Source organism: Nicotiana tabacum, chromosome 16 (genome assembly GCF_000715075.1).
Source record: "Nicotiana tabacum cultivar K326 chromosome 16, ASM71507v2, whole genome shotgun sequence".
Taxonomy (NCBI): Eukaryota; Viridiplantae; Streptophyta; class Magnoliopsida; order Solanales; family Solanaceae; genus Nicotiana; species Nicotiana tabacum.
The window spans coordinates 153,494,941-153,639,119 of record NC_134095.1 but is presented as its reverse complement, the minus strand read 5'-3'; the positions used below and the strand labels follow the sequence as shown (position 1 = coordinate 153,639,119).

Here is a 144,179-nt window from a genome sequence, read left to right as displayed (position 1 = left end):
CTCAAAATCTCACTTTTCCCTCTTCTGATCTCTCTTTTCTTTCTGTCTGAAAGCTCTCTCTTTTTCTTTTTTTTCCTTTTCTCTTTTCTCCAATCTGTCCTTAAAATCTGATGGCTTCCTGTATTTATACAGGTCTGTCCCTTTCTTTTTTAAGTGCTGGCTGGACCCTTTTCTTCTTTTAAAATCAGAAAGTTCCATTAAAAACTGCTTTTGAATAATTTAAATGATCCTATCCTGATTTTAAGCAGCCCCATTACCCTTTGTTTCCCATTATCACTTTAAATAATAGCCAATAACTTTCCACTTTCAGCCCATTATGCTATCATATTACCCTCACTATTCTGTCCAGAAATACCCTCAGAAATCCTACTGTGATTACTATTATTACTGCTGTCAAACTTAAAATCTAACAATACAGATTTTTAAAATCTGTTCAAACCTGATTATTAATATGATTTAAGACAGCTACAACCAATCCTAAAGTTTTGGACTGAATCCTAACTAAGAATGTAACCTTCTAACACAATTACATCTAATCAACATTTGTAAGATCACACTGAATTCAACATAACAATTTAAACAGAACTTCAACATTGAGTTAGGATCAAACAGATACAGGAGCATTGTCAATATACTGACAATGCCCTGAAACTTAATGCTCAGAAATCAACACACATACAACATCCATTTGATGGATTTTATTGAACTATAAACAAAGATGACTTAATTAACGAGTATTAATTAAACTGATTATCAAATAAGAAACAACTGATTACAACAAAATAATCCATCCGAAACAGGTTGCTTCAGTCAACATTTTCAGAAACAAGATTCACAATACAACTAATCGACGAACTTAATCGAGTCGATTACACACATTGTAACTAATCACAACCAACAGAAACAATTCACATTTAGAATCAAGTAGACGGGTAGGAGATAGTATGACAATAAAAGATGGGAAAATTACACAGACTAATGAAACAAACACAAAAATACACGTAGAATACACAAAATAAATAGAAAAAATACCTTTGAATCTTCAATTTTATTCCGACTCGAACTCAACTTGGATTCGGACTTTGTTTGAAATCAAACAGACCTTAGTCGAAGTATTTTCCACTGAAAATACTTCGACTAAGGTCGATTAAACCTCAATCTTTATTTAATTTGGGCAGAATCCAAAAGCCTGGTATTTCTAGGGTTCTTGAAGGTCCGATTTGGGACTTAACCATTTCTGGTCAGATTCGAGGGGGACCAAATACGACACAAGGGTGAGGGTAGCCTAGGGGTCATTTGGTGTCAGTTTAGAACAGATCTGAGTTTGTTCTTGTTTGGCTCGAATCTTCAAAAGAAAATTCGAGAAGCTCTGAAATGATTCGAGCCAAACAAACACCAGATCCATAACGAGGCATGCTAGGGGGTACTATGGTGTTAACTAGGGGTTGTTTGGTTTAGATCTAAGCTCGGCTCGAATCTTCAAATGAAGATTCGAGAACCTTCAGGAAGATTCGAGTCAAGTGGCTAGCATATCTGGATAGAGGATGTTCAGGGGGTTCTAGGGTGTTATTTTGGTGACCGGCGGTGTTGTTGCCGCCGGGTTTCAGGCGATGGAATCCTAGGGCGGCTAGGGTTAGGGGTGGGTTTCGGAAGATGATGATAAACAGTGGAGAGGGGGTGTTAAGTTAGGGGGCCGGGGTAGGGGTTTGGGCTTATATAGGGACGGGGTGGGTTGATGCTGACCGTTAGATCTAGTAGAATGAAAGGTCAGGATTTATCCACTTAACCAAACGATGTCGTTTGGTTAAGCTGGGGGGACGGGTTGAACCGGGTATCGGATCGGGTAATGATTACGGGTTAGGTTCGTGGGATCTCAGCCGTTGGTTGGCTTTGATCCAACGGTCACTGATAAGCTACGACCAAACGCTGTCGTTTTGACTCGTTTGAATAAGACCGGATCTGGGCTGCCTGGATTGGGCTGAGGGGGGGTAACTTGGTTTTGGGCCTGGATTTTAATCCAGGTCCGATATTTTTCTTATTTTTCAATTTATTTTTCATTTTTCTAATTTTAATTATAAAACAATTTTAACTTCTAAACAATATTAATCACTTCATAACAACTATTCAACATACAGATAAAACATTAATCACACAGTGGAATATTAAAAATAGAACAAAATGCATATTTTTTGTGATTTTATTTTGAATCAATGCATAATTAAATCCTAGATATGCATGCAACATGTATTTTATTTTATTTTTTCATTTTATTATGGCAACGTAAATATTTACGGATATAAGACAAATATTTAACAAACATCACGGAAATTCAAAAATTGCACAGTAAAAGAAATTTATTTTATTTTTGATTTATTTTGGAGGAGTTGTTTTCGTGAGGCAAAAATCACGTGCTCACAGCTGCCCCTCTTTGCGCGGAAACTCGAAGAGTTTTCGTGCAAAGATAAAGTGAGCGGATACGAGCGATTTTTGCCCGTTCAAATACTCCGTGGGAAGCATTTTTTGAAAGATTTGACCGAACCTCTACTTCAAAGGTTTCCTACATATCCTTGGCTATAAAGGAATCAGGTCAATGTAGTTCGGGAAGTTTTGGGTAGCTGGGACTACCGTGGGACTGTGATGTTACTGCTGCTTCGTGCTATTTTTACTGCTTGCTGACCTCCTTATTACACCTTACTTCAAAGGTAATACAAAAAGCTAAACTAGACTATGGTACATGAATTATAAAATCTTATCTAGATCATGCCCTTGCGTTTCTTGTTGTCTTGATATCTTGGTGACTCTTGGGCATTTGGCTTATTCCGTTTTCCTTTTCATTGTGTCCCGTATTTTCTTCATCTGTTTGGGACTCTTGTTGTTTCTTGCTGGGGATTTTGTTGGACTCCTCTACTTTATTGACTCTAAATGTGCTCCTTTATCATATGAGCGGGCTTTTGATTTCAACACTTCAATTGCATTCCCTTGTTCTCCAGGTGGGTGCCTGACTGCGGATTCATCCTCATTCTCCAGGTGGACGCCTGATTTCTTCTTAAATTCTTCATCCTCATTCTCCAGGTGGACGCCTGATTTCTTCAATTCTCATCCTCATTCTCCAGGTGGACGCCTGATTTCTTCAATTCTTCATCCTCGTTCTCCAGGTAGACGCCCGATTTCATTAATTCTCATCCTCATTCTCCAGGTGGACGCCTGATTTTTTCAATTCTTTATCCTCGTTCTCCAGGAGGACGCCTGACTTCTTCAATTCTTATCCTCATTCTCTAGGTGGACGCCTGATTTCTTCAATTCTCATCCTCATTCTCCAGGTGGACGCCTGACTTCTTCAATTCTCATCCTCATTCTCCAGGTGGACGCCTGACTTCTTTAATTCTCATCCTCATTCTCCAGGTGGACGCCTGACTTCTTCTTTTCTCATCCTCATTCTCCAGGTGGACGCCTGACTTCTTCAATTCTCATCCTCATTCTCCAGGTGGACGTCTGACTTCTTCTTTTCTCATCCTCATTCTCCAGGTGGACGCCTGACTTCTTCTTTTCTCATCCTCATTCTCCAGGTGGACGCCTGATTTCTTTAATTCTCATCCTCATTCTCCAGGTGGACGCCTGACTTCTTCTTTTCTTCATCCTCATTCTCCAGGTGGACGCCTGACTTCTTCTTTTCTTCATCCTCATTCTCCAGGTGGACGCCTGATTTCTTTAATTCTCATCCTCATTCTCCAGGTGGACGCCTGACTTCTTCTTTTCTCATCCTCATTCTCCAGGTGGACGCCTGATTTCTTCTTTTCTCATCCTTATTCTCCAGGTGGACGCCTGATTTCTTCTTTTTCTTTATCCTCGTTCTCCAGGTGGACGCCTGACTTTTTCAATTCTTCATCCTCATTCTCCAGGTGGACGCCTGATTTCTTCAATTCTTCATTCTCGTTCTCCAGGTGGACGCCTGACTTCTTCAATTCTTATCCTCATTCTCCAGGTGGACGCCTAATTTCTTCAATTCTCATCCTCATTCTCCAGATGGACGCCTGACTTCTTCTTTTCTTCATCCTCATTCTCCAGGTGGACGCCTGATTTCTTTAATTCTCATCCTCATTCTCCAGGTGGACGCCTGATTTCTTCAATTCTTCATCCTCGTTCTCCAGGTGGACGCCTGACTTCTTCAATTCTTATCCTCATTCTCCAGGTGGACGCCTGATTTCTTCAATTCTCATCCTCATTCTCCAGGTGGACGCCTGACTTCTTCTTTTCTTCATCCTCATTCTCCAGGTGGACGCCTGATTTCTTTAATTCTCATCGTCATTCTCCAGGTGGACGCCTGACTTCTTCTTTTCTCATCCTCATTCTCCAGGTGGACGCCTGATTTCTTCAATTCTTCATCCTCGTTCTCCAGGTGGACGCCTGACTTCTTCAATTCTTATCCTCATTCTCCAGGTGGACGCCTGATTTCTTCAATTCTCATCCTCATTCTCCAGGTGGACGCCTGACTTCTTCAATTCTTCACTAAGTGTCTCCTGACACAAATGTTGTTTTTGCCCCTGTTTTAAATCAAAGAACTTCGTTAGTTTAAAGCAGGGTGGTTAACTGGGGTATTCTTGCCGATGGTGGGGCTTCTTCTTCGTCTTGTTTTATTGCCTTAGAATGGTTGAAAAAGCCTGTTTTGTCCTTGTAATTGATCCTTGACTATAGGATTCTCCTCTGTATGTTTTCCTTCAAACCTTTTTAACCGTAATCATATGTTTCTCCTGACATTGTTGATCCATTTTTGATTTCACTTTTCTTCCTTCGTATCTTATTATTTTTATCTCCCGCCTTTCATGGCTGTTTTTTGCATCATGTAATCCTGAATCTTGGTAGTATACCCTGACATTCCTTCTTATTTGTTCGGAATAAAACTTATCTCAAAGCTTTAGAAAAGTAAGATTATTAGTGACGAAACGCGCTAATTTCGACAATTATAGAATGAAAAGAAAAATCCAAATTTGGATGACTGTTGGAGAAGGAATAAAAACTTATCTGATTGGAGTCACTGGCGCCAATGATCAGGGTATGCATTTGGGATTAATCGACCCAGTCTTTTTAATCAATCTCCTTTTAATTGTCTCATTTTTGTTTTCCCCAAAATTTCCGTAATCCAACTTCATTTTTCATTTCACAAACCTGTTGGACTTGCAATATCTCATAGAGTTTTCACCGACAAACCTTCCTCATTTGTTCATTTCTCACTTCTTTTTCGCCTTATGGTGCCTACGAAGGTTTTCACCAATAAGACTCTCTCATTTTACTTTCTCTCAACTTCCATCGCCTTATGGTGCCCGGGTGGGTTTTCACCTATAAGACTCTCTCATTTTTACTTTCTTTTCTTGTTTGTACCAGAGCTTTATGAACCATCTTCATTTGTTTGACTCAGCATTTTTCTAAGATTGGTCGAAATGTCTTTTTGGTATGTGGTGGGAAATGGAAAAGGTATTAAAAGCTAAATAGCTTTGGTATGGGTTTAAAATTACAACTCTTGGAATCTTTTTCTTATTTCCAATACAACTCCTGCCCCAGTTTTCTTGATTGGGGACTCTTGATGTTTCTTTTCGTGCACATTATGTATATTGTGCACCCTATGACCGAGCCATAAGGCGCCTACGTATCCTTCTTTGAGGAATCAGGTCAAACGTAGTTCACTTAATGATAGTGATTTTCTTTTCTCTTCTTTTTTTTTTATTATTATTATTTCATATTTGATTTTCATTGATTCCAAGAGAGGGTAAGAAAGAAACAAATATGGCTCAAAAGGGGAAGCAAAAGGGTATAGTGTTTGGATAGCCGAATAAATTGCCTTTGTCATTCCAATCTTCGAAATAATGCTAAATACAAACATTCAAAAGTTATGCATAATATCTTTTTACCGCGTCAGAATTGATCGCCATATCTATGCATTTGCCTTCAATATCTGTTAAGCATAGTGCACTATTCGATAATACTCTGGTCACAATGAATGGTCCTTGCCAATTCGGGGCAAATTTGCCTTTTGCCTTAACCTGATGTGGAAGAATACGTTTCAGCACATGTTGACCCACTTCGAACTTCCGCGGACGCACCTTTTTGTTGTATGCTCTTGCTATTCTTCTCTGATATAATTGACCATGACATACTGCGGTCAATCGTTTTTCATCAATCAAGTTTAACTGTTCCAGACGGGTTTTGACCCACTCATCATCATCAATCTTTGCTTCGGCGATGATCCGAAGGGAAGGGATCTCAACTTCTGCAGGAATTACTGCTTCAGTGCCATATACCAACAAATAAGGAGTTGCTCCTACTGAAGTGCGAACAGTAGTGCGATATCCCAATAATGCAAATGGTAATTTTTCATGCCATTGTCTTGAACCTTCTACCATTTTCCGAAGTATCTTCTTTATGTTTTTGTTGGCTGCCTCGACTGCTCCATTCGCCTTGGGCCGATATGGGGTAGAGTTACGATGTGTAATCTTAAACTGTTGACATACTTCCTTCATTAAGTTGTTGTTAAGATTAGCACCGTTATCTGTGATGATCACCTTTGGGATTCCGAATCGACATATGATATTTGAGTGGACAAAATCGACCACAACTTTCTTGGTCACTGATTTGAATGTCTTGGCCTCAACCCATTTGGTAAAATAATCAATGGTTACCAGAATGAACTTGTGCCCATTGGAAGATGCCAGCTCAATTGGTCCAATCACATCCATGCCCCAGGCAACGAAAGGCCATGGTGCCGACATTGTGTGCAACTCGGATGGTGGAGAATGAATCAAATCTCCGTGAATCTGGCATTGATGACACTTGCGCACAAAACTGATACAATCTCGCTCCATGGTAAGCCAATAGTAACCAGCTCGGAGGATTTTCTTTGCCAACACATATCCGCTCATGTGGGGTCCGCAAACTCCCGAATGTACTTCAGACATGACAGCTGTAGCTTGTCTGGCATCTATGCATCTTAATAATCCAAGATCTGGTGTTCTTTTATACAAAACTCCTCCGCTTAAGAAGAATCCATTTGCCAATCGCCTAATGGTCCTCTTTTGATCTCTTGTGGCTTGTGCGGGATATATCCCCATCCTGATATACTCCTTGATGTCGTGGAACATGGTTCACCATCAAATTCTTCTTCAACCATATTGCAATAAGCGTGCTGATCGTGGACTCGAATATGTAGGGGATCCACATAAGCTTTATCTGGATAGTGCAACATTGATGCCAAAGTAGCCAATGCATCGGCAACCTCATTACGAATTCTTGGAATATGCCGGAATTCCACTGATTGAAACCGCTGACAAAGATCATGTAAACATTGTCGGTATGGTATGAGCTTTAAGTCTCGGGTTTCCCATTCTCCTTGAATTTGATGTACCAGAAGATCCGAATCTCCCATGACTAAGATTTCTCGGATACCCATGTCTGCGGCTAGCCTTAACCCCAAAATGCAAGCTTCATATTCAGCCATATTATTGGTGCAATAAAATCACAGTTGGGCCGTAACAGGATAGTGATGCCCTGTTTCAGAGATGATTACAGCTCCTATCCCGACTCCTTTCATGTTAGCAGCCCCATTGAAGAAAAGTTTCCAACCAGATTTTTCAATCTGCTCCATCTCATCAATATGCATTATTTCTTCATCAGGAAAATAGGTTTTCAACGGCTCGTATTCCTCATCGACCGGGTTTTCGGCTAAATGATCGGCCAGTGCTTGGGCTTTCATTGCAGTCCGAGTCACATAGATGATGTCAAATTCTGTGAGCAATATCTGCCACTTTGCAAGTCTTCCCGTTGGCATAGGCTTTTGAAAAATATATTTCAATGGATCCAGACGAGAAATGAGGTAAGTAGTGTAGGATGACAAGTAGTGTTTCAATTTTTGAGCTACCCAAGTCAGGGCGCAACATGTCTTCTCCAGATGAGTATACTTAACCTCATAAGCTGTGAATTTCTTGCTAAGGTAGTAGATGGCCTGTTCTTTTCTGCCAGTGAGGCCATGTTGCCCCAATACACAACCAAATGAATTTTCCAAAACCGTCAAGTAAAGAATCAGAGGTCTTCCTGGCTCTGGCGGGACCAATACGGGTGGGCTTGACAGGTATCTTTTTATTTTGTCAAACGCCTCCTGACACTCGTCAGTCCATTCGACCGCAGCATCCTTTTTCAACAATTTGAAAATTGGCTCACAAGTTGTTGTGAGCTGAGCAATAAACTTGCTGATGTAATTTAACCTTCCCAGCAAACTCATTACTTCAGTTTTGTTCTTTGGAGGTGGCAATTCTTGGATGGCTTTGATTTTTGATGGGTCCAGTTCGATACCTCGTCGACTGACTATGAATCCCAGTAACTTTCCAGATGGAACTCCAAATGCGCATTTGGCAGGGTTAAGCTTGAGGTTGTACCTTCGAAGTCTTAAGAAGAATTTCCTCAAATCCCCAACGTGGTCGGTCTGATGCTTTGATTTTATGATTACATCGTCCACGTATACCTCAATCTCCTTGTGTATCATATCATGAAACACTGTGGTCATTGCTCTCATATAGGTTGCTCCGGCGTTCTTTAAACCGAATGGCATTACCCGGTAGCAATAAGTTCCCCATGGTGTGATGAATGCCGTCTTTTCTGCATCTTCTTCATCCATTAGAATTTGATGATACCCGGCATAACAATCCATGAAAGACCCTATATCATGCTTGGCACAATTGTCGATCAAAATATGGATATTGGGTAATGGGAAATTATCCTTCGGACTTGCTTTGTTGAGATTGCGGTAGTCGATGCATACTCTAATTTTGCCGTCTTTCTTTGGTACAGGAACGATATTAGCTAACCAAACAGGATATCGAGTGACTCGAATGACCTTTGCTTCCAACTGTTTGGTGATTTCTTCCTTAATTCTCACACTCATATCAGGCTTGAATTTTCTCAGCCTTTGTTTGACAGGAGGCACCGTTGGATCGGTGGGCAATTTGTGAACCACTAAATCAGTGCTCAGGCCCGGCATGTCGTCATATGACCATGCAAAAACATCTTTGAATTCTATGAGTGCTTTAATTAACTCTTCTTGGATCTTTGGTTCGAGATGAACACTTATTTTAGTTTCCCGGACATTACTCGTGTCCCCTATATTGATGTCCTCGGTATCACTCAAGTTAGGTTTGTTTTTTTCCTCAAAGTGAATTAACTCTTTACTAATTTCTTCAAAAACCTCATCTTCATCATATTCTGATTCATAATCACAATATATTTCTTGAATTATTACTTCGGAACCAGATTGATTTTTAAGACTGGGCTGAGGATTCCTCATGCATGCCATATCACTAGAGCCAGCGTAAAAAGAACTGTACAGGAAAGAAGAAAAAGAAAAGAAAACTATTAGGAATGATAATAAAAAAGGAAACTGCTTTTTATTGGATGATGAAAGATAACAAGGTTTTGCACACTTCAAACAAACTGTAAGATAAGCTTTGGGATTACAACCCTGAAGCAACCCAAACAAACTTGAAAGAAAATCAAAATAAACTACCAAGACTCCTTTCGAATTGGGAGAGGAGTGGCTTTCCAATTATTAAGCTTTGTTTCTGGCCCAACGAATTGAACTTCTGCGTTGCTACACCCTTCTCCGCTTTCCAACATATTCACATCATCAAACAATTTCTCGAATCTTTCAATCAATTCCTCCTCAGGATTGACCCGGGATTTAGGAATTGTTATTATCGGGCGATTTTTAGCACCGGTCTTGACAAAAGACTTTGATAGAGGTGGGACTGGTTTTGGAAGATTCCATGCCTTATGTTTCAGCTTTCTGGCCTTTTTCACATCGGTGATAGTGGGTATAAATCCCAAACCAAATGTTCCCCAGTTCTCGGGGAGAGATACTGGTTGTATAATTCCTTGCAAAGATGAGCCCAGACCTTTGCCGGGTATAAAACCGTTTTTTAACATTTCATAGGCTACCATGACTGATGCAGAGGATATCTTTGGATTCGGAAAGTATTTCCCCTCTGGAATTTTCTCTACCGACACTGTGTCGGACACTTGGTATACCCATGGTCCCTGGTCATTTTCTATTCCCTCGACCGGTACAATGGCACTGCTGCGAGCATTTAAACTTTCTTCCCCATGTACAACTATTTCTTGATGATCCCATTCAAACTTGACAGCCTGATGTAGTGTTGACGGGACTGCTTTAGCAGCATGGATCCATGGTCGACCCAACAACAAGTTGTAAGAAACAGTTATGTCCAACACTTGAAATTCCATTGTGAATTCAACTGGCCCTATTGTTAGTTCCAACACTATGTCGCCAAATGAATCTCTGCTTCCACCGTCAAACCCCCGTACGCAGATACTATTCTTCTGGATCCTTTCCTCTTTAATTTTTAATTTGCTTAAAGTGGAGAGAGGGCAGACGTTTGCTTTTGACCCATTGTCAACCAATACCTGGGTTACTACAGAGTTTTCACATTTCACGGTGAGGTAAAGAGCTCTGTTGTGCTCGGTACCTTCCACAGGCAATTCATCATCAGCAAATGTAATTCTGTTTGTCTCAAAGATTCTGTTGGCTATTCTTCCTAAATGATTTACAGAGATTTTTTCAGGAACATGAGCCTCATTCAATATTTTCATCAAAGCCAGACGGTGCTCCTCTGAATGGATCAGTAATGACAACAATGAAATTTGAGTGGGCGTCTTCTTCAATTGATCCACAACAGAATAATCATGGAGTTTCATTTTTCTTAAAAACTCTTCCGCCTCTTCTTTCGTCACAGCTCTCTTTATTGGTGTTGGATTATTTTTAGTTTTTCTTAACTCTTCGGGTGTAAAACATCTTCCCGAACGAGTCAAGCCTTGCACCTCACACACTTCTTCCTTGACTTCTTTTCCCTTGTATATTACAGTCACCCGTTCATAGTTCCATGGGATGGCTTTGTTGTTGATGACTGCCAGTTGGGTTATAGGTGTGATAATAACCCGATCTGTACGGGCTCCTTCCACGAATACAATGGGTTTGTTAGCAACCCCTGGTACTATCACTTTCGGCCTTTCTTGTTTTGCGGCAACTTTGCTCGATGATCCCTCCTCGACTATCATAGATGGTTCATCACCATTTCTGTTCTGCTTAGGTACCGGCTCCTTCTCTGTTAACTGCTTATCTGGCTTGGCTTCATGAGACTTGATCATCATGACAGTTTGTGACGGCTTCTTTGTCTCCCCATCAGCTTGTATGATTTCTATCATATTGGCCTCTTGATGGGCTGGCATTGGATTTCTATTGATATTTGGGGCTTCGGGGGTTTGAACCTCGATTTTATTAGTATCAATCAACTCTTGTATTGCATTTTTCAAATGCCAGCATTTCTCTGTATCATGGCCTGGTGCACCGGAGCAATATTCACAGTTAATGGTGTAATCCAGATTCTTTGGCGGAGGATTGGGTAGCTTGGATTGTATTGGTCTTAGCATGTCTAGTTGTCTCAGCCTGTGGAACAGACTAGTGTAAGACTCTCCCAATGGAGTATAAGTTTTCTTTTTCTGTTCCCTTTCTCCCCTGAATGCTGGCCTAGGCCTGAAAACTGGTCCGGGATAGGCTCGTGGGTAAGTACTTGGTATGGCAGGAGCACGCCAATTGGTGTGAACAGGTGGCTGATTGTATGCTTGAGCATGGTTGATGGAAAAATGAGGCTCTGAAGGGTGATAGTAGTGTTGGGATGAATCGTGGTGGTAAGCTGATTGGTGAGGTCGTTGTTGATTATAGTAAAGCAGTGAACCTCTGGGTCCCGACCAAATTCCTGAATCAACTACCACTGCTTCCTCCCTCTTCTTTCTTTCGATTCCTCCTACCCCGCCTTGAATAGCTTGAGTAGTTGCCTTAATTGCTGAATAGCTCATAATTTTATTTGTTTTGAGGCCTTCTTCCACCATACCTCCCATCTTCACCACTTCGTTGAATGATTTCCCAACAGCTGAAACCAAATGGGCATAGTAAGTCGGTTCCAAGGCTTGGAGGAAGTAGTCTACCATTTCACTCTCCTTCATAGGAGGATTCACTCTTGCTGCCTGTTCTCTCCACCGGAAACCATACTCTCTGAAACTTTCATTGTGTTTCTTCTCAAATTTTGTCAAAGATAGTCGATCTGGGATGATTTCCAGATTGTATTGGAAATGGTATGCGAATGCCTGTGCTAGGTCATCCCAGGTGTACCATCTCCCATGGTCCTGGCGTGTATACCACTCCAAAGCTGATCCGCTTAAACTTTGACTGAAGTAAGCCATCAATAATTCATCCTTTCCCCCAGCTCCTCGCATCTTGCTGCAGAAACCCCTTAAGTGGGCTACTGGGTCGCCGTGCCCGTTGTATAGGTCAAATTTGGGCATCTTGAAGCCGACTGGTAATTGTACATTGGGGAATAAGCACAAATCTTTGTATGCTACACTGACTTGCCCACCTAATCCTCGCATGTCTTTGAACGATTGTTCTAGACTCTTGACCTTCCTGAACATCTCTTCTTGTTCAGCATTTTTGGCTGGTTTGTCAATTTCGGTTGGGAGATCAAAACGAGGAGCAGTTGAATGAATTTCGGAGGCTTTGAGGGTGGGCTCCGGGGGGTAATATTGGTTGTCTTGGGCCTGGAATGTAGGCTCACTAGGAGATTTGTGGAATGTAGCAGGGGGAGGTGCTACGAAAACAGGAGTCATAGGTGGAGGAAAATATGGAACTGGTTTCGGAGGTGGAGACTGCGGTGTCTGAGAGGTGGTGCCTCGGTAGTGCTGGTAAATGGGGAAATTTGGGGATAATTCAGTGGTAATATTATCCTGAGTTTGGGTCATTGATGGAGCAGGGTTAGTTGAGTAAGACGGGGGTAACTGTCCTGTAGACCAGGCTTGGTACATCTCAGCCATTTGCTGCTTGAGTTTAAACATCTCTTCTTTCATTTTCCCGACATCCATATCCTCTAGCTCCATACCTGTGTCAACATCTGGGATAGACATACTTTCGGGTAGTGGTCCTTTTGATCTCGTGTGATAATGATAATATGCCAGTATACACTTTAGAGAAACTAACTGCTTGAATTCTAGAAATGAACAAACTTGTTAGTTTTGAGAGTTTAACACATATATAATTACACGTTGAGATGTAATGCTCCTAGACAAATATCCCCTTTCTATTATGCATTTGCTCGGCCGCTTGTGTCGTCCCAGCTTTCTTGAAATTTTTATTGTTATTTACTTTTATTTTATTTATTATATTCCTTTTATTGTGGTGGTCGAATCTTATAGAGATTGCCTACGTATCATGCCCCCGCATGAATCAGACCTTGCGTAATTCGGACATGAGGCAAACACTTTTATTCATTATACAAAGATGAAATTACATTTGAAAACTTTAAGAAAATGATTGGAAATACACACACTGAAATAAAGATACAATTCTTAACATCTCACAACATGCCCCACTTTCCACTTTTGTTGTTAATTATTGGATTATCTGCTCAATGTGGGGCTTGACCTGGATGACCTCCCAGCGTACGATACATCCTTTCCAACTCCATTGCTAGATGACGGGCAAAAATGGGTGCATGCTCTGTGAACCTTTCATAATCCATTCCTTGGCAGTTTACGTAACTTTGAGATGTGTAGACCGCCAGGTCGTGGATTTGTGCCCTGAAATCTTGGAGACGTTGGTCTTGGTCCTGCAATTGCTGCTGGCGAGTGGTGGCTATATCTCTGACACGGTTTTCACGATCTAGAGCTGACTCTAATAGAGCTCAGAGTCTGGCCTGCTCTAATCTTGCATGCGCTCTTTCCCTGTCGATGTCTGCTTGTTGATGTTCTCTGTTGCATCTTCTTGCCTCTTCTAGTTGTGCACGAAGCTGATCTTCTGATCGTATCCAATGGTCTTTTTCCTTCTTGAATTGTGCCATGTCTTCTTCGGATTGCCTTACTTGGCGTTCCTTATTAGATCTGGCCTCTTCATTTAATTGTTGGATCCTTTCTTTTACTTTGCTCAACGCCCTTTCGTTTTCCGCAAGGATGGAATCATAATCTTGCATTCTTTCAAAAAGATTGGCGATGGTTTTTTGATCCTTCCAGCTCCTCTTTGGTGTCTCAGAAACTCTTTTCATTTTTTGGAATCGAGCATGAAGATTTTCATTCTCACAAGCTAGACTCTTCTTCTCGCCTTCGGCTTCTTGTGCTTGCAAATCTTTCTCCAAACTGAGGCTTCTCAGATTTTCTTTTAGGGCATGGATAGTTGCTTTGTACCCTTTTTCCTTTTTTCCCCAGATCAACCGCTCTTGGATTTTATCATTGAAGTTTTGAACATGGGGTCTTTTTCTTGGCCTTCTTAGCTCAGGCTTTGGTACATCATCCACGCGAGATCGTTTTTCAAACCACCTTGCATATCCAGGATTTATCTCACCCTTTGTAGTGTCTGGGACCTGAGTATCACTTTTCAAGTATCGACATCCATTCCACATCTGCTGAAGTAGAGCCTCGGGAATAGTGGCTTCTGGGTGTCATTCGATTACTTGCATACTCAAATCTTCATCATCAGGAACTATTTGATATCTCCCTAGTTGTCTTAGGACTCTTAGTGGCACATACGGCTGGATGTTTCTCAATCCCAATAGTAGCAGATAACTATTTGAGGTTGACATGTGTATTACTTCCCTCATCGGGAGCCATCCCAAAGTCCATTCAATTTGATTTGCCGTTAAAGCTTTTAGTTGAGATACCCATGCTTCTATCCCTTCTGGAGCCTGATAATTTTTTATTCTTTCCTCATAACTCTCAATGTAATTATCATTGTTTGGCCCATACTGTATGATCTTGGGCTGTTGTTGGAGATGTTCAATCACCCACATTTGCAACAAAATTTTGCATCCTTCGAAGACTTTTGCTCCTGATTTACATAAAGTCAAAGCCCGATAAATGTCTGATAGAATGATGGGGATAAGGGTGTGATTTTCTTTGGTGGTGAGGATTTGCACAACTTTCGCGGTGCGAATATCAATTGTTCGCTCTTTGTTTGGGAAGGCCATGACTCCTAGAAAAGCCACCATGAAGGCAAAGCGACGGTGAATCTGCCAAGTGTCTTTGTTTTGCTTGTTAGTAAGGCCTTTCTCATGAATTTCGAACCCATCTGACTTTCCGAACCTTGAATACAAAAAGTTGAAGGAACAAACATCCATTGATGACATTGTTTTTCCTGATTTGACTGCTGATGTTCAGAAGACCGAAGAATCAATGTACCGAATGAGCCTTTGTGAATATCAGGCTTTGATTTCTTAGACTTCCGTCAAAACCAGCATAGCCAGTTATCTCCTCTAATGTAGGAGTAAGCTCGAAGTCAGAGAAACGAAAGACATTGTGAACAGGGTCCCAAAAAGTTACTAACGCCGCAATCAGATCATCACGGGATTTAACTTTCATAATGTCCGTGAGATTTCCCAAATGCTTGACGACCCATTTTTGACCATTTTCGCCTAAATCATACCACCACATTTGAAGCTGAAATAGAAATTCTTCTGTATTCGTGGATGGGGGGTTTTGTGTGGTGCTCATTTTGTATCTGAAATTTAATTTAATAAAGTCAAGACTCATTTTGAAAATATACACTAAAAAAATCATTTTATTTATTAAATATCTTTATTTCAAGATTTAAAACTATTTTTTTTTGAAATTTTTAAAAACAACCCATTTTATTCCTCTCTTCTCACCATGATTTCATTTAAGCTGGTCAACAAGCATGTTCGAGGCAAATGAATGCACAAGTAGCAAGTAGGATGCATCATGATGGTCTTTTTGTTTCGGGTTCACCTGTCCTAGACAGACCCAACCCCTGTGTTGAGTCTCCAAGGCCAAATGCATATGATGCAAATATTCGTTCCTACTAGGGATCCGGTACATGGCTGAGTTATTCTAAGTGAAAAACCTGAGGTTGATTGTTCTAAACCTGGCTTACCCAAACGGACAGTTTGAGCCGAAGCGGGGGCAACGTACCGGGAGAACGAAAGTCTATCCGGCCTAGTTACTTGTCCCAACTTCGTCTTATTTGGTATGACCTTTAACAGAAAGGTGGGCCACGCGCATGTGTGCACCATAAATTTAGAAGACTCAGAAATAAGGGGGTTTCGTAGCAGTTGTATATATTCACAATTCAAATAATATTAAAGCGGTAAAAAAAACATTTAGCATGTTAATCATATAAACAGTTGAAAATCATATAGTAAATAAAGCCAATTATCGCAGTTATTTTAAGCTCGAATTCTTTAAACCCTGAACCAGTGGTTCTGGGTTACAGTACTGAAATATTCCCCAGCAGAGTCGCCAGAGCTGTCGCACCTCCTTTTTACCGCGCCCGCGGGGCGCGTGGGGAGTTTTCTCCAATTTAAGGACAGTCGAAACGGGATTTGTTTGTTTGTTTTAGAGTCGCCACTTGGGAATTTTAAGGCGTCCCAAATCACCAATTTTAATCCCTGAATCTAGGAGAATATGACTCTGTTTATTATTCTACGAACCAGAAATCCTGAGTAAGGAATTCTGTTAATCCGGAAGAAGGTGTTAGGCATTTCCGAATTCCGTGGTTCTAGCACGGTCGCTCAACTGTTTTTATTATTGGCTTAATTATCTTGACTTTTACTAAATGCGTCCTTATTGCATGATTTTTACCACCGCTTTTATTTGTACTGCTTGTGATTAAGGGCCCTTCTTTGAATCGAATCACGCGTACGTATATTCGTGTTATAAATTTAAAAATGCGGAATTGTGTCACGCACACGTGTACACGATGATCTTGATAATATATTTATTAAAAAAAAATTATTTTTCGAAATTGTGTCGAATCAAGAATATTCGTCTTTCTTAAATAGTGAACCGCACATCTCGGGTTTTATGAAATTAATTTAACATCCTTGGAAAAATCCTTTTCTTAAATATTCGCTCGAAATTGCGCGTACGCATAATCCGAATTTGCTTTTAAAAATATAGTCAGGGTACGCGAACGCATCCCTAATTGCGCAGAATTTTTGTAATAATATTATGGATTTTCCAAAAAACTGTTTATTATATCTACATATTTTTATATGAAATTCCTAAAAAATTCACATTTTAGGGGATGCCTTTAAATTCTTTTAAAAGAATTCACAATTTATTAAATATTGCCCGTCGACTATAATTTCCGAGTATAAATTATATTCATCCACACAATTCAAATTCGAAGAAAAAATAAAATATGATTTTTAGCAAATACAACATATATATATATATATATATATGCCAAAGAATGAATTGTATATGAAACTAACAAAAATGATTTATGAAGGGAAGAAGTATTTTTTTTTTTAACAATTTTTCATTATTTATTTAGTGCAAATTCTATTTCTAATTGACATTGATATAAAGTGTTGCAATTTGTGCTTATACATATCATCTCATTCTCACATGCTTGTTTTTAATCCAAAATTATAATTGCTTAGTTTATTTATAACGATAAATAATCAAATTGATGAGAAAGGAGTTATTATTCGAATTGATTCAATTCGAATTGTATTACATACAACATAGTTGTGCGCCTAAACATTCATAATATTCTTAACATCATGACGAGCTATACCAACTCACCTTACTCATATGATTATAAATATACCTGTCATCATGCCATATAATAACTTATATCGATCTAAACAAAATCATATTTTTTACAAGATATACTACTAATGTAACTTCTTAATACTTCCATTCTACTTTACATTTAGCTAAAGGTATTATGGGATGTAATCAATGGCCCATTTTTATGCCATACTCCCTGTTTTGACAACTCACATATAACTATACTAATAATACTATTACAGCACTTATATGAGTTTTAAAAAAAAAGAATGATCAACTATTAATTCATGTCAAACATACTACTATATTAACCAAAACACAAAACAAGACTGAACTTTTAAAATAATGAACTTAGACAAAAAAAAATAGAATTGCAATTCAAGCTTCATTGATTTGTCATGCTGAATCTCTTTCCAACATAGAATTTAAAAGATAAGTACCTGGAAATGAAGGTAGAAGAAGTAGATTTCAGCAGTAGCAACAGTAATCAAATCAGCAGAATAGCAGTATACAGCAAGTCTGACCAAGACCCGTTAACCCAGATGAACAGTGACAGAAACTTGAGGAAAAATTTCAGATTCAAACTGAACAATATCCACAAACAAACAACGGACAGATTCTAGAACAACATTTTTCAGATTTCAGTTTCTTTCCTATTTCAAATTCAGCTTCCTGATTTTCTGTTTCTGCATTTGTATCTGTGTCAGATTGTGTGCGTGTGTGAGTGTTCTATTTTCTGTATCTTTTGCTATTTTTCTTTCTTCTTCTCAGATTTCTGTTTCTCTCAAATGTATATGTATTTCTGTGTGTATTTTCTATGCTTTAGAAATCAGCCTCTCTTAAAATTCTCTGAAAAATGACCTCTAAAATCTCTGTCTGAAAACTGATTTCTCTCTCTCAAATTCCTTCTTAAAAATCTGCTCAAAATCTCACTTTTCCCTCTTCTGATCTCTCTTTTCTTTCTGTCTGAAAGCTCTCTACTTTTTCTTTTTTTTTTCCTTTTCTCTTTTCTCCAATCTGTCCTCAAAATCTGATGGCTTCCTGTATTTATACAGGTCTGTCCCTTTCTTTTTTAAGTGTTGGCTGGACCCTTTTCTTCTTTTAAAATCAGAAAGTTCCATTAAAAACTGCTTTTGAATAATTTAAATGATCCTATCCTGATTTTAAGCAGCCCCATTACCCTTTGTTTCCCATTATCACTTTAAATAATAGCCAATAACTTTCCACTTTCAGCCCATTATGCTATCATATTACCCTCACTATTCTGTCCCAGAAATACCCTCAGAAATCCTACTGTGATTACTATTATTACTGCTGTCAAACTTAAAATCTAACAATACAGATTTTTAAAATCTGTTCAAACCTGATTATTAATCTGATTTAAGATAGCTACAACCAATCCTAAAGTTTTGGACTGAATCCTAACTAAGAATGTAACCTTTTAACACAATTACATCTAATCAACATTTGTAAGATCACACTGAATTCAACATAACAATTTAAACAGAACTTCAACATTGAGTTAGGATCAAACAGATACAGGAGCATTGTCAATATACTGACAATGCCCTGAAACTTAATGCTCAGAAATCAACACACATACAACATCCATTTGATGGATTTTATTGAACTATAAACAAAGATGACTTAATTAACGAGTATTAATTAAACTGATTATCAAATAAGAAACAACTGATTACAACAAAATAATCCATCCGAAACAGGTTGCTTCAGTCAACATTTTCAGAAACAAGATTCACAATACAACTAATCGACGAACTTAATCGAGTCGATTACACACATTGTAACTAATCACAACCAACAGAAACAATTCACATTTAGAATCAAGTAGACGGGTAGGAGACAGTATGACAATAAAAGATGGGAAAATTACACAGACTAATGAAACAAACACAAAAATACACGTAGAATACACAAAATAAATAGAAAAAATACCTTTGAATCTTCAATTTTATTCCGACTCGAACTCAACTTGGATTCGGACTTTGTTTGAAATCAAACAGACCTTAGTCGAAGTATTTTCCACTGAAAATACTTCGACTAAGGTCGATTAAACCTCAATCTTTATTTAATTTGGGCAGAATCCAAAAGCCTGGTATTTCTATGGTTCTTGAAGGTCCGATTTGGGACTTAACCATTTCTGGTCAGATTCGAGGGGGACCAAATACGACACAAGGGTGAGGGTAGCCTAGGGGTCATTTGGTGTCAGTTTAGAACAGATCTGAGTTTGTTCTTGTTTGGCTCGAATCTTCAAAAGAAAATTCGAGAAGCTCTGAAATGATTCGAGCCAAACAAACACCAGATCCATAACGAGGCATGCTAGGGGGTACTATGGTGTTAACTAGGGGTTGTTTGGTTTAGATCTAAGCTCGGCTCGAATCTTCAAATGAAGATTCGAGAACCTTCAGGAAGATTCGAGTCAAGTGGCTAGCATATCTGGATAGAGGATGTTCAGGGGGTTCTAGGGTGTTATTTTGGTAACCGGCGGCGTTGTTGCCGCCGGGTTTCAGGCGATGGAATCCTAGGGCGGCTAGGGTTAGGGGTGGGTTTCGGAAGATGATGATAAACAGTGGAGAGGGGGGTGTTAAGTTAAGGGGCCGGGGTAGGGGTTTGGGCTTATATAGGGACGGGGTGGGTTGATGCTGACCGTTAGATCTAGTAGAATGAAAGGTCAGGATTTATCCACTTAACCAAACGATGTCGTTTGGTTTAAGCTGGGAGGACGGGTTGAACCGGGTATCGGATCGGGTAATGATTACGGGTTAGGTTCGTGGGATCTCAGCCGTTGGTTGGCTTTGATCTAACGGTCACTGATAAGCTACGACCAAACGCTGTCGTTTTGACTCGTTTGAATAAGACCGGATCCGGGCTGCCTGGATTGGGCTGAGGGGGGTAACTTGGTTTTGGGCCTGGATTTTAATCCAGGTCCGATATTTTTCTTATTTTTCAATTTATTTTTCATTTTTCTAATTTTAATTATAAAACAATTTTAACTTCTAAACAATATTAATCACTTCATAACAACTATTCAACATACAGATAAAACATTAATCACACAGTGGAATATTAAAAATAGAAAAAATGCATATTTTTTGTGATTTTATTTTGAATCAATGCATAATTAAATCCTAGATATGCATGCAACATGTATTTTATTTTATTTTTTCATTTTATTATGGCAACGTAAATATTTACGGATATAAGAAAAATATTTAACAAACATCACGCAAATTCAAAAATTGCACAGTAAAAGAAATTTATTTTATTTTTGATTTATTTTGGAGTAGTTTTTTTTTCGTGAGGCAAAAATCACGTGCTCACAATCATTCAAGCTGGGAAAAAACTCCTTTGCACTACCCTTCCGGGGTGTAGGAAAATGGAGGTGTGACAGCTCTGGCGACTCTGCTGGGGAAAAGAACCCAGAATCTCTGGTTCAGGGTTCAGAATTCGAGCTTAGAATAACTGTTATACTTGGCTTTTATCTATTATCTGATTTTTTGCGTGTTTGAGCCTAATGTGCTAAATGTCGCTTTTTACCGCTTTAATATTGCTTGAACTGTATATAAACTGTTATGAAAACCCTCTTCTCTCTGAGTCTTCTAAATCATCTAGAAAGTGTGCACTTCGTGTGATTTCTTTTCTGTTAGAGTCATATCCCAATTTTAGGACGAGGTTCGGACAAGTTGCAAAGCCGGTGAAGCTTCTGTATTTCCGGTACGCTACCCCCCCCCCCCCCCCCCGCTCGAGCTGTCCACTCGGGTAAGCCAGGTTTAGAACAATACACCCAGGTTCTAAACCTAGAATAACATAGTCCCATACCGGATCCCTAGTAGGAACGCTTGTTTGCATCACGTGCATTTGACTTTGGGGACTCAACACAGGGATTGGATCCGTCTAAGACAGGTGTACCCAAATTAAAAGACCATCCTGATGCATCTTGCGTGCTACTTGTGTATCTGTCTGTTTCGGTTTGCATGTTGACTGGCTTCTAGAATAGGGAAAGAAAATGAAAAAAAAAGGAAAAAAGAATCAAAAAAAAAGAGAAAGAAGAAAAAAAGAGAAAATCAAAGAGAAAAAAATCAAGAGTGAGAAGTAGGTATTTGAATTATCTTGAAACTCTGCCGAAATTTTGAAAAAAGAGGAAAAGTCATTTCAAAATAAGTCAATTTCTGTTCCATCAAAACAGGGCGAACTACGCGGGTCTGATTTTCACCGGATCTGAGATACGTAGGCAAACATCATCGGTTCCGGCCCATAATTTTCAAAAAAATCCAAAAATATTTTCCTTTACTTCCTCTCTAGAAATGTCTTTTTTTTAGACCCCAATTTTCAAAAATCCAAAAAAATATTTTCCATTACTTGCTTCTTTAGAAAACCTTTCTTTTAGACCCTAATTGTTTTGTTTTTTTAAAACATACAAAAATATTTTCTTTTAATTTCTTCCAAAAATCCAAAAAAATATTTTCATTCTTCTTTCAAAATTGAAAAGAAAATTCAAAATTCAAAAATATTTTCTTTGTTTTAGAAGCATTTCTTTCATAAATTCAAAATAAAATTCTTAAAATATTTTCTTTCTTCTTTAAAAGTTTTTCTTTCGAAATTCCAGAAAAAAATCCAAAAAAAATCTTTCTTCTTTAGAAGTCTTTCTTTGCAAAAATGCTAAAGAAAAATCAAAATCAAAATATTCCCTTTCTTCTTTATAAGTCTTTCTTTCAAAAAATAAAAGAAAAAGTCAAAAAAAAAGTTAGTTTATTTACTTTATTCATGATCTTTCCGAACTACGCAAGATCTGATTCATGTTCCCACATAATACGTAGACAACCCCCATCAGGTTCGATCACCATTAAAAAGAAATGAAAAAATGAAGAAATGAAAAAGTACTGATAATTATAAGGACCGACTGAGTCCATTCTAACATGTTTTGTTTTGAATTGTGAAGAAAGTTGAGGTGGTCGGTTTGTGGTAAGATGGAAACACAAGATCCAAAGAAAAAAGATACTGACATCGAAGATGTTACAAGTGCTCAAGAGACTCAGGGTCAGAGGGTTCAACCAGAGTCTACTGTGTTTGAGAAAAATAGAATACTGAAACAACAAATGACCGAAATGTGTCAAGCATGGGCCAGTGGTCAAGGACAACCTCGTCATGAGTCACAATTTTCTACACAGCAAGGGAAATACCACTCTCCTGATTACCACTCATACTCGTTTGATCTTCCTGCAAACATTAAGAAGCCTACCCGAAAGATGGTATAGGAAGAAATGACCCAAAGAGTGAAAAACTTAGAACAACGGTTGAAAACATGCAAGGGTTGGCAGGTCAAAAGAGTGTTGCCTTCAAAGATTTATGCATGTTCCCCGATGTCCACTTGCCGTCTGGTTTTAAGACTCCCAAATTTGAAAAGTATGAGGGACATGGAGACCTCATAGCTCACCTAAAAAGGTATTGCAATCAACTGAGAGGTGCGGGAAGAAACGAAGAATTGTTGATGCCTTATTTTGGGGAAAGCCTTATTGGAGTAGTATCCGAAGGGTTTTTGGATTAAGACACATCTCGCTGGTACGTTTGAAATGACATGGCACAGGCCTTTGTCAATCAGTTCCAATACAACATCGACATTTCCCCATACCGCATTTCCCTTTCAAACCTGAAGAAGAAACAAAGTAAAAGTTTCAGGGAATATGCCATTAAATAGAGAGAGCAAGCAGCTCGAGTTAAGCCACCCATGGATGACCACGAGCTAATCATTGTCTTCCTTCAAGTGCAAGAGCCAGATTACTTTCAAAACATGATGTCCGCAGTTGGCAAATCCTTCTCGGAAACAATCAAAATGGAAGAAATGGTAGAGTCTTAAGACAGGCAAAATTATAAGTCAAGCAGTTTTTAGAGCTGCATCTCAGGCTGTCCGGGTTGAGTCTGATAATTTTAGCGACACAAATGAGAAGGTTGAAGAAATTATGATGACATCAGGGTCGAGAAGAGGTCCTAGGAGAACATCTCGAATGTATGAGAAGCCTCCTCAAATTTTCCATGACTCCCCTGAGCAGTATTATCCACCTCAGAATGCTCAATACACTGTCGCTCCACCTCAGTATGTTGTCCAGCCACCAAAACATCCCAGTAGACGAGCACGAGCATCACAAAATCTCCAAAATCCTCCACAAAATTTTCAGGTGCCCTATAACCCACATCCAAGCCAGAGGTATAAAGGGGAACAAATATTGAAAGATAATTTTACACCAATAGGAGAGTCCTATGCAAGCTTATTTGAGAAGTTAAAGCACTATGACATGATTGCACCTATTCCTCCAAATCATGTGGACCCGCGTGCGAGAAGCTTTGACCCTTCTAAAAGGTGTAAATACCATTCCAATGCCCAGGGGCACAATGTTGAAAGCTATCGAAATTTGAAAAGAGAAATAGAAAGGATGATCCAGGAAAACCTGATTGTGATCCAAGGCAGTGACATCCAGAATATCGCACAGAATCCTTTACCTGCACATCATGATGCACACTTTGTAGGGATGATTCCTGGTGACATGGAGTATGAGAATCCTCTCGAATACTTGCTAACTGAAGGTAATAATGTTGAAATTGTAGAAGGATCTGCTGATTCTGATGAGCAAATTTGTGGCTAAATGCCGAGCCTAGCAATTGAAAAGTCATTCTCTCCTCACTAGGAAGGAATCTTGGTAGCTTGTTTTGATGTTTTTTCTATTATATGGGTTATTTCAGGGTTGTGATCCAGATTTTATTTGTTTTATTGAGTCAAACCCTTCTATCCCTCCATTCTGTTTGTGTGAGTCTTGTTTGTCTGTTTTGTTGCTACTTTCATTATTCGGGTTATTTTAGGGTTGTAACTCGTATTTTAGGTTGCTTGTTTAGTTGTAAAACCCTTTCATCCTTTACTCAATAAAATACAGTTTGCCCTTTTGTGTCATTCTGTTCCTAGTTCTTTTCTCACTAGTTCTAATGACATGACATGCATGCAGAAATTTTGGCCAGATCTTAGGAACTGATTTAATCTGGAATTCGATAACTAAAAAAAATACTTTTGAGGATGAATAAAGAGTTGGAATACTTTGGAACTAAGGCCGAGTAAAATTCACCTTCAAATCATTGTGAATATCGGGTTTAAGGATGTTTAATCAATTGAAGTTTGTTGGAAAGTTTGTTACTAAGGGATGAAAAAATATCTTGTGACCATGGCACACCAAGAAGACATACATGTTCGTCAATGCTGTGATCGCAAAAAGATACCATGTTTGATGTTCTTGAGGTTGGGAGACCCTTTTTCTGCTACCCAAACACTTTATATCATTTGCTACCCCTTTTGAGCCTGTGTTGTTTTTTTTTTGACTACTCTCTTTTAGAATCAAGTTTAGAGTAAAAAAAATCATGTCCTAAGAGTACAAACTGGGGCAATTCTTAGAAAGTTCAGAGAAAAAAAAAAGAATTATCCAAGGTCCATGCCCTCAAAAATAGAAGTTGGGGCAAACAAAAAAAAATAAAAAGAAAAATAAAAAAAGAAAAGAAAAAAAAAGAAAAGAGAAAAAAAAGAAAAAAGGAAAAGAGAAACAGAAAGAAAGATGAAAAATAGTTTAGGTCAGATGTTTGAACTACGTTAGACCTGATTCCTTTAAAAAAAGGATACGTAGACAGCCTCACGGTTCGGTCCAACCAAATAATAATTCAGAAAAGAGAAAAAAAAATCCAAAAAAATCCCCTGTATCTGAAACTGGGGCAAAGATTTTATTTTACTTTTGAAAGAGTCGATTCCAAGAGTTGTAAGTCTACACCCCCTTTATTTTGAGTCTACATTGAGCCTTCATGCCAACCCTTCTACCCAACCCTATCCAAAAACTTCCAAATAAAGACCTCCCAATATGCCATCAAGAATGCCAAGAGAAGCATGCAATGAGCAACAGTTGTCACATGACATAGAACACCATCAAAATTCTCACAAAAAAGGAAAGAAAAAGAAAAGAAAAATGAGAGAGTCTTATTAGTGAAAACCCTCAGGGCACTGCAAGACGACGGTAAGCAGAGATAATGAGAGAGACTTGTTGGTGAAAACCCCTCGGGGCACCACTAGTCAAAAGTGAGTCGCGAAGCTGATGCAAAGAATTGGCACGAACAATACCGACTTTAAAGCTCATAAGAATGGCAAAAGGGAAGATTGGATTAGCTTGATAGATCAGGTCGTTGAGTCCAAAATGCATGTCATAACCATTAAGGCTAGTTATTGAAAAAAAAAAGAAGAAAATTGTTCCTTCTGTCCTTCCGACAGGGGGCATTTCTTGTTAATATTGTTTCTTTATAGCATTGTGTCCTTCCCTCTGAGTCAGTCCTTGTCAAAACAAGCAAGAAAAGATTTCAAAATCTGCTACCAGCTTTTCAGTTGCACAAAGTAAATTTGGCCAGTACACTCGGTTGTTACTGTCAACGTGCCTTGAGGATTCATGCAAAGGCTCCCCCAAAAGACTCTTGTCAGCCTATTTGGCGTAAGCAAAAATAACTTGTGATTCTCTCTGACAGACAAATTGCTCAAAAGCAGGAAGTCATTCAAGATATCAGAAAAGGTCATCTAAGAAAAGACCTCCAATTGGGATAAGGTTGTTTGAGCTAGGATCAAAATCTTAGTCTGATGAACTTTCTCCTAGGATCAAAATCTTAGTCTGATGAATTTTTCTCCTAAGATAGAAGACCTAGTCTGATGAACTTTCTCCTAGGATAGATGTCTTAGTCTGATGAATCATTCTCCTAAGATACCAAAAAAAAAAAGGACCTAGTCTGATGAATTTTCTCCTAGGATTAACGTCTTAGTCTGATGAATCTTTCTCCTAAGATAGAAGACCTAGTCTGATGAACTTTCTCCTAGGATAGAAATCTTAGTCAGATGAATCTTTCTCCTAAGATACCAAAAAAAAAAGAAAAAGGACATAGTCTGATGAATTTTCTCCTAGGATTAACGTCTTAGTCTGATGAATCTTTCTCCTAAGATAGAAAACCTAGTCTGACGAATTTTCTCTTAGGATATTTTGGGGAAAAAAGGAAGTCTGGATTTGAAAAAAAAGGGTCAATTTTTAGTTTTCTTAAGTTATCAATGTTTAGTTTTCTTGAAATTAGGGGTCTCGCCTGGAGAATAGGGTCAGTCTTTACTTTAGTCAAGCTTAGTTTATAGTTTTCCACAAGCTCAATCACTTTTAGGAGACGTACATCCTAGTCTAGTGTTTAGTTTACTCATCATTGCATCAATAGTATAAGTGGTTTACAATATTGCTAACAACTCACAAATCTTCCTAGTGCAAATTGGGGCAAAAAATTTCATTTATTTTGTTGGTTTTGATTGCAGGCACCCATATGGAAAACAAGGGAACACAGAAAGTTTCAGCAATCAGGGGCCCACCTGGAGAACAAGGGAAAACGGTTCCAGTTTCGAAGGAAGACAGGTCAAGTTCAGCAATCAGGCGCCCACCTGGAGAACAAGGGAAGATAGTTCAAGTTTCAAGGAAAAGCAGTTTTGAAGGAAGACAGTTCAAGTTTCAAGGGAAACCAGTTCGAGTTTCAAGGGAAAACAGTTCAAGTTTCAAAGGAAGTCAGTTCAAGTTCAGCAATCAAGCGCCCACCTGGAAAAAAGGGAATTCAATTCAGAATGCAATTCAGGTCAGCAACAAAAAAAGCTCGCGTCAAGAATGAGAGTCAGCAATCCGAGATGATCAACAGAAGTTTGTCACAATCCAGAATAAAAAGAAAAAAAACAACAACAAAAAGAAAGACAAGAAGTGAATCCAAATGCAGAATAATGATGCTCAAGACATGGCTGAGGTCACAAGCTCTGCATGTCCCGTCTTGATTTGAAAAAGCTGAAGAAGATTGAACCAACACCTGCGGCTAACAAGCATCAAGATTCAGATCAGGGTCCGCATGAAGAACCAACCAAGACTCAAGATCAAGCTTCAGAAGACTCATAGATAGGAATCTTGTAACTCGTAGCTGATAGGCTTAGTTAGTCTTTTTCATTTTTGATTTTGATGTAATAATAGGACCACGGACCGGAACCTCGGCAGAATGGAACCACGACTAGCTCTCCACCTCGGCATACTCCATCATCTCACTCGCCTCTGAACTACACGTGGCCTGATTCCTTTATAGCCAAGGATATGTAGGCAGCTCAGATACCAGGGCTCGGTCACATTCCTCTTTTCTCAGTTTTAGTCTCTCCCAAATAAGGGTCGGGTCAAAAAACCTGTCTAGTCGTTCTTTGTCTGAAAACTCTTCGCGTTTCCAGTCAAAGAGGGGCAGCTGTAGACATGTGATTTTTGACCCCACCCCAAGATTTTTCATATTTTAGCACGTAAATATTTAATTTAGGCCTAATATAGCTATTTCAACTCATTTTTATTCTTTTACTTTTATTTTATTACAAGAAAATGAAAATTACACAAAAATAGGCTTATTAATGTTTTGTAGTCATTTTTTTAATCTTGAAAAAATACCAAAAAAAATAGTTTTATTTTAATGGTCCGTCTTATTTTAATAATTATTTTTACTTAAGTAGAGCTAATTAATATTTTTAGTTAATTAAGCTAATTTTAAACATAACTAGTCATAAGGGCCCAAGTTTCTAGCTCATTCCTTAAGCTCAATATCCAAATACCCATTAAGCTAATCCTAGGGACCCTTCTAGACTCTTCTTGGGAACAAAAGATAAATAAAAAAAACCTAGGGACTAATTAGCAAAAATACAAGAAATAACCTAAACCTAGACATATACAATAGGGTAACGCCTAAAATAAAAGGGGATTGAATGGAGAAAAATCTGATCGGCCACAAGATACTTTAGGAAAATCAGTTAGAAAATTACAGAAAAAAAGGAAATGACCTTAGACCTAGGGACTTGAAGATCATCTTCTTCAATACCACCCCAAAATGACCCTCTCGATCCATCTTCTTCTTCGTTCCAACAACGGCTTTTAGCAGCCTAATACCGGACACACGCACACACGCACCAATAGGTCATCGTTCTTCTACCCAAGCCCATCGGAACGGACTCCATCTCCACCCAAAACAGACCTCAAGATCAAGCCTTCAACGTCAAACAGCATTTCTGGGTTATAGACAACGCAGCCTATATTCAGACATTGAGTACCAGCTCTAGGCTGCAGGCATCTGTCATAGTCAATTTCGTCGGCGAGATTTGAGTTTCTTCAGCGAGGTTCGTCCAATCCATCGTCTATCGAGTTCTGCTCGTTGTCCTATTCATGCCATCATCCTTTTGAGGTTGTCCGGTCAAGTTCAGATCCGGGAAATAGTTTGGTGCCCGAGGTTACCGTTCGAGTTTATTTCCGGTCGTGTGTTCAACTGCTCGTTCAAAGATTTGATGATGTTTCGTCGTAGGGTGTTCTTTTGTTAATTTGGATTTGAAAGATTTCGACAGAGAGGTTCATTCTTTCTCCTTCTTTGTTTTAGTTTTGATAACACTATCTATTGGTATCCGATTGTTATCATGTTTCTGGTGTTTAATGGGACAAATATACTTGAATTTCTTTTATTAGCTTAATACACTCATGCGCCAACAGTAGAGTACAAGATTATTTTTGAATTACTTTAAAGGTACTCAATCTGTTGGATTTCTCAATCTGTTGGCTTAAAAGTGTAAATTGGATAACTAGGCTAATTGTGCAGTTTTATCCTTGGGTTAGGGAGGACGTCATTTACACAATTCCTTTTCGTTAACTCTTTTAATCTTTGTTTTTTTGTTTTGATACAGCTCATCCATGTAAATAAAAGAGATTTAAGTATTATCAACTAGCTAAGGAATTCTTAAATGGTTTATTTATTCCACAACACTATACATAACTCATGGCCCTTAATTAATTTTAACTCTTTAGAAATCGAGGTGTGTCATTAGGTGAATTTTCCATGGCCCTCGCAAACCTTGTTATTAACTTGAAAGTGCGTAGTTGCTTTAGGCGCGTAATTTAAATTAACTTCCTTAAACTCGGGTGTGCATTTCATGTGACCCAAATCCAAATACTGACAACGTTAAATAAAATATGTCGCAGATCGCGGGTGCATTTCATGTGGCGTGATCCAAAGATGTGTTTTGTATAACGTTGAAATCTTCCTAAAAAACGAATAAAAGCGGTTTTAAATTTAAAAATGCACATAGGTTCAAAAGTGTTTTAAAATCAGATAATTAGGCCAATAATAATAGTTGAGCGACCGTGGTAGAGCCACGGAACTCGGGAATGCCAAACACCTTCTCCCGGGTTAACAAAATTCCTTACCCGAATTTTTGTGTTCGCGGACTGTAATACAGAGTCAATCTTTTCCTCGATTCGGGATTTGAACAGGTGACTTGGGACACCAATAAACTATCCCAAGTGGCGACTCTGAATTTTAATTGAAATAAATTCCGTTTTGATTGTCACTTTAAGTTGAAAAAAATTCCCTTGCACTACCCTTCCGGGGTGTAGGAAAATGGAGGTGTGACATCCTCCGAACTCTAACACATTGGGGCTGGTCTTCCAATCTTTTATGAATTGTTTCTTTAAGTGCGGTCCTGGTGTGAGCATTGCCCAGAGTCCCTGAGGCCCATGGGAACTTTGACACACTAGGAACCTAATCCTTTGTGCCACGGATAGATCCTCCTTTATGCTTCAGAGTTGTTATGTTTGAAGGCCTAGTTCCCAGGTTTATATTGGGCCTGCTAAGGCTCCCTATAGTATAATGGATACTATTATGTAATTTATTCATTCTGGGCTATAATAAACAGATTTGGGGCTTACTAGTAAAATCGGGGGGAGGGGGTTCCTTATATCTTTGATAAATTTGGGTAGAAATCGTGCCTATAAGTTTATTGAGTTGATTATGTGAATACTCGTTTAGAGATCCTACCTATAGGATATTTTATGATTGTTTGTGACTCTGTATTTTCACATTTTTGGCATACTAGAGACATTGCCTATAGGTCTTTTGTTAATTTTGCAGTAGAAATCCCTGTTCATAAGATCCACATATATTTCCAATCTCAACGTGCATTAGTGATCATGTATATAGGATCTTATTTGTATGAATCAATAAACTTTCCCGACAATTTGCTTAAAATTCTGTCCACGTATGATTAATAAATACCATGCCTATATGAAATTAAAAAATCAATCTTCAACTTAGATACCATGCCTGTAGGCATAAAAGGAATCAGTTTCAAAACCTAGAAATCATGTCTATAGGATTTAAACTAATAGATGTCATGCCTATAGGGTGAAATCAGTTTGTGAACTTAGAAACTATGTTTATAGGAGTTTAAGTCAAGTTAACACTTAGAAATTATGTCTGTAGGAGTTTTATTAATTATGCAAATTAGAAAGAATGCATATAGGATCTAAAGAGATAAAACCTGTCTTTACAAGTTAAACAGTAATTCGCTTAGAAACCATATTATAGGTCTATAATTAACAGTTGTAGATATCATGCCTATAAGATTCTGTTAATCACTTAGGCAAGTCTGTAGGGATTGCCAATGATTCTGGGCCTAAAAAATGTGATATCTTACTGCCTGAAAATGCTCAGATTCAAAGCTTCATTAAATCAGTAGGCAAACCAGTAGGTTCGATGCTCGCCTTAATAAATTGCTTCTTTATATTTTGTTCTGCTCATCTAGATATCCTGCCTATAGGACCCTAAATTAACAAAGTTTGCTGATTTAATTGCGTGCATTTGTTGTCTACTTGTGGAGGTTAATATGAGCCCTTATTTGCGCCTTACATGATAGTCCTATTTGAATTTTATTTGTCGCATAGCTTTTTCTCATTTTAAGCAACATAGGTCAGTCTAGAACCACCCTGAATAGAGGTTCTAAATACCTCCAGGACCATAGGTAAGGGACAGGTAGTGCACGCACAAGGCGCGAATTAGACTATTAGAACGCTTAGGTAACAACTGAAAGATAGTAATTGGGTAGTAAAGGAGATGATGACCCGTGCATTAATACTACGAGTAGCACCCTAACATGGGGAGGTTACAAAGTATTGCATGGAATGATCTGATAGGCTAAAAAATCTAGGACCCCTTTAATCTTGTTTTAAAGTAATTTGTATTTGTCTAAATTGTTTTTACTTCCATCAAAGACTAATTTGCTTAATTTAAGTTCGGTCGGGACCCACTGTTTTGGACCTCGAGGGGTACCTAACACATTTCCCTCAAGGTAATTTCGAGCCCTTACCCGATCTCCGGTGATGTAAACTGGTTATATGAGTTAATTGCTCTAGGTGCCCTAACGCACCTTAATCCGTCAGGTAACGTCTCTTTCAAATCTAATTCCCTACCCCCACGGAAAGGAGTTGTCCGAGAAAATGTCGAAATCTGATTTCATGAGAAAAATAGGGCACGAAAATATGATTTTGTCCTTTGCCATTGGTATTTGGGGAATCAATTGTTTGGGTGTTAGATTCACTTGTTTCTTTAGAAGGAGACACGTGTAGGACACTTGTAGTCATATTGTAATCCAAATTTGAAGCACATTGTTTTGGATTTCGATAGTAGTATTTTTTCCAGTGGTATTCTCTAAAATCGTGTGCTCATTATCAAGTAGTAAGAAATTATTTTTTGTTTGAAAGGAATTAGTCGTCGGAGGAATTACAGTGTCACGAGCTTTGTGAGTTTCCTTTTTCTACATGTCAATAACATTGAGAGAGTCTTTGTGTTTATATTTAAGTATCTGAGTATTCAAATACTTACCTGTAGTAGCTTCAAAAATCTTGACATTAATACTTTTTGCCGGAGAAGCTTCCATTGGCTCAGACTTTGAATGTAGACTTCTTCTTCTTTTTTTCACAAAAGACATTGTTTACCATTCTTCTCCATCTGTATACTGAATAATTTGCTATGTGGTTTGCCTGCTAATACCTTCTTATGATGGAGTTGAAATTGAGTAGGGACAATGTAGGTTCAGACGTCCTAATCTGCCACATATTTTACAGAGGAAATGTTCTCCTTCATATAAGATATGCTACTTGTGGAATTCAATGAAGATGTATGATTTAACCAAACACATAGTCTGGCATAGCGTCCTCTTAGCATAGCTTATGTGCAGGCATCAACTTTTAACAAACGACCTATTGTGTTCCTAATTTTTTTTTAAAATTAATCCATCATAAAACTCAGTTGATAGTTAAGGTAGTCAGACACAGATAGCTGGAAATAATTGCTTGGCTTGAGAGGCTACAAAATTTGGTTCCCATTTTTGTACCGAGAGGAAATGACCATTAACAAACTAAGGACCATTTTGCAAGGCTTTAATCATATTTTCTTCTTTGCTAAATTTAACTATGTAATACTCTGCTACAAGGTCAATCAATAGAAAATTTTCTGTAGGCCTTCATAACTCTTGGATCTTTTTCTTTAGGTATTGATGGAGGATTCTCTTATCTAACAACTTGATTATTACTGAATATCTCCATTGTTGGTAAATCCGACGCATATCTTCAGCTGATAGGTGCACTTGAAACTTATCTTTTGTGGCTTCTTCTCCGGTTGTGTTTGAACATTCTGGTATATCCGCTTCCATTATATTTTCTGTTGATTGCATAGCAATATCATTGATTAGGACGTCGGCTAGAAGCTTATCTTTGAACGAGGGATTATTATTCATGGTAGATAGGTTCATGGGTTTGGTAGTAATATCAGGTGGTGTTGGGGGATGGAGTTAAGCTGATCGTTAGTGGGTGATGAATTAGACATGGCAGGGAATGATAAAGTTTTAATGTGAATATCCTAAAAGTTTCAGAGAGAGGTCAGAGCATCTCTCTCTAGATCTTCATATAAACTTCCTCTTTGAAAATGAAATGGGACTTCTTCAACGTGCTATAACCCATAACTTTTAGAATTCTTTGTCGAAAAAATAACATTGTATGTAAAGCTTTAATGTGAATATCCTAAAAGTTTTAGAGAGAGGTCAGAGCATCTATATATATATATATATATATATATATATATATATATATATATATATATTCGGCTATTATTTTGAGAGCGGTTATACAGTGTCATTTTCCCTTTAATTTTCTTCTCCAAATAGAAATTGTTTCGAAGAAAATTTTGTGAAAATAGCACGGGCTAGCCAATTCTCGGACTTGTAATTGAAAAATAGTCAGTGTTTGCAAAGTCATTAATAAATAGCCACTATTTTGCTTCAACACGGGAAGTGCAAGCATAATATACTGGAGATTGGTGCACCTGTGTATGAACTTCAAGTATATTATGCTGGAACTCCAGCACACGGAAAGTTCCAGCATAATAAATTGGAGAATGGAGCACATGTGTATTGTGATGGAAGTTCACATGTAAAAAATTCGAACTCTAGTATATTATGCTGGAATATTTTCCGGACTTTGAATAGTGTTTTCCTTCAGATTTATTTTTACATGAAAAGTGACTAAATTTCGACTACTTTTAAAAATGTGGCTATTTTTTTTATTACCACTTGTAAATCTGACTATTTTTGAATTTGGGCTGAAAATTTCTAACCAAACCCAATCGGATTCTTTATCAACTTGCAAATTGGTGTTTAATTGTTGAACATAAATTGAAGTGAACTTGAAAATGATTCATTTAAGACGAAGTTAATAATTTGAACGTACATATTTAATATCTATTTATAGGTTACATTTGTAGATAATAGTGTTTTAATTTTCATTTGGCGTATTTTATGAAATTGAGAACTAATTAAATTACAGCTTAAACTTGAAAAAAAAAATTCAAACTAAAATTGGTTTAAAAGTGGATCTCAGTGAAGTTTATTATTTTCCACATTCACAAACTTTTCTTTTCTAACAAAGAATACAACTATCAAAATCATTTTTATGAACTTTTTTCCAACAATATTAACTTCAAATATATGTCCAATCTCTCCCAAGTATAAATTTCGCCGCATGTCCTTTTTGTGAGCCGGTGTTTAAATTTTGCCCGTTTTAAACAAAATTACGTGGATTGCTTATATTGTTAAAGATAGTACCAAGTCTTGTCAATCCGGCAAAACTTACAAATAATTAAACAATATATACAAGATTTGTCAGTAAGGCAAGACTCATGAGCAATTTAAAAAAATAAGCAGAATGATGATTGTGCCAAAGTTAAACGGGTGAAATTCAAAAAACGTAATGGCTTTTGGGCCACTTAAACTTGCATCAGGTTTTAAAGTCGATATATGAACTTTTGATTTTCCCATTTTAGCATCCCAACTCGATAAAAATACTTACAATAAATCCCTCCCTTAAAGCGTGTATCTCAATTGACTGACATGAATACCACGTCACATACTAAGACCATTTATTATGTGACATTTGTAATATTTGAGTCTCATCCTTTTTAAAACCAATTTATCAAATTTTAAATTTTTGTCCTCTTTCCTTTCTTCTCCACCATAGCTCCACCAAAATCTTCCCTAGCCCAGCCATTATTTTCAATAGTAAAAATTCAAATATGATCACTTCATATCCTAGTACATACCTTACCCAAACCTCAATCTAGAAATTAATCCAAACAAGCCATCGCATCTTCCCAAAAAATATCAAAATCATACCGACAAGATTTTCATCGGAAAAAATAGCATCTCGGCTACACTCGTCAAAATCAAAACTAACAAACCTCCTTGAGAACCTATTACTTCTCACCCTTGAAAGTTTTCAGTAATTTCGTAATCTCAACTGGCCAAAGAAGATCACCGAAAACACTGTTACCACCATACCTTTGGGGGAACGGAAAGAAATTGGGGTGGGTGGGGGGGTTCAGTTGTGCTACTGCCACATAAGTATAGTCAATAGTCAGAGGTGTTTACTTATAAGTAATCGGTTGAGTTGAGATGTTAAAATGGAAAAATCGGAAGTTCATATATCGGCTTAAAATCCTATGTAAGTTTAAGTGGCCCAGAAGCCATTACGCCAATTCAAAAATAGTCAGATTTACAAGTAGTAATTGAAAAATAATCACAATTCTAAAAGTAATCGAATTTTAGCCACTTTTCATGTAAAGATAAATCTGAACGAAAATAATTTTCAAAATCCAAAAAATATTCTAGCATAATATACCGAAGTTCAAATTTTTTACATGTGGGCTTCCATAATATATTGGAGTTCGAATTTTTTTTCATGTGAACTTCCAGCATAATATACTAGAGTTCCAACATAATATACTCGAGTTCCAGCATAATATACTGGTCTAGCATAATATGCTTGAAATTCATACACACCTGCTCCAATCTCTAGTATATTATGTTAGAACTTTTCGTGTGTTAGAGTTCCAGCATAATATGTTGGAAGTTCATAAACATGTTCACCAATCTCGAGTATATTATGCTGGAACTTTTCTTGTTGCAATAAAATAACACTAGCTATTTTTCAATAACTTTACAAATACTGACTATTTTTCAATTAGCAGTTCAAAAACTGGCTAGCCCATACTATTTTCACAAGTTAAATACGCCCAACATAACCTGTAGACAAGGTAATATTTTTCAATTCGACAAGAATACTGAACAAAATTAACATAATAACTAGAATAAAGATTGTAATAAATTATGCCCATCCGATATAATGCATGAACAGAACAAGATTTGCCGGTCCAGCCAGACCTGTGAACAATTTAACAAGTTAGCTCCAAAGCTACGTCATATAAAAATTGCATGGGGCGTCTTATTTGGTCGCTCCCATTTAATCTATACTCATTTTTTTAAAAAGTTTTAACTTGTACCCACTTTTTAAACAATTTCAGTCTCTTTCTCCTTCTCCTCCTTCGTTTTCTGCCCTTTTCTTTGTAAACTTTATATAAAGCCAACTACAATTAACAAACTATGAATTGACGAGTGAAACAGAAGACAAATACTAACATGCTATTACACTGAAAATATAAAAGTATCACTAGTAGATATTTTTGATGCTTTTTGACGAAGAAAGTAGCAAATTATATGGAAATCTCTGTCAAAAATCCTTACATTTTGATGAAAAAGCTGAATATCATTGGGAATCCTTGGAAATCCTCTTAAACTCGGCACAAACTTATAACTCCTCAGTTGATAAGAAGTTGGAATTTGATTTTACTAACAAGACAAATCTTGATGACGTTAAGAAAAAAGGCGTTGACGTATCAAAAACTTTTTCAAATACTTCAGCTTATATAGTGCTGAAATTTTTACAAATGAACTAAATAACTTCAGCATCTTCTGCTGAAGTTTTTGAAAAAGCTTATCCAGGACAAAAAAACTTCAGTTTATTTAGTGTTGAAGTTTTTATAAATGAACTAAATAATTTCAGCATCTTCTGCTGAAGTTTTTGAAAAGGCTTAATGGCAAAACTAATGAATCGGGACAAAAAAACTTTAGCTTATTTAGTGCAATTACAAACAAAAACATCATGCAAATAGAGAAAAACTTCAGCTACTATACTTAAGTTCAGCAATTACAAACAAAAACTTCAGCAAATAGAGAACAAAACTTCAGCTACTATACTTAAGTTCAGCAAATAGAGAACAAAACTTCAGCTACTATGCTTAAGTTCAACAATTACAAACAAAAACTTCAGCACACTTGCTACTTCAGGCCCGTCTACTAGAATGCTAAAGTTTTGTGTGATTGCCTTTACTACTTCATCCCCGTATGCTGAAATTACGCGAAAAAATGGGTACGTTTATAATTTTCTTTTTGACAAAACGGGTATAGATACAAATGCCCAACGTCACGCCCAACATAACTTGGGAAGCGTAACTTTTCATTCTTCCAGGTTTGTAGCGCGAGTCTATTTTGGTACAAATTTCTTAAACGGGGACAAAAATTAAATAGCAGCCTCAAATGATCCTATTTGTGCAAATCTCCGTCATTATTTCAATCTTGGATCTTAGCGGTTGGGCCAACCTTCGGCTTATGTGTGGAAATGATGCCATGTAGCCGTACACCGGCTATTTTTAATTTAAGCGATTAAGTGAGAGGCTAATTGGTTAATTCTTCTAAAATATATTCATATTTTACAATATATTTAAAGATTAACCAATTCGCTCAAATTTCAGGACATGACGTCCTGAAATTTAAACTTAAAGCTTTAAACTTCAAGACATCGTATCCTAAAATTTGAAAATTACAACAACAACAACAACAACAACGATCTAGTAAAATACTACTAGTGGGATCTGGGGAGAGTAGTGTGTACGCATACCTTACCTCTACACCTACCCCTACCCCAAGGGAATAGAGAGGCTATTTCCGAAAGACCCTCGGCTTAAGGAGACGAAAAGAGACAATATCAGTACCACCAATAGAAACCATATGAAAAATAACATCATGAAAATGAGAAAGTAGATGTAAAGGAAAAGCGATAGACAGTACATAGACCCGACACTATGAAAAACGAAAGAGTAGTAAGACATAACATTGTCACTAGCTGACTTCGACAAAACCCCAACCAGACTAGCCTCACAAATGTACGAAGTAAGGAAAGACTCAACTACCTCCTAATCTACAACCCTAATACTCGACCTCCACAACTTCCTATCAAGGGCCATGTCCTCGAAAATCTAAAGTCTCGCCATGTCCCGCCTAATCACCTCTCCCCGATACTTTTCATGTCGTCCTCTACCTCTTCTCGTGCCCTCCAAATCCAGCCGCTTACACTTCCTTACCGGAGCATTTGAGCTTCTCCTTTGTACGTGTCCGAACTATCTAAGTTTCGTTTCCCGCATCTTGTCATCAATGGGAGCCACGCCCACCTTCTCCCGAATATCTTCATTCCTAATCTTATCAATCCTAGTGTGCCTGCACATCCACCTCAACATCCTCATTTCTGCTACTTTCATCTTCTGGATATGTGAGTTCTTAATAGGCTAACACTCAGCCCCATACATCATGGTCGGTCTAACCACCGCTTTGTAAAACTTACATTTGAATATCGATGACATTCTCTTGTCACCCAGGACTCCAGATGCTAACCTCTACTTCATCCACCCAACCTCAATACGGTGTGTCCTGAATTTCAAATATTATGTCCTGAATTTCAAATTAGCAGTTTAGAATTTCAAGAGACTTAGTCTTAAATTTCAAATTAGCAGCTCAAAAATTTAGAACATTAAAACATGAATTCCAAATTAGTAGCTCACAAATTTAGGATAATTAGTCCTGAAATTTGGACGAATTAACTAATCATTAAATATATTGTAAATTATGAATATATTTTAAATAATTGGCTTAAAAATGGCTATTGCTGCACTTCGCCCGGTTCAAGTTGGGTGTCCATAACACTAATGTAAGGATTGATAAGATTATGGGCCACTAACTTCGATCCATCTGATTAGGGTCCATTTAGAAAGACAGTGACGAATAACGACCACGTGGAAGATTCCCATTGGACAGAATTCTTGGATTGACGTATTTTCATCAACTTAATAACCCAGACATTAGATTAGTGTCCATTAAAAACATAAACACGAATTACGACTACTTGGATCAATCCAATTGGACAAACTTGTTGGATTTACGGCGAAACAATTATAAATATTTTCTTTTTTAAAACATTTATAGATATCAATTTAAAAACCTAGAATTTGTACATTTAATTAAAAAAAAATTGTTCTGGAGAGTATACAGAGCTGAGGAGTAAGCAATGGGGCGGTTGATTTTTATAGCAGTTTTGTTGGCCGTAATTGCAGAAATTGCAAGTGCACAACTTGTTGAAGTGCCTGCAGCTAAGGAGGAGGGAGATGAATTGGGTGCCATGGGGTTGAATTTCAAAGAAGAGGAAATTGATGGTGGTTTCTCTTCTTTAGATGGAATGTTACAATGGGCTATAGGTAAGTACTTTTCCTTTCTCCTTTTTGTTCTTTTGCTTTTAAGTTTTAACTGTGAAGCTCAAATTTGCTTATTTTTTTGGATGAAATGTCAATCAGTAAACTAATTACTAGTACTTATTATCAGTTTCGGCACTTTTATATAAACTTGCATATTTATTAAATCAGTTTCAGGACTTAATGCTTATCAACTACTTTCAATCAGCTAAGCCAAACGGGCTCTTAGTTGGGTTGGATATCTTTTCAAAGTCGTTCAGTATTCAAATGATTCATTCGTATTACAACAAGTATAACTCAATCCTAAGCTAGTTGGAGTCAATATCCATTTGACATGAGGGAAATACGGTAGAAGATAGAAGAGTGTAGAATAAAAAGGGAACTATAGCTTGCCTTTCGTGGGGCAATATAAAAAGTTGCAATCCCCATAGAAAGATTATATGTCCAAAAACAAAAATTGATAACCCGAACAAGTCCCCCCCTGAACAAGTAAGGCCCCGTTAGCCTGGGCGAAGATGGGGATAAAGAGTAAGGATTGAAGCCCCCTTAGCTCTGCCAGGCACTTGACAGCAGCAAAAATGCTCAATATCAATTTCACCCATTTAGATCTATTGCATTCTAATACTAATAACTGTCATTTAACATAATTGAGTTGTAAAAATCTTGTGTTTACTATATTGACACATACGACATTCTGATCAAATAGAATGGAAAGATCAATTTACTTATGTAAGTTGCTTTTATGTTTTCCGTGCTAAGAATTCGGTTTATTGTTTAAAATTACACGACACAGGACATTCGGATCCTGGAGTACTAAAAGAAAGATCAAAAGTTTTTCAACGCATGTCTCCCGAGGAGCTAAAAGAGCGCCAGACTGAAATAAAGGTGTGGTTAATACACTTGTGATTCTTCCCCGGTGCCTTAGTGTTCTTGATACCTCTTCGTTTTGAAGTAATGTGTCTGCTATGAGCTTTTTCTTTTGTTCTCTTCATATGTGCATTATGCATGATCTATGTGAGCCTAGGACCACACAATTTTATATGAGCCTCGCAATGGTGACCACTGCTTATGTAAATGATGAAATAAAAGCCAGTTTGATGGAAGAAAATGCATATAAATGTGGAAAACATTCAAGCTCATATTGTTCTACTCGGAACCCAATTAAGGGACTCTAGCATCTAACTTAAGCGCGGTTTCTCATACTATTTGTTTGAACTCATTACCATTTATTCTTGCATTGCCATTTTGCGTTGGAATAATAAATGATGAAATAAAAGCCAATTTGATGGAAGAAAATGCTTATAAATGTGGAAAACATTCAAGCTCATAATGATCTACTTGGAACCTAATTAAGGGTCTCTAGCATCTAACTTAAGCACAGTTTCTCATACTATTTGTTTGAACTCATTACCATTTATTCTTGCATTGCCATTTTGTGTTGGAATAAAGGAGGGGATTATATTAAGTAGTATGGGAAATTATCTTGTTTGTTCCCTGATTCCCTCAGTATAAGCTAATTACAACCAGGTTTTGAGGTTTTAGAATAGAAAAAAAGCAAAAGGTAGTTTTGTGCTATTGGCTCTAATATGGTATATATAGTTGACAAAGACTGATAATGTACCCTCCAGCCACCCTCCAATTTGCTTGCCACCTCTTGCAATTGTATTGAACACCAAAAGGTCCTTCATGTTAATATGCTTATGTTTTTCATTTGGTCTTATTTTGTTTTGTTTTAGGAACTGGTGGAGAAGCTAAAAATGCCCTCAGATGCGCAGTTGATGCAGATTGCAGTTAATGATTTAGATAATTCATCACTGCCTCTGGAGCATCATCAGCGTGCTTTAGAGGAGCTGTTGGTACTTGTTGAGCATATTGATAATGCAATCGGTATGTTTAGTTCTCAGCACTTCTTTTATTACAGATGTTTAGTTTGCCTCTTTCAATCTTGGTTTTGTGCTGCTTCTTCCGACTAATATCAACTGCAGTATTTGATTAGCATCTATTTTTACATAAAAACAGTATTCCAAAGATAATTACGAGACCTTATAAGACTGTAATCAAGTCTTTGGAGGCTCGAACTAGCAGCTGCGTAATTAAGCACGCAGCTGACTCTTAGGGAATGAACTAGCAGCCTCTCTTGACCTTGGTTTTATGAACTTCTAAATGATGTTTTATGTGTAATGTGTGATCATTTTAGTGCTATGAGGATTCATCAATAGTATTCCTTTATACTGGCATCAACAGATTTCTCACCATTCTTCCCATTCATAGAAACCTTGGATGCACATGTATATTTTTCTTGATGCTTACATGATTTTGTTTCCAGATCTGCATAAACTTGGAGGCTTCAGTGTACTTTTAAGAAAGCTTGATCATTTTGAACCAGAAATTAGGACTGCTGCTGCATGGGTTCTTGGCAAAGCCAGTCAAAATAACCCAGTTGTTCAGAAGCAGGTATTGCGATAGACATGTGTTTTTACAAGTTCACAATATACAAAGTCGGTCTTTGGTGCATCAATTTCTTCGTGGCTGCCATCTGTGCATTTTCTGTATTTATATTCGAAATTTATTGGCTATTGGATTAATACCATGTCATAACTTTTGCATTCAGGTCCTGGAGCTTGGGGCATTGCCAATGCTGATGAAGATGATGAAATCTCACTCCACTGAAGAAGCAATAAAAGCCCTTTTTGCTGTTTCAGCACTAATCAGAAATAATTTGATTGGCCAAGATATGTTTTATCAGGAAGCTGGACATGCAATGCTTCAGGTGATCCAAGTGAAGATTGTGTCAAGCCATCATGCAAAACTAGTCTAGTGCTGGCAGCCCATAATTATCTTTCTCTTTGTATGCAGGAGGTTCTTAGCAATTCAAAGCTGGATATCAGGTTGCATAAGAAATCACTGTTTCTTATTGCTGATTTGGCCGATGGTCAACTGGAGAATGAGAATACCGCGGCGGTACCCTTTTTCAGCAACCGGTTGTTACTGAAAGCCGTGGTTGATTCAATGGCGTCGAGTGATCTTGATCTCCAGGAAAAGGTTTGTGTAGTCTTTGATGTGAATGAGCATTAACTTCAAAAAGACCATATTTGTATAAACTTCAAAACACCCCTTAGGTTTCATATATTAGAGATGATCCTCACCCTCAACAATTTTGGCCTGACCTTTGTGAAGAGCAAGTGTTCTTGGTCTTTTTTTTTTTGTAATCCAAGGTTGCATCCATCATCACTACGTGGGACCTTATGCTTTATCTGAACTAAATCACCTACCTTCAATTTTGGCAAATGGCTATATCAGACTGTTGTACTACGGTTTGATGGTGGAGTGTTGGTTAGATGGGAGAAGTAATCAGTATAGTGATTCCATCTCTAGGGTTGTTTTCATCGGAATCATTCTTTTGGTTTTAATTCTTCTTTCGGTCGGTTCAGGTTTGATTTTGGGTCAAAGTCTAGTGGGATGATAGCGGGGTCACTTCCGAAGAGGAAATTCACTGAGAGAAATTTTTTGAGAAGGAAGTCATTGTGATAGAAATTCAACTGCAATTTTTTTCGTAGGAAAAGTTTGGGTGGGTTATGCAGAGACTTACCTGAGGTAAACTGTAGTTGAAACAATGACTTGTCCAATGGGGCTCCTCATTTTCATCTTTACAAACAACAACAACAATCCAGTATAATCCCATTAGTGGGGTCTGGGGAGGGTAGTATGTACGCAGACCTTACCCCTACCCTGGGGTAGAGAGGCTGTTTCCAAATAGACCCTCGGCATTCTTACCTCCAAGAACTCCCCACCTTGCTCTTGGGGTGACTCGAACTCACAACCTCTTGGTTGGAAGTGGAGGCTGCTTACCATCATTTTCATCTTTAATGGTGGAAATATACTTGTATTTTGCTGAAGGGTTCGGAGTAGAATAGACAGAAATCATCTGTTCATGTTTTGACTTGGTTAGGCAGGTCTTTCAAACAACATATCTTTATGTAGATATACAACCTAATTGGGTGTTCGTGCATATAAAAACTTGTTTTTATTTAAACCATTCTGCTTTCATTTCATTTTCATCCTTGATACCTTATATATGGTCTCTGTGACACAAAATAGAGCCAAGAGTGTTGGGTGACATCTTTACGAAGTATGCAAGACGTTTGACATATAATCTATGTCTGGCTGCAGGCCCTTTATGCAATTAAAAACATACTACTACTTAGATCGACTGAAATTCAAGTTTTCAAGGACTTCTGTAAATTGAATGAGGCACTTGAAAGGACGAGGCAACAGTTGCAGCAGTTTATGGTAGAAGATGACCTTAGAGAATATGCAACGGATTTGGAAGGTCTTCGCAAAGAAGTTGAGCTAACTTTCCTTCAAAAGCTGGATAAGGTGAGCAAAAATAAATTTACACTTATTTTCATTTGTACTTTGAATCATTGCTAAAATGAGAATTGGCAGGTTACACAAGCTGCGAGATGATGATGGGTTCTCATGGCAGTTTCTGGCTTGATCTGGGTTTTGAATTGTATGTTATTGTGTTCTGGCTCGGTATGACATCTTCATGACACACCATTGGTTTAGCAGGACAGGAAATTCTCACATGCAATTTTAGTATTACATAGGACTAACTGTTGAGTACATAGATCTGGATTTCGTTAATGGCGCATTATATTGAATTTAAGTGTTATGAAAGCAGTTTTGGCGTATCATGAAACGCGGAGCAACTGAGAGTAACAATTCTACAGTTAACTGACACAATTGGTTGTTTCATTTGTCTGATGTAATTAACAAGAGTTTCTGATTGATATGAACTATCGGAAATGGTCTCTCTACCTTCCCAGGGTCTACGTTCCCTAGACTCGACTTGTGGAATTTCACCAGTTGTTATTGTTCTTGCTGATGATGATGAACTAGTATTGGAATGAAATGGATCCGAATACTGAAATTACTAGATACTTGACCCTGCTATCTAGCACCCACCTACCACCCTTTTTAATAATTTAGCTAAAGCTTCTTTTTCCTATTTTTCTCCCTTGTATTTCCTATTTGCTTATGCATTTTCTTCTCAACTTGGGAGGGCACCATGCATATTGGATTAGATTTGAGATTTGTTTATCCCATGTTTGATTGGGATAAAATAGCGGTATAACTAATCTTGGGATTAGTTATCCCAGTGTTATTTTTATCCTTATGGGAGGATGGGATAATAATCCCAAAATTCCGGGATAACTTGTTTCCAACCAAACGACCACTAAGGAATTGTTGTATTTCAATAGACAATAGTACCATAATCCAATATGTATGGTGCCCTCCAAAAAAAACTTGCTCCTTATGCAAGGAACAAATGCACATTGAGTTCTCAATATAGTATGATAACTACTAGTACAATTTAATTTTAAATAAGTTAGGATCAACTATATGAATTTTTGCTGATACTATTTTCTATTTATATTCATCTCAAACCAACATTATACAAGCTCGAGTAAAGGTGGATAGTTATAGCTTATTGACGACCAACATAAAGCTAGTCAATTGTTAATGAATCTCCAAAATAATGTTAAAAAAATATAAAAGTTCACTATCTTTCCAGGAATTAATTGTTAAACATGATTCCTTTATGTACAATTATAAATAATATGTCAATTTCTAGATATTCAATGGAACAATAGCTAGAAATAACTACTACTACCCAAACAGGAAAATTGAGTGTTCACTCCAATAAGGACCATGGTCCCCTCACCATTAACAATGCCTCCAAAAGGTCTTTAATTTTTGTATATGTGTCTATAAATTAAAACACGTGAACCTTTAAATGTTGATTTTATTTAAATATTTATAATGGCTCCACCCTTTACCATTCACGTGGTAGGTTCGAACTTCCATTGCTTTCTTCCTTTCCCTCACCTACTCTTATGCCTCGTTCCCAAAGGTTTTTAAAGAAAATAAAATTAATATAAATTGTAGTGAATTTTTTTGTTAATACTCAAAAAATAGTTTAAGTTATATAGATCAGATCGTCAATATAAGTTTCTTTACACTATTAGATCATTTCTACTGTATGTAACACGTCATCATCGAAAAATCCTCCAGGACTAGTGCACAAGTTTAAACTTAATAAATAATAGATCCGTTCCTTTAACATTTTTCACTTAAATACTTGTTTTTTATTTTTATATTTGTAATATTGTTCAAACATGTAATGTGCGTCTAACCTACAAATCATGTGCTTTGCGCATAAATGGTCGTGATTATTATGATTATATATATTTTTATGATAACCAAACACAACAACAATAATAATATAAAAAGTAATTTAAAGTTATATATGCTTATATTGTAAAAGTAATATTAATAACTATAAATAGTTTAAGTTATATACTCTGCAGTGTTATATAATAATAATATAAAAAATAATTTAAGTTATATAGACGACAACAACAACAACAATAATAAACTCATTATAATTCTAAAGTGGAGTTTGAAAAGGATAATGTGTAAGTAGTCATACCCCTACCTTGTAAAAGTATAGTATAGAGGCTATTTCTGAAAGATCCTGCCTGTGTAAGTAGTTCACATAGATCGATCGTAGGCCTGCCTGTGCCTTCAGGTAAGAAAGGTCTGTGTCAACAAGCAATGACTTTTTTAGAACAGGTCCGAGTCAAATAACAATGATATATTACCAACAATAGCTGGATAACAAGAAAATTAAAGCAAAAGAAACAACTGGTAATAATATAGGTCTAGGTGTATAAAAATATGAGAATAATATTGATCCTACGGGTAATAGAAAGATACACTCGCGACAACCTACTAGCCTTCTACCATAATTCTCGATCTCCACACATTCCTATCAAAGGTCATGTTATCAGTAAGATGAAGGTGTGTCATATCTTGCCTTATCACTTCTCTCCCACCATAGCCAACCTCTCACTCACTCCTCAAACTCACCATGGCCAATCTCTCACGCATTCTCACTGGAGCATCTATGCATCTCCTTTTTACATGTCCGAACCATCTCAGTCTCGCTTCAAAACTACTTCAAAAATTATTTTTTAAGTTTTAATCAAATTTATGTCCAAACGCTAGCTTAAAACAAGTGAAGCATGAGAATTAACTAATTAAGATCCAAACACGACTTTAAGAAGTCTTCGAAATCCCACATACTCATCGACTCACACAACTTTGAACACGTTTACTTTTCCTCGACGGAAAAAAAGGAACTCAAAATGCTCGCGCATTGCACAAAGTCCACCTTCCCGCCGGCGGAATCTTACCTAACAACTCCGCGGTTCTCAAATCCACGGCGGAGACCGGCGTCGGAACTTCATTTTGGCTCGCTCAATAATTTTCCTACTAGAGTGTCGAAAGTGCAAGTCAAGGCTTTGGACCGTAACAACAACAACAACACCGGTGACGGCGGCGCTAGTAAGAACGCCGTTTCATCGTCTTCGAATACGAACTACGTTGTGCCGTTAGACAAGTCGTCATCCTCTTGCATTACTCGTCCTTTAGCTGAGATCTTACGTGACCTCAACAAGAGAATCGCTGATAATATCATTAAAGCTAATGATGGTGATGATAATTCCACCTTTATCCCCTGGTAGTAATCACATTTCTCTCTATTTTATGAGTATTTTTTTTTAGTTTTGATTGCTGATTTTTGCGAACACGTTTTTAGATATGTTTTTGGTTTAAGAAATTGTGATTTACCGGATGTTTATATACAGTAGTTTTTAAAATGGGTTTTAAGTTATGTACACCAGTAAGAAATTTTTACTGCATCAGATCACATTTTTTATAACCGTGGGCCAGCTTGCACGTAGCTCGCGTAGTGACGTAAAATTTAAAAGAAGTGAAAAATATTCGCTGACAAAGGATGTTCAATATGTTATATACCTCTAGAACCTAATATTTTACCTAAATACAGAGTGTAATTTTTGATCAAGGGTGGTCAATTTAAGACATGTAGCTTCGCCCCTGAGCTCCAGGTACCTGCTACCTCCCACTAGTATAGGTACCTGCTACCTCCCACTAGTATAGGTACCGGATAACTCTATCCTCGACAGACAGAAAGAAATCACCTTATGATTTTGGTTCTCTATCCACTTCATTTAAAAAATACTTTACATAGAGAGTATATATAACTTACATTCTTTTTAAATATGTACTCCATCCATCCCAATTTATGGGGATTGTTTGATTAAACTCGAAGGTTAAGAAACACACTTCTGAAACTTGTAGTTTTAAACAAGCCAGAGACATTTGTGTGTCTATAAATCAATGTCATTGAGGATAATTGAAAGCTTAAAGTTAAATTATTTCTAAATATAAAAAGGTGTCATTCTACTAATTGAAAATGAATGTCATGTAAATTGGGACAGAGGGAGTAATTGCTTAAAGATTAAGAATTGACACGAATCTTGTCAGTCTTTTCTGAACGGAGGAAAGGAGTATTTAGTTTAAGCCTGTGTTAGTGATTAGTCAGCTGCCATGATTTCGTTTGTTTATCTGATAATGATGAACATGTTATTCTTTAGGTACCACGCGAACCGGATGTTGAGCTTCTATGCTCCAGGTGCGGTAGCATTTTTATTTAATTCTTTTATTGTTATATTGTTGTTGTTGTTATTTTTGTTATTGCATATAATTTATGGTTGTCTTATTAGTTGTATCATCATCAGTGAAATAGGATGGAGAAAGTGTGTAATTTGGTCATGCAGATGACATTTGCAATATTTGTTTTGATATCCGAGAAATCCCCAAGGGTTAGTGGCACAAGGTTGGGAAGTTGGCGGATAATGTGCTGGTTCTTTACCCTTCTTCACTTAAAACCAGGCTTTTGTCTGCCGCAGGGTTCCAACCCATGATGTTGTCTAACCCACACATTACAAGCTGAGCTCTTACCACCACACATACTCCTTTGGAGCAAGATTTGCAATATTTTTCTTTTGCCAATATTAGTGGAAAAGTTTTGACATGAAATTTGGTGGGAAGGCCCAAATATTATTATTTTTTTCCATTTTTTTTTTGTGTATGTAGTTTGCAAATAAATAGATTCTGTAGTAAAGGAATTGAGATATTCTGAAGATGGTGGTTAAGGACCAGAAGTAGCAATTCTTTAAGCCTAGAACAGAGAAGAGGATTTAGTAGAGAAAGGGTTTCTGTCATGTCTAAGATGCTCACATGTTGCATTTGTTCATGTTAACTCCTCTCCTGGATTGGCAGCATTTTAAAACTTGAATTGGAACATTTGAAGAAATTGCACTTCTCAATCTTAGAGACCTCTTCTCTTCTTTTCTTATTCTCTTTGTTGAAAGATTGCCTTCAGAAATTTCATTCACTTAAATTCTTCCACAATAGCTCCTTGTTTTTCTATATCTCTGTAAGAAGATAATATAAAAATAAAATAAAACTAATTCATTGTGCATTATCATACCTGCAATAGGAGTAGCTTCCAAAGCTTTGACATTTATTACAATCCAACTTAATGAGCTTCCTAGTATTCAAGTTTCATGGTTCCTTCTCCAGTTCCGTATTCTTTTCCACAGCATGAGATGATTCCTTCAGTTTTGCCAAGCCTTTGGCGAATTTAGGATCTGGGGCTTAGATGTTATCGCGCTTGAACTTATTCCTTCGATCTATGACAGTAGCTTCCTCTGAACAGCTTGTTTTGTCAAGGGTTGTTGTTAACTGTTGATTATAAGTAGGAAATGTCTTTGTCTGGAGTACTTTAAAGCTAAAACTACTGGTTCTAAGTAACAAAAAATCACAAAGATCATATTGTTATATCTTGGTTCGCACTTCTGATTGCACTCCTATTCCTTATGTTCTTTTAATAGTTTAAGTTTCTGCAGATTTTCTTCAGGCAAAACAGCTTTTGGCTAAAATGAACATATCCTGTATCTTGCAATCTTTTATGCTTTTCAAAATTTTGATGCAGAAGTGTGGCTATCTTCATTTCATTTTAAACTCTAATATTGAGAACAAGTTTCGTATCTCTCTGGGCACATGAGCTTGGACTAGATATAAAATTGTAGCTCTAATCTCCACACACCCCTCCCTCCCCTCTTAAAAAAGAAGAAGATAGAGAACATTTATTTGATGCAAAATACAAAGCCGAGAAGGTTCTGAGAGTATTACTGGTTGGAAGGGCATCCAAATTCGCAGCTAAACTAGCATCTATCTTGATTTTCTTACCTACCAATATTTCATTAGAAACACCTAGAGTTGCACCCAAGGGCCAAGGGTGTGGCCAAGTGGTCAATGAAGTGGGATGAGAACCATGAGGTCTCATGTTCCAATTCCAGTGGATTCCCGTTTGCATAAGCCTTGGTGGGGGAGTTACCTGGTATTTGTGCGAGTGGAAGGTAGCAAGTACCTGATCGAATAGTCGGGGTGCACACAAGCTAGCCCTCGTAACTACTGTGACACATTTTCCCTTTTTCTTATAACATATATTCAGCAGAATGGTTTATTTGTTTTGTTGTTAGCTTATTTTCAGTGAATTTTACTGGAGAGGCCTTATTTTTATGTACAATTGACCTCAATGTGGCATATCTGGCAACTGGTGTATACACTGGGAAATTGATTTTGATATTAATATATGTGACGGTTAGATTTCTTTTAACAGGCTGGTGTGGAGAAGTGAGAGATGTTATTTTCTCAGATAATGGAAGTGTAACAGTTGTTTATCGTGTCACTATACGAGGATCAGATGGAGAGGTATGATAATTCTTCCAAACAAGTGCTCCTCTTTTTATCCTTTTCCTCTTTTCCTTTTTTTCCAACTTTACCATCTCTGAATATGCTGCTATGCTTGAATATCACCAGCTAAGAGGCTTGATATGAATTGATTACAAGTCTTACAAATCATATAAAGGAAATAAGTGTGTAGCCAATACGGCCTTGCTTACTTCTGTTGCTCCTACCTGAATGTCCATTCTTTATCTTTCCTTTATCGCAATTCATTTTTATTGCCAATTGACAGAGTGGTATAGTATTTGGGCACAAAGATATTCACTTAATGCCCCCCCCCCCCCTCAAACTAAAAAATAAAGTACAAAATCATTCCCATGAGGATTTGTAAAACTATCAAATGGAGTAATATAATTAAACAACGGGAGTTGAGATGTATTAGATCAAAGCTAAATAAAAGGAAAAGTATTATGCTATTAACGACCTTAAAAGGTCCTTTGATATACTAAATGAGGGGATGGACTTCACCTACATTTTATAGTCACTATATCTATCAGAACTAGTTTGAATTAGTAACCTCCAGGGGATAGTATCGTAATGTCCTTCAGGTAGACTTGCGTCAATTGACTGTGTTGAATAGAATTTTTAACGTAATTTTGATTAGTTCACTTCAAGTTGCATATGTATCTGTGGAATTCGTGTCAGTTAGTCCTCTTTTGGTTGAGATTTTAACTGATCATGTGAATATCCTTCAGCCCCTTTTGATTGGCTAATTCAATTTATGGGAGGGCCTTATACTTTATAGTTTATAGTTAGCTTCAGTGTTGGGGTCACATTCAAGAACCAATTTATTCAAAAGTTTTTAAATATCAAAACCTCACTTTGCTAAACACATAAAAAGCATTAAAGTCAATAAGAGACACTCTTCTTGAAAAATAAATGCTCGAAACTTATCAAAACTAAAACTCAAGTCGTAGGTATCAAGTCCATTTATCCCTAACATGAAAAGAAAAGATTCTTCCATACTAGCATTTAACAAACTAAAGAGAAAATAAAAAGATGTCTCAATATTAAATACAAGAAAAGAACTAGAAGGAAGAATTCGTGTTCTTTGTTAACTCAGCTATTCTTCTCTTTGCCATCTTCTCCTTCTCTTGGTATTGTTCCTCAAGTGTTTCTCTCTTGTCTTTGAATCTCTGTAGGTTTCAGTGGCCTTCCGTATTTCATTGATTTGTTAACCCTTTCGTGCTCTGTTGATTGCATAAAGAATTGAGATCCTTCCAAAATTATAGACCTTTACGAGGCAGACATAGGTTTCCAGAGCCACAGTGCTAGCTCTTTCCAAACTGCCTTACCACCTTCTTCGTTTGGGCGTGGCAGTGCCCACTATCTGCCAGGGTGCTCTGAATTCAGCTTGTTACTTATCCTGTCTTAATTTTTTGTCTGAAAGATATATAGAAGATAAAGCTCTATATTATGGTAATTGGTTATTAAGTCGTACACAAACAATTGATCTTGCTAATTCTTTGGAAAAATGTGCAAGTTTGGTCTATGTTTGTGTGCTCTCCATTTTCTTTTGTATGCTGTTCAATTTAGCACCTAAAGCTTCAAGTTGTAATAAACATTTATTCTGTTGAATTCGTGTTGCAGTAGTCGCATTGGTTCCTCCTTTTTTTCTGTACTTTTTATACTAATGTGATAAATTATTATAGGCACACCGCGAATCAACAGGGACAGTATCACCAGGCAATGGCCCTAGCACAGATCTGGTTGCTGCTGCTGAGGAGATAGCATTTTGCAGAGCATGTGCTCGTTTTGGGCTTGGCTTGTATCTGTATCATTAAAAGTAGTCGAATAGATGCTACAAACTGGACAGTTTTGAAAATGCTATTGAAGGTCCTTGTACACAGAGCAAGAAACATGTAATATCTATTCCGCTGATGATGTAAAAATATTATTCATGAGGATGGTTATATGCACTGTGAAAGTATGAAAATATGGTCATGGACAATGAGGCGTCAAAAAATATTTAAAAAAATAGTGAATATACAAAAGAGATATCAGATACCATCTGCTGCTTTATGTTTAACGTGTTCTTTCCTGTTGTTCTACAGGACTATATTGTGTATTTGTTAGATGGTAAGGCCTCAGTAAATGGTACAACAACATGTTATGTCTTAAATGTTATAAAACTTATGATGAGGCAAAAATGTGAAAGGAGCTTTCTAATTGAGTGGTTTAAGGTGTATCGGATCACTAATTGTTTTGATGGGAAAGATCTGAATTCTAAGTAATAGTGGTTCCTGATTAATTAAACCTATATTTCGATCACTAGATTGTGATAATTCATCATATCACAATCTTTTTTGGGTATGTTCAATCTACTTTAGAGTTCTTGTTGAGGTTATTCCATAGAGATGTATTCTCAAGCAGCCAGCTGAGTAGAACACTATCTATTAGTTTTGCTTTAATCTGAGTAGAACACTGTTGACTGATTTTGCTATAATTGTAGAAGATATTAGACTTCCTATAAAAATATTTAGAGAAATTTTCATAAAGCACTATCTTTTAGTAGTAATTAGCCATCTATAGATACCATTTGCTATATTACGGATTATAGATACATTTTCTGTGGTTATAAGATGTATTTGATGTATTTAAGCTACATGAATACAGTAGCAAAAATAGGCGTTAATCAGGGAAGTCCAACTAATCAGTTGTTGTATTCGAGTGTATTTGACTGTATTCATGGAGTGAAACATGGGATTACAGCTGGACAGATTATTGTATTCTTATTGTATTCGACTGTATTCGCGGCGTGAAATAGGGGATTACACTGCTTTTAAAACGGAAAGTGAATCAATTAACATAATAGACTTCTAATATAACTCAACAAACTCAATTATAATATACAAATTTTGTATTTTCAGTTATAAAAAAAACTCTCAACCGAAAAATACCCTAAAACATAGCAATCTTCAGAGAAATTATATATACATCTGAATACATAAATTATATTAATTAAAAAAACATATGAATACATTCATGACATATAGCGAGACAGTGAATACAATGAAATACATAGAATACAGCGGGATATATTGAAATACAATGAAAAAAAAGACACTGAATACAATGAAATACATGGAATACAACGAGATACATTGAATTACAATGAAAAAAAAAGACAATGAAATACATGAAAATACATTGAAATATATTAACAGAAAATAAGTTGCTTAGCCCCAAACTCCGTCGTCTTTGTTCAAGAACAAACCTTAATTTCCGGCGAATCCGCCGTAGCAACGTTTGAAGATACAACACGCGACACCTTTGAGATTTGAAGGTACAACACACGTCTTCTTATTTTCATTACCTGCTTTTAGTGATTTGGTTAGAGATTTAATTTGATTTTAGTGACCTTAACAGAGAAATCTCCTTTCTTGATCTCCTAAAATAACTCATAGCTACCAAATCCACCATCATTGTCCCAATTGCCGCAACCATTGCTATAAAACCTTGCAAAGGGAAATCACCCCATGGTTTTTCAGGAAGGCAAGGGCTAAACAAGCTCTCGAATGCATCGGGCAATATGTGAACGAAACCCGTGGCGAGAACTGATGACAGAGAAATCGCAATTCAAATATTCGGTGCAAGAATTGATCGGAATGAAAAGAAAATAGTGTGGGTGAGAGGAATTTTGAGATTGAGCATCATGATTTCAGAAAATGAGATGTATCAGAGTAGAGAGAGAGAGAAAATAGTGTAATTGAATAGCGTATTTAGTGGCTTAGGGCTAGGAGGTAACCAAAATTAAATATTTTGCTATAAACCTTAAAAGGTATCTATAGAATATAATTTTTTAAATGATATTTATTTAAAATAAATAAGGTGTTAACCTTTACTATAGGAGGTAAAAATTCCAAATATTTATGATTCAAAATTTATGACCAAATGGTCGGAGTCGGTAGCATAAATTTTCCATTCTTCTGATTGTGAAGCACATGAGTTATGTTTGCAAAACTTTTTAAAATAGGGACGAATTAGTTACCTCCTATAGAAAAGGTTGATACCTTATTTATTTTAAATAAATATCCTTTTAAAAAATTATATCCATAGCTACCTTTTGATTTTTTATAGTCAAATATCTATTTATGGTCACCTCCTACTCTTAAGCCATAAAATAAGCTTTGTATTATTTCTCTCTCTCCTCTCAAATTTCTCTTATCCCCTCAAATTTCTCGTATCCCCTGCCCCTTATCTATTTTCCCTCTCTCTCTCATCTTCCACCTTCATCTTACTACTAGAACTCTCTGACAAAACATCAAATCCATCCAATTGTAGGAAGAGATACGTTTAATGTATTCTCCCTTTATTCTCCATCCAGTTGAAGGAAGAGATACGTTCAAATCCATCCCCCACCCCATATCTATTCCCTCCCCTCTCTCTCATCTCCCACCTTCATCTTACTACCAGAACTCTCCGGCAAAGCATCAGAATTAGAGTTTTTCGGCGAAGACTTTTGGGCGGCCGAGCAATCATCTGATATAGAAATTTTCTTCGGCATAACAACGGCAACCGTAGGCAACAGTGACAGCGAGACGACATTAGGGTTATTGTTGAACAAAGACGACGGAGTTTGGGGCTGAACAATTTGAATTTTCTGTTAATATATTTCAATGTATCTAGTTGTATTTTCATGTATTTTATTGTATTTATTGTCTTTTTTTTCATTGTATTTCAACGTAACTCGTTGTATTCCGTATATTTCATTGTATTCATTGTCTCGTTATATTCCATGAATGTATTCATATATTTTTTTAATTAGTATAATTTATGTATTCTAATGTATATATGTATTCAAATTGCTCTGTTTTTGTTGTATTTATCGGCTGGGAAAAATATTCAGCATATTTTCTCTGAAGATTGCTATGTTTTTGGGGTGTTTTGCGGTTGATAAGCTTTTTTATAACTGAAAATACAAATTTTGTGTGTTATAATTGAGTTTGTTAAGTTATATTAGCAGTCTATTATGTTAATTGATTCACTTTCCGTTTAAAAACAACTGAATAGATCATGAATTGCGCTATTTACGTTACTGTATTCACAAATAGATATCGTGAATACAGTAGAATATAATAATCAGTCTAGCTGTAATCCGTTGTTTCACACCGTGAATACAGTCGAATCTGTCTAGCTGTAATCTCTTGTTTCACGCCTAGAAATGCTACTGTATTTATGAATACAGTAGCTTAACTATATCGAATACGCTCTAAAAATCTGAAAACATAGCTATAAGAAGTAATATAGTAAATGATAGCTACAACTAGCTAATAACCCATAAACAATAGTGGTTTATAAAAATTCTATTTGAGAAAATCAGCACTAGGCCCAAGTGGATTTTGAATTTAAGGTCCAAGTTCCTCTAACGGGTCAAATGGACCAATCCAAAACCTATTGATTTCTGCCCCCCAACCTCACATTACGGCATTAAGCCAATTCTACGGCTAAATTGACATCATTCTCCCTCGGCGGCGAAATTGTTCCTCGCAATCTCTATATCCGCTGAACTCCGGTGGATCTCTCTCCGGCGAAATCGAGCTGTAAGTTTCTCTAGACTCCTTCATTAATATCTCTCATGAAACCAAAACCCTAATCTCATTTTCAAATGATTTACGACGCTTTGTGTATACTTTCAATGCATAACAAACCCTAGGCTCCGATTTGTATAGTTCTTTGCGATTTGTTCTGGAATGTGTATATGATTTTGCTAATTGCCTTTCCATATTGCTAAATGAACTTGCAAATAGCTGTTACTACGCTAAATGAAAAAGAGAAGAAATCCTTAAAGATCATATTTTTTCCATTGTACTGTTGATGTTCAGCTCTTGGCATATGTTGTTTTGATGAACTGTACCAAGAGGCACTGAACTGTAAAAGAGATCATGGAGCAAATGGCCTACTCCATTTAATTCAGCTCTTGGAATGTTTCAACTCTTTTGGACAATATTTGATTGAAGTTGAAAGAAAAGTTTGTGGAAGTTGACAGTTAACATGTTTGCGGAAGTTGGATATCTATCAAATAGTGCTCAAAATTATTGGTTAACATGTTGGGGAAAAGTTTCGTATCTAAGCATTGGTCTCTCTTCTTGGTTTATCAATTATCTACTAAAATGGGCTCCATTTGCGGATAGTTGTAGGAGGCCAGCTTTATTTTGTTGTAGAACTACAGGGGTGACCTTTTGTGTGACTCAACCTGGTTCTGTAAGCAATATTTTTTAAGCTATAAATTGGTGTTCATAACTCCTCTATCTGAATTTCGTAAAGTATAGCCTGTCCCAAGTTAAAATGAAGGGTTGCGATACATTGACTGCTCCCATAAATAGTTTTACTTTTTCTATCGTCTGAATACTGAATTCATGGTGGCATAGGTGATCGATATAGAACCGGAGCCTTGGAGCAACGGTCAAGTTGTCTCCATGTGACTTATGGGTCACGGGTTCGAGCAGTGGAATCAGCCACTGATGCTTGCATCATGGTAGGCTGCCTACATCACACCCCTTGGGTGCGACCCTTCCTCGGACCTGCCTGAATGTGGGATGCTTTGTGCACCGGGCTGCCCTTTTTTTTATAGGTGATCGATGTAGAGTGGAATAGATATAGAGGATCATATAGACAATACCAATTAGTTTGGGATGGAGACTTAGTTTGTTGATTGATTGATAGATCAGAGTTCTTGATAAATTTCTCAACATGTGCTGTAAAGAAATTAATGGCTGCTGTATGTGAAGATCCCTGGCAGTATTCCCAAATTGTGTGTCCCGAGAAAGTACTGTACACAGAACACGAGATTTTAGCCCATTGACCTAGAATCCTGTACTCATAAAGGACCATAACCACTTAGCTCTTTTCTAATTTTAATACAGGATTACAGTACGAAAACATTAGCTAGCAGCCTTTTGGCAAATTTTCCACCAAGTGGCATTTGTTTTCTTCGTCCAACCCCCCCAAAAAAGTGCTTCGTCCCGCCCCACACCCTACCTTATATCAATTTTCTTCCTTTGTTGTCCCTTGAGTTGTGCTGGTTTGGTCCTTTGACGTACACATACTCTGGTGCTTTTCTCACTTGTTTATTATTGCCTGTGGTTTCTTTTAGGGACAGGGAAACTGTAGCAGGACTAATACTAGGTTGTTGCCTGATGCAGGTCTTGTGGTTTCTGTTGTTTCTTTGAATTTCATGAAAGTGGAGCATAAATGGCAAACTATTCAGGGAAAGGATCTCCACTAAATGGTTCTGTGTATGTCTGTAACTTGCCCCTTGGTACAGATGAAGATATGCTAGCTGAATATTTTGGCACGATAGGGGTGCTAAAGGTATGGTTGTGATCAGGTACTTAAAATTATGTTTGAGAATTTTTCTTATAAGCTTTCCCCCCTTTCCCCTTCTCTTCTTGTGCAAGCTTTCTTTGTCTGCTTTTTTCTAAGGAATTTTTTTGTTTCATGCTGTAGAAAGACAAACGAAGTGGTAGGCCTAAGATATGGTTATACCGTGATAAAGTTACAAATGAGCCCAAAGGAGATGCTACAGTCACATATGAAGACCCTCATGCTGCATTGGCTGCTGTTGAATGGTTCAATAACAAGGACTTTCATGGGTCGATAATTGGGGTATTTATTGCAGAGTCTAAGAACAAAGACGAGGCTTCCTATGTTACAGGGAATCAAATTAGTGACCCCAATCTGAGTAGTGGTCTCGATGTGCTGGAAGAAGGTTCCAAGGATATAGATGGAGGTGGTGGAAGAGGTAGGGGCAGGGGAGATGCTTCTGCAAAGGCATGGCAACAAGATGGTGACTGGATGTGTCCGAATACAAGGTCTGTGATGCGATTATTGGTGAGCAACTCTTTCTTGCTCTACTCTATCTTTTTTTGATTGTCTGTTTGTACCTCGAATAGTCCAGTATTTTCCTATGCTTACAGTTTTTCATAATTTATTTTGATAACAGTTGCTCTAATGTAAACTTCGCATTTCGTGGAGTTTGCAACCGTTGTGGAACTGCTCGACCTGCTGGTGCTGGTGGCGGTGGGGCTGGAGCTGCTGGTCGTGGTAGAGGACGTGGTAGCCAGAACCAGGGAGCCCCTACTCGTGCAGTAGGTGGTCCTCCAGGCCTATTTGGTCCAAATGATTGGTCTTGTCCGATGTAAGAATCTTCATTTGCATTTGCAACTTATTTTATTAAAAAATAATGTAACTTCTCAAAAATAAGCTGTCAGCTCATAATCAGACTTGGAATCCCCTCTATTGCTCTCATCTTGAAATTAGTAAGTCTTCAGGTGTTTTCTAGTCTTTTTATTTTCATTATGTATTCTCCCATAAAGCCGTGCTAGCTCTACTTTCCTTTTTGGACAAGTTTCTTACCTGTACTTTCAACTGCTACATTCGCTTTACGTGGGCATTGAATTCCTAGCCTGGATTATGATTTGTCATACAAAGAGCTACCGAGTCGAAGATGACTCGAATTAAAGTTATAGCTGGAGTTTTGAGACGGGCTTGATTTTGATGTCATTCTTTCTTATTTAAGGGTGCATGGGTTGGTGCAGTTCTTTCCCCAAATTTATAACCAAATCCTTGCTATTTTAGAATAAAAATGAAATTCCATCCGATAAACTTAGGGACTGTTAATTCTGTGTTCAGATTTTGGTTCGGTTTATTTGTTTCTGGTGAATTTTAATCTCTGAGTATTTCACTGTTCTTGAAAGATATTTCCAAGGTATAATTTTAACTCTTTATATGTGGGAATCATTGCTTTGGTTTTGGCGGTTTAGCACCTTATAGCCTTAGGACTGGGACAGGGAAAGGCATCACAAAGCATCCAAGTTGTGACCTAGCAATTGATGGAGTGGGCTAAAATAATGAGAGACAAGGGTTCAAATTCTAGCCGATACAAAAAATGCTTGGTGCTTTCTTCCCATATGTCTAGCCTTTGATGGACAGAGTTACTTGGTACCTGTGCTGGTGGGAGGCAGTAGGTACCTGATAAAATAGTAGAGGTGCGCGGAAGCTTGTTCGGACACCACCATTGTGAAAAAAAGAGAGGGGAAAACATCCCTGTGCGATCATTTCCTGGTTTTATTGATGTAGTAACTTAGATTTGTATAGGAACATTAACATAGTCATACAGAGAAGAGTAGATTTTTTTTGTTTTTGGCAGATGTCATTGTCAAATGCTAAGCCAGATGGCATCATTTATTTTGGCGTCTCCATCTTAGCCAAAACCAATCATTATATTATCAAATTATTATCCGGACACCTTTTTTTCAGTTCCAAAAAATGGGGTTTGCCGTGTGACAGTTTATCTATGGTTAATTTCTCTTTGTTGTTTCAAGGAATGGGTAAGAGAAAAGTTATGTGAACCTTTTCTGTGAGTGGAGGAGATAGAAGTGGTGATCCCTGTTCTTTTGTACCTTTCTCTTTTAGGCTTGCCTCTTCTCTTTTGGGGCTTTAGAGAAAGGATGTATCCTACAAGAGCAGCAGGGTCTACTCATGGTAGAATTTCATCAAGAGAATGACCATTAGAATCATACTTGTCATTCTGAATTGAGGATCAGTGTCCTCCATCATTTTAACTAGCTTGGAACGAATTGCTTTATTGCTATTGATTTGCATTTATTATGTTGCCCTTTTTTTGATAGGTTGAAATTTACTATATTGTGTTTGCCCTATTGTTCAGGTGTGGTAACATAAATTGGGCTAAGAGGAACAAGTGTAACATCTGCAACACCAACAAACCTGGGACCAATGAGGGTGGTGTGAGGTATGCATAAGAGGATGCAACATTGAATGTTTATTAAGATTTCTAAGAACTGTTATTTTCTCTAACCGCAGTCTGATTGGGTCAATTAATTTGGTTGTGTATGGTTTTCGCTATAGATGTCTTGCTTATTTTTATTGCAATTGCATATTTCTTGAAACTAGGTCTTGAGGCCCTCCCTTCCCCCCTCTCCTTATTGCTGCATTGCTAGCAGCTGGAAAAGGAACAGAGGTGCACAAGACATTATGTTAGGTGGCCTTAACTTAATGTTGATGATTGGCGGTATTGGAGCTACTGGTGCCTTAGACTAATGTGCTACATGAACGAAATGTTCTTTACTTGGGATCTTATATATGGGATGTTCTTATCAAGATAATCAGTATAGCTGCGTTATAGGCCTGTCGTTACAATTGATATGTTTTCTTTATTTTGAAATGGTAAGTATTATTTATATAGCACAAAGATTGTCCTGAATACATCTCCAACAACCCCAAAAAGGAAAACCTTGACCTGACCTATCTATATAAGGTTCCTATACATTTTTTTTGAGAATAGTAACAGTAATATAAGCTTTCTAGTTTCTATATATTGTAACAAGGTTTCCACCAAATGCATGCTTATATTGTATTCATATGATCTTAAAAGAACTTTTCACTTCTTTCCTACTCCAGCAACTTAAGAAGTCTAAAGTTGATCTTGGCATCACCTAGCTCATGCCCAGAATACTATAAAACAGCTGCTACACCTGTTTGCACTTTGTAACAAGACTTCACAGTGAATTATCCATCTCCATTTCCCTCCCATATCAGTCTGTCTACATTGCTATTGAGTTCCTGTCAATTGGATGACACTCTGAATATGTGATATCTTCTAACTCCCAGTCCTTCAGATTTCTCCTAAAAATGATATTCCATGAGTTATTGTTTCTGTTCTGAGCTACAGTCCTTTCACTGCCCGGTGCAAGCCGAAAAAGTGAGGGAAATTGGTCTCTTAAAGGGGAATGACCAAGCCAATTGTCATGCCAAAGGATAGTAGCTTTCTACCATTACATTACAATTTATTGTTTATGTCAATGTTTTAGTCTTGTATTTGAAAACAGGAAAATACGTCCCTTTTTGTGCGCCCCCCCCCCCCCCACCCCCCAAAAAAAAAAATAAAAAAATAAAAAATATCAACATATTTTCTTAGACAATTTTGGGATTGCTTTTTTATGTGTTAGTAAGCATATAAAATATAACTCTTAAACTACTGTTCTGAGATGAAAATAAATATATTGTGGAAGTGATTGAATACAGTTTAATTTGATGCCATATTTATAGTTTGTGCCTATAATCTTATGGCTATGGCAGCTTCGATTTTGAGGAAAGTGTTTGGTGATTTAGCATAGACTATCCAATAAATCCTATTCTTTTAGCAACTCGTTCTTATAATTTCGCCTTCTAGGTGTTAGCTTTGATCTGTTTTTATTGTAATCGACAGAGGAGGGCGTGCTGGAGGTTATAAAGAACTCGATGAAGAAGAAATAGAGGAAACTAGACGTCGGAGGAGAGAGGCTGAAGAAGTAAGATAAGAATAGCAGAAGTATATGAGTTATATTGCTTTATCCCTGGTGTCATTCTGCCTCTGACTTTCTGGTAAAATTTTCATCTCAATTACAGGATGATGGTGAGATGTATGATGAGTTTGGAAATCTGAAAAAGAAGTTTCGTGCTAAAATGCAGCGAGCAGAATCAGCCCAGAGCCTTCCCCCTGGAGTAGGACGCGCCGGATGGGAAGCTGAGGAATTAGGTAGGGGCAATAGTTTTGTTGTATGTGTTGTCCATAATGAAGGATTTAAGGTTCTTCATTTTCTCTGTCTATGTTTTCCCCCCAGCTTCTACAGTATCAACCAGACTCCATAGTATTCCTAGGTGTTTCAGCGAGCAGTATTTGCTGGAGTTTAAAAGTTCTATGCATCTTGTATAATTTGTCTTAAATGCATTGTCTAGTGGATCAGACTGGTTCATTTAGTAGACGGATTTCAGCTAGTGTCCACAAGATTGGTTGGCTTGATCCTATCCACCCAGTTTTGGGATTGAGGGTAGTCGACTAGTAGTAGTATTCTTGTTAGGCAGATTATTAAAGGAGGTTTTGCCTCTAACAATTGCTAAATACCTTCACTAAAAGCTACAAAACTTAACCAAGAATCTGTCCCTCACATGCCATTGGAAGAATGTTAGTGTGGTCAGCTGAGGAACCATTGCTTGAGAGGAGGGTAATAGGAAATCCCTACAATGGAGTTTGAAATGGCGCCCGCTAGTGCTGGAGCTGTCTCTTACTGGCTTCTGGTGTTATAATCGGGGCCTTTGGCTGGCGAAGGTTATGTTGATTCTCTTGCCTATGTGTAATCTTTGTCGAAATAAAATTCTTTGTTAAAATCTTATTTCAATTTCTTTTATTTTCCTTAATTTGCTTGGCACGAATTTGTATTTCCCTCGTTCTGGTTCAATGCTCAATTGTAGGAAGTTTAGTTACTTTGCTTTAACTGATTTAGATGAGTTTGGATCTTGGAGCGTCTTAGAAGATGATACGATGACATAGCAGTGGATTCAAATAATATATAGCTGTTATTTATTGATATGACTAGAAAATGGAATTATTGATGTCTTGAGCCACCACAGTAGGTCATTATGATGGATAGAGACTGCATATTACAATTCACCCTTGGTTGTGTTGGATATAAATAAAGATGCAAAGCTTTGACATAACTCAATTGTTTTCTTATCCCCTCGCATGCTTATTTCTAATGTTAGATTAGATGAGCACACATTGTTGCCTAAATAGGTTAAAAAAGAGAGTGGTAGAATTACCTTTCTGCCCTCACATAGCCAGCATTTAACCTTCCAATAGCCTGTGAGGAAGCATTATGCAATTCTTCGTTCTGTGTTTTAGCATGGGCAATAACAGTTGGAAGGGAATAGCCGGAGAAAGTTGTGTGAGTTTTATGTGCCAAGTTCAATGAAAGAGGGGCATAAGTAGGAGTTTCATACAAGTGGGGCACTAAAACCTTACTAAAATCTTCTTTATCTGATTAAAAGATGCCCAGTTCTTTTGGGTGTTGGTCCTCACTAGCTGCCAACTTCATTTGGCTTGATGAGCCCTTTACACCTGAGCCTCAAGAGATTCCATATGAAGACCAAAGTGTTCCTGATGATTACTCTTTAATTTGGCAGGTGTGGCTGACCGAGATAGAAAGGAGAGAAGCAGAGAAAGATCAAGAGATTATGATGAGAGATCTAGGCACCGGAGCAGAAGCAGAGAGAGGGATAGGGGAAGAGACAGAGACCGCTCCTACGACTATGATCGAGACAGAGAATATGGCCGTGACCGAGACCGTGAGCGGAGCAGGCATCGTTATTGAAGGTTGTGTTGGTGCTTCCATGAAAATGTTGTCCAGTTTTGGTATTAGTCAAACTTCATTTGTCTCATGTTTACATGGGCTGTTAGTATGTCACCTTCTTGAGGTTGCTTCACCTTTGTCAAATTCATATGTTTGACTATTCGACTTTATCTTGGTTATCTTTGTCAAACTCATATGTTGGATATTCGTTTTGGTACAGATCTTGTTTCTAAGGAGGCAATCAACTTTCTTCCCTTTTTGTTTATCTTCTGATTTCTTTCCATGATTGAACTGTTCAGAGAGTCTAGGGAAGTAGTGTAAGACAATTGGTTGGTTTGCCTGTCTGAGAACAAGCTCCTGTGAATTTTAAAGCTTCCAACTTGATATCATTGTATGTGCTAGCAGTGATTGCACGTCTCTTCTTTATAGTTTATCAACCTATGATCTATGGCTCATTTGGTTTGGGAATTGATAGATTTTCCCCTCAAGTCCTTTAAGAAAGTGCAATTTTGACTTTCTTTTACTGAAACATGCAATTGGACTGTAGAGGGGTTAAAATTGTGTACCACGGCTGAAAGTTCCCGTTAACGATTCATATAGTCGATCACAACCAGCTAAGGGTTGAGTTGATGGTGGTGTCGGCTCTCTGAAATCCAAATCTTATGTGCTACTACTCCAATTGGGGAAGCCCTCTGTGTTACAGGGATTATGCAATTTTCTTACAAAATGCCTTTTTAGGACTCAATTTGACTCTCTACTTCATGAAACTGTAAGTGGAGTTAAATGGACCATGTTCCTTGTATTATATATCGTTTCCTCTCTGCTTTTATCGAATATCGACTAATAGGGTACAATTAGTATGATAAAAGAGTCTCTACGTATGTAAAAATCAGTAAAACAATGTGAGGCTAACTTCTGAAGCATAGACGAGCTGTTTTGTCTCTTGCTGTAAGAAGTTCTTTCTATTTTTGGTGGAGCACAATTAGGATTTGAAGATTACGGGTTCATAGTTCTGTGTTTAGGTTATTATGTTCTAAATCGATAACTTGTACAAATTCAATAGATTTCTTAAGACAAATATAGGATTTGGACTAAATTTATCCGTAATTCAAAACTCTAGCTCGCCCCTAATAGTGCACCCTCAGCCGATGTGCGTGCAAGAAAGTAGCATATTCTGTGTGGAAAGATATTGAGGTGCAGAATTTAAGGATCAACTTGGTAATTTTTGAGTCTCAGTTCGAACATCGATTATTTAATTTTTTACAAATTTATATGAACTACACAAAAATTTTATAGGTCAAGTGTAAAAAGTCATAATAAAAAAAGGTATTTAACTCTTGAAATTATATGGATATCGGCTTAAATTGAATATGGAAGTTGCTTTCTTTAAGCTTATTTAATCTCAATCTTTGTGTAAATGATTAATCATCGGTTTCGGAAAGAAAGCGAAGAATTTCTTAGGAATTCTTCAAGATTCGTTTTTTTTTTTGTTGGATAGATAGTCAGTACTTTATTAAGATTCGAATTCTACTGAAAGCTCCACTAGAAATTAGAAATTGTATATGATCAATATGTAGGGATCATTTAGTTTCTTCAACTCCATATAAGATTTTGTATAACTTAATTAGTGCATGGTACAAAAGTCCATTAATGTTTATATTATAGTTGGATGCGTACATTTTTTCAATTAAACACTATCTATGTGGTTATCTAGATGATATCACAAGGCGAGGGAGTGGAGTAGATAAAACTCCTCTTACTTGTATATCTCTACAAGTGTGGTAATAGTATGTGTCATTTTTCTCTTCGTAATCTTCCTTTTTTTATTTTTTTTTCATTCGGGTCCAGATACTTTTTATCTAGATAAAGGGGAAAATATTACTTACCAAGATGAATATTATTTTTTTCCTCTTTTTTTTTTTTTTTTTTTTTAATATCATTTCTTAAGTCCCACAAGATTAATCTATAGAATTTAACCTATTTTCTCATTGAACGAAAAATACAAAATAAATCATATTGATAAAAGTGCTATGTGAAATCTTTGGGTTTTCACTCCCTCGGTCCCTATAAATTAGGTATAATGTTTGAATCAATAGAGAACCTTTTCTTCTGTATGAATGAATATTATTCCATTCCGAATCCTTCTAGATACCTTCCAAGAAAATTCTCGAATTTAGGTCCCAAATTGACGGATTAGTGTGAGCTTATCTATGCGGTTATACTCGTAGGGCTAGAATCCAAGATATTTAATTAAGGGTGAACGAATCATATTCATCCACCACTTCATAATCTCAGTATTATCAAACCTCATGTCACAAACCCACTATGATCAATCCATAATATTTCTAATATTGTTAATGCAAGTTGTAGGTTCACAAGGAAATACAAATGAGTTTGGTTACTTAATTAATGAAATTAAGTAATTGCTATATTTATTTATTTGATTCAAATAATAAGGTGTGTCCTGTGACATTATTTTGTGATTTTCTTAAGGGGGTCCTAGCTCACATGTCCAAGAATTTCCATGCCACATAAATACAAAAGGGAAGGCAACCAAAGACGACCAAAAAGACAATAAAATTCTCAATTATAATTATTTGAAAGCTATAGCCTTTCTTTTGACTTCCAGAGTTTGTCCCCTACATTAGACAAATTCTCCACCAATTCTTCATATATTCTTTGTGCCAAATGCTTTTTTTAGTTTCTTTCTTTTTTCCTAACGTTATGGATAATATCTTTCCTTCTTAATTAGAGGTTTTGGACGTAAACCTGTAAATGACAATAATTTTGATAGGACACTTTTCTTTATAATAAGCCTTATCGCCTAAGTTGTAAAAAATAAGCGGTTTTACACACAACTTGTTCATTGTGTAGGTCCCACTTGTACATCATATTTGGCCGAAGAAATTACGACACGAATCTGAATTAGTCATAACACCAAAGCAGATTACCGAATATCAGATAAGTAACAAAAAAATATTTTCTTCCCCATCCCCCACCCAAATGAGAGAAAAAGCTCGGTGTATGGACGCCAAAATATTTTATTTTCGCCACGAATCAGACGTTAATTCCTCAAAGTTTTTAATTATATTGACATATTTAGAATTTATAGAAAAGGTAATCGAACAATTTTTTTTATAATTACATTTGAGAAAGATGTTTGAGAAATATAGTTTAAAAATAGAGGGAGTATAAAGAGCTTTTATCATTGATCATTCAGTTCAATATCTTCCCATTCCCCTTGAAAAATCTATATCGTTGGAATTGTGGACCTAAAAGAATCTTAGCTGTTATAAATAAAACTCTTGGCTTGTCAACAACATAGCATTTTCATGCACGTAAAATAAGTACAAATTGTCACATCTTTTGTTTCTGGCCAAACACAGTACATGTCTTCATGGATTCCAAAGTTAACATCAAAATTATAACTCGTCTTAATTATTAAATTCGTAATTAAATATTTACACCTATTTAATAAAAAAAATTAATATAAATACAGAGTCTGAGACTTTAAGCAAACATTATTGAGTTTAACCGAACTCATACCTAAACGTTCCCTGTTGACCTTGTATTATCTAACAGTGATGAGTTTCAAGAATTATTTTAACTTTACAATTTGAACAGAAAATTAAAAGAAACGAAAAATTAGAGCAAAGATTGTGCTTACATATTTCAATGTGGAGGGGATTTATATTGACATAAAAAGAACCAAATAGGTAACGGCCTACTATTTTGGAATTATAAACTGCCAGTAGAATTTTGAATTATAGTTTTTTACTTTACCCAACTACAATAGACAAAATAAGGGAAAGTTTGAAAAGCTAACATCTTTTAACTTTTTTTGCATGTTTCAAAATTGTTAATGAATCAAATTGACCATGGAGAAGCAAGGAAGATGACCATGGACCAATCCTGGGCAAACGTGGTTGTAGGGAACAAATTGGCTATGAAAGGGATGAATTTACAGTACATAGCTCCAACAGTTCAAAATGGGGAAAAAATCGCAAAGCTAGAAATTGAAGATGTTGAACTAGAAACTGAGAAATCGAGTTCTGCTATTGTTCTATATGTGATTGGGGAAACACCTACAATTGGAGCTATGGATCGATTTCTGACCTCAGTGGGTAAGTTTTCAGTGAAACCACAAATCTTCTACCATAATGAAGGATATTTTGTAATAAGGTTCACTAATTTAGAGGGGAGGGATCAGGTGTTGTACTCTGGGCCACATACGATTAATAACAAGCCTATGATAATGAAGGTTTGGTCTGATGATTTTAATGTACATGATGAGGTCCTGAAAACCATTCCCCTATGGGTGAGGTTTCCAAACTTACCCATAAATTGCTGGGGCATGAAAGCTTTAAGTAAGATAGGCAGCACATTGGGAAATCCAATATATGCAGATGAATGTACTACTGGTTCAGTTAGGATTTCTTATGCACGTATGCTGATAGAAATGGACATCACAAAGCCTCTACCTAGATATGTGAAGCTACAGGATCATAAGGGGAGGTTAATCCAGCAGGAAGTCACCTATGATTGGGAGCCAAAATACTGCACAAAATGTCTGAAAATTGGACATGATTGTGCAGAGATTAAAACAGTACAACTCCAAAGAGTGGTGCAGTAGAGGAAGATCATAAAAAAATAAGCAAGTATGGCTCAGAACTGACAGACAACATGATAATGTGAAGAAGGCTGAAGTACAGCAGGAAGCAGCAGTGATTAATCAACAGAGTGAACCAGATCCAATAAACAATGATGCTCAGAGAAAGGAAGAGGGGTGGATAACTGTCCTAGGAAAATTAGCAGCAAGGGCAGCTAAAGCTAAACAAGCTGAGGATCAGGAGATATTAGGAAGCAATGGATTCCAAAGCCTAGCAATAAATCAAGCATATGATGAGCCAGGTACAAGTACAATGCAAGAGAGGAGTTCAGAGGTGCAGGGGCTGTATCACCACCCATACTTTATACCTGTATGAGTGTGATAACTTGGAATGTGAGGGGACTGAATAAGACTTATAAGCAAAAGGAGATAAAAAAATTTATAAAAGGGAATAATAAAGCAATAATAACATTAGTAGAGCATAGAGTAAAAAATCAAAAAGATAATGCAGTGATAAAGAATCTAGCACCTAGTTGGGAATGGATTTCCAACTCAAGTATAAACCATAAAAGCAGAATCTGGCTCATGTGGGATCCTAGGATATACACTTTTGAGCCAGTGGAAATAGAGGAGCAACTGATACATGGTCAAGTCAGAGTTATTGCAAAAGCTGTTATGTTTGGTTTTTCAGCAATATATGGATTACATACTGTTAAAGACAGGGTGAAGCTATGGGACAAGATGAGGTAAATCCACAACATACAACAAGGACCTTGGCTAGCTATGGGAGACTATAATGCTGTTGTACATCCACAAGATAGACTATGTGGTACAGAGGTCCAAGATATGGAAACAAAAGATTTTAAGGAGTATATGAGGGATACATGAATGAATGAGCTACAGTATGTGGGGAGGAACTACACCTGGACTAATAATCATACCTATAGCAGAATTGACAGGGGACTTGTAAATACTACTTGGATGATGACAATGCCAAATGTGAAAGTTCAGGTGCTGGAACCAATGGTATCTTATCACTCACCACTGAAGCTAAAAATCTGTTAGTCACAAGGAAAGAAGAATAGGCCTTTCAAGTTCTTTAACTGTATTGCTGACCACCCTCAGTTCATGCAACACATTGAAGAAGCTTGGAAGGATAGGAGCACAAATGGTAGAATGCAGACAGTATGGAACAATCTTAAAGGGGTAAAAGAAGCTATCAAGAGCCTAAATACTCAGCATTACAAAGGGGTCGATGGAAAGATCAAAGAGATAAGGAGGGAGCTGCAGGGAATACAAGAGGAAATGAGCTCAAAGCTGCAGAATAAGGAGCTAATTGACAAAGAAAAAGAACTGAAGGGTGAATTAGAAAAATGGGGAAAGATAGAAGAAAGCATATATAGGCAAAAGTCAAGAATGCAATGGTTGAAGTTGGGATATTCTAATTCAGCCTACTTCTATGCACAAATGAAGAACATGAATCACTTGAATGGAATCCAAAGCTTAACAAATGAGGTGGGAACTCAGCTCATGATGAAGGAAGATATAGAAGCAGAGATACTAGGATACTATAAAAAATTGCTTGGATCAAGAGCTGACAGCATACCATCCATCAATCCAAATACCATGAAGCAGGGAACAACATTAAATAGAGACCAACAGGTTCAGCTAATAAAGTCAGTCTCCAAGGAGGAAGTATGGGAAGCCATGAAGGGTATCAGTGACCTTAAAGCACATGGTTATGATGGGTTTAATGCCTTATTTTTCAAGAAGACTTGACAGATTGTAGGTGAGGATATAACAATGGCAGTATTGGAATTCTTTGAAACAGCACATATGCATAAACCTATCAACTGCACAACAATAACTTTAGTGCCTAAAGTCAGAAACCCTATGAGTATTAAAGAATATAGGCCTATCTCATGTTGCACAGTTCTATACAAAGTGATCTCCAAGGTTATAACCAGGAAATTGCAGGAAGTTATGGAGGACTTAGTAGAAAACACACAATCAGCTTTTGTGCCTGGAAGAGTGATAGTTGATAACATAATTCTAAGCCATGAATTAGTGAAAGTCTATGGAAGAAGAAGAGTATCACCCAGATGTATGATGAAACTAGATATGCAGAAAGCTTATGACTCAATTGAATGGCCATTCATGGAGCAAGTTCTAAATGCATTGGCTTTTCCTGACAAATTTGTGAAATGGGTTATGACATGCATGGAGACTGTGACTTATACTGTGATGATAAATGGAAACCTGACAAAACCATTTGAGGCCAAGAAGGGGTTAAGGCAAGGAGACCCTATGTCTCCATTTTTGTTTGTGCTGGCAATGGAGTACTTAACAAGAAGCCTCAAAACACTAAACCAGATACCAGATTTCAACTACCATCCTAAGTGTGTAAAGATGAAAATCTTGCAGCTTGGATTTGCTGATGACCTTTTATTGTTTTGCAGGGGTGATATAGGCTTAATAAAGCTCTTGTTCCAATGCTTCATGGAGTTCTCAAATGCTTCTGGCCTGATGATCAATAAACACAAGAGTTCCATCTTTTTTGGTGGAGTATCACAAGCTGATCAGGAGGAAATCCTAGAGTTTCTAGGAATTCAAAAGGGTAAGCTGCCAGTAAGGTACCTAGGTGCCCCACTAAGTTCAAAAAGAGTATCCATAGCCCAGTGCCAACCTCTAATCGACAAGATAATGGGAAGAATAGAGTCATGGACTGCAAAATTTCTATATTATGCTGGCAGAGTCCAATTGATAAAAAGTGTGTTGTTCTCTATACAGACATACTAGGCACAAGTTTTTGTGTTGCCTAAAAAGATTACAAAGTTAATTGAAGCAATGTGTAGAAGTTTTTTGTGGACTGGCGAAGGAAGTATATCGAAGAAGGCTCTACTGGCATGGGAGAAAGTCTGCTTGCCTAAATCTGCAGGAGGCTTCAACATTATGAATATAGCTGTGTGGAACAAGGCTGCCATCTGTAAGCAATTCTGGAATTTGTGCAAGGAGAAAAAGAAACTGTGGATCCAGTGGATACATAGCTACTATATCAAAGGAAGACACATATGGGATGTTCAACTAAAACAAGCATCGTGGATAGTGAATAAGATTTTAAAATCAAAGGAGATATTCATGAATGCAGGACTCAACTATGAAGACATCATGAATATGCAAAGTTGCTCAATCAAAAACATATATCACAAGTTGCGTGGAAGATTTGAAAAAGTTAGTTGGAGAAGGATAGTCTGCCATAATACAGGATGCCCACGATGGACATTTATTCTAACTGTGGCAGCTCATGGAAAGCTATACACAAAGGATAGATTGCAGAAGTGAGGATTGCAGGTGGATCAGAAGTGTGTATTGTGCAACCAAGCCAATGAAACTATACAACACTTGTTTTTTGAATGCACATATGCGAAAGCATTGTGGAGCGCGCTGTTAACATGGCAAGGAATTAGAAGACCTGTAGCTGGTTGGGATGAGGAACTATGATGGGCTGAAAAGAAGACTAAAAGAAATACAGCTGCTGCAGAGTTGTATAAAATGGCAATAGCAGCAACAGTATACCATGTATGGAAAGAAAGGAATACTAGAATTTTTCAAGCAAAGGTGACAGGTTGGGAAGCAATGAGTAAGAAGATCATTCAAGCGATACATTGTCGAAGTACAAAACATACAGCGGGGATACTACATAGACTAGATTGGTACCCAGTGTAATAGTTAGATATAAGTGTATATAACTGCATATGGGGAGGGGGTGAAGTATAGGAAAGAAGGTTATCTTGTAAGGTTTTTTTGACTTACTTGTAAATATTTTCCCTGGTAATACAAAGTTTAATTACCAAAAAAAAATGAATCAAACATAGTTATACTAACTAAAAAACATAGACTAAATTCAATCCTAAATTACCATATCTAATCTTGGAAATATTGCTAGGATTAAATAATGTATTTTTCTTGATGTGTGTTATAGGGTACAACAACAACAACTACCCAGTAGAATCCTACTAGTGGGGTCTGGGGAGGGTAGAACGTACGCAGACCTTGCCACTACCCCGAAGGGATAGAGAGGCTATTTCCGGGAGACCCTCGGCTCAGAGACAATATATCCGTAACCACAACAGAAACCAGAAAAATAGTATCAGCATCGTAAAATACAACATATAAATGAAAAGGCCAAAATGTGAAAGATGACAACAACAACAACAACAACAACGACAACAACAAAAAAGAAAAAAGAAAAATTGTGAAACACAACAAAAACCACTAGCAGTCCTAGGCAAAACACTATCAGACTAGCTGGCGCAACGAGGAGAAACGCTTGACTACCCCCTAACCTACAACCCTAATGCTCGACCTCCATACATTCCTATCAAAGGCCATGTCCTCGGAAATTTGAAGCTGCGTCATGTCCTGCCTGATCACCTCGCCCCAATACTTCTTAGGTCGCCCTATACTTCTTCTTGTAATTGCCAGAGCCAAACGATCACACCTCCTAACCAGAGTATCTAGGCTCCTCCTCCTTACGTGCCCGAACCACCTAAGTCTCGTTTCCCGCATCTTGTCATCTACGGGAACCACGCCCACCCTCTCCCGAATATCCTCATTCCTAATCTTATCCATCCGAGTGTGCCCGCAAATCCATCTCAACATCCTCATTTATGCTACTTTCATCTTCTGGATATGTGAAATCTTGACTGGCCAACACTCAGCCCCATACAACATGGCCAGTCTAACCACCGCTCTGTAGAACTTACCTTTGAGTTTCGGTGGTACCTTCTTGTCACACAGGACTCCAGATGCTAACCTCCATTTCATTCACCCCACCCCGATACAGTGCGTGACATCCCCGCCTCCCTGGATAATAGACCCTAGGTACTTGAAACTCTCTCTCTTAGGGATGACTTGTGAGTCAAGCCTCACTTCCACATCCGCTTCCCCCGGCACGTCGCTGAACTTACACTCCAAATATTCTGTCTTGGTCCCACTCAACTTGAAATCTTTAGACTCCAAGGCTTGCTTCCATTCCTCCAGTCTCTCGTTAACGTCACCTCGCGTCTCATCAATCAGAACTATATTACCAGCGAACAACATACACCAAGGCACCTCCCCTTGAATATGGTGTGTCAGTGCGTCTATCGCCAGCGCAAATAAGAATGGGTTGAGCGCAGATTCTTGGTGTAACCCCATAACCACCGGAAAAGGCTCTGAGTCACCTCCCACTGTCCTAACCGAGTTTTAGCTCCATCATACATATCTTTTATCGCCCTAATATAAGCTACCCGTACACTTTTCACCTATAGGCATCTCCAAAGAACGTCCCTAGGGACCTTGTCATACGCGTTCTCTAGGTCAATAAACACATTGTGCAAATCCCTCTTCTCTTTTCTTCTATGCGTTTTAGCGTAAGAGACTCAAATTCTTTTCCCTTTGTGCCACTTTTGACATTTCAGTGATCCCGAAATTAAGCCTCAATTTCAAATAGAGGTGTTTAACGGCGGGCTGGGATGGGCTGAACAAAAAAAACCAACCCGTTCGTTAACGGATCGGGTTGGTTAGCGGGATGGGATAGCGGGCTGATAGCAGGTTGGGAATTTGTGGGTTTTTGTGGGCCCGTCCGGGTTCGGGCTTAACGGGCTCGGGCAGGCTGTGCTAATATTTTTTTTAACTAAATTTTGTTAGCAACGGTACACAAATTAACAAAAAAATTTAAAAAAAATAAAGATTTTAACCTGTTAACGGGCTGAACCGGGCTGCAGCCCGTTAACGGGTTAGCGGGATTAGCGGGTTCCGGTGCACCGATATCCAAAATGTGTTCGTCTAAAACTCGTTCCCCGTCCAACTCGTCCTAACCCGTCCTATATGCTACAGTGTCGGGCTGAACCGGACCGAATCGGGATAAAAACGGGCCAGCCCGGCCCGATTAACTGGTTTAATTTCAAGCAAGCGAATATCGGTTAAATGAAGCTTTACTCATAATATCATTGTAGTTAAGCTCATCTCACCGATATTATTAAAAAGAAAAACATACCAGAAATTTTCTATATTTCAACTAGCGTAGCTTGTATATAATTAAATTTCTGACCGGATTAAAAGGCTATTAAAAACACAATAGACGTACAAACGTCTATTCCCAACTAATTGACATAAATTATAACAACAAAATAATAGCAAAATTTACACGGATTAGCTATAGTGCTCTTCTCAATTTGGATTCCATCAATCATAGCTGAGTTGATGTATTATATATAAGAAAGTGTGTATTCACACACGCAGACAGAGAGACAAAAATACCCTGTTTATTTAATTATTATGCATTAAAAAATCCCTATACATATAAAAAAAACAGACAAAAAGAAAGAAAAAAAAACAAATTTGTAGGGACAGTAGAATCAATTTATTCATGTATTTGCTGCCATAAAGTATAGAAAACTGAACTCGTGATGTTGCTAAGAATCATAACGCGTAGCCTTTAGGAAGGTTGGGTGTATTAGATAAGAAACTAGTTAAAGAAAAAAATGGTGTGTATTAGATACACTTTAGAAAGGTTGGATGTGTAAAGTAATATTCGTTCCTAGAAAGTGTGTAACAGAGATTTGGGTCATAGTTCGGGGGTAACTTATGTATTTTGCCTTTTATCTTTATGCTTTGAACTGCTCCCCCATACCACCCCACCCCCAAACATCCACGTACTACCTAAAGGGCAATGATTGTATCAATAGAGGTGGATCCAAAATTTAGAATTGGCCGAGAATAAATAACAACAACAATCGTATAATCCAAAAGTGGGGAAAATGACGGGGGCATCAATATCGAATAAAAATTTGAGTAGATTCTGGAGTGGGAGTCGAACCTAGGCAGCGTGCTAAAAGTCAAGTTTGCCTCCCCAAATAGATTAATGCAACTACCTAAGCTTTGAGTCTTAGAGTTTCAATCAAAATATATACATGATATTTCAAATATATATATTTTTTCAAAATTATCGGAGACCGGTGACCAACCTACCCTGAGGGGTAGGTCCGCCTCTGATTGTATGTGAATATATGGTTAAACTATACACAATAGCCGTCAAAAAAAATTACACTATCAAATCACCTAAAAACAAAATAATCTTAAACATATAAGAAGTAATGACATGCTTACTGATATGTGCAATATAGCAAAAACAATTTTTTCGGGGAGAAATTCAAAAATAGCCAGATTTACAAGTGGTCATTCAAAAATAGCCGCAGTTTCAAAGGTAATCGAAATTTAGCCACTTTTCATGTAAAGATAAATCTGAACGAAAAAATGTTCAAAATCCGGAAAAATACTCCAGCATAATATACTGGAGTTCCAGTATAATATACTGGTCCAGCATAATATACTGGAGTTTGGAGCACTGGTACTCCAGTCTCCAGTATATTATACTGGAGCCAGCAAAATATACCGGTCCAGCATAATATGCTGGAAGTTCATACACAGGTACACTGAACTTCAGTATATTATGCTGGACCGGTCTCTGTTGCAGCAAAATAGTGGCTATTTTTCATTGACTTGATAAACGCTGGCTATTTTTGAATGACCAGTCCGAAAACTGACTAGAGCGTGCTATTTTAACTTTTTTTCGCATATATAAACTTTTGAATCGTATTGAGATTTTTTATTTTATTCTTTTAAAAAAGAAGCTTTTAGTGTAGTAGCAAAGGTGAATTTCAAATACTACATGTGGCATTCTTGCATTTTTATGAATTTCCTTGTTAGAATTTCTAGCTTGGCTACTGGAACAAGTTACCTGTTACAACAAATTAAGATATTTCGATAGTGTAAAAATTCTGTATGCTGTAATTTAAATTCGTATATATAGAGGGGGGGGGGGGTTGGGGTTGGGGTTGGAGTATATAAATTCTATCACATGTAACCAATAGTTTGTGAGAGGCTATTTGTATCTGTCAATTATTAAATTCAAAGCACTGTATATTTTTCACTTGTCTTGGTTTCATTCAGTGCAAAGTTAGCCATGCCATTACAAGGTCTCTGTGATCTGCAAATCCATGTAAATGGTCAACACACATTCTTTCTACACCAGGTAAAAACAACCAATCTTTTTACTCTCCATTTTTCATTCTCAACCAATTAAGTTTGTAGCGAAGTCAAGAAATTTAATAAGGCGTTCAAATTTTTAACACCTTGTACCGGTAGGCTATGCAAAAATGTTCAAAGTCTATTTTTTTCAGCGTAATACCAGTATACTGTTTTAGAGAAAGATGTTCAGTTGGTCATCCTTGATCACACATAGCTCCGCCCCTGAATTAACTAATTTACTAAACAATTTTTTTTTTCCTGCAGAAAGTCATTTCAAGATTCTCAGGAAAGTTGAAGAAAATAATCAAACAAGAAAAGAAGAAAACACAGATAAAGAATTCAGGAATAGAGATTCTTGATTTTCCAGGTGGAGCAGAAGGCTTTGAATTAATTTCAAGATTCTGTTACAACAATGGCAACATTAAAATCACTGCCTCAAATGTGTGCTTACTCCACTGCTGTGCAAATTTTCTTGAAATGACAGAAAACTTATCAACTTTCAATCTGTTGAATCAAACAGAAAACTTTTTTGAAGGGTTATTTTACTGGTCATGGCATGATATTATAACATCACTTAAGAGCTGTGAATATTTCTTGAATTATGCAGATTCTTGTGGTTTAATTCAGAAACTTATGACTTCACTTCTAGCCAAGATTGCTCAGAATTCAGATATTAATAATCTTTTTGGTTTATCAACTTCATCAGCTTCCTCTTCTTCATCTTCTGACCAAACGAAGCCAAGTTCAATATCAACAAACAAAGTTTGGTGGTTTGAGGAAATGACCATTTTGTCCCCAAAAATAATAGAGCATTTTTTGAGGACTTTAGGAGCTTTTGGAAGTGAAAATAACAGTTTACTTCTCACAAGATTTCTGCTTTATTACTTAAAAACAGCAGCCCAATATTGCAAAAGTCACGATATGATTTCAAGAATTGAGTACAGTTGCTTAGCTGATACAGCAGTTAAAGGTGTGATTTTGATGGGGAAAACAGCATTTTCTTGTAGAAATCTTTTTTGGGTATTAAGAATTGTTTGTGTATTTGGGATTAGTAAAGAATGTAGGGGTAATTTGGAGAAATTGATAGGTGGGAATCTTGATCAAGCAACACTAGATGATATTCTTGTTTGTGGACATAATGGAGGTGTTTATGATGTGAATCTTGTGTTGAGATTGATTAGAGTTTTTGTTCATATTAATGACAAAGTTTGTGTACAAAAGTTGAAAAAAGTTGGAAGATTGATAGATAAGTATTTGAGAGAAATTGCTCCAGACCAAAGTCTTAAAATATCAAAGTTTCTTGGCATAGCAGAGAGTTTACCAGATTATGCAAGGGATTGTTTTGATGGGGTCTATAGAGCCATTGACATCTATCTTGAGGTAATTATTTCTCGTTCCGTCTCAATTTATGTGATATACTTTCTTTATTAGTGCTCTCTTGGTATCAAATTATTTGTCGTGTTTCGTTTTTACACATCCATTAAGAAGCATTAGTTAGAAGGGATTTTAGACTATTTTACCCTTGTTCATGTCTAAAGATATGATCTCTCTTTATTGAATATTTATTCTATTTATGTGCTATCTCCTTTTTCAAGACAATTATTATTAAGGGTAAAATTAAAAAAATACTCCTTCCGTCTCAAATTATGTGTCTTGTTTCTTTTTTACAAGCCTCTTAAGAAAATATTAAATAGGAGAGGTTTTTGATCGTTTTACCCTTATTTATGTCTTGAACTTCTAAAATGACAAATAATTTGATATAATTATTTTTAGAAACTACGACATATGATTTGAGATGGAGGGAATATAATTTATTTTATCTTGAACTTCTAAAATGACAAATAATTTGAGACAACTATTTTTAGAAATTACGACAGATAATTTGAGACAGAGGGAGTACGTTAAAAAACTTTCCTTTCCTAATTTAGAAACAATTTATCTTTAGAATTTCTACTTTACCACACAAATATCTATTGTTTGTTTTAGACGACAAGTTTCAAAAGTCTTCCTTTCTTTCTTAAACTCGAGTCCAAATCAAACATCGCCACATAAAGTGGGATGGAGGGAGGTCACGGGTTCGTGCCGTGAAAACAACCTTTTGCAGAAATGTAAGGTAAAATTACATACAATAGACCCTTATAGTCCGGTTCTTCCGCATTCCCCGTACATAGCGAGAACTTAGTGCACCGAACTGCCTTGTTTTTCTTTTTTCCCCTTCTTATCCATGAAATAATAACTGCTACTGATTCACTGGTCAATAGTAGTTTAAGATAAAAAGTTTTTAAGGTTTGGACAAAAAGCTAAAAGATATAGGATAAGACAAGAACATGTCTTCCCAATAAGGCAATACTTTTCACTTTTGCATTTTTTGTTATGGTGAATGGTGTGTCTTTGTGGAAATTTTTTGAATCTTTTTGGGAAAACCCCACAAATGTGCAGAAAATTTCACTTACTAGTTGCTCCACATGTAATAAATGCAAGATATTGTTTTTTCCATTTTTTTCAACAGATAAATATGTTCTAGTAAAATTTTAGCTATAGCTAGATGAGTAGTACATTTTACTATGGTGATATACTGATATGCATAACATGCTGTGGGGCCTTCTAATCATACTTGTGGATTTATCTGTTATTGCCTTACTGTGAACTGCAGATTTAATATAGTTGTCATGATATGAACACAATGCAAAATATTCTTCTCTTTTCTTTTTTTTTTCTTTGTTGGAAGGTACAAGGCTTTTAGCATATGACAAAAATAGCTCATAATTCATTGAGAGATCGTTTGGTTGGGAAATAAGTTATCTCAGGATTAATTATTTCGGGACTAGTTATCCCGAAATTATTATCCCACTCTAAGGGCTCGTTTGGTACAAGGGATAAGGGATTATTAATCCCGGAATTAAATTTGAGATAAGTTTATCCCAATTTTGGTTGAGATAAAATCGTGGTATAACTAATCGCGGGATTAATTATCCCGGGATTGTAGTATTTTTTATCTGCATGGAAGGGTGGGATAGCTAATCCCGTGATAATATATCATGGGATAACTTATTTCTCACTCAAACGACCCCTAAGGAATAAAAATAACTCTACCACTCCGGAATAACTAATTCTGTAATTAGTTATACCGCGATTTTATTCCAACCAAACGTGAGATAAACTCATTTAAATTTATATATTATAAATAATTATCCTTTTATCCCTTATACCAAACCAGCTCTGGGCCATCTATGTAAGATTGTAAGCATTCATGAGAAGACTTAAATGTAAAGCATTTGAATTTAACATTGCATTTGAATTTTGGACTTGAAAGGAAAAGTAGTAGGGTCATTATAAAAGTTTGTCATGGGAACTTGTGAACTCATTAATTCATGAGTACTTTTATGTAAACCAATCAGTGATTTGCATGGGACCCTTAAAATAGTTGCTGCTCTAACAGCAGCATCTTTCTTGGACAGTCTTGAGTTAAGTCATTGTAAGATTTGTACTAGAAACTGTTTTAGGTAGTTATAATTGATTTTCCTTTGTTATTGTGTTCTTTCTATTTCTTATTGCCTTTGTCCTTTTATGTGCTGAATCCTTTCTATAAATAACTCTTTCATTCTAAAGAAATTTCCTCCACCTAACATGATTGAGGTGCCATTTGTTAATAATGTAGTCCTCCCATTTCATTTTGTATTGTGGTGTTTTAATTGAGTATAGAGTTTTAAAAAAGAAAGACTTCTGACACATACACTATTAGAACTTGTGATCTTAAACCACTAAAGATAAAATGCGAAATTTAAACTTTAAGAAGAGTGTCATTCTTTCTTTTAAAGTAAGGGTGTCTAACGGGTGAGCCGGGCTGGGTAGGGAAAATTTTGAACCATACGAGTTTGGAACCAGGCCGGTTACGTGTTAGGGGTTACCAGGCTTAACGGGTCCGGGTTCATCTGGGTAAAAAATGAACCGTAAGGGTTACGGGTCCAAGGGGCCGGGCCGGGTTAGTTTTTTTTTTATATATATATTTTTTTTGTGTTTTGTATAACTATTATAATCATATTAATATAAAGTAAAAATATAAAGAATATAATAAAGATGTAAAAAAAAATTGCACTTGTAAATTGCAAGTGCTACATTTATTTCAAAATTCAAACTTACAAATTGAAAGGTTACATTTAATAACAAGTAAATTAACGAAAAAGAGTAAATTCAAAGGTTTTGCATTGCATTAGACTCTAAAACCTCAAAAAAAAAAAATTGAAATCTAGCCTTTAAACCGGGCGGGGCCGGTTAACCGGTTCTACAAGGATTTTGGTTGACCGGGTTTGACCGATCCGGTTAACCGCTATGATTTAAGTAAACGGACCAATCCCTACCCCTTTAACCCAGCCCCCTTGTACCGGGCCGGGCCGGTTCCGGTTTTAACCGGTCTGGGTAGGGATGGAAACGGGCTGACCCGGCCCGTTAGACACCCATACTTTAAAGAGACCAAAAAGGAAAGAAAAAAAAAAGAGCAGTCCGGTGCACAAGACATCCCGCATTCATATAGGATCCGGGAAAGGGCCGCACCCCAAGGGGTGTGATGTAGACAGCCTACCCTAATGCAAGTATTAGTGCCTGCTTCCACGGCTCGAACCCATGACCTATAGGTCACACAGAGAAAACTTTACCGTTGCTCCAAGACTCCCCTCTTAAAAAGGAAAGAGCGTCATATAAAATAAAACAAAAAGAATAGTGTTTCTGCAATCATTCTTCTTTTCATTTTGCCTTGTATATTATGTTTCTTGCATCTAAGATGGTACATATGGTGTAAATTGATTGCAGTCTCATCCAACCCTTTCATTAGAGGAAAGATCAAGACTGTGCAGATGTCTCAACTATGAGAAACTAAGCCTTGAAGCATGCAAAGACTTGGCAAAAAATCCAAGAATATCACCAAGAATTGCTGTCCAAGCACTTGCTTCTCAGAATTCTTCAAGTATCCCAACAACAAACAACAACTTTGTTAAGGAAACAAAAGTCAGTAATAGCCAAATGGTTTTGTACAAGAAAAACAAGAGTGACAGTTCTAGTTCAAGTGATCAACATAGCTTGCCAGAACAGGAGCATGAATATATGAGGCTAAACTTACAAAAAATGCAGTGGAGAGTAGTGGAGTTGGAAAAAATTTGCAAAGATATGAAAGGCCAAATGTCTAAAATGGTGAAATCTGGGGTAATGGTTCCTCCTGCTCATACTAGAGCTTTGCCTAGGCTTTGTAGAAGTCAGGACTTCTGAAAAACACTAAGCAAAGATATTGATAATTCACAAGTGGAATTCATCCATTCCTAGTTTTCTATTGTAAAAGAATGAAGTACTAATTTCTTCCTAGATTTTTTGCCTGTAAAGTTGTCCTTGCCAATGTAAAGGTACTCACTTTGAAGAAGTGTTTCATGGCTTAAATTCTTTCTCCTCAGAGTTATTTTCGCCCTGTTTCCACTAAAAAAAGCTTGATAAATGACAATGAAGCATATGCAAGGCCGACAGACTACTCGACAACATTCAGAAAATTGCATCTATTTGGGGAATTGATCAAGATTTTGCGAGATAATTCGTTAACAAACTCATTAATGTAGACTGATCTTTCGAACACTTGCTTTGCTATGTAGCAAATGCTACAATATTGGAAATTAATGAGGTCCCCTCCAAAACGGTAAACAACTGAAATCTGGATTAAATTTTGCAGAAACCTCAATTGAATTTGGTCTCTTTCGGAAAGGAATGAATCCATTTCCTACCAAATTAACATTAAAAACTTGGATCATTGCTACCACTAAATCTGGCTTTGCAATTTATTCAGAAGAAAAAAAAAGCAACATATTGCCATGTAGGCTGCTCAGAGCAACAGATTTTTGAGAGAAAGCTGTAGCAAGTAACAAGCGATTTAATTTAAAATGTCAACTAAATTCTGAATCTAAGAAGGGTCAGATATTTACCTGCAAGTGATCAATGATGAATACAACAGCAACAATAGGGTACAGGAAAGGAAGCTAACATTTTATCTGCACAGTGAACCAATGATGAATGAAACATAGAGGAGCACTGAAAAATATGACAGGGCGTCCCCTGTATAGCCCTATCATACAGAGAGATTTAACAAAAATGAATATTTGGCTATACATGTGGAAAATAAGCGGCACTGCACTACAGGGTATCGGAGCCACCTTGTTATCCTCAAGATGATCTCTTTCTAGGGTGGGGTGTTTCTTTTACAATCTTATACCAGCAACAATTAAGGATTTTGTCAAACTATGAACCTCTCTCTCTCTCTCTCTCTCTCTCTCTCTCTCTCTCTCTCTCTCTCTCAGCACAAACATGTACCGGTAATTAGGTTACAGGAAAAAAAATGTTACATCTTTAAACTTGAGCAGAGTACAGAGGGGCTCGCTCCTACAGTATAATCCACATGGAAATTGGTCGTGATAATCTATCAGCTACTATTCTGAACTGTCTGTGACTGGCATCTCTCATCTGCTTCCTGGGAAGGACCGATCTTACGCAGAGACCGGTACTGCAACCGGACATTTTCTCCACTGTCAATAATCTTAAGCAAATACCTGCAGGAATTGAGAAGATCATTTTAGGGATCCCTAAACAAGGAGAACTTTTCAAGCATGACCAATGCATCTGTCTAAAAGTATTATTGTCGCAGATATCCAGCAAACCAGCCAAGGAACAAAACAGTTGTTTAACATATCATTGTGGCACCAAATAGTTGTTTAAAACATACTGCAAGGGAAATGGTATTAATCTCGTATGACACGAGAGGAATGAGAAAATTTGCAGGAACTAAATATCACTAGCAACTGAAATGTTTTAATGTATTAATCTCTTATGACAGCAAAGAAATGAGAGAATTTGCAAGAACTACACCATCACTAGCAACTGAAATACGACTCTTCAAAAAAAAAGTAACATCATTTTTTCAATATAATGCAACAACATGACAAGCTAATCGCTTTTATCTCAATTACTTGATAGATATAGAACAGACTAAGAGGTCGAGAAGTCTTCAGATAACACACATGCTTTCATGAAGAAAGATTCATTTTGTCACATTGGACTAAAAGCTCCTAAAAACTTGATTTTATTGAAAATTTTAGATGATAATTGTCACTTGAATATTTCAATTTGACATACCAATACACACTTTTCCTGCAATAAGGTATATCTATTTCTTATTTTATTATAGATATGTGAGTTACAAAATTGAATGACAGGATATGTCTGTAAACTTAAGTGGTTAACCATGAAACAAACATGGACCTTGAGTCCTTGATAGACTTACAATGATTCACAGATTACAACTAGCAAAATATATCCATAATGTCCATCATATTTATTCTAATGCAAGACACCATAAACTACAATTGGGACTTCCTTGCAGACCCAAAGACTACTTAAATGATGTCAAAATAATAGCTTAAGTTTTGAGCTGTCAAATTGGTTACTTCCTCTAAATAGGATGGCTCTTGCAGCAATATCACTTAGATTTCAGTAATTTAAGCTAAAACGCTGCACTGGATATTCCATGCAACAAGTGTAATGATCTAAATTGACATTCAAACTGCAGTAGGTACGCAAAATATTAAGGAAATGCCCCGGTAGCTAACCAGCCATTAAGACACTGTGACGTGATTACAGCTTCCTTTCCAACAAATTTATCTGGTGTCCTCCTATTTCCCTGCACAGTTTAGCATTCTCATTGCTGTAATTCGATGAATTCTTTCCTATAGCTTTGAAGAATTTAAAATGCAGAGTCACAAAGATCTCACCCTTATAACAACTTTCTCATTCACCGAGTATGGATACTGAACACCTTTATGGGGTCCATTTTCAGAAGGAACCTCTCCATTTTCCTGGAAGGTTTGAAGTAGTGAGGATTTTCTACAAATCATTAAGAAATTCAAATGTGAAACACTTATAGGTAAATGAAGCAAGAAATTTGAGATTTGCCCGAGACATCTCCATGCGGTACTCCAATGCATTAAGTTCAGCTTGCTAATGTGAAATATGATTTTATCTAACTATATGTTACACAGAGATGATAGATAGCAATTCAAATGACAAATTTCCAACCTCACAGGATCATTAATTATCAGAGATTCAATAATACTTTCAATCCACCTCCCTAAGGGGGAGCTCCGAAGATATGGGCAGTGTTGTGCCGGTGTTTCAGATTCCTAACCATTCCAGCACTAGCTTAACTGGGGAAAAGCATCCCCCTTCCCCAACAAAGGGGAACGCTACTCAAGGAACCTCCCAAGAATACGAGAACGACCTATCCTTAAGTTAGGTATGTGACATCTCTTATGAAGAAGTCAATTGTCGAAGAATATTATAATAGGTAAAAGCAACAGACATAGTAGGACTGGTGTCTAACCTAGAAAAACAGATTCGTGAGCAACAGTGTCCTAGTAGTTCAGCAGATTATTCAACTAATTGTGTGTCTTCTGTGGTTTCCCTTATTACCTAATCTAGAACAGAATTTAACTATGGATGAAGATCAATACCATTAATTCCAAACTTTTTTCTATGCCAGAAAAGGATTGCAAAAACTGCATTAGACTTGCTTTCTCAAAATCACCTATGAAATCTGTCAAAATCTACCAAAAATAAGTCCGTCAACTAAGTTTCTTTCTTTTCTTTTCTTTTCTATGAAAACTCCTTCAACAAAGTTTTGACTTTACCATTAAAAGAAAAAGATATAGATGAGAAAAGTACATATAGAGGAACGTGATGTCATTATACTATTTTCCAGGTACATATTCTACATCATCATTTTCGCTTGGTGATTTCAAAATACATAATCTTGCGTGCACTTGAGACGGAAAATTATCCAAAAATCGACTAGGATATATTAGTTGTGATGTCATTGCATAAAACCAGATTAAGATAGTTCCTTTTACCAAAAAGCTGAAGACAATGAGTTCTAATTAGCAGTTTGGATGGAAAAAGCTGCAGCAAAATGGGAAGATCAAAGCTTACCCTGTTGTCTCCCACTTCTTTTCGGCGCTTTCTAAGAGCTGCATTGTGGAAGAGTCTTCGATCATCCTCATGCTTCACCGCCGCAGCCGCAGCTCTTAGTACTAAAGATGAAATCCATATTGTAAATCAGATTGCAGAATCAATAAGAATAATCATCATAAATTTAATAAGAGTTTCCAGAATGGTAGAGTGCATAAGAAAATACAAATTAAAATAACAAGCCCGAAGGGAAAAAGATAGCGGGTAATAAATGAACATGAGCTCACCAAGGTTGGGAATTAAGGAACCACGCTCAATTTCCGCATTGCAGAGGGTACATCTTGCCTGCCATGAAGAGATGAATGTGATCATTCATCCAAGCAAGTGAAGACAACAGCATGAAACCAAAAAAGGAAAATGATTTCAAGCAAGAGTGGCTTTGTAATTAAGCAATTATGCCATTTCATAATCTCCACCTTCTAAGGAGAACAGAAAAATAGCTAGCTAAAACGAAGACAAAAATCATGCCAACTCCTACCATATCAATAACCCTTTTCAGCATTAGACCACCAAACGAATGTCCACATGAAACAAACATAGCATCTTCAAGGAATGCGCCACTGCAATGTTTCACATTGTAACAGCAAAGTTATCATATTTGGCAGATGAAATAAACAATATTCAATTTAACCATTCATATGTTAATATAGGTAATGAACAGAGCAAGAAGAAGAAAGATAAAAGCTGGTGAAACAAACAAACAAGACACTACAACTATCAAGTTCAATTAATGAGGCCTACAAACTTTCTAGATCAAAAATTGATTGGAGAAGTTTATATTAACATGCTTAGTCCAACAGGAGCACACAGTGGTCATGCACTAGGTAACTAGTTTAAGAGCCAAAGAAGAGTAGGTAATGTAGCTTTTCTAGAGAACAAGATACTCCTACCTTTCCATAGGAAAACACAGATTCATGTTCCAAATTATTTATCTACTTCTTGTCCTTATTCAGGTTAAGTCTCAGTATAACAATTGTGGTGTGCAACAATGAGAATCAAATATGTGAAATTTGGGGATACAGGAATTGACATATTCTTTTTATGATCGAGTTCCTCAGGGCCTCATCATGAGTGAAGCCACTAAAAATTTGCGAAAATAGCACTAAGATCATCTGAAGGCTTTTTGCAACATCTCACAACTAGTATGAGATATGTGTAGCCTGTAACCCTCAGTTCTGCACATTCTGCAACATGTAATAGCTCTAGCAATATACATGTTTTAAAAATAAAGCTTCACAATTGAAGATGCACCTTTCAATTGTTTCTAAAATTTTACCAAAAGCATCATTTTGCTTTACTTAATATCCCTCTATTTTCAGATGGCAGAAGGAACTCACAAGTCACAACAGCTCAACAAATGGTGGTAGAGGTTTTCACTTATCTGCTTACTGTTTTTCCGTTCTTGGGGGTAATGGGTGTGAGCTGCAAGTAACTTGGACTTTGTTATACCTCTTTATTAACTCCACATGATCTAGAGTAACAAAGGTATCTGTAAATATTTCAACCATAAAATACTTTTCTATTGAACTAGCTCAGCTCCATAGAGTCGTGCATGTTTGTTCAATAGCTCATAGCTCCTGTAACCAAATCGCTTTTGTTATAAGAATACCATTTATAGAGGGCATTCCAACTCTTCAGATCATCTTAGTGGTTCTGTTTGCAAGTATAAGGCATCTACGCGGTAATGTTATGTCTCTGTTAGGTTTACAGATGTCTAGCATTTTTTTCCTTCAAACATCCCCTATCCCTCTCTAGCCAGACTGTCCATATGATGCATGGAGGAATTGTCTTCCATATATTTCTTTTGTAAAATATAGATGTTCACAAAATTTGACAAGGGAGACTCTGTAATTAGCATGACAGAGATTATGGATTTCTTTAAGGGCAGAGATTATGGACTTGTTAGACTCTAATTTTTAGTGGAGAATAAGTCCTGATATTGTACTATCTACAGTACCCTCCTGGTACTGTTTATTACTAAAATGACTTTATCACATAAAAAACAAAAATAGTTATCTAGCATTATTTTCTTCCTTTTTATTTTTATTTTTTTGATAATGTTGTCTAGCGTTATTTTTTGAATATTTTTGAAGAAATATAAACTTGAAAACTTCTGTTTAACCTTTAGTCAAACTAGGAAACTTTAGTAGACTAGAGAAGTGTTTGTTGAACTTCTTGCTATAAATGGAAGCAAAGGATGTCCATTTACTATGTTAAAAATTTGAGACTGAGCAAGTATAAGATTTTTTATTTACTCAAACAGTAAATATGCTGCTATATCTAACCAGAAAAGAAGGGGAAAAGTCCACAAGACAAAATAAAACTTACGATAAAGGATCCGAAAGAACACTTCTGAGTGATGGTTCCTTATTTAGATTGTCTCGAGTGACCTGCTGATCCAGACAAAGAATGAGATGTCTTCTTATGTTGTATGCAGATCAAGATATCCATTGTCCAATTCATGTGGTATGCAATGACCGTAAAGAATATCTAACATCAAGTGCTTTTATTTGCATCACAAGGAAAAAAATCACTTTTTTATGCAATTAAACACATGTTATGTACGGTACGGAAGAGTATATCCAACTGAAGCTTCATCCATATCAAAAGAGAAGGTTATCCCAGGCCTAGTATGTAAAGAAATAGACAAATTTAGAACTTATGAATTGATATTTCCTTTTTTAAGATTGTCTCGAGCCACATGTTTCTCTTGACCTCGAATGAGATGTCTTCTCTTCTCCTAGAATGAGATGTCTCTTCATGTTGAACTCAAATGAAGATATTCATCCTCCAGTTCATGTGGAATTGATCAGCAAACAAAGACTTCCAATCTTCCAGTGATTTATACCCATCACAAAATATATTTCAAATTTTCATCCGATTATTATCCAAGGAAGAATATTCGTCCAAATAAAGCTACATATGTAGCATGAGAGACTTTTTGGTATACTTCTTGTATACGGGAGTTTTCTCCCTTTTGATTTATACACTTTACCTTATCAAAAAAAAAAAAAAAAAAAAGTGTCCCCATGCCCAGCATGCATAAGGAGAGAGACGTTGAAAGAGAAAAAAGTGAGTTGGGAGACAAAAGCCCCCTAGAAAGTGTCATGTTTTTGCTGAGTGACTACACATGAAGCATGCTTAATACTAGAGGCTCATGTGTAATGAAGCTGTGAAGACAACTGTTTTTAAACTTCTTTGGGATGTACTGAGTAGCACTGTAAAAGAAACTTTTTGAGGATGGACTGGTTACAACATCATGAATGGGATGAACGAGCAGTGGATTATCATTCTTGTGGTATGCTTGGTGCTAGGGAGAGAAAGAACCAGCGGTGCTTTCAAAGGAAAGCCACACTTACAGTTGCTGAAAAAGTCCCATAATGTTCTAGCTCTCTGCTGGTGTAAATTAATAGATGCAGACGATGAACATAGTTTCATTGATGTCAGTAGTCAATTACAGGGAGAAAAATGATTGTTTAAGGGTGTTTTGCACTGACCAACACCATCTTATTGCTGGCTTTTGCCATGTTAAAGAGATATTTTGTGCACTGATCGGGAAAAAAAAAGTTGATAAGAAAAAAAGGAAGAGATTTTGATTATGAGGCACTCGCATCTATATTGATTTTTTTTTTACATTTAAAGCTTCATGCGGATGTAAATCCATAGCTTACTTCAAGTCCATCTAAATTGAAATTTACTCAGCACAAAACCAAAACAGACCCCACAGCATTAAAACTTAGCAGAAAAAGGCTTTTTGCTGTGCCATTAACTTCAAGAAAAACAATTTGATCATATGTAAAGAAATACTACTTACATAAGCATTATCAGTATTGCTAAGCATGTCTTCCTCGGCAGAAAGGTCATCCATAAACTGGCTTACAGAAATTGGCACGTAGCTCTGAGGAATAACATGACCAGCAGCTGCAATCGGAGAACAATCCAGTATCGCATTGCTCTGAGGTATAAGCCTAAACGCCAGTGATGTCCTACAAGATGTAGCTGTACAGCTCAGTAATTGAGTAAAACAGAAAATTCCCCTAGCAACAACTTAAAATCTCTACAACCAATGTCACTACCTTCCACCACAAGCAGTGCCCACATAGTTATCAGCTGCACCCCTGTATAAAGCTGCAGGACGAAGGCCGGCGGTAGCATGGCTGAGAGCCTTACCAGTAAGCAATAGTAAATCCCCAGGACTCAAGCCACTATCTGCTAGATACCAACGACCATTTGGATCACAAACCTAGGGATAAAGAAGAAACAAACAAGGAAAATGATTGATGGCACAAAGAATCCAGAAAAGAAGTGTTTTATAACGAGGAGTCAGAAAAGAAGTCATAATGTATTAGTTGGAAGCTATGCACAATCCAAAACTCAAACTAAAGATCTGGAATTAACAGGAATACCTGAAGACCAGAAGCATCAGATGAAATTAGTGTCAACAGCCCCTTCTCTACTTCACCATTTGTGACTTGCTTCCCTCCACCAATAGCTCCCTTCCCATTTTGAGAGGTGGTACTGGAGAAGGTTGCAACAAGAACGGACGAAGAGGCCTCATTAATGGGCAACGGATTATCATCAAGCAAGTGATCGAAAACACTGCAGAGCACGACGTGTTTGGTCAGAATCACATTTTAGACATAAAGAGGATTTGAATGATATGATAAAGCCTAAACAAAGTTCCTTACTCGCTTCGCAAACGAAGGTGCCTTGCGATTGCACTTAAAGAAGCACGAGCTGCCCTTCCCATGCAACGGAAAACTTCAGTCATGCATGGGGGAGAAGAGTCCATGTCTTCTAAAGGCCTAACACGTAAGAAGCTGATTATCAAATCTTTAATCCCATAAGGAAAAGCTTCTAACATCTAACCTTAAATTTGAGGAGAAGTTTGAGACTAACAAAATCAAACTAGACAGTCTTAGAAATAGCAAGAAAGTACTCAAATTCAAATAGAGGAAACCTTTAAATCGTTGAGTTCAGCATAGGGGAACTGCTGAACTGTGTCGCAAGCTAACAGTCCATGGGTTTAGGTACTTTCTATCGTTTCGAGCAAGTAAAAATGGATATATTTTCTACAGTTTTCACTACATTGGTTTTTAGATACATCATGGAGATCTCTCCTCGATATTCATATTCTTCCAACATTGTACTGACGGGGTATATAATTTAAACACAATTAAGAAGAATTACATTTGCTTCTAGTCTTTACCTTCCTGCCCTGTATATATAAACCCCACGACCACTCTTGCTACCAGTGCCGGCCCCACCATTCTGAGCTACCGCCCTCGTCTTAAAAAAATACCTGACTGACTCCAGCCCACACCGTAGGACCGCCGTGCCTTCACTGCCGAGCTCAATCACGGCCGCGTTATGCCGCATAAGCGATCCTGAGAGGGCCTCCACGGCCCGCAAATAAGGCCCAACCGGAGCTCCATCGTAAGGTGCAATATCGGAGAGCTTAACACGGGCCAAAGGCGGCAGCCCAAGTTCTACCCCAGGCGGCCCAATTACATGGTCCCGACCTAAAGAAAGTGGTGAAGGTGAAGGAAATTGAGTAGTAGCAGTGTTGGGGGATCTAAGAGTGGGTGGAGGAGTGGGATTGATTGGGTGTGGTGAGGGTGCAGTGGACTGATGGTGATGGTGATGGTGATGCTGATGCATCATGATCATAACCATCGATCATTTCCGTATGTGCAGAAGCACTGTGTGTGTGTGTGAGAGAGAGAGAGTTGAATTAGGGTTCATGTAGTTGGAAAGATGAATTTCGTAGCTGGAGAACTCTGGAAATGGGAAATTGTTGAGATTTGTTAAAGGAAAATTTGAGAGGTTTTTGGCTGCAGAAAACTTGAAATGGCTGACAGTGGTAAACAAGACGAAACTGTTCCTCTTTTGAGTTCTTTTTCCTTTCTTTTTTCCGCCTAATATTTAGTACCCGCATGCTATAAGTGGGCGTTTGGACATAACAATCCTAAAATTTGAAATTTAGATTTGTGTTTGGACATTAATATAATTTTAGGTTATTTTTGAAGTTTTGTGATTAATTTGAGCGAGAATTTTAAAAAACAATTTTTTGGAATTTTTTAAATTTTTAAAAATTTCCAAAACGCATATTCAAGTAAAAATTAGAATTATTATGAACAAACGCTGATTTAAAAAAAAGTGAATTTTTTTTGAAAAAAGGGAAAAATTCTTATGTCCAAACGGGCTCTAAGAGTCCGTTTGGCTATAAAAAATTTCACTTTTTTTTGAATTTTTTTTACTTTTTTCGAAATTATTGTTTGACCATAAATTTGCAATTTTCACTTGAAGATGAATTTTGGAATTTCTCGAAAATTTGAAAAACTCCAAAAAGTTATTTTTCAAAATTTTCACTCAGATCACTCATAAAAATTAAAAAACAACCCAAAATTATATTTATGTCCAAACACAACTCTTATTTTCAAATGTTATTTCCAGTTGAAAAAAAATTCACTTTTTCAGAATTTTACAATTCTTATGTCCAAACGCCCACTAAATCTGAATTCAGGCTGAAAAGTCCCACAGATTGAGAATAGAGATTTTTTCTTTCCTATACCATATATGAAACCTTATTACAAAAAATGTGCATAGTTTCTAACTTACCCGCTCTGTCCACATTTTTTCTACAGTTATTATACCAATTATTAAATACTAATTAATAGTACCTGAATATTCCTAATTCGTCGTGCTAAAATTGAGAAACAGAATATTCTAAAAAGATTTGGCGTAAATCAGATCAAATCATATTCTTCCAGATATTCCTATTTAGGCGCGCTACAATTATGGAAGTAAATATTCTTCTAGATATTTTTCACCATTGATAGCCATTAAAAAGCTTGAAAACTTTGAATTCAAAATTGGGTTTTCAAAAATCATTATTTGTTTGGATTGAGTGTTGTTGAAAATAATCGGAAATATGATTTGGAGTTTATATCTCAATTTTGAGGGGTTTTGGTGAAGATTAGACTTGGTTTTGACTGCATTTCAGATTGAAACTCGGAGAAGAAGAAGAAGAAGACATATTGTAGAAATTGTAGATAAATTGTAGATTATTTGTATTCTGATTGTAGATGCATTATTTTCTGTTTTCACAAATAAAAAACGGCTAAAACTCCTACAAATCTTTTGAAAAAACGCAATTATGTCAAAAATCACAATTATGCTACAATTGGATGGGAATTGGGATATAAAAATTCAATGTACCCAGTTTGTAGATATTTTGTAGATAAATTGTAGATTATTTGTATTTTGATTGTAGATGCATTGTTTCTGTTTTCACAAATCCAAAACGACTAAAACTCCTACAAAATCTTCTGCAAAAAATGCAATTATGTCGAAAATACCAATTAAGCTACAATTGAATGGGAATTGGGATATTAAAATTCAATGTACCCAGTTTGTAGATATTTTGTAGATAAATTGTAGATTATTTGTATTCTGATTGTAGATGCTTTGTTTTCTGTTTTCACAAATCAAAAACGACTAAAACTTCTACAAATCTTCTGCAAAAAACAGTCTACAATTTATCTATAATTTTTCTACAATTTATCTACAATTGCTGCAATTCTTCTTTTTCTTCTTCTTCTTCGAGTTTCAATCTGAAATTCAGCCAAAACCAAGTCTAAATCTTCACCAAAACCCCTCAAAATTGAGATATAAACTCCAAAACATATTCCCAATTATTTACAACAACACCCAATCAAAACAAAGAATGATTTTTGAAAACTCAAATTTGAATTCAAAGCTTCAAAGCTTTTTAATGACTGTCAATGATGGAATTGCTGCTCTCTTGTCTCTTTGAAGGTTTGTTCTTCTTCATTGAGAAAATTTGAAGCTGAAGGTAAATGTGTGTATGAACTTTGAAGATTTGACTTCAATTTTGATGGACTTTGTTGTTCTTCATTGATGAACTTCAACTGGAGTAAAATGGGGAACCAACTTTGTTGAAGGGTTTCTTCAATTTTCTGTGAATTTAGAGGGAGAATTTGGTTTCAGAAGATGGAAAATGGTAAAAAGAACGTGGGTATGGGTAAAACGTGAGTGGGACTGAGGGGTTAGGAGAGAGAAACGTGCATATTCCTTTAATTAAGGAGTAAAAAATGTACAATTAATTATGGTATAAAATTGGTAATTTGGTATACTAAGTGTAATTAAGTCAAACCTTAAACATTGAGGGTAATAAGGTTTCCTATGTGACATAGGAATGTAAAAATTCCTTGAGAATAAAGCACAAGCCCAAGACATCTCATTATGAAGAATAAAAGATTATTTACCACTCGACCGCAATCTTTGTTATTTCCTCTAAACTTGCTATAAATCACTCTAATAGTCCAACGAATCCTTTTTCCTCCAAACATAAAATTACTTTAATATTGTTTTTAGCAAATTATTTTGTATTTTTCCTTACTATAAATCGTAAGTAAACTTTTGATTGTGATTTAAGATTACCTTTAAATTGAAGTTTTATTACGACCAAGAGAAAATGAGACTTTTCTTGGACAAAATATAAAATTGGCCAGTCGGCCGAAACTAATAGCATATATATATAAACTCGTTTCTATTAGTAAAGGGAAAATTTGACCCTTCTCACTTTTTTCCTTAATCCTTGATAGTAATTGCTAAAGTTGACAAGTTACCATTTTGACAATGGTAATCTTAATACTTGTGATAAGTCGACAACTAGCAACATAGTACAATAAAACTAATAGCCTATTTGGCCAATATTTTTTTTTTTAGCCAAAAATGCTTTTTTTCAAAAGTTGATATTTGGCCAAGGTTTTAAAAGGAAAAAAGTACTTTTGATTAAAAGCAGAAACATTTTTGGAGAAACAAGAAAAAGTCACTTCTCTTGATAGTAATTGCTAAAGTTGACAAGTTTACTGCTTATTGCTTGCTTCTTTTTCATTTTTCTTTGAGTATCTCTACCTTCACAACATAGGGTAAGGTCTGTGATTACCCTCCCCAGACTCCACCTACGGGATTACACTGGGTTTTTTGTTGTTGTTCGTATAAAAAACAAGTTTAATTCAAATCTTTTGCAAACAGGGGGCAAAAGGGAATACAAATGCCACTTATCAGTGCGCCTGGCAATTTCCAACATAATGTACACTTGAGAGTAAAGATCACTCTATAACTCCTCCAACATATGAAGAATTGAATTCAGAAGAATGACTTGTTTGCAGTTAGCATAAATAGCAAACAGTAACTCCCAATTTATCTTCATCTTGAGAGGACATAAGACACTTCAGATTTCGTCGCAAGATCAATAGAAGTGCTTGAGGCATTTCATTAATGCCTCAGTGTGTTCAGGCTTGCCTACAGAAACGCGAACGTATCCTTTCAGTTCTTTGCTATTGTAGTGACGGATCATCACTCCCATAGTCGCAAGGTCTTCCTGTAACACAAGTTTTTACTGTTAAAATGTAGGAGAAACAGCAATGCATTATGGACTTGCCAAGAAAGGGTGAGCATAAGGTAGTATAAGATCAGTTTACAACCATGACTTAGATCCTACTCTATAATGTTTAATTATAACTGAACCTCATTCTACCCATCCATATGTCTCTATTCGCTTTGCAGTAAAACTTATGGAACATATAATCCTTTTTATTTTTTTTTTGGTGCATTTGTTAGTAGGCAATGACAACTGATATGATACAACACTTAAAAAAACATGATACATATTGGATAGTATACAAACTCAATATTATCGTGTATATCCAACAAATGTTGTAAAACCGCTTAATATTACTTTAACTTGGGTTTTGCATAAGTTATTAAAATACTGAAATTAGTCATTAAAATTGAATATAATCAACTAGCATTCATAATCTCATATCAGCATGTTGCTTCTTAAAACGGGTCTTCCAGTTAGCCCACAAGTTCTCCTCAAATGTGTCTATCGTGCAACTTCCAACCTATCCTCGCCCACTTATTCCAGCATAATAAAGACCTCAAATACCTCATTTGCCTGCTCTCAGTAATTCTTGATACTCAGTATCTACTACCAGGGCTACATTTTCCCCACATTTAATGAAGATAAAATTCATTCATATATCTAAATATTCTATTATAGGTGATATTCATATATACAACCTTATATTAATTCACTACTTCTGCATGCTAGTATTTCGACACTCCAACTATGCTAATCCATCATACTACAATAACATAACAGAAACCACGTAGTTTGTTAAAATGCTTTTATTTGATTCGTTTCTTTAATACTTCTTTCACCTTGGTGTCAAGCTTCTAACATAGTGATGTTCAAGCCAGAATGAAAGGACATGAGGCCAATTAAACAAACGATAAATCGGAATAAAAGAAGCAACATAATTGACTTTAACAGAACGAACTTAGTGATATAAGCACATTTACCTTCAATTTCTTAGCATCCATTCCAGACGTAACCTTACAGAGAATGAAATTAGAATAGCTAGGGTATGGATCAAGAAATGGGACTTCTTTCAAGAGATTGAAGAGCCTCTCCCTCTCTTGCACCAGTGCCACTTTCACATTCTGGCATAAAATGACACAATAATCAGTGAGGCTTTCAAGAAAAAGGTATGATTTTCTTCACCTATAAAAGAGATTAGAACATTTGGGCTAAGTTAATCAACAATGATCAACGCAAATGTTCCATTTCCTAAAGCACCTCCAGATAAGTGGGATTCTTTAGTGCAGCACATGCAGCAACTTCAGCAGCAACAGACACATTATATGGTTGCTTTGCTCTCCAAAGGAATTCAATAATACTCTTTGGAAAAGCTCCATACCCTACTCTGAGTCCAGCTAAGCCTGAGGATTGGGATACCACTTGTATTAGTCAACTATACTTAATCCAAACACTCATTTAAGACACCACTTAAAAACACTAATTTCGCGAATAAAACACACTAAAAGTCTTCATTACTATTACAATTTGAGAATATGACAGGACCGATTGAGATGAGCATGTTGTAGCCACAAGTGAAAAGATTTTGCAATAATCAGCAAAAAAAAGGGCATATGGGTTTTCAAAGCACACATATTGAATATTTTCATAGATGTTAAATAAAAAAGAATGAACCTACCAGCTCTTTTGCTGAATGTGCGAAGAACAATTAGATTCTCATGCTTCTTCACCCACTTCATCTTAGACTCCATTCCAGAAAACTCAACATATGCTTCATCCAGTATTACCAATATGGGCAGATCAAGTATTTTCAACAGTGTTTCATCATCAACAATACTGTTCAATAACAAGATAAATTGTCACATTAGAACGACAACAATTAAAGGACGTTGGTATCAAAATGTATAACGGCAAACAAAGCATAAATAATAAGAAGTCAACACATAGGAAAGCGAGCAAATTTAGAAAACAAATTTCAATTGTCAAATTCCCTGAGGTGCAGAAACACATGCAAAAATCTGTAAAGAGTACAGAAAAATATGTGTAAACATATTATTTGATTATCTCAATAATAAGTTTCTAATCTTTGCTCATTTTTCTTCATAATTGCTTATAGCTACTTTCACACCAATGACGTTATTCTTTTAACTCCTTCATAAAGTGCATTAATTACATAACCAATTAACTGTTTAAACAGTATACTGTGCAGAACAACAATGTCTTCAAGCTACATAATTTAAACTAACACTAACTGATGAAAGCCTTCTAATCTCTTTTGAAGTCCATCAGAGTTATCCCAAAGAACAAGGCATAGACATAAACCATAAAGAAACCAAAAACACTACCCAACACAGTAGCAGGACACATATACTATCTTAAACAGTCACAGGTTCCCTCAGTCCAAATGCTACAGATAATTGCTACATGCACTCTTCCAAAGACCCTTCACTGATAAAAGTCATTCCAGCCAGTACAGTATTCTTGTCCACTTAAGATACCAAAAGAAGGCCACTTATTATTTTGTCCTTGCAAATGCACATGTCCATTTCAATACAAGTTTACAATTGCTACTCCTTGTTGAACTTAATATTGCTTATTGTGCCCAGTCAGCTGTAACGCAGAGATACTGTAGTCAAGGACAATACCAAAAAGACTTCTTTTTATTGGTAATAAAAAAGGCCAATTTTTCAAGGCTATAAGCTCTAGAAACTAGTAATAGTTACCTTTCACAAAATCGGCAACAAATGTTTTGGGTGTAAGTGTAATCAATCTATATAAGGCTCAAGACAGGGTAAAGAATGACCCTGGCAATAAAACGGGGAAAATGGATCAAAGAGAAATTGAAGGGAAAGAGCATTTTCGCAGGAAGGGGTGTGCGTAGAAGTTTCCGTGGAAAATGATGCTTCATCCAGAAATTACAAAGCCGCCATTTATGATGTGAAATACAAGAAAAGGATTTTTTGCCTCCATATTTACAGGGTGCAGTATAGAATTACTGGCTAACTTGAAATTCTAGCAATAATTTCCTAGTACTCATTTTCTCCTTCTCGTGGACTTAGAGAATAATGAAAAAAAGAAGAAGAGAAGGTGCAACTGAAAGTTTTGAAGATTATTTTAACTTAGACAGGAAGAACAGCAGAGAGAGACTCACAGCAGTACAGTCAAGAGAAGCAAAGTACAACCACAAAGAGAAATAGACCAGAAATACAATGCAGCAATACCTCCCATCAGGATTATTAGGCGATGTCAGAAATATGCACTTTGGTTTCTCATGTTCAACCACTTCGGCAATCCGTTCTACATCCAGGCTAAAGTCTGGGTTCCTAGGCACTGCCAGTTTGACATAGCTACAGATTAACAATTATCGATGAAAGACTCAACAATAATCATTGCATTGAAGAAAATTAGAAGCATCATTTTATTTGATTTTGCTTCCATTGTTTAAAACATTGCTTTGTCTGAATGTAGAGTCTCTGGATTTTAATTGTACTCAATTCATTTCTCTCTTAAATTTGACATTTTCACAGTATGATATTACCAAGCGATACGTCACTGATGGGCCAACGGCAGATGACTAAGTAACAGCAACAACTAACAAAGCTGCAGTTATGCCTATGCAACTACTTGTTAAGAAAACTATAAGTCCACCAAAAGCACTTAAATAATCAACTTAGGTCAACAATGTTGAAAGCTAGGATTCAAACCTTCTTTGGGGTGAAAATGATTAGATTCCGGTAATTGTTTCACGAATCAAGAAGAGCGGGTACCAAACCATAAATAGATGTCATCAGATATTGTCAAGTTTTGATCTTTCAGTATACCATTTATATTTCTAAGATCAATATATGTCCAATTATATTTAACCAAAGATGATTTGCTGCACTAAAACAAGTTCAAGACTCCTCTAGAAGAGGAAGGAACTAAAATTCGGTATGATAATAATAAAGAACATAAGTGAAGCTCGTATCTACCTTTGATGACATGTGCACCATTTACAGCTGCATCAAATTCATACATTGTGAAAGTGGGTGGGCAGTCAACAATCATGTCACCAGGATCCAATACGCACCTGCAGCAGAGAACAGTTAGATATCCAAACTCTAGGTCAAACAAGGACTAATCTCGACATGCCAAATACTTAAGAGTCAGCATTTAGTTAGACTTTAGATAAAAGGCTAGTCTAATCATAATGCTTACCGCATTATCAAATCAATGAGTTCATCTGCACCGCACCCTGCAAGAATATACTCAGATTCAAGGCCAGAATCTTCAGCAAGGGCAGCACGCAAGGTACGGCTTTCAGGATCAGGATAAATATATGGAAATTTCATAGCGCCCAAAGCCTCGATTACCTGCAAGAAATTCAACAGCTCAATATTGAGAAGGCGAAAAATAACTACACAAAATGGAATGTCCCAAAAGATTATTTTTTTTAATTAAACAGTGGGCATTGCAAAAGATACTAACTTGCCTCTGGAGGAGGGCCATATGGATTCTCGTTAGCATCTAATTTCACAATGTCCTCCGGCTTTCTACCAAGACGAGTGGATAACACCTGTACAATTGCAAGCAATTTTTTTAGATGCCACAAGAAAATAAAGAAAACATCACATCTAACAAATTATTACCAATCATGTGGTGGTTATTAACTCAATATATCCCAGATAAATGAGAAAGAAAACAACAAGTAGATCAGATTTTTATCACAGCACCTTTTCTTTATATAACAGACACATGATTCGATCCTTAAAGTGAAACCATTTTTTTTCAAGAGAGAGAGAGAGAGAGCTAGCTTTACATGTCATGTCTACCAAACAAAGGAGAAAAAAGAAATGAAAATTATTAAGAAAAAATTATAAAAAGTACTTCTTGATAGCCTTTTGGCCTATCTAGTTAAGTAAAGAAAAAAGTATCAACACTAGTTCACATACAAAATAGAAACATGACATAATTAATTCCTCTGTGCCTCATGATTCAAGACTCAAAGGGTCTTTACTTATATATAATGTTTTAGTGCCCACTGGTGCTTTATATTATAAAATTGAGCTTACTTCTCAGAAAATCATTCAAGACCCAAAGGATGATTACTGGAAAAAATTGTGCCAAGAAAATACATTTTTCATTAGGCAAACTTTATTACTGCAAATATCACACATTTTGATAACAAACAGTTAGCAGCACAACTTGAAATCATAAAACCTGCTAAGCTGATAAGCCAACAAGTACCTACTAAATAGTGGAGAACATCTGATGTCCCTAAAGCTAAATGTAACAGAAATAGATAGACAAGATAGTCAATGACAAAGATCAGACGCCGGGCGGAAGCTGCCCCCCCCCCCCCCCCCCCAAAAAAAAAAAAAATCCCACACAGAAACCTAGTTTTTCACATTTTTTAGCTTTTAACTTTCAAATTTCAAAAGTTTAGGTTTCCTTTTAATATGTATCCAATGCTTCCCCAAGAAAGCCAATGTTTCAAAATCCCCCAACCCCCCAAACCTCCCCAAAGGAAATACTAGCTGCAGGATTGAGTAATTTAAGTAATTCAAGCCTTGGAAGCCTTTTTGGTTTGAATTATGCAAACCTGATTTACTCAACACAACACAAGGTCAACTATAATTGGTGCATTTTCTCCTACAATACAATCAACTTAAACTCTTTCACCTATAAATGTGGTAAACTTATGTAATCACCATACTGAAAGAAAGTACAAATTGGTTCCTGCTGATTCATCTCAAGAAAACAAAAGGTCCTAGCTGTAGAACTGAGCATTGTCAGTAGTAAATTCAAGTCTTCTGAGTCTTTTTGGTTTGAAATATTTAACTCGATTTACTAAACACACTACCATCCACCCTTAACCAAATGTCTCGTTTTCAAGCCCTCGGAATGGAGAAACTCCTAGTGCTTCCCCCCTTTTTGGCCTTACGCGGAGAAAATTTGGATTAGTCGGGCCAGTGGGTTTTGGATACCGCACGTGCTTCCCCCTTTATAAGGCCCTAGTCAGACGAATCTGGATTAGTCTGGCCAGCGAGTTTTGGCCTATACCCCCAAAAAAAGATTTACTCAGCACAATATAAGGTCGACTATAACACAATTAACATACTCATTCACCTATAGTGAGAGTAAATAACATGTAATCAACCATATAGAAACAAAATAAGAGAAGAAATCCTACATATTTACCTCAAAAGGCAAAATCGGCTGATAAGGTGACAATTTAAGAAGATGGGGCCGGATAAAAGCATCCCCGGTCACACGTTGTTTCTGTTGACTCTCTTCTTGCACCGGCACTGAGGAGGCCATGCAAATGATTCTCCTCCTCTGATTTCTTTCAATTGAACAACAACTGGGTTTTGCTCTACCAATGCAAATAGATGAAGTGTTGCATAATTCAATTACACCCATCAGTTGAAACTTTTTATTCCCTGCATTTAAAAGTTTAAAGCAGAAAATATCGAAGTAAGAGCTAAAAACTTACAACATAGTGATAAATATACCACTTTTATGGTCTTGTTCTTATTAAAAATCACAACGAACTATAAAAATTGGAGTTGATGTTTTGATAGTTATAGACAGAGAATTTCAATCCAATTCACAATTCATGTTTTTGCAGTTGAAAATCATTGTTAACCCAATATCACAGGACAAAGAGAAGGAGGAAAAAGTATATATAGAGAGACAGCGTACAACTCAATTCGGCGGCGGAGAGGAGCAAAGTTTTGCAGCCAAGGGACAGTGGCGTCTGACTTGGCCAAAGACTGAGCGTGAGTTGAATTTGGGTTAAGTGCACCAGTAGCCACTTTTAGGATTGTTGTTTAAAGCATAATCAACATTTGCAATATATTAAAAATATAGCCACAATATAAAAAGAGCGCACATACCCGTTTCTTCAGTTCAGTTACAGTCTAGCAAGTGTCCTGAATTTCAGTTCTTACTGTTCAAATTTCTGATATCAATTCTGGTATGGTAATTCAAAATTTTATAGTGTTTTGACTTGATAATACAGGTAGTTCAAGATATCTAATATATGAATATTTATAAGAGAAAAATTTACACAATTTTGCTTTTTGTTAGAAGTGGCTACATGATCTTCTTTCGATATTGAATTTGGGTCAAGATCTCTGATGAGTTTGACAAACATAATCCATTATTTTAATTTCTCATTATTTTGATTATTCTTCACTTTGGTCTGTTGTGGGGCAATGCACTTAGCGGAGTTTTCGCCTAATACATTGCATATAAAAGTTAATGAAGCTATAATGATTACAAAAACCACACCCCATAAAAAATTACTTATATTAATTAATTTTAAAATATAGAGGAAAATATGCCAAAACTTCTTTATAAAGAAGTAAAGTTGATTAAAACTATTTGAAAATATTTCAATAAAAGAACTTCCTTTTTCCATTAGTTTCTTACGCTTGAGTTCATTTTTTCAGCATTGTTGTCGTGTGTGGAACAAGTAACAAATTTATTGTATACAATATTGTTCATCCTAACAAAAAGAAAGAGAGTTGTTACAAAAGCATAGACATTACCAAACAAATCCGTGATAAGGACAAATAATAAAATCCACATAAGCTAAAATTGTGGACTTGACACTTCTAATTTCTCATTCCTGATAGCCTCTTGGATTATTCGACTCCAATTCATGCAAGGAAAATATCTTTGAGACCCAATTTAATATTCTCTTTTCATACCATAACCTCTATCCAACATTTCTTTACAAACCAAACAAGGGAAATAAAAATGCAATCATCTTCCTTCTGTTGAATTCCGAAAAAAAAAAAAAAAAAAGGTAAGGCAAATTTTTGGAAAATTAAAAGTTTTTTTGGCCCAAATACCTGTTTACTTCCCGGTCTAGTAACAACAGTCAATATTAATATCAGATTAGATTATATTTCATTAGTTTTAACAGGACCTTCTTCATATCTACTGGTTTTCAACCTTACAATATACTTGTACATAAAATCTGAAACAAGAAGTGATTTAATTTGGTCATGGATGTGTAAAAACACACTGTACATAAAAAAAACTTGATACAATCTCCAGCTCCCTTCATAAAGTTATACATGTTATGTCACTGCAACTGAAACTTCTCCACTCCAACTACATGAAGCAACAACATTAGGCATGATAGGATGGAAGACGACATCGATACAAGCTCCATCATATACCTTGATCCTTCTGATGAGCTCACAAGATTTCGAGTCATAAACATAAATGTATCCATCAGAGGAACCAGTTATTACTTTCTCACCATCCAAGCTGAAACTGCATTTTATAGGGAATCCAGAAACACTATGGCCTTCATATCTCCTGTACTTATCAAGTCCAAAAGGAGGCTTGGTAGAGAAAATTGCTATGTAGTTTCCATTTGACTGTGCTATGAATTTTGGATCAGAAGGGTGACATCTTATTGAGGGACAGGTATATGCTTCACTGTAAACCTGAAATATGTTCACAAGATTAGACTTAAAAAAAGAACAATACAGATTAGCATAATTTGGCATATACGCTATGACACATCCTTGAGATTGTAACTGTGGACGATTGAAGTGTGCGACATGACACAAGACATAGTTCAGGATATTTGCATATAAAATTTATGTCCACCACCACTCAATTTGGTAGTTAAACCTCTCCATCCATCACTTTCTTAATGCCCATGGATGTGCACAATTTCTACTAAATTTAGACAAATATACAAATGAAGAATACAGAGATCGTGTATTGCATAAGAGCAGAGAAAAAAAAAGAAGGGAAGGAGCAATAAAGAAGAACGAGACCTTCGTCAGAAAGAATGAGAAGATTAGAAGCTCCGACAGGAGCATGGGGAAAAGGACTATGATGGTCAACTGGATAATAGTTAGAGAAATGGAAAGGTCATGTACGACTTCTGCACTGACTCAATACATGGCAGAACATAGGAACATGATGAATATTTTTTCCTTTTTTCCCTAATGGGCATGCATCTGCATAAACATGCATGCCCACCTTCAAACTTTTTTCTCTTGTATGAACATTTCTCACAAGCATTAAGATGATGAAAGTCACTCGTGAAATGCGAAGGGAGATATTATTTTGACAGTTTCACCTAATGACTAAATAAATCATGACATGACAAAACCTGAAGCATACAAAAACAAATCAAAAGGCATTAATGAAAAACTTTACCTGGTTAGATAAAGGGATTTCCCGTGAGATATCCCAAACAATGATTGAATTTTCACTAATATTGCTTTTGGATACATCGCTAGATGAAATTATTCGCTTTGCGTCAACTGTAAATTCAGCATCAAGGATAGGACCAAGATTTCGCACATATTGATGGACCACCTTCCCAGCTCTTATATCCCATATTTTAAGATGACCTTTCGAACCTCCAGAGAGGAAGAGATTATAATTATCTGGATGAAATTTTACCACTCCAACAACTTGATCCTCATTGAAAACCTGAGTTTCTATCCCTTTTTCAACATCAATCAACCTTGATGTGCTGTCATATCCACAAGAGAGCACAAATAAACCATGTGGTGACCACTTCACATCTTTGACAGCCGCATGGTGACAATTAAGTACTCGTGCTTTCTTCTGATCTCTGCTCCAGACATTCCATATGCAGACAGTTTGATCCATACCGGCAGATGCTAGAAGGTGAGCTGCATGGTGAATAGTGTACATGAACATCATGAATACAAGTATGCTATTGAATCATCAAAGTATCACACATCCGAAATTAAACAGTAAACTTAATACAAGTTCGCAACTAAATGATTACATTAAGTAATCTAGCGAGTTATTGACTCACATCATTGTAATAAAGTGAAAATTATTGAGCTTTGTTTTCAAAGCATTCTTGGTTTTTGAATACCTAAAGCAAAAGTTTTTCTTCATGTTTTTTGAACAGAGTAAAATTAACCCATTTTTTTCCTAGGACGGCCCAAAACTTCTAACATTTTCACTTTAGCCATTCGATTTTTCCAAAAAGTTTTAAAATTTTTTAGGAAGCCTTGATTCATCTTGAAGTTGAGTAATTAGTTCTTTTCCTTATTGTTTTGGTAAAGGACAAGAAAGCAAGTATCTATCTGATCCTTCTTTCGGCAAAGCATCTCCCCATTTGGAAAGAGTGTCCATCTTTATTGATATCACAAGTAAATATACAAAGTACACCAAGACCCAAGCAAATATTTGGAGCAATCAATGTAAACTGATGGTCCAGTCTCATTCTACTAAATGCATAAAGTGATGCAGTACATTTCACTGTGACGTCAAATTTGAAGGGATTTGAAAACCACAAGGGAGTTCTGAACCTATTTCAACATCAGAGGCAGGAATTTCGGAAATATGAATATGGAACAAAGGACTAATATGAAACAAAAATCAATAGCAGTGATTCCAGTTACCATGACTTGTAGACCACTGTACAGCATTAACTGATCTTGTGTGTCCATCAAGAACTACAGAGAGCCTTTCCGGCATATGGCTCAAGTGTCCATGGACTTTCGTTTGATTTCTCAAAGCTGACAAAATATTATGTGGCAGAACTGAATCCAAAATGTTCCCTAAAACTGACGAAAAAAGACTTTACTCCATTAGATTGCAGATAAAACTCAACTTGAATGCAGAATTCAGAGAAGAAGTGATAGCTATTGCACAAAAATATCATAAATTCGCACAATAAGAAAAGTTGCCAAGAAGTTCCTAGTTGCTTTCATGTTAGTAAATCTTCATATGCCTCCTTTAACACTTTGCACGACAACTTTAGTGACATCATCTCAAAACAAAGATCTTCCTCACAAAGACATCAATTGCAATAAAAAAAAGTTGATGACTTGCTTAAAAAACATCCTTCACTAGGGTGAATGTTTGCCAAATGTCAATAGCTGGGCCCAGTAAATTTTTACAATGAGCACTTTTCACACTAAAGCAGGTGTTTAGATGATGTAATATAAATCGAATTGCAAGAGAATAAAAGCAAAAGTTTGCTAAACATATGTGATGAGTGACAAGAAGATAAGCCCATAAAGTTCACTTGCTATTTCCAATCCTACCTGTAGTTGAGTAGGTAAAGGCCACTAAAGGGATTGCTCCGAAGTTTATTGAAGGATGACCGAATTCACAAAATTAGTCATTTTTTCAAATGGTGCTAAATTATCAGCTACCATTCCACTGCTAAGTCCACTGCTTACAAACTAGGTTTCGACAAATCCACCAATGATTATAACTTATCTGGTTATGGTTTCCTTTCGGTTTCCGTGGACAGCAGCCTCCTAACTTGGGCAGTTACTCTTATTCTTAACAAACAGCTCACCAAGGCTGGCTAGCAGCTAAGCGAATGCAGTAGTCATCTCAAGTAGATTGCTGATAGTATGCATAAGTTGTATAGTGAAGTATCTTATACACATTACAAAAGAAACTTCGGGTTACAGGTTCCCCGCAATTTTATCTGGTAACGTAATAGTGAAGCATAAAGCAATCAGCAATATAAAGGTGGCTGGTTTATTTTGGGTCTCAGTTGTAATAAGCAATGATAAGTCAAAGAGCAGGCACAGAGTTCCTGGGAGTGACAGTCTTCATTCCTTAATCCATCAATCTGCCAAAAAACCATCAAAGATAATCCTCTCTTTTTCTCCCCCTCTTATATTATGCTTTTCTCCTCCACCAGGATCTGTTCAGTTCCCTAGTTCCTTGGATTAAGAAATGAGTTCTTAATACACTTCTCGTCAGTAATAAACAACAACTTGTCCTTGCACACAAAATAAAAGTGCTTTATTTTTTATTTTGGCAGCAATAACACATTTTAAATTCATCAACTTTTTTGCTATGATAGTGGATACATCAATTTGCGAGCACTTCGAATCCACCTGTAATCCTGTTTACCAAGGTTAGAGCAGATGAGCTCACACTTTGTGTTTCACCTGTAAACTGAACTAGAATCGCTAGGCTGTCACTCCTACTAAATCATCCCTTTCGCAACAAATTCATCAATTTCTTCAAAACAAAAAGGATCAGGGGGAACCTTTTCAGCATAAACAATACTCTATTTCAGTATTCCTTCAATATTCACGAATACTAGTTTGACTATGAGTATTTACAAAATATTGAACTTCAGGTGAAATACTAAAATATTGGTTTGAACTAGTACTTCAAGTAAAATACTATTGATTTTCACTTGCAAATCTTCAACTTTAGCAAAATTCTATTTTTGACACGTGAATTCTATGTCCAAATTTTAACATCCACAAACCTGGTGAAGTATTAGGGTAAGGCGGTGTACTGGGCTCGTCCGGAACTTTTGCAGCTGAACCGATAGCAGCTCGCTCTCGCTTAGAAATGTACCTTCCTGGAAGAGAAACTTCCGCTGTAAGATTCGTGTTTGGATTGGACCTGAAGAGGGGCAAAGGATTATTAACTCGGTTAAAATTCTCGAACTTGGCCCGTTTTGGTGGTGGCAATATGGGTCTAGAAAGTTCCAATCCACCATTGTCGTCTTCTTCATCAGATGTTCCGCCATAGACTTTACACAACAGGTCCATTAGTTCTTCTGGAGCTCACAATTTATTAATCAAACTAACAAATCAATGGAACTCGAACCCTAATTGATGCACGTCGAGTTAAAACTTCAATGAGAATGAAATGGAGCTAAATTAGGGCAAAACTAAGATAATTCTTCAATTGATTTTACTAAAGTTTGATTACACTGTAGTATATAATAGCGCGAAATGATCTCGTTGCATCCTAATCAACAAGGATAGAATGGGGAAATAACCAATAAATTAGGGAACCTAATTGTAATAATAGAAACTACTAATATTATTCTCGACGGACTGCAGTGTAAGGAAAAATTACCTTTGGGGTCTGAGTTCCTGCTTTTAGTTATTTCATCAGCTAACAGCTATGTACCACCTTTCCAGCTGGATGTACAACCCAAATTGTTTGTTCTTTAAAAAAATAATCAAGGGAAAATTACATTATATAGCCGCTCCAAAAAATAATAACCGGTAATATATATATATATGTTTTATATATTAAATAATAATATACATATTTTATACTTAACCAATATATAGTTTCTCTATATTTGCTAGCGGATGTAATTATTTTTGGTCGACCGGCCAAATGCATAACTTGCCCTCTAATCTATCTCTTGACTTGCATCACAATTAGTTGGGTCTGCTATATGAATAGCTTGGTATGGTGGAGTCCGCCATCATTGCATCACACACTATCATGGTTGACGCACTTTGTTTTAACTAACCATGTCATAGATCTAAGTCAAACCTCAACTATGACACGCCACAACAACTTAAAATCTATTATACTGCTTTCTCATTACTTTTTGTCTATTATTAATTTGATTTTATTCATTCATAATTGCTTTTATTCCACTCCACGTTATCAATGTCCTTTCATCTTAATTGATGGATTTTTAGCATCCACAATTGCGATGAATGAGAAGGATCATTGTCCATTGACATCAGAGTAACAGGAGTCTAACTATAGTGATTTAATTGAATTTAAATACAGATACTACAAGTCTACCATAGCATAATGGATAATATAGCTGATTCCAACTAGTTTGTGTTGAATCTCATTTGATCGAAGCTGCCCAATATAACCTTCTACATTACATGTCCATACTAGAAAGAACAGAGTGTCACATAACTATGGTGTAGATTAGAGAATGACAAAATTACACGAAAGGGGTCTGCCATCAAATGACATAACAAAAAATGGATCTGAACAATGAAATAATAGAAAAAATATAAGTGCTTCTTCAACTTTGTACTGCATCTATCTGTGTATAGCTAACAATCAAGTATCAACTGGGAGGGGCTACAATGTATTGGCCTACTTGTAAATCCATTCATTTGCACGGCCGCCAGATTCGTCCATATCTATGAAAATGCTCACTGCCTGTGGTTTATAACAAGAGAGAACAAGATCGAACGCATAGTTAGATAAACATTCACTTTGGACTGGCTGAATAATTCATACAAGCGACTCAATATCCGTCATCGTAAGCCTTAATCATCTTTGAAATGCGACAACAACAACAACAACAACAACAACAACAACAACAACAAACTCAGTATATTCCGACAAGCGGGGTCTAGGGAGGGTAGTGTATATGCAGGCCTTACCCCTACCTAGTGAAGGTAGAGGTTGTTTCCAATAAACCCTCGGCTCAGAAAATGTGAGAAGAAGAAGAATAACAGGGAAAAAAAGAAAGAGAGAAGAAAAAGAGGAAGAAACGAATTAGTACCAAATAGTAACAACAGGGAAATACGATAACATCTTTGAAATGCAAATTCCGATATATCTTCCTTAAGGGACGTGTCATAAACGCCACAACTGCTAAAATCCGAGAGTTTTCTTATAAACTTAGGAGAGAGGCTTATGCAAAGCCTTATTAGGACTAGGAAGCAATGATATCACTACTCTTTTATTGTTGGAATCCTACATATGGAATGCATGGATAACAGGGTCATCGCATGGCGAATGGGGTGAGCGATCCTCCCCCCCCCCTCCCCATGGATATCACATGGATTTCTCCAAATAAAGCATAAGTAAATACAGAAGCAATTAACCATAAAGTTCTAGGAAGATACACAATCATTGTGCATTTGTCCCTGTTGTTTGCAAGATTTCCTTTTTTGTCTGTGACATACTTAGTACTTTACATCCGTGATTCGAATTTGTACATGAAAGATTGTTTTTTAATGAAATATTAAGTCTAAAATAATTCATGATTAGTTAGATAAGTAATAACTGATTAAAATTTTATCAATTTCTCTAAAATATAGCTGGCTATTTGTTAAGATTTTAAAGGTGATTCTTTTCAGAATAACCAAATAGTGATGCAGGTAATGAGATTGATATAATCAAAAGTTCAGAATAAGATGGCCTCAAGTATCAGCTAGAACTAATTTACCTTCCCTATACGAGGCCGCTCTTTCAACTTCTCAAGGCTATTTCGAACATGCGAAACAGCTCCCCAACATTTCAATGTGTTTGCCACATCATCTAGCCTCAGTAGGTATTCTTCTTCAGTTAGGGGAAAAGATCGCTTTAAAAAAGAAGCATGAAGGCACATTAGATGGAAATCATGGAAACAATTTAAATATTCTATATTGACTCTCAACACATGCTAACAGTTACAATGCATGATTTTTGCTTTAACAGATCTCAAAGGATCTTAAAATCATTTTATCAGAAAAAGGAAACAAAAAGATCACTCGAACATACTAAGTTGTTTCTTTCAACCTGTCTAGGAAAGTAATAAACCTCATTTCCAAGTCCAAAAAGTCAGCTAATTTCTAACTTAAAAATTTGCTTTACTTGATCATTACGTAATGTTGAGTATCAGCGAACCATTTGAGAAAGCTACAGGAGAGCAGTAGTCAGCATGCTGTCTCAAGAAAATTACTATTTGCATCTGATCTAGTGTATCAGCAGTACCTAATTAAGCTAAATTTAGAAGTTCCTCTTTTGGTCATTCGGCCAATGTTAACTGTTCAAATTTTCCTCCACTTGAAAGTGATTCTTATAGAATTCATCGTTCCAAGTAATCTCCTTTAATGTACTCCTCTTTCTGTATAATAAGATATGTTCATCTTCTCATATGCTCGGGCCAAGGACTAGAAAGGAAAGTGCAGCATCACATCGAATATCATGCTTCGGGCATGTTCCATTAAGAAGGCCAAGCCTAATCAGGACAAGAAATCAAGACGAAAACTAAAAGGAGGGAAGGACAAAATGCAACTTTATTGGGACATTTTTCAAAATATTCGTCAAATCAGATGGTAGAAATAATTTAATGACAACAACCAGTTTCATTATGGAATGCTAGAGATATCAGCTCACCTGCTCCCTGTATTTCCACATAACGTTTAACGCAAGAAGATTTTTCCCCATGAATTCCTACATAAAAGGAATATAGGGATACTAAGTTAAGCATCTAAATGATGTCATAGATTAACTGCAGAAAACCTTGCAACATCAATTGGAATTGTTTGAACGCTCTTTCTCTAGTCAGCTTTAATGGTCAAATAGTCTTAAAAGAGCTTCCCAAATAATAAAAAGGTCACCTGAGTAACAAGTATAGATTGGATACCAAAAACTCTAAACCTAATAGACATAACTTTCTTTTGACAAAACACTTTTAATCGAACTTGAAGCCAACAATATCTTTAGTTGTTAACAGCATTACACCGTCCAATAGATTTTTGAATATTGAAATTATGGAGAAGTTGCATGTAGATCTACTGTCAATCAAATAACAAATACATTAGAAATGATGATTAAAGAATAAGGAAAGCAAGTACCTTCTTAATCAATTGAACATCATAGGACCTTCCATATTTATTCCTTATCAAAGCTGCAAGGTCTATTCCACTAAAAGCAGAGTCATCCCTCCCGATGATTCTTTCAAGATTATTCCTTAGAATTTCACTATTTACCTGACAAACAAAAAAATTAGGATGCTTGTTCGACATTCAGACAATAGACATGCATAGACACGCACAGCCGTATAAGTATATGCTGTGTGCGTTATATTTTATATCCAAACATCTCTTTATGATTTTTTGATTTATCATTCAAAGAATCAAAGTGTAAATTAACAAGTATAGGGAGGCGGGAGCCAAGCAATGATGGAATTGCAACAGCAAGGGCATTTTAACTTACAGATCCAGTTTCACTTTCTGTCGGTTTGTTACTATCTTCTGAGTCATCAGGATCCTTTGCATCACCGGTTGCAGCAGAAAATATTGACCAGCTTTTTCTAGTATTTAGGTGGCGACAGCTAATAAACTTCTGACCTTTTGAAGGTAACAATTCTTTCCAAGAAGATTCTACGTCTGTATAACGAAAACATGAAAATTTGCAACTTCTTTCCTTCAAAATATGCTCTGGACCTCCTAATGAACAGATACGAGGGTGGGTCCCCAGAGAACTCGTCATTCCAAAATCTGTAATTCCATAAGACATGAATGACCGGACATCAAATTTAAGCTTGTGTTAGTGTAGCATAAACAAAGTTATCAGAACGCACAAGATAGGACAGTTGGTTAAAGTAATTGAGAACTAGTAGCTTTAACAATTCATTATGTTAGTATATGATAACTTTTATGATCACAGGCTTGTGCAGAAATATTTCAGTTTCAGAAAATCTAACCTCCATGTTGAAAACCGGAACCATATAGAATTAGAGGTTTTTAAGATGCAATTAGGCCATACCTCAATGGCTAAGTGAATTTTTTTTTTTTTTTGCTTAATCAAACGTTGGCACAATAAGCACATATTAGTCGAAGTATTTGGATACTTTGACACATTCTTGATTCATACAACCAAGAAGTTGTAGATATTTCGACAAGAAGAAATTCTGGACTACTCAGCATACACGCATGAAAAGAATCACCTTTAGGTTACACTAACTATGCATAAGTCTAAAAACCATTCACCCTATGTATTACGAAGATGTTAGTCAGATGTCATACACTTCGATTTTCATGCTTATTAGTTGTATCCTTGCACCTCCGTCCAACACTTTGTTCATATAGACATTTCCTATATACAAAAGCTTTGACAACCATAACACACACCCAACGTCCAACACCTGTGCTTAATTCAAGCTAGTACCAGGGTCGATGTACAGTGTAAGGTATGAGTTCATTCGAACCCAGTAGCTTTGGCTCGGACCTTAGATATGTGTTAAGAAATCTCGATTTCAAACCAAATACATCAAATGAGTTGTAGTAGAATCCCGAACTCGAACCCATAAAGTTCAAATCCTGGATCCACCTCCTGCTATAGCACTGGCTCAAACATAAGGTTCATGGAAAAATCTGATCAGAAACCACCCCTTCTTTAAGAAAAAAGTATACGATCAACTCAATCTACAAGAAACCCACCCCTGCACATTCTGGATAAACATGAACTAACCATGGAAAATGTTGTTCCTCCAACCTTTTCTTGCTCTTTCATAAAGTAGGATGTTGTAGCCACTCCTATTTACTCATTTCTAGGCTATCGTATATCATTTGATTCATCATCAAGTTACCATTATAGTTATCTAATTAAAAAAAGAAGCAGCTAGAGCTACTTCTTTATGCATCAAAATGGACCTTCTCCCAAGAAACACTTCCAATATTTCCTACACCAAGCAATTTTTGCTCTACTCCTCTATATCAGCATACCATTATCAGGGGCGAACATAGCATATAAGTTATGGGTTTATCCGAACCCAATAACTTTGACTTAGACCTTGTATATAGGTTAAAATTTTCACTAAGTACAAATAATATATTTCGAACCCATAAAGTTCAAATTCTGGATCGTGGTAATCTTTTAATTGACACATAACCTGGTATAATACAGAGTACTTATATAAGCTCTTTCATACCACTATAATGATACATAACCCCTTTACAAACACTAAGTTAGACCAACACCTTCAAATTATTCATCAAAATTCCCCCCACCCCACCCCACCCCCCCCAAAAAAAAGGAAGAGGAAATTTATAAATCAAGATTATATTCAAGATACATAATTGAATAAAATTGAGAAAAAAAAAGGAGAAAAAAAAGTGAGAGAGGAAATGACCTGGTGGAAGCAGCAGAGTCTTGAGTTAGCTTTCAAGCAGTGTTGTAGTGAGGCCCCAGAAAAAAGAAAAGGAGTTAGTTAAAAGGCGTAAGAGCTTTAAATTATGGTTGCTTTTGCTTCTACAACTTAAAATGAAATGGAAATTGTTTTCTCCTTTTGGCGTATGTGGATGTGGAGCAAAATGGATATGGACTCTAAAGTCTTATGGTGTGAGATTATTCTCCCTTTTATTTTCCTAGAACTAATTAATACAATAATTGTTATTTACACTACTATTTGGTTTTGTGTAAATGTTTAGTGTAAATAAATATTTGTCTTGAACTCTTTGTTTGCATATATGTTTTTATAATTTAATTGTGTCTAATTGATATGTATTTTAAATTTAGTATGTAATTATAGTCAAACCTCTCTATAACAACATTGTTTGTTCCGAAATATTTCGGTTTTTATAGTGAATGGTTGTTATACACTTATAACAATATTTGACATTTAAATATATTTTGGCTGTTATAGACAAAAAATATCCAAAAACTAATTATTTTTCTTTTATAATATTATATATAAAAGATTAATAAAATATTTAAATTCAAAATCTCAAAAGATATAAATATTTCACGAATTAAATACTAAAGAAATATAATATATTATTTAAAAATTCTTAATTAAACGCACAAATATTTAAACTCTAAGGCACACAGTTAAAAAATATGAATAGATTACATTTACATATTATTGGTAATCATCCAATATAAGATATATCACGTGTACATCATCAAATAAAAAAAAAGAATGATATGCATATCTTCAAAAAGTATAAATAGATCTTTTAAGTATCTTTTGACATTTTTCTAATGCAAGATATATCATTTGTAGATCTTTAGTTATAAAATATTTGATGTGCATATGTTCATGGAACATACTGCTATCCTTAAGATAATATATATAGCTATTATAAGTTGTACATTAAAGTTATAAAATATTTGCTTAAATATTTAGAATTATTATTAGTAATAATCTTAGAAAATCTGCATGGCTGTTATAGAGGGGTAATTTTACAAAAAGCGTACTGTTATAAAAATGGTTGTTGTTGTGATAAGCAAAATGTTATTATAGAGAGATAAAATATAACATAAAAAATCGATTCTGAAAAAAACTAGGCTTTTATAGTGAAGAATTGTAATATAGCCATATAGATATGTTGTTATAGAGGTCTGACTGTATTAAGGTTAAATAAGGAATACGGGAGTATAGCTAAATTTAATTCTTATACATTTGGAAAAAAATTAATGAGCTATGTACAGATTTTTTTTAATGCATATATATAATAACACGAGGGAACTATATTATGTTGAGATTAATTTCCTCTTTTGTCCAATAAGATGGATTTCAGTTTAATTATTTGAATAGAATTTTTCTTTTAAATTTGAAGACAAATGACTTTGAATTTTTGCAATTATAAATTGCATTTAACGTGGTACTCCCGAATAGAATGGAACACCAAATAATTGAGTTAGTTTGAACCCGAGATCTCATAACTTGCATAAAATTACATATTATATTTTGCTTTTTCTTGAATTTAAACATGAAATTTTATGGTTCCGCTTCCACTCCGTTGACCATAGCACTCCCTTCATTTTTTTTTTCTTATGAAAATGGTCCTATTTTTCACATTATCACTATTTGACTTTTCAAAGAGCTATTTTCTCTGGTGGAAAAATTCTTTTTTCTGAAATTATAATGTTTTCAAGATATTATTTATGATTTATCATATTTTTATAATACCTCGTACTCTTCTGTATCAAATGCAAAAGAAGTATATTCCAATTTTGTTTAAAAATTGGAGAAAAGCAATTGCACAAATTAGAAAAAAAAATTATTATGTTATACATTTCGGTAGGAGTTGAACCACCGGTCATAACAGAGCGGTTGACGCCGTGAAAGGTAGTTGGAAGCATGGATTTTGCGGACTCCGCCATCGCCTCAATGACGGCGATCAAATCCCGCTCCTCCCCCTCCGATGACGTTGGATCTCCGGTACGTTTTACGTGCATTTCCCTCACTGTTGACGATCAGTTGTCTTTATAAACAATTTTATTTGTTTTTATGTAATATTATACAATGCTTGATCAGTTGATTCGACTGGGGAAAAAAATCGATTTTGTTCCTTTATGTAATTTTTGAGCAATTAATTAAGATTTCGTCTTTTCTTTTGTTGTGTGTGTGTTTAATATAGGAGGTTGGAATTGTGTAGGAGGGATTCCTTTTTGCCTTTTTGTTTCCCTTTTTTGTTTCTTTACAAGGTTCATTACCATTTAGACTATTAACATTTATATTCACTGACATTGTATTTTAATAACTTACCATTTATTGTAGGTTATTAGTGAATGATTATTAAATATAGTCACCTGCAATTTCTTTTTAGGTAATCAGTGCAATAGTGCATAGAACTTAAACATTTTCTCTATAAGGCTAATGTAAATTAACCTGTTATAACGGGTTACTTACCTTTTATTGTAGGTTACTAGTGAATTTTTATTAAATACAGTCACCTGCTAAGTTTTGTGATTATTCTATACAAGCAGTGCATAGAACAAAAACACTTCCTCTATAAGGCTAATGTAATTTAACCCGTTATAGCAGTATGCTTACCATTTATTGTAGGTTACTAGTGAATTTTTATTACATATACTGCAACTACCTTTTAAGTTACTTGGTTATTCTATACAATCAGTGCATAGAACTTAAACACTTCCTCTATAAGGCTAATGCAATTTAATCCGTTATAGCAAGATTCTTACCATTTGTTGTAGGTTACTAGTGAATTTTTATTAAATATACTCAGCTGCAATTACCTTTTAAGTTACCTGATAATTTTACGCAATCAGTGCATAGAAGTTAAACACTTTCTTTATAAGGCTAATGTAATTTAACCTGTTATAGCAGGCTACTTATTACCAGTGATTTTTTTCTAGTATATTCACCTGCAATGACCTTTTAAGTAACCTGATTATTTTATACAATCAGTGCATACATAGAACTTAAACACTTTTTCTATAAGGTTGCGTCTGACTAGTTGCTCATTCTTCTACTATTTCACTTTGTACTTGAATCCTCCCACTAGTACCTCAAACTCTGTCTGACTTAGGCTAATGGAAGGAGATTGCATAGCTTTTATGCCTCTGCTTACACCACTTGTCTACTTTTATACTTGAGGTGGTGCTTTTGGAAAGCCCAACTTATTGATGGAAGCAGTGGCAAAGTGAACAATTTATATAAGGAGATAAAAAAAATTAAAATATCACATTTGGGATTTGGATTTGTGATCTAAAGCAGCTTTTGAACCCTTTCTACCACTACACTAGAATTTTTCTTTATGTCAAGGGGATTCAACAATTTATATATAACCAATTTTTTTTTTACCTTTACCCAATTTACAAATTACACAGTATAATTTTTAGGGTTCAACTAGCTCCGCCGTTGGTTGGAGGTAGAAACAACTTACCATATGAGCAAGTTTCACTCGTCAACTCAGCAGCATTTAATCTCCTTTCGAAGTTCATTTAGTTTATTTTCTACTTTTTTCTTCGAAGTTGGAAATTTTAGACATGCTTGAATCAATACAATTGAACATTTTAGTTGCTTAAGTTTGCTATTGTAGGAGGAGCATAATGTGGCATCTGTAAGTGAGAATCATGAGACGACATGTTGGGGCTGTGGGCTCCGCGTACTTGTTTCACCGCATGTACCTGCTTTCAAGTGTTTCTGGTGTGGAGCTATAACCAACCAGAATGCAATTAAACATGAGAACCAGAACTTCAGGTGGAGACGATTGCGAGACCGGTGTTTCGTTAGCATCCTCATTGTCTTCATGCTAATTGTAATATGTAAGTGATCAAACATCCATCATCTCCCCTCCATTCCTCTACAGGAATATTTGGTTCTTTCCACGACTAACTTCTAGTTCCGTATGGTTATTGCATTCTCTATCTGCTTTTATCTTTTTATAACCCTTGCACCATTTATATGATTTTCATGTCAGAGTTTTATATGGGGGAAGAAATCAATGTGTACGTATCTTTTTTGTGTGTTGTGTGCTTCATGTCTACCTCTGGTTTTGCCAATTTAAGCCATTCTGCTACTTTTTCTTGGTCCTGCTCGATGAAAATGAAACACTATGGCTCTTAGATGTGTCAACAATTTGTGGCCATACTGCTAATTTACCTTTTTATTTTTTCTAGTAATTAGATGCAACAATTCCTTGCTAATTGCATCACAGAATGCAATAAATTCCACAATGTGGATTTTGGTTTCTCTTACTCTTTTCTGTATACGTATATTTTCTTGTATGTCATTGTGTTAATTGTAGGGGTATTTCTTTGCAGTTTTATATCAACTTGTTGCTGGATGTAAGACTTTATTATACGTAAGCTTTGATATGTTTGTTGGTGTTTCAGGTGGTGGTATTTGGGCCATTTATCCAGTAGTATTTTCTGTTGGTTACATCTACGGTGGTGTTCACATTTTGATTGCTATAATATTGTCCATATCTACCCTGTCTACATTTAGCCTTTCTGCATTTCGATCATGTGTGAAACATTCAAAATCAAGCAGTAGCTATCCGGCCGTGACAAAAGGAGCACTTGAGAATTATAGATATTGTGAATACTGTTCAAAGCCAAAGTCACCTAGGGCACATCATTGCCGTTCTTGTGGAATGTGCGTATTGGACATGGATCATCATTGTCCCTTTGTAAGTCTCGGTATTCTTTTATGCTTTGGATAAGATGTCTGTTTGCTAGAATGTTATGCATATAAATTGTAGTTGAGAAATTTTAGAAGCTTAATAGACAAGTATAACCATGTGTCTGTGAGTTTAAGCCTAAAATTGAGCCTCTAAAGGTTTTCTTTATCTCACAACTTTTATATGGATTGCTGGATCCTATGTCGTAAAAATATTAGGTGGGTGATATCTATCTGCTTGATGACTTTTTTCGAAAGAAAAGAAATATTGCTTATGGATGGTATGGAGCAGTTGTATATATAGGCCATTTGCATGATGATGCTTTGTTGTTTCTTCTTCACTTGTGAAAGAACCCTTGGATGGCAGATCTTTGATTCCCATGGACCTTGTAAGATCGATGATCTTATTGTAGATCACCTGGTCAAATGAAAATGTTATATTTATACCTCAATATCAAATTTTAATTTTGACTTTTGAGATCTAGCCTTTAAACCCCTTGAAAAAATTCCTTCACCCCCCCCCCCCCCCAAAAAAAAAAAAAAAAACCAACAACAACAACAACAATTAAGCCTCAATCTCAAGCAAGTTACGATCGACATATTTATTGTGAGGATTCATCACGAATGCTAGTTTTACATTGGCTGCTAGCCTATCCCAACCCTCATCTTTTATTCAGTCTTCGGACCAGCAAATATGAGCAAGCTCACATGGGCAGAAGCTTGAATATGTCCTGCTGAAGCTTCTCTTCCTTGGGTGAACATATATAAGCATTATCGATTCCATTCCACCAAAAGCAGGCACCATAGCTCGTTTGCTACTTCTCACTGTAGTAATAGGTGATCCGTGATTTTGTCCTCTTTCTCACACATAAAGCAACAAGCATATTGATCTCCTGTTTCAATGGATTTTATTCAGTGTTATCGGCCCTTTGTCTTCCATCCAACTTCCCTTGGAAATAGAACCAACGTACTATTGTTTTTCAGGACGAGAAATAGTAGCACATAAACTGAAAAATTGCCTGATTTCTCTGGCTTCCCCTCTTTCATCTGGCTGCACATTCATCTCTAAAGTCTGTGTACTTCCTGCACGGATTGACATGAACAATATGGCACAGTAATCATATTATATTCTCATGATAATAATTGCTTATTCTTTTATTGTACCAGATTGGAAACTGTGTTGGTGCAGCAAACCATCGGCACTTTGTCATTTTCCTCATTTCAGCAATCATTAGCATGGTTTACGCATCCATCATGTCTGCCTATGCAGCTTATCATGTTTGGCCACCATTAAACAGCTGGCAAGTCCGACTTCTGAATGGGGCAGTTGGTCAAAAGTTGCTTTTGAAAATGTTAAGAGAAATTTTTCTGGCATTTGGCAGTTCTATGTTGTTTCTACCAGCGAGAGGACTTGTTCTTGTTTACCTCTTTATTGCTAGTGTCTCTATCGAGATAGGTTTAAGCGTGCTTTTGTGGCAGCAACTCTGTTTCATATATGAAGGCAAGACATACTTGAGTCATATAAGTGCAGCTGGAGGTGACAGTACTGCAGTAAAAGATTGCCAAAATTTCATCCGATTCTTTGGCTGCCCTTATTATACTACAACGAGGTTGTTGCCGAGCTTCTTCAGTTCTAAGAAGAGACACAAAAAATGAAGCTTCAAAGAGGTGAATCAATTACTCCTTGTTTGCTCTTCATACATCAACATAGAATATACAAGTCTCTTTATTGATTTTTTTAAGAGCCATTAGTGTGCAGGAAGTTTTGAATTCTCCCAAATACTGATTTAGTTTATGGTATCTAGTTGGGAAGTTTTCCCATTTTTATAAGCTGAAATTTTTCTTAGATCATGTGCTTATCTAAGAAAACACTGCGTTGGCACTGCCTTCAGATTGAAACATTTCCCCCTTGGGTCTCTTTTGGCAGTCTGCAACATAAGAATTAGATAACAGTTGTGTTTCATTTTTTTCAAAGAATGTGTTCTTTGGGTGGATTGGGAAGGAACTAATTTGTTTTCGAACCTGGGACCTCAAATTAATTTTTTCTTAATTCTTTATTTTTTAATCTTTTATTATGTATGTATGGTAATAGAAGTATACTCATTGTTTGCAAGTTTGTAATTTGTATACTGGTCTTATAATATTTTGCTGAAAGTGAAAGGGGAACTAAAAACATGTGATATTTAGATGCTTCAAAACATGGACTTGAAATTGTGCTTATATCAACCTGCTCTAGGTAGAAATCGAAACAGACGCTTAGGGAAGGGCTTTTTTGTTTGTGTGTGTGTGTGTGTGTGTTGGTCCAGAGGACAAAACTACTTATATTAAGTTAAACATTGTGTAGTACAAGGAGCTAAAGATAGCGTAGGCGTTAACCTATGGGAGCGACCTCGTGATGGGTCATAACAAAAAGGAAACTAGTGGTAGAACTAGTACTAGTCGTCCATGTTGCCAGGGAATTACAAACAAGTCGTGTAGGTGGACGCGATACACACACATCTAGTTGATGGTACAACTTGTCTAACAAAAAGCGTTCCTAAATGGTCATCCTCCAGAGCCGTATGAACAAAGTAAAAGATGGAGGTTGTATAAATATGGTAATGTCCTTTAGAGCTATCCATATTGCAACCACATTTCGCTAGTAGATCTGCGACCTTGTTTTGTTTCCTCTACATATGCAGTATGATAGGATCATCCAGCTGCCGGATAAAAAACCTGCAATCATGAAGAATATTTCCAGCAGTTTTTGTATCCATGAATAAGTATAGGGAAGGTAATAAAGTGGCAAATGACATGGCGAAATATAGAAGCAATTAAGATGTTTTTGAAAGCTTAATGGTCTATGATATAGTATCTCCTACTTTTGTAATATCTTCTTTCGAAAATAATTGTTTTGGTACCTATATTCTCTACTATACTAGTAATAATAGTAGTTTAGTTCTTTTTTTTTTAAAAAAAAAAAAACAAAAAAGGGAACTAAAAGCAACTGAGAATTGTAGGGGTAAGGTCTGCGTACATACAACCTTCCCCAGACCCCACTTGTGGGATTATACTGGGTCGTTGTTGTTGTTGTTGTTGTTGCCTCTAGGAGTGGCAAACGGGCGGGTCGGGTCGGATATGGTTCGGGTTAAATACGGGTAATGAAAAAACGGATCAATTATCCGACCCACCCCATTTTTAATACGAAAAAAAAAACGGGTTAAAACGGATAAAAAAACGGGAACTTCTTGTATATGATCACTTTTGGGAGAATTCTTAATCTCTCTAACTTGAGGAACCCCAAATTTGAGGCTTTACAGATGTAAAAGTTAGACTCATTGGTTATCCATTTTCTAAATGGATAATATGGTTTTTATCCATATTTGACCCGTTTTAAAAAAGTTTATTATCCAACCCATTTTTTAGTGGATATAATATGGGTGGTTAATTGTTTTCTTTGAACAATTTTGCCACCCCTATTTGCCTCTCAAGGTGCATTCCGAGATAAGTAGTTTCACTTGGTTTGGCCAAATACATAAGCAGTCCCTCAAATTTATTTAGACACTTGAACTAACGTTTGTTCTTGAACACCTAAACTCAAATTAAAATGTATCTAAACATGTTTTGCTGACATGGCTTAGTATGTGTGCCACACTTGATTCTAAGCGCGTAAGCTATTGTTTTTCACACAGGAAAAAACTCTCCTTCTCACTCAGCTTCCCAACCACAATCTCCTCCAGCTTCTGCCACCATCCGGCGCCATCCACCTTCTGCAATCCGTGTCTTTGAGCCATTATAAAGTATTACCTAACACCAACCATGAAAACTCCATCGGCATTGTTAGTACCGGCAACGATCATGCCGTCAACTCAAAGTAAAGATTCTTCAATCTTCAACGATTCTTTCTTGATGAACCAATTTTCTCTTTTTGTACATTTTTCACTAATCATAGTCAAAACTTGGAAAGTAATTTTTTGTATGAAAACGAGATAGGAAAATAAAATAGAAGAAAAGTTATGAAAACAAGAAAAAAATCTGTCGAAAAATTATCCACAAATTTTTCATTTACCCAATGTCTTACCATTGTATTTGGAGTCATCTCCAGAACAATTTCGTTACCTAATTCAATATGGTTAAAGTGATTACTAATTTTGAAAGGAAGAAAAAGTGATTACTGATAAAGACGTGAAGAAGAAGGGCAGGGGAGGGGGGGATTTCCAGGTGTCGCATGTTAATTCGTTTAATTTGCCATGTTGGAGGCGCTTGGCCCCACGCTCTTAAGTTATTGATGAGGTTGTGCTAACCGTGCCTAATACACACAGTTTGATTTGAGTTCAGGTGTTCAATGGGAACATATCCTAGGTGTTCAATATTACTTAAGGGGTTGCTTATGTATTTGGCCAATACTACTTGACATGCATTTCAATATTGAATATGTAATATTTGAGCAACTTAAAAAAAATATCCAAATATAGTGGATGTTTGAACAATTAATTATGTTGCTCTTTCTTTTTCCTTCTCTCTAGCTTTTCCGAGGAAATGTTTTTTCATTATCAGTTATAATTTGAATACGAGAAAATAACTCCTAAATATATCTAACATTTTATTTATGGAACGATTTTTTATGTAAAAGGATATATAACTAAAAGTAACATTTTTTTTATTAGCCATCAAATCGATCTCCTATCTAATTTTAAGATTACCAAATTCGGGTTGAAAGTTATGAGTAGTTTATAAGGGGACTCACATTATAAACGAATTAACATTGAAAACGAATTAGTCCTTTCGAGGACATCCAATAAAATTGGTTAGATATAGAGAAAATGAATCATCTAATCAAAAATAAATTACACTTCAAGTTCAAACTAAATAGGGTCTACTTACTCTACTATATGAATCTTTCAAATTGTTTTTCTTATGTTCGTTTTCATTTCATTAAGTGCCTCTCAACGAACTATATATATATATAAAAAAAAACTGTGGGAAATAAAAGTGTGATGTGGCACCTCTTTTTAGCCAAGAAACTCACTTATTTTTTTCTCATTTTTTTGAGTTTTCCCCTCTCATTTTTGCATTTATCTTATTTTTAGTAGCCAAAAAACTCTTCATGTTCTTAAAAGACACGTTCAAAAGAACACGTCCATTATAGTTACACTTGATAGATTTAATACTCATTGCATTAATTATAACTAGTATTAGTACCCGTGCGATGCGCGGACATAAACAACATCAAATTATGATTTGAATAATTTGAATTATGTGCAAATAACCTTAAAATTAAACCTTCTATATAGAAATTATAAACAATTATTAGATATTAATTAAGAAGCAGACATGAAATCATTTTTCAGGTCTCGTACTGGATAACATATTATCTTTTTCTATACCGTAATAATCCAACCCCTTGATTTTGGTACTTTGTATTTTATTTTACGGACAATATTAAAGAATATTAAACATATAACATTGTGATCTATCTTGTTTGAGCACAATAAATCATATTAGTTTAGCAAAATTCTTACTACCGCTTTGTTTTACATCTCAAGTTCAAATAAGTCTTATCCTTCTATATTTTTAGATAATTTTTTTTCTTTTTATTCTTTGCCTATAATTATTGCATTATTTATTACTTATTGTTATATTGTAATGTAATCTTATATTAGCTTATAAATTGACTTAATGTCTTGCTTATGACCCTAATAATAATCATCAATAAATATAAAAAAAATTATGCTTAAAATTTAGTGTATTCTTACATTGTTATTCTCTTACTCAAAACTCTTTCATCATTCAAATTTACCAATAAAATTTTTGAGTATTATTTAATAATTTAATTCACATATTTTAAATAAATTTAAAATAAAAGCATCATCGCACTATCTATATTTTCCTCTTTATACATTTTCTTCCCTATTAAAAAAATTTAATTAGCTTTTACACAAAATTTTTTGGTCGACTCTCAAATAATATCACGTTTATTTAAAAAAATAATTTTTAATTAGTCTAAAATTAATACATAAGTTCTTTTATTGTTTCAAGTTTATTGAATTTTCTTATAATTATTTTTTGTATTACGTGCAATTAAATTTTCTTTCTCTTTTATTTTCAAGATAAAAATTTAGCTTTTAATTTTCATTAGTAAAATTACCTACATGAGATATTTATTTAATATATTAAAATTTTAATTTGATATCAAATTCTTATTTTCCTTTATCTAGCAAATCTTGAATTTTGTGATCATGCCCATATTTTGAGCATTCTGATTATAACTTTAAGAACTTTCTAATCTCAAGTTCAAATAGTCTTTTCCTTACTTTTGCTATAATGTTAACTAATATGTAATATTATCACGTTTTCATGTAATTTTTTTTATTAATTTTATACTTTATTTAATATTCCTATCCACTACTATTTTTTAATATAATATAGATAGATATGTAACTATTTAATATTAAATTAAATATTTATTTTATTTTAAACTATTGATTGAAAATTTTAAATTATTTAAATAATATTTTAAGTGTTGTATACTTGATTTATTTTATTTTCTAAAGTAATTCTTGGTATAAATATCCTCACATTATTTTTAATTTATTTTATTATTTAATAATTTTTATTTTTATTTTGTCTATTAGACTTTAGTTATGTGGTCTTATCCACATGCATGCCATTTCTTATCATACTCAAACAAAAATTTCACATCTCAAATTTAAATAAGTTTTAACCTTCTTTTTTGTATGATAAATTTTTTGACTTTTTTCTCTATTTGTTCCTTAGTTTTGCTGTTATATTATTCAATACTTAATTTTATTACATTGTCATATGGCTTTACATTAGCTTATCTGAAATTAATATCTGTTTTTATCATGTTAAGATTTGTCTTATTAAGTTTAAAATTTTAATTATATAAAAAATATTTATTACATATAAAATAGTAGTTTGCCCAATTTGTCAATACTACTATGACTTTATTATTCTTGTTATTAAAATATTTTTTACTGATTTTTTATTATTATTTTTAAAGTCGTTAAATATTTAATATCTTAAGCAAATTATAGGGTTTTTTTGTATTGTATCTTACTCCAAAGTATAAGTAGTCATAAGTTATCTTAATTTAATGTCTTTCTATATTTTTTAATTTCTTACCTCCATATTTCTAGCTAATATAGAAGAAAATCTATAAGTGGATCAATATATAAATATAGATATACATATAAATATAAATATAGATATAGATTAGATTTGTCTAAGATCAATTTAGATTATGTAGAAGATCTATTTCATTCAACTACTTCCATTAATTATGTTTTCATTTATATTTTTTAATTATTATTGTTGTCCTAAAATTGCCAAGTGGCTTCATTTTATCTAGCCACTTGACTCAACCACAACTGCTGAAACTAATATTTAAATTTATCAATATTATTTTTGAGTATCATTTATTTATTATCTTTATTTTATATTTTAGCTGAATGGAGTAGTGGTACTCGTAGTATGTGTTGATAATACCTCCATATTTATCTTTATAAAGAGTTAAGATAAGGGTGTTACTTTTATCTTTTTCAGCTCAATATTTTCTTATGGTCAAAAAATTATTAGTTAAGATAGAGTAGTTGTATCGTTATAAGACTATTATTCTTTCTTTCCTTTCAGATTCAAAATAATCTTATTTACTACCTTTCCATTTAAATTAAAAAATTATCTTTTAATTTTAAATTAAATTAAATATTATTATAAATATTATCCTAAATCGTCTTTCAGTTCAATTTTTTTGTGGTCAAAACTTTAATTCATATTTTTACTCTTTTGTTATCACTACTCTTTTGTTGTCACTACTAAATAAATATAATATAAATCTTAATTTTATATTTTCTATATTTAAATTTATTGAATTAACGTATTAGGGCACAAGGAGAAGCGAACGTTATTGATCAACTAAGGTAGTTACGAAAGTTAAGTTTTGATCCAACAACTCGGTAATTATGATTATGGGTTCAAACCTAAATTTTTTTAGTTTTATTTCTAGTAACAAACACTTTTTTATTTTTTTTGTTGTTTTTGTTGTGAAAATTTTTAGAAAACTCTTTCTTATTATTTAGAACAATTTGCTCATTGAGCCTCTCATTTGAATTGTAATATTTATGTATAGATTAGCTTTCTTAATTAATTAAATAATCAATTCAAATTTAACTTTCTTTCCATTTGGATTCAAAAGAATCTTATTTACTATCTTTGTATTTAAATTAAAGAAATATCATATCTCCCAATTTAAATTAAATACTATAATAAATATTGTCTTAAATTACCTAATGGCTTTATATTAGCTTGTCACTTGGCTAAATGAGAAGACAAACTTTCTTGCTTTAATATATATATAGATTACTCACTTGACGGTACTCCTCCCATTTCTATTACCCAATGTCAGTTACTAATTATATTGGTTATTATAAACACTATAAATACTAACACACATCCTCTTCTTCACAACTTCCTTCTTTTCTTTATTAATAATAATAATAATTCCTCTCTTTTTTGTTCGAAACTTATGCACATAAAATTTTTTGCTTCTTCTTCTTTTTCCTTTTTCTTTGTTTTTATTTTGTTGTTATTGATTTTGCCACAATTATATTATTTCATACAATTTTTTTGCGCATAATTTTCATTGATTAAGGAGTAGGGAAGAATTGTACATATGGCATTATTTGTGGACAGTATTTGAGAATTCAGTTCAAGCTTGATGACGAGTACGATGTCATTAACGATGTTATATGCATATTTTACTTTCTTTTAGTATGTTGCATGTATTAGTACATATAGAATAGGTAGAATTCATTTAGTCTTACACTTTGTATTTTAAAGAGTCCTTGTTTACATAATCTTGTAATCTAGGTAGAGTCCTTGTTGACTTGATACATTGTACTCTCTATATATAATAGATAAGCTCTCACATTGAGACTATCTTGGGCAGAATACTATTTCTCACATGGTATCAGATAGCCATTATTAGCCAAACCTATTTCACACAAGTTCTTCTCAATCAAATATGGTGACATCCACTAGGGAAACATCTTCAACGCCTGTTTCTTCTCCGACAGATCCTATTATTCCTTCTAATTTATCTGCACCTTCAACCACGGGAGCTTCTATAATTCCTCCTCTCTCTCAAACACTTCCACCATTCTCCCTTCCTCATATCTCTTATTCAATATCCTCGGTGCCAACCTCTCTCCCTGGTCAATCTTCCTCTCTAAACACTTTTTCTGGCCCATTAGTTAGTAGTGTTGGTCTACCCTTTCAATTGCCATTTACTGGATCTTTGGAACCAACATCTCTCTCACAGTTCAATTCCGTCGCCGCTCTTGCTGCACCAAACGTCACAAATCTGGTGACTATCAAGCTTGCCTCTGTTGAAGGCTACCTCACATGACGTACTCAATTTCAATCTCTCATGCTCTCACATGAACTTCTTGGATTTGTTGATGGCTCAATTCCTCCACCACATCTCTTTATCTGTGATGCATCTGGAACTCAATAACCTAATCCTCTTTATAGATCATGGGTTAGAGTTGATCAAAGTGTTCGTTCTTGGCTGTTTGCGACGCTTTCTCGAGAAGTTCTCATGGATGTTCATTTACTGCCTACTTCACATGATATCTGGAATTCTCTACAACGTCGCTACATGGATGCCAGTCAATCAAAATCTGTTGAACTAAAGAGACAACTTACTATTATGCGCAAAAATGACTCTATGTCAATTGATCAGTATCTTCGTGAGGCCAAGCAGATTGTTGACTTGTTGGCCCAAGAACATGTGAAGTTTTGAAGAATGACAAATGAACGCCGTCATGGACCAGGTCCATCTTGTGAAGCACAGTCATGATCAATCTATGCATGTGATATACACGTGAAGGAGATAAGTCCTATTGATCAAGCAACGATATCTCCTGATCTGATCGAAAAGGTTGCATATTAGATAAGGGGAGAAAGTCTCCTTATATGAAGAGAACACGATCCAGGATAAAGATAGTGTTAGAGTTTGAGATCATCATGAACTCTTCTACGATAGAAGTTCAACAATTGAGTCCCGATCAAACTCTGATTACTAACCTATTAAATGACAGTGACTGTTCTCTTTTACAGGTATTGCACATACGCAGAAGTGAAACAAAATTGAGAGCAAAAAGCAAGGTGATTTGCAAGCAATTTATGTGTGATTTGAGTGTGCACTCCTGAAGCTACTTGAACGAGATAGAAGAACCAGTTCCATTGTGTCTATCTTTTACTCTAGTTCAATTGCAGTAGGTAGTTTAAAGTTGTATCTTTCAACTTTAATAGAAGCAATTGTATTAGGTACTTAGAGTGTTCAAGTTATAGTTAACTTGAAGTTGTCGGAACAGTTGAGGTTGTGTGCCACAACAGGATTAGAGTTAATCCTTAGGTTTACAAAGAGTTTTGTAAATGCTGTTTTGGCTCAGTGATTTTAGTGGAAGTTTGGGAAAATCCTACTGAGTAGTAGGTGTAAGCACGTGATTTTTGACCCTCCCCGAGCATTTTCACATTTTTAGCGTGAATATGTGAAATTGGGTCTAGTATAGCTATTTTAACTATTTTTACTTTATTTCGTTGCAAAAAGAAAAATTTCAAAAAAATATATATAAATTTTAGTTTATGTATCTCTCATAAACTTGAAAAATACAAAAATTGCACTTTATTTTTGTACTTTATATAATTTCGAAAATTACAAAAAAAATATAGTTCTATTAAGGTTTTATAGTCATTTTTAACTTTGAAAAATACAAAAATATTACCTCATATTTTATCTTAATATTTAAAAACGAAAATTACAAAAAAATAGTTTTATTAATATTTTGTAGCTATTTTAAATCTTGAAAAATATTTAAAAAAGATATAGTTTTGTTTAAATACTAGTCTTATTTTTGGTAGTTATTTTGCTTACATAGGACTAGTTAAGCAACGTGTTCCTATTTCTCGGGTCCGGGCAAAAGAATAATATTCGGGTTCAAACTACCCGGTTGTAGGCCTAATTTCGGACCTAGCCCATAATAAACCGTGTCCAGGACACATGGGGAACCCCACCACGCGTGGGGGACATAAGTCTCGAACCCCACCACGCGTGGGGCTCATTTGTCTTGGCCAAAGCTACAAATGCACGAGACTTGAACGGACAAAGGGGGTTTTTGGAATTTTTTTGGAGAGAAATCACTGTTGATGCTTCTTCTTCCTCCTTTGAAAACCAAAAAACCTACTGAACCCTATTTCCTCCCGTCGACCCTTCCACTGTTCGAGCATCTTCTTCAAGAGAAGAAGAAGAGGAAACCCTAGCAGGACTCCCCCATCCTCACGTCCAACTCTACTGTCACGCCCAAACTCCACCTCCATCAACAAACCTTCAACTCCCTCGCGACCCACCAGTCCGAAACACCACCAAAACCTTCCCTCCGTCCCTTCAAAACGCCATAACCACCACCCCAAACAGCTCCCCCCTTGTCGTCAAACAACCACTGCCTCCTCGACACCGTCTGAACGCCACCCTCGTCGTCACTGCCCAAGCAGTCCACCGCGACCACGACCAACGACAACAACCCATCCAGTCGAACCCCCTCCTCCTCACGTCCAGCAAAACCACCAGCTCCATCGCCCACCTCCATCCCGCTGACCCCTCGTCGACCACCGACGTAAAGCCCCTGAACAGGATGAGGTGTTGAGAAAGTTCAAAAGCCTGGAGCAGTCCTTCAGGAACCTACACGGTTTGGGCAACCAGGTCAGCGTAGCATACAAAGATCTATGCCCTTTCCCAGACGTCCAACTCCCAGCTGGGTTCAAGATGCCTAAGTTTGATTTATATGAAGGGCACGGTGATCCCATGGCACATTTGCCGGGATTCTGTAGCAAAATGAGAGGGGCAGACGGCAAGGATGAGCTGCTAATAGCTTATTTCGGCCAGAGTCTGAGCGGATCTGCACTAGAATGGTATACCAGGCAGGATTCCAGTAGGTGGTATACTTGGGATGATCTGGCGCAGGCTTTCGCAGGTCATTTCCAGTACAATCTCGAGATAGTCCCTGACCGTCTCACATTGCTGAGGACTGGAAAGAAGCCTGGGGAAAGTTTTCGTGAGTTTGGTTTCCGCTGGAGAGAACAAGCGGCCAGAGTTGATCCTCCCATGAAAGAGGGAGAAATGGTGGACTACTTCTTGCAAACACTTGATCCGACTTACTTTGGTCACTTGGTGACAACGGTTGGGAAATCCTTCAATGAAGTGGTAAAGATAGGGGTCATGATAGAGGAGGGCCTAAGGTCTGACAAAATCCTAAATTACTCAGCGCTCAAGGAAACGACCCAAGCTATTCAGAGCGGCGCGGGAGGTGTGCTCGAGGTCGCATCAGTCGAAGCAGGTACTGGGTCCAAATTCAGAGGTCCTTCCCCTCACTACCAGCCCAGGCCCAGTCATACAAATTATCCACACACTCCATACAACCTTCCACAACCCTACTACCCACCATCAGAGCTACTCTTTTCAGACCATCATGCCCAAGCCTGCCCCCGAGCTCCACATAATCCGCCTCAGTATTATCCTTCGAACAAGGTCCGGTCGCAGGGTCAACCATCAGGTCACCCCCGCTGGCGAGAGCCAACACCACGTAATGCATTCTTGCCTTCACATCGTTTCCAAGCACCCAACGACCCTGGAAAACAGGGGCATGGGGGAAAACAAAGGCAAGGAAACAATTTCACACCAATTGGGGAGTCCTACGCAAGTTTGTTTGAAAAGCTAAAGCTTTTAGGACTGATTGAGCCTCTCCTTGGCTATACTCCAGATCCATATGCAAAAGGGTTCAATCCTGCTGTACGATGCATGTACCACTCTAATGTCCAAGGACATAGCATTGAAGATTGTCGTTCTTTGAAAAAGGAAATCGAAAGAATGATTCAGGAAGGGGCAATTGTGATCGACGACCGTGACAGGGAGCAGGCGAATCATCTTAAGAACTTGTTGATTGATGTTGATAATACTGAAGTTGGGGATGGTCTTAGCAATGTTGATATAGAGCTCAATGGCTAAAATGTCATGCTTTGCAGTTGGAAGATACTCCATTTTGGGTCAACCGGAGAGGATCTTTGATGGTCTATTTTGTTGTCATTTCCGTTGTTCGGATTATTAGGATTGTAATTCGGATTTGTTTTGTGTCAATATCTTTCCGCTTACCTTTCCGTTTTTTCATAGCGGTTTGCTTAAGTTTTGCCCAAGTTGTTTAGGATTTTATTCCGGTTTGCTTTGTTTTTAAAACCATTTGTTCAGTCCAATGCAAAAAATTCAGTCTTTGATTGTTCCCAGTCATCTTTCTGTTTAGTCATTATGTCATTTTTATTCAGCACCGATTCTAGTGACATGACATGCGCACACACTTTGGGCCTAGTCTTTAAAGTTAATCATAAAACCCTGTAAAGGCGATCAGACCATTTAAAGAAAATAAGAACGGTTTGAGGTTATTCAGAGCCCGAGTCATGTGGAACTAGGGGCGAGTGAAACACAAAGAAAAACCATTAAAAGCAAGATTCGCCAAATTGGCATGAGGGTCGTTCAAGATAATGAGGGTGAGAGTGTCACCCAACTGTGCTTTTGAAATAAAATGTTTAACATAATTATCAAGTCCAGCACCATCGGAAGAGACTATAAATCTATTGTTTAATTGTGTTGTTTGCACTTGGCATGTTTTTAAAGACTGGAATGACGAAGGCATTTTGTTCTGCTACCTAAACACTTTATTCTTCGTTACCCCTTTTGAGCCTTATTTATTTTCTTTCATACCCCTCGTTCGGAATCAGTAGCAACGAAAAAAAAAGGAAAGAGAGAAAGAAAGAAAACAACAAAACGAAAAAAAAGAGAAAAAAGAGAAAAAGAAAAGAAAGCAAAATGATAACAAAGAAAAAAGTCAAATGAAACAGAGGAATTGGGAACTACGTTTGACCTGATTCCTCAAAGAGGATACGTAGGCGCTTCACGGCTCGGTCATAGTTTTGAAAAATGAAAAAAATTAAAATATCCCCAAGCAAGAAACTGGGGCAGATGTTGCGTTTGTTGTAAATAAATCTAGTTCCGAAGGTTGTAATTAATAACCCAAAATCGATGCATTTTTGAGCCTTTAATACCCTTTCTTTCTAACCCTATCCAAAACCCACATTACGGTCCAAAGAAAGACCTTCCGATCCGTCTTCAAAAGATGTCAAGTCAGACAAATGAAGAGTCTTACCGGCGAACATAACATTTTGTTCCACAGCAAAAAGGACTCTAATCTCCAGCAAAAAGAGTCATACCGGCGACACTCCAAATCCCCAGCTGGAAAGTGATACAAATGAGAGAGTCTTATCGGTGAAAACCTTCACAGGCACCATAAGGTGATGAAAGCTGAGAGAAAAGCCAAAAATGAGAGAGACTTGATAGTGAAAACCCTTCGGGCACTGCAAGTCGAATAAGATTAAGAATCAGATGGGGAATCACCAATTGAAGATCTTGAAAGATGATTGACGGTAAAGGATAGGCCACATACGCATGTCATGGCCATTAGAGTCAGTATCTGCATTTGATATATTTTTATTTATAGTTTCTTTTGTAAAAGAGTCATCGTTTCCTTTGTCTTTTATTTTGTTTATGTTATCTTTCTCCTTTCATAAAAAATTTCCCCAATAGAATCTGTCCGGTCAGAACAAATATGAAATGACTTCAAAATATGCCATCAGCTTTCCAAGATGAGGTCTGACTAGTATATCCAAATGGTATAGTCAGCGAGGAACAAGCGCGAGGCCAGTGTCAAAAAAGATATCCCCAGCAAAGGGAATTGACAAAAGGATTGACGAGCGTCAAGAGAGATATCCTTGCCAAAACCAAGGTTATAAACCTCAAAGGCCAAGGCCCATGAACGGAGCAAGGAGAGCAGTGAGCATGATTTGGCGAAATCCATACTAGACTAAAAGGTCGGGAAAATGCCAGTTTCCGAGCTATGCCACAAAAGAAGAGGGATATCCCCAGCAGGAAGGGATTATCCCCAGCACACAATATCATCCCCAACAAGTTGTGGAGCACAGAGAAAAGAAGGAGAAAGGGAAAGCCATCCCAGTAGGAGTATCACAACCAACCACCGCGTTTTAAACTAACAAAATTTTGTTTGATTTGACGCAGGTAACGGAAATGGCATTGATGCCAGAACTGCATGCCACAAGGGATATTATCAAACTGGGGCAGAAAATTTTCCTTCCATTTAGAAAAATTTTCTGGAAGTCAGGTGCCCCCAGCTGATAACATTTTATCCCCCAGCAGGTAAGTAAATAACCCCCAACAAGTGTTGAGGTAAGACATTTTCAAGCCTTAAGGATATTTTGGGTTCATCCGCCCTCGAATAGGATATTTTGGGTTCATCCGCCCTCGAATAGGAAATTTTGGGTTCGTCCGCCCTCGAATAGGAAATTTTGGGTTCGTCCGCCCTCGAATAGGAAATTTTGGGTTCGTCCGCCCTCGAATAGGATATTTTGGGTTCATCCGCCCTCGAATAGGATATTTTGGGTTCATCCGCCCTCGAATAGGATATTTTGGGTTCATCCGCCCTCGAATAGGATATTGTGGGTTCATCCGCCCTCGAATAGGATATTTTGGGTTCATCCGCCCTCGAATAGGATATTTTGGGTTCATCCGCCCTCGAATAGGATATTTTGGGTTCATCCGCCCTCGAATAGGATATTTTGGGTTCATCCGCCCTCGAATAGGAAATTTTGGGTTCATCCGCCCTCGAATAGGATATTTTGGGTTCATCCGCCCTCGAATAGGATATTTTGGGTTCATCCGCCCTCGAATAGGAAATTTTGGGTTCATCCGCCCTCGAATAGGATATTTTGGGTTCATCCGCCCTCGAATAGGATATTTTGGGTTCATCCGCCCTCGAATAAGATTCTATTTTTAAAGTTGTTGTCCATGCCAGGCGCCCACCTGAATAACGAGAGGAATACTTTTCAGTCTTTAAATTTCATACCAGGCGCCCACCTGTATAACGAGAGGAATACATTTCAGTCTTTAAATTTCATACCAGGCGCCCACCTAAATAACGAGAGGAATACTTTTATGTCTTAGTTTGGACATAAGTCTCGAACCCCACCACGCGTGGGGGACATAAGTCTCGAACCCCACCACGCGTGGGGGACATAAGTCTCGAACCCCACCACGCGTGGGGCTCATTTGTCTTGGCCAAAACTACAAATGCACGAGACTTGAACGGACAAAGGGGGTTTTTGGAATTTTTTTGGAGAGAAATCACTGTTGATGCTTCTTCTTCCTCCTTTGAAAACCAAAAAACCTACTGAACCCTATTTCCTCCCGTCGACCCTTCCACTGTTCGAGCATCTTCTTCAAGAGAAGAAGAAGAGGAAACCCTAGCAGGACTCCCCCATCCTCACGTCCAACTCTACTGTCACGCCCAAACTCCACCTCCATCAACAAACCTTCAACTCCCTCGCGACCCACCAGTCCGAAACACCACCAAAACCTTCCCTCCGTCCCTTCAAAACGCCATAACCACCACCCCAAACAGCTCCCCCCCTTGTCGTCAAACAACCACTGCCTCCTCGACACCGTCCGAACGCTACCCTCATCGTCACTGCCCAAGCAGTCCACCGCGACCACGACCAACGACAACAACCCATCCAGTCGAACCCCCTCCTCCTCACGTCCAGTAAAACCACCAGCTCCATCGCCCCCACCATCACCTTCCCCTCGTCGACCACCGGCGTACATCACCTAACCCCCCAGCTCGCGAGCTTCAGCTCCAGCAAGGCAGCCATGGCCACTGCACCACCTTGCCCAAACGACCCGCCATAACCATCGTTGCTACAACCACCCCAAAACCACCACCTTCTCCTTCGTACACAACCAGTAGCGCTCAAACACCACGTCCAAACGTCCCTCCATAGCTCCCCTTTCCTCACCTCCAATGACCCCTTATGTTGCAGCTTCACGCAACATTTGCTGCGTCGAAAAATACAGCAGCTGTTGCTACGTCGCTGCGTTGCTGAGCAGCTCAGCCGTTGCTTCAGTCCGGTGAGGTTGTTTTGCTCGTCGAGGTCCGGTACGTCGAGGTCGCTGTCCGAGGCGTCAAGGTCCGCCTACGGTTCGTCGCGTGTCAAGGATAATGCTGCCTCGCGGTTAGTTATTTTTTTTTCCAGACTTGTTTGAGGCATTGTTGGCATTTTCCCTCGTTGCTTCAGTAGACTTTTAGTTGTTCTTGCTCATATGTATATGGTTATTCACTTGCTTCGTTTGATATGAGCCCATGGTTGAGATTCTGGCAAAAGGTGCATAATTATGCCTAGTTTTCTTTTTGTTGTTGTTTTGTTTAAGTTTTGTTTCTGTTACTTTTATTATTAGGGAACATTGAAGTTAGGTTATAGATTTATTTTTACGCGATTTTGCTCAATGGACATAGTCTAGTGCCATGCTCTTAGGAGTTGCGTAAATATGGGCTTAAACCGTTGGTAGGAGTAATCCTTTGAAATCAGAATCCTAAGTGTGTCATTTTAGCAAATTCTATGTCCATCGCAAAGTAAAAAAAATAAAAAAAATAAAAAGAAAAACGAGGCAAGCTTCGCCAAAAAATAAAAATGCACAGATTGCGGAGCCCTCACAAAATATATGTATTAAATACTTAGATTCCGGGACGGGCCGTTTAGCAAATTTCGCGGCCCTACCAAAAAGAAATAATAATCCGCTAGTTGCTTTAGGCGCGCCTTTAATAATGTTATCTCCCTAAACTCGGGTGCACATTTATGTGACCCAAATCCAAATCTCAACGGAGTCGAAATATGTCTCTAGTCACGGGCACATTGATTGTGACGTGGCCCGAGATGCATGTCCATGACGTTGCAAATTCCTTTTAAAAAAAATAAGAATGAGATGAGGCTCGCCGAATAAAAACACAAATTGCGGGGCCCTCAGTAAATACTTGTTTAAAATTACTTAGAATTCAGGAGGGTCGTTTAGCGAATTTCACGGCTTCCGCAAAATAATAACGCGATAGTCTCTTTAGGCGCGTGTTTAATAATTTACTTTCCTAAGCTCGGGTGTGCATTTCATGTGACCCAAATCCAAATCTCAAAACATCAAATAAAATGCGTTCCGGATTGTGGGTGCATTTCATGTGATGCAGTCCAAAGACGTGTTTTAAGCGATGTTCACAATTCTTGATAAAATAACAATAAATGATAAAAGCGGTTAAAAGTTAAAATTTGCACATAAGTTCATACTTGTATAAAATCAGATAATCAAGCCGAATATAACAGTTGAGCGACCGTGCTAGAACCACGGAACTCGGGAATGCCTAACACCTTCTCCCGGGTTAACAGAATTCCTTATCCGGATTTCTGGTATGCAGACTGTAATATAGAGTCATTCTTTCCTCGATTCGGGATTAAAATTGGTGACTTGGGACACCCTAAATCTCCCAAGTGGCGACTCTGAAATAATTAAACCAATCCTGTTTCGATTGTCCTTTAATTGGAAAAAACTCCCTTGCACCCTCTCGGGTGCGGAAAAAGGAGGTGTGACAGTAGGTCGTGGTTTTTCACCGTTTGAGCCAGATGTTTTCCACGTAAAAATCTCTATGTTCTTTATTTTATGTACTTATTATTCCGCAAACAGTAGTAGTTAGAACACCTAGAAGAACCAGGTTCTTCTATAGCAAAAATTGGGTACCACACAAATCCCCCCCCCTCTCTTATGTGGTATTGACTCTCAAAACATTAATTAGTATCAAAGTCGGTTATCCTTGAAGAGGCTAACACCTTAGGAAAAGATCAAAATGAGTGCACCACCTGGGAACTGGGAAGGGCAATCCACTGTTAAGCCTCTACTTTTTAATGGTCAGTACTGTTCTTGGTGGAAGAACAGGATGAGGGATCGCATCATAGGAGAAGACTATGAACTCTGGGACATAGTCACTGATGGTCCTCTAACAACCACAAAGAAGAATGCTGAAGGAGTGGATATGCCAAAGACAAGAGCTAACTGCACTGCTGAAGATTTGAAGAAATGAGAGAAGAATGCCTAGGCCAAGAAATGGCTTGTGTGTGGACTGGGTCCAGACGAGTATAGTAGAATTCAAAGTTGTACCATTGCTAAGGAAATCTGGGACACTTTGCAAGTGGCCCATGAAGGAACACCTCAAGTGAAGAGGTCCAGAGGAACACTTTTGTATTCTCAGTATGAGAATTTCACCATGAAGGAAGGAGAAACCATCCAAGAGATGTATAGAAGGTTCACCACACTGACAAATGAACTTAAGTCTCTTGGAAGGGTTATTCTTGAAGAAGACAAAGTTGAGAAGATTTTGACAAGGGTTCTGCCAGTCTCTTGGGAAAGCAAAATCACTACTATTCAGGAATCAAAGAATATTGCTACCCTCAAGCTGGATGAACTAATTGGAAACCTCACTGCCTATGAACTGAGAAGGCAAACCATGAAAATGGATGCACCCAAGAAGGAAAGAAGTCTAGCTCTCAGAATTGCTGAAGGTTCAGATCTGGAGGATGATGAAATGACTATGATCACAAGAGATTTCAAAAAGTACCTGATGAGAGGAAAGGGTTATTCAAGAGGTACAACTTTCAATAAACCAAGGGCTCCTGTAAAGCAGACCAATGATGGTTGCTACAAATGTGGTAAGACTTATCACATGATCAAGAACTGCCCTTAATGGAAAATTGAGTGGAAGAAGGATAGGTCTGAACGAAGGAACAGGAAGAAGGAACAGGTTCAACCAAAAAGGAACAAAGGATCAACAAAGTCTATGGTTGCTACCTAGGGAGAAATATCAGATGAGGACTCAGAAGATGAAAATGGAGATGAACACGCACTTATGGCCATCGGAGAATCAGATGATGAACAAGAGGTCCAAGTGAAGGGAAGTAGCCAAATATGGTATATGGATAGTGGCTTCTCAAAACATATAACTGGAAGCAAGAACCAGTTCCTTTCACTCGAGGACCTAAAGGGAGGTAATGTCTCTTTTGGAAATGGGAAGAAAGGTGAGATTGGGTTAGAAAGGTAGGTAAGATAGATTCTCACTCCATTGAGAATGTTTACTTGATAGATGGCTTGAAATACAGCATGATCAATGTGTCACAACTGTGTGACAGAGGTAACCTTGTAGCATTTACCTCTACTAAATGCTTTGTGATTAACCTTACCACTGATAAGTTTGTTTTGCAGGAAAAAATAGTTAACAATATTTACATTGTAGATTTGTCTACTCTTTCAAAAAATGAACTCACATGTCTAAGTGTGTTGGATAATGATCCCCTCCTGTAGCACAAAAGACTTGGTCATGCTAGTCTGAATCAGCTAAACATATTAGTCTCTAAGGACTTGGTGATAGGGTTATCTAACATCAAGTTCAAGGAAGACAAAGTTTGTGAGGCCTGTGCAAGGGGGAAACAAGTAAGATCATCCTTCAAAAACAAGAAAATGATAAGCACAACCAAGTCGTTGGAACTGGTCCATATGGATCTCTATGGTCCAATGAGAACCATGAGCAGAGGTGAAAAGAAATATGTAATGGTACCTGTTGATGGTTATTCTAGATTTACATGGGTACTATTTCTAACATCTAAAGATGAAGCATTTGACATGTTTACTTCTTTTGTTAGAAAAACTCAGAAACAATTAGGAAATCAACTTGCATCCATTAGGTCTGATCATGGAACTGAATTTGAAAATGCTAAGTTTGCTGAATTCTGTGATGAAAATGGTATAGATCATAACTTCTCTGCCCCTAGGACTCCTCAGCAAAATGGAGTAGTTGAAAGAAAGAACAGGACTCTTGAAGACATGGCTAGGACTATGCTTCTTTCTAGTAAACTGCCTCACAACTTCTGGGCAGAGGTTGTAAACACTGCATATTACATTATCAATATGCATGACTAGACCTTTTGTAAAGAAGACTCCCTATGAGTTACTTAAAGGGAAAAACCAAATATATCTCATCTTAGGGCATTTGGATGCAAGTGCTTTGTGCACAATAATGGAAAAGATTCCCTAGGTAAGTTTGATCCCAGAAGTGACGAGGGAGTATTCTCGGGATAGTCTTGACATAGCAAAGCATATAAAGTGTTCAATAAAAGAACTTTGTGTGTATAAGAAAGTGTGCATGTAGTGTTTGATGAAACTAACATTCTTTCTAAGAGACAGGAACATGAAGATGAAGCTATTGGATTGGTAAAGGATTTGACTGAAGCCTCAACACAAGTTAAAGTGGCACCAAAAGAAGGAACAGGTGATGGAACATGTTCTTCCATTCAGGGCAAACTGACAGGGGGAACTGATCAAAGAGGAATTGAAACAAACCCCCTAAAAGAACATGTTCATGACCCTGTTTCTCAGCAACAGAACATGGGAGAAACATCTAGCAGTAACCAATTGGTTGTGAAACCTCACAAGTATCAAAGTTCTCATCCTATTGAGAACATTATCACCGATCCAACATCTAGAGTCAAAACTAGATCACAATTAAAGAATATGTGTGCTTTTGATGCCTTTTTATCTCTTATTGAACCTAAAAATGTTATTGTGGCTTTGCAGGATGCAGATTGGATGAGTGCAATGCAAGATGAACTCAATCAGTTTGAGAGAAGTCAAGTTTGGCATCTAGTTCCAAGACCCAAGGACAGATCAGTTATTAGTACAAAATAGGTCTTCAGAAACAAACTTGATGGAGATGGAACAGTTACAAGAAATAAGGAAAGACTGGTGGTCCAAGGTGTGAGCACGTGATTTTTGTTTCGCGCGACAATCGCTCCAAAAGAAATAAAAATAATAACAAATGGTCCTGCTGTACAATTTTTGGATTTTACATGGCACTTTGTTAATTATTTATGATCTTTTGCCCATTTTTATCTTTATTAAAAAAAAATACAAAATGTATGTGTCATGCGTAATTTAAACCATAATCCGTTTGTTAAATGGAAAATCACAAAATACGCATTTTTGTCTTGATTTGTTGCCTTGTTTACCTACTTTTAACATTTTAATATGTGTAATGAATACGTTAATTATTAATTAATGTTGTTTAGTTTTATTTAATTAGGTTGTATGTTTAGGAAAATTAGAAAATAAAGAAAAGAGGTTAAAACTCGTTTAAATGAACTTGGGCCAATTCCCATTTTCAAAATCGGAGGCCCAGATGAACAGCCCAAGCCACCAGTCCAAACAGCCCACCCCCAGGCCATAAAACGACGTAGTTTAACACCAAAACTACGTCGTTTCGATGCCAATCCATCACAACCGTTCAAACCAAGCCGATCCAACGGTCCGGATCTCTCACCCATAACCCCACTACCCGACCCGTTACCCGAACCAATTCTAACCCCTACTAAGCCAAACGACGACGTTTCGTTTAAACCTTCAGATCCAAGCCGTCCATCTCGCCTCATCCAACGGTTGAAATCAATCCACCCATTCCATATATAAGCCTCCTACCACACCCTGCCCCCTATCCAATACCCCAGCTTCCGTCTTCATCTCCTTCCCCACGAAACCCTAGCCGCCCCCTTATCCCTCGCCGTTAATCCCGGCGGCATGAACGCCGATGACCTTCACCTTAACACCCTAAAACCACCTTGACACCCTGAACATGGATCTGTGGACCGTTTAGTTTGAATCATCCTCTAGGTCCTCGAATCTTCATTTGAAGATTCGAGCAAAACTCGATCTACACCGATCTGCCCTAGATTCATACCAGACAATCACCGGACCCCCTCGTGACCAAACCATGCTTGGTTTGGTCCGAATCTAACCATGGAAGCCCAAATTCCAAATCTACCATCCACGAACCCTAGAAACCCCAAGCCTAGTCCGTGCCTGTTTAAGCCAAGAGATTAGGGTCTAATGGACCTTAATCGAAGTGTTTCTCATCCGAGAAACACTTCGTTTAAAAGTCCATTCAAACTTAAAGAAGGTCTGTTCAAACACCAGTGGATTTTTCTGATTTGTTCTTTCAAAGCTTTAAGGTGAGTTAATTTTCTTTTCTTTATTTCAGTTCGTATGATTGTGTTTTGTTAAAGGTCCGTCCGTATGGCCAAACTTTTTGTTTTGTGTTTTTGAACTGCTATTGTCCACCTTGGCCGGACCTCTGTATTCGGTCAAGTCTTTCTTCATAATGTGTGTGTGTAAACTGTGTGTTCAATCGAATTCGTAATTGGTGATTCAATTAGCTCCCAAAGTCATTTCTGTATTGACATTGCAATCTGAACCCCTTGTTGATACTGTTTGGATTTCTGATCTTTGGCTAGAATTGTACATGTTATGATTAATATACTCGAGTCGACATGTGTCGTCAATTAGTTTCAACTGCCTGAACAATAACAAATCGATTTGCTTCTGGGCACATTTGTTTGAATCGATTAGGAACTGAGTTTGTTTACTTATAGTTGTTAATTTGAATCAGAAATGTAGAAGGAATGTTTGTTTAACTTCTGAATTGGAGGGCATGTGCACTTTCTGCACAACATGTGCATTTGTGCACCACATGTGCATTTGTGCACAGCCTGTACCCTGCATAAGGGCTTTTGAATAAAATAATCGACAGCACATGCTGTCAGATATATTCTGCTGCCCATTACCCTGCTTTAGTTAAGAAGTATTAAACCTCTTTCAAAAAGTTAAGCCTGCCAAGGGAATGTGATGGGGTTAATACTTAAATACCTAGGTGGAAACTGAAAAAAGATAGATAGCACATGGGAGGGTGTTCTAATTGTCTAAACATGCTGTTAAAGGGTTGGAACTTAGGCTTATAAAAGGCAGACTGCCATCAGTTTTAAGGAGGAGAAAAAAAAAAGAAAAGAGAGAGAGGATATAGATCTAAGAGAAAGAATACACACACACAGACATACACAAGAGACAGAAGAGAAGGGGATAGAGGGACAGATTTTGATATATACACACACACAGACAGAAATAGGGAGGGAGAAACATAACATAGAAAAGGGACTGCATTTACATCTTGATCTTGATTTTCACTGGTCTGGATTTTCTTGTTTCATATTGTTTTTCTTCTGAGTCTTGATCGAGGTTACTGGTTGTGTGGTAGCATTAGTTCACTTCTGGATGTGTTCTGCCTAAATTCTGGTTCCACACTACTGGGAAATTGTTTCATTTTGCCATTTTTCCATCGGCTCTAACTGCATCTTACACTGGGATTTGTGCTATTGGTTACCTGCTGTTACTACTGCTGCATTTGTTGCCATTGTTACTCTGCTGACTTCCCTTTTTCTTCAATTGTCAAACATTTCCAGGTACACAACTTCTGAAACCAATGTTGTAGAAAGTTCGAAGTTTGAACCAGAAATAAAGAAACGAAAGTCTGTTTACTTTATAATGCTTGTGATCAAAACAGGTTGAATGTTAGTCTTAGCCTGTATTTGTTTTAAACTGTAAACTGCAAATACTCTGTATAAATCAATATACATTCTAAGTTGAGACGAACAATTAGATAACATTTGCTTGTTAGATCAGATGTGTTTTGATGCATACAACCGTTAGTTTTGTTTCAGTTGTGACATCATAACATAGGATCTTAGCAAGCATGCATATGTATTTTTGCCTAGATCTCTGAACTATCGAATCTGCTACATTCAGTTTCATTTGACTTCAAGATAAGTGTACCCCAAACTAATTCCCATGCAGCGTTACGTTAACAGGGTGATAATGTACGCCAACCCTTTTGTTAGATCACTTGTTTCTACATAGTTTTGATATGGGCTTCAATATAGATTCATTGTTTCGGAATAATGTGATGACTTTCGAGGAAAACTAATAGGCATTCTCAAATCCAATTAATAGTAGTTTTTCTTAATAAGTAGCCGATTTCATTTATCAAGCCTAATTATAAAGTTCAAATTTAAGGTTTGTTTAATGTTAAACTTAGTATGAGTTATTTGTTGCTTGCAATCTCTCCTATAAAATTAACAAAGCTTATTCACTCTATGAAGACGAGGCATGAAATAATTCTCACCTCATAAACAACCAATCAGGCAATCAAGCAAAATTCGGATTCGTCACATATAGTAGAGATTTAGTATGTTAGTTTGCTTAAATAAGTAAGTTTGGTATTTTCTCTTTTATTTTTTAGAGACAAATGTAATAGAAATGTAGTCGCTTCAGGATATCCTTTTTCTAAAATAATGAGACGAGCCTCGTCAAGTAAGAATGCGAATTGCGGGGCCCTCAATAACTAACCATAATAAATATTTAGAATCCAGGACAGGCCGTTTAGTGAATCTCACGGCCTTATCCAAAAATAATAACGCGTTAGACTTTTTAGGCACGGTTTAATCAAATTATATTCTTAAACACGGGTGCACATTGATGTGACCCAAATTCAAATCTCAACGGAGTCAAAATGTGTCGACGACCACGGGTGCATTGATTGTGACGTGGTTCGAGATGCATTTTCACAACGTTGCAATTCTATAAAAATAAATGATAATAATAAAAGCGGTTTAAACTTAATAAAAGCACATAAGTCACAATATGTATTTAAATCAGATATTTAGCCATTATAACAATTTAAGCGACCGTGCTAGAACCACGGGATTCGAGGGTGCCTAACACCTTCCCTCGGGTCAACAGAATTCCTTACTTAGAATTTCTGGTTCGCAAACTTCACTTGGAAAAGTCGAAAATTTCCTCGATTTGGGATTCAAGATAAACCGGTGACTTGGGACACCAAAAGCCAAACCTTTCCCAAGTGGCGACTCTGAATTAAATAAATAATCCCATTTCGAATATTGTCACTTAAATTGGAAAAACTCCCCTCGCGCATTTAACCCCTGTACCCTCGCGGGCGCGCAAAAATGAGGTATGACAGCTCTGGCGACTCTGCTGGGGACGATAACCCAGAACCACTGGTTCAGGGTTCAAGAATTCGAGCTTAGAATAATTGTTATATTTGGATTTATTATCTGATCTTTATTACATGTTTTTGCATAACGTGCTAAATGTTGTCTTTTACCGCTTTGATATTATCTGAACTGTATATAAACTGTGCCGAAACCCTTCTCTTCTTACCTCCGGGGAGAAGCTCGCTGGTCGAGACTCCCTATTCTGTTAGTGTCAATACCTGAAATAAGAAAGAGGTCGGAGAAGTTACAAAGCCGGACGATCTCGCGGGTCCCCGGTACGTAGCCCCCTCCTCGACTCGAGTTGTCCGCTCGGGTACACAGTCTAGAACAAATACCCAGGTTATGAACCTAGAATAACTTGACTTCATGCCGGATCCCTAGTAGGAACGCTTATTTGCATCA

At 36.6% G+C, this 144,179-nt stretch overlaps 9 protein-coding genes across 14 annotated transcripts; 5 read left to right on the top strand and 4 right to left on the bottom strand.

Annotated features, from left to right (window-relative positions):
* Positions 1-39,116: 39,116 nt before the first annotated feature.
* LOC107832815 (hsp70 nucleotide exchange factor FES1) lies at positions 39,117-44,419 on the top strand. Its single transcript, XM_016660708.2, has 8 exons — positions 39,117-39,486; positions 40,274-40,365; positions 41,217-41,367; positions 41,807-41,934; positions 42,092-42,250; positions 42,337-42,522; positions 43,651-43,857; positions 43,927-44,419. The coding sequence occupies exons 1-8, from the start codon at positions 39,300-39,302 to the stop codon at positions 43,945-43,947; spliced, it is 1,131 nt and encodes a 376-aa protein (XP_016516194.1). The 5' UTR covers positions 39,117-39,299; the 3' UTR covers positions 43,948-44,419.
* A 2,200-nt stretch (positions 44,420-46,619) lies between these two features.
* On the top strand, positions 46,620-52,245 carry LOC107832824 (DNA repair RAD52-like protein 2, chloroplastic). Its single transcript, XM_075233484.1, has 4 exons — positions 46,620-47,068; positions 48,006-48,043; positions 50,099-50,190; positions 51,876-52,245. Exons 1-4 carry the CDS (start codon positions 46,695-46,697, stop codon positions 52,005-52,007), a joined length of 636 nt encoding a protein of 211 aa, XP_075089585.1. The 5' UTR covers positions 46,620-46,694; the 3' UTR covers positions 52,008-52,245.
* Positions 52,246-55,589: 3,344 nt separating this feature from the next.
* Positions 55,590-63,618, top strand: LOC107794760 (transcription initiation factor TFIID subunit 15). The gene is made up of 8 exons (XM_016617285.2): positions 55,590-55,766; positions 57,369-57,537; positions 57,673-58,037; positions 58,169-58,363; positions 59,894-59,977; positions 61,454-61,535; positions 61,633-61,762; positions 63,187-63,618. The coding sequence occupies exons 2-8, from the start codon at positions 57,418-57,420 to the stop codon at positions 63,372-63,374; spliced, it is 1,164 nt and encodes a 387-aa protein (XP_016472771.1). The 5' UTR covers positions 55,590-55,766; positions 57,369-57,417; the 3' UTR covers positions 63,375-63,618.
* A 12,253-nt stretch (positions 63,619-75,871) lies between these two features.
* LOC107823537 (BTB/POZ domain-containing protein At3g19850-like) lies at positions 75,872-81,459 on the top strand. The gene is made up of 3 exons (XM_016650214.2): positions 75,872-76,039; positions 76,300-77,415; positions 80,842-81,459. Exons 1-3 carry the CDS (start codon positions 75,971-75,973, stop codon positions 81,292-81,294), a joined length of 1,638 nt encoding a protein of 545 aa, XP_016505700.2. The 5' UTR covers positions 75,872-75,970; the 3' UTR covers positions 81,295-81,459.
* A 635-nt stretch (positions 81,460-82,094) lies between these two features.
* Positions 82,095-91,006, bottom strand: LOC107823536 (uncharacterized). 3 transcript variants are annotated; one of them, XR_012700368.1, is made up of 12 exons: positions 90,293-91,002; positions 89,772-89,888; positions 89,490-89,682; positions 89,160-89,326; positions 88,898-89,069; positions 87,412-87,476; positions 85,562-85,643; positions 85,311-85,368; positions 85,045-85,145; positions 83,832-83,943; positions 83,670-83,740; positions 82,095-82,613 (listed from the first exon to the last, which is right to left on the bottom strand). XR_012700368.1 is itself a non-coding variant. In XM_016650213.2 (12 exons), exons 1-12 carry the CDS (start codon positions 90,757-90,759, stop codon positions 82,487-82,489), a joined length of 1,701 nt encoding a protein of 566 aa, XP_016505699.1. In that variant the 5' UTR covers positions 90,760-91,006; the 3' UTR covers positions 82,095-82,486. The 3 variants fall into 3 exon arrangements, 2 of the variants coding, with proteins under 2 accessions (XP_016505699.1, XP_016505698.1); XM_016650213.2 differs by having other exon boundaries at positions 83,832-83,915; positions 87,412-87,473; positions 90,293-91,006; XM_016650212.2 differs by having other exon boundaries at positions 83,832-83,915.
* Positions 91,007-93,998: 2,992 nt separating this feature from the next.
* On the bottom strand, positions 93,999-101,452 carry LOC107823535 (histidinol-phosphate aminotransferase, chloroplastic). Of its 3 annotated transcripts, none has more exons than XM_075233482.1 (10): positions 101,374-101,452; positions 100,676-100,917; positions 98,967-99,050; positions 98,693-98,847; positions 98,467-98,564; positions 97,717-97,825; positions 96,174-96,331; positions 95,756-95,898; positions 95,479-95,619; positions 93,999-94,495 (listed from the first exon to the last, which is right to left on the bottom strand). In XM_075233482.1, the coding sequence occupies exons 2-10, from the start codon at positions 100,895-100,897 to the stop codon at positions 94,364-94,366; spliced, it is 1,242 nt and encodes a 413-aa protein (XP_075089583.1). In that variant the 5' UTR covers positions 100,898-100,917; positions 101,374-101,452; the 3' UTR covers positions 93,999-94,363. The 3 variants fall into 3 exon arrangements, with proteins under 3 accessions (XP_075089583.1, XP_075089582.1, XP_075089584.1); XM_075233481.1 differs by lacking the exon at positions 101,374-101,452 and adding an exon at positions 101,180-101,297; XM_075233483.1 differs by lacking the exon at positions 101,374-101,452 and adding an exon at positions 101,180-101,284 and having other exon boundaries at positions 98,963-99,050.
* Positions 101,453-102,367: 915 nt separating this feature from the next.
* On the bottom strand, positions 102,368-107,239 carry LOC107823534 (uncharacterized). The gene is made up of 4 exons (XM_016650210.2): positions 106,743-107,239; positions 104,899-105,063; positions 103,670-104,154; positions 102,368-102,942 (listed from the first exon to the last, which is right to left on the bottom strand). The coding sequence occupies exons 1-4, from the start codon at positions 107,029-107,031 to the stop codon at positions 102,568-102,570; spliced, it is 1,314 nt and encodes a 437-aa protein (XP_016505696.1). The 5' UTR covers positions 107,032-107,239; the 3' UTR covers positions 102,368-102,567.
* An 821-nt stretch (positions 107,240-108,060) lies between these two features.
* On the bottom strand, positions 108,061-113,239 carry LOC107823533 (uncharacterized). 2 transcript variants are annotated; one of them, XM_016650207.2, is made up of 6 exons: positions 113,103-113,239; positions 111,185-111,468; positions 110,824-110,958; positions 110,363-110,419; positions 109,431-109,565; positions 108,061-108,412 (listed from the first exon to the last, which is right to left on the bottom strand). In XM_016650207.2, the coding sequence occupies exons 2-6, from the start codon at positions 111,458-111,460 to the stop codon at positions 108,347-108,349; spliced, it is 669 nt and encodes a 222-aa protein (XP_016505693.2). In that variant the 5' UTR covers positions 111,461-111,468; positions 113,103-113,239; the 3' UTR covers positions 108,061-108,346. The 2 variants fall into 2 exon arrangements, with proteins under 2 accessions (XP_016505693.2, XP_075089581.1); XM_075233480.1 differs by having other exon boundaries at positions 108,061-108,414; positions 109,460-109,565.
* Positions 113,240-114,833: 1,594 nt separating this feature from the next.
* LOC107823532 (protein S-acyltransferase 11-like) lies at positions 114,834-119,760 on the top strand. Its single transcript, XM_075233479.1, has 4 exons — positions 114,834-115,136; positions 116,761-116,986; positions 117,557-117,852; positions 119,010-119,760. Exons 1-4 carry the CDS (start codon positions 115,056-115,058, stop codon positions 119,496-119,498), a joined length of 1,092 nt encoding a protein of 363 aa, XP_075089580.1. The 5' UTR covers positions 114,834-115,055; the 3' UTR covers positions 119,499-119,760.
* The last annotated feature ends 24,419 nt before the right edge of the window (positions 119,761-144,179 follow it).

Bases quoted from the DNA above. Each gene is read 5' to 3' on its own strand.
- LOC107832815 (XM_016660708.2), top strand. From the start codon at position 39,300: ATGGGGCGGTTGATTTTTATAGCAGTTTTGTTGGCCGTAATTGCAGAA. The intron at 39,487-40,273 runs GTAAGTACTTTT...TACACGACACAG, and splicing joins AATGTTACAATGGGCTATAG to GACATTCGGATCCTGGAGTA. The intron at 42,523-43,650 runs GTTTGTGTAGTC...GTCTGGCTGCAG, and splicing joins ATCTTGATCTCCAGGAAAAG to GCCCTTTATGCAATTAAAAA.
- LOC107832824 (XM_075233484.1), top strand. From the start codon at position 46,695: ATGCTCGCGCATTGCACAAAGTCCACCTTCCCGCCGGCGGAATCTTAC. The intron at 47,069-48,005 runs GTAGTAATCACA...GTTATTCTTTAG, and splicing joins AATTCCACCTTTATCCCCTG to GTACCACGCGAACCGGATGT. The intron at 50,191-51,875 runs GTATGATAATTC...AAATTATTATAG, and splicing joins TACGAGGATCAGATGGAGAG to GCACACCGCGAATCAACAGG.
- LOC107794760 (XM_016617285.2), top strand. From the start codon at position 57,418: ATGGCAAACTATTCAGGGAAAGGATCTCCACTAAATGGTTCTGTGTAT. The intron at 57,538-57,672 runs GTATGGTTGTGA...TTCATGCTGTAG, and splicing joins GCACGATAGGGGTGCTAAAG to AAAGACAAACGAAGTGGTAG. The intron at 58,038-58,168 runs GTCTGTGATGCG...TTTTGATAACAG, and splicing joins TGGATGTGTCCGAATACAAG to TTGCTCTAATGTAAACTTCG.
- LOC107823537 (XM_016650214.2), top strand. From the start codon at position 75,971: ATGCCATTACAAGGTCTCTGTGATCTGCAAATCCATGTAAATGGTCAA. The intron at 76,040-76,299 runs GTAAAAACAACC...TTTTTCCTGCAG, and splicing joins ACACATTCTTTCTACACCAG to AAAGTCATTTCAAGATTCTC. The intron at 77,416-80,841 runs GTAATTATTTCT...AATTGATTGCAG, and splicing joins CCATTGACATCTATCTTGAG to TCTCATCCAACCCTTTCATT.
- LOC107823536 (XM_016650212.2), bottom strand. From the start codon at position 90,759: ATGGTTATGATCATGATGCATCAGCATCACCATCACCATCACCATCAG. The intron at 87,477-88,897 runs GTAAGTAGTATT...TGTCTGGATCAG, and splicing joins GCAATACTGATAATGCTTAT to CAGGTCACTCGAGACAATCT. The intron at 82,614-83,669 runs GTTAGCTACCGG...CAATTCCTGCAG, and splicing joins TCACAGTGTCTTAATGGCTG to GTATTTGCTTAAGATTATTG.
- LOC107823535 (XM_075233482.1), bottom strand. From the start codon at position 100,897: ATGGGTGTAATTGAATTATGCAACACTTCATCTATTTGCATTGGTAGA. The intron at 99,051-100,675 runs GTAAATATGTAG...GCAATTGTACAG, and splicing joins AGCCGATTTTGCCTTTTGAG to GTGTTATCCACTCGTCTTGG. The intron at 95,899-96,173 runs GTAGGTTCATTC...CCCAATCCTCAG, and splicing joins CACATTCAGCAAAAGAGCTG to GCTTAGCTGGACTCAGAGTA.
- LOC107823534 (XM_016650210.2), bottom strand. From the start codon at position 107,031: ATGGACCTGTTGTGTAAAGTCTATGGCGGAACATCTGATGAAGAAGAC. The intron at 105,064-106,742 runs GTTTGTGGATGT...TTTTTTCGTCAG, and splicing joins TTACCCTAATACTTCACCAG to TTTTAGGGAACATTTTGGAT. The intron at 104,155-104,898 runs GTAACTGGAATC...TTCACCATGCAG, and splicing joins ACAGTGGTCTACAAGTCATG to CTCACCTTCTAGCATCTGCC.
- LOC107823533 (XM_016650207.2), bottom strand. From the start codon at position 111,460: ATGACGAGTTCTCTGGGGACCCACCCTCGTATCTGTTCATTAGGAGGT. The intron at 110,959-111,184 runs GTAAGTTAAAAT...TTTGTTTGTCAG, and splicing joins CAGAAAGTGAAACTGGATCT to GTAAATAGTGAAATTCTAAG. The intron at 108,413-109,430 runs GTAAATTAGTTC...TATAAACCACAG, and splicing joins AGCGGCCTCGTATAGGGAAG to GCAGTGAGCATTTTCATAGA.
- LOC107823532 (XM_075233479.1), top strand. From the start codon at position 115,056: ATGGATTTTGCGGACTCCGCCATCGCCTCAATGACGGCGATCAAATCC. The intron at 115,137-116,760 runs GTACGTTTTACG...TTGCTATTGTAG, and splicing joins CCGATGACGTTGGATCTCCG to GAGGAGCATAATGTGGCATC. The intron at 116,987-117,556 runs GTAAGTGATCAA...TTGGTGTTTCAG, and splicing joins CTTCATGCTAATTGTAATAT to GTGGTGGTATTTGGGCCATT.